Raw genomic sequence first — 144,179 nt, forward strand, 5'->3', positions numbered from 1 at the left:
GTGTAAACATTTGCATCCTCCAAACAAATCAACGCCTTTCTGTCTTCCCTCCTGAAGCTGGGGCAGCTGGTTGAACTCTGTGTAATGCTGAATAAATCTAAGGGAGTTTACTTTAATATAAAAATGCCACAGATTTCACAATCCCACAACAGGCAGCGGCTCTTATCAGACATCTTATCAAGACAGGTGTGAGACTGACCAGCGATGTGACGCACACACATTCACTCTAACTAAGATTAACACTAAGCAGCAACAGTTATTAGAAGTCATGGTATGAAGGCCATATATCTGGCCCAAACTGCTCCTGCCCACACCCTCCTTCAATTGTTTAGAGTTTAGTTCTGTAAACACCTTCACAAGCTAAAATTTAAAATCCCAACAGTTCTTACCAACTAGTAGCTGGAGTTCGTCCAGCTTGTTGCACAGTGAACGCACGTTGGAGAGGAATGCGTTTGTGGTATGTAACTAAAAGGGCCTTTTTAATGGTAAGATAATTTCCCTCATCTTCCTTGATGTATGTGGATGGTAGTAGTGGCCTTAACCCAGCTTCTGTTTCTCTCCAGTTCTCCTTCTTTTTGGCTGCCCTTCTTGTTCCTCATCAAGCAAAGCAAACTGTTTGGTCCCAGTTTTTGACGTTGCTGAAACTCCTGTAGCTTCACTTATTGTCATATTGCATACTATAAATTAAACCAAATGGATCTGATATTGTGGAGTAATGGTAGACAAATACATCCCTTGTTAATAAATCAAAGTTCAATCATTAACCATCCTTAATTTGAGAAAACTAAATCAAACTATCACTTTCCAAAAATAGGGAAGCTCTCAAAACTTATAATTAATGTATAATGAAGGCCTTACAATGGGCCTTTAACCCTGCACCTAACACTGTATCGTGTAGCACTATTTTTTGGGCTGATTCATGGTTTTCGTTAGTTTCCTTATACCATTACATTATCTGTTTATGTTTATATTTATATTGTAGAGTGCCTCATTTATGAGTGTATATATGTTTATAAGTGTCTTGAACTGGTTTCACCAACCATTTCTTTACATCCCAGGTAACACAGGCTACCGTAGGCCGTAGCCTGTGGCAAACCAATGGAATATTAGCAAATGAATATCACTCCATTGACTGTCTCGACTGACTCCACATTCGCATTGTCAGCACTTGGAACTGTAAACCTAGATCTTTACAATATTTAAAAACAAATCAAAATAAACTACTTACCTGACAGAAGGAATATAGCATCGTCGTCTTCCAAGTAGTCAATGTTTATGACATAGCTTTGTGTTAAATGGACCGGAAAGTTAAAAAAAACTTTATTTACGATACGATAGATCCTTCAAATTAGAGGTGTAATCTATAATCATGTATATTTATCAAACAACGTGAATAACATTCATGCTCACTGAACGACACAACGCAACGACGATGATTCAAACAGCACGCTACGACCATAGACTGTATATATAAATGGACGGAGGGGCCGTGACGTCACCCGTTGGTTTCTGCAGAGTGAGAATGAGGCTAGTAGGATTCGTTCCTCTGGCGCCATCTTGCCGGTGCTTACTCCTCCTCGTTCATGGCTAACCAATCAATGGGTAAGGACGAGCAGCACGAGTGTCAACTCACAGCTGAGCGATGGCAGCAGAGCTCTAGTTGCCTGGTTAGCTCAGGCTACAGCTAACCGGCTACCTGCGACATGCTAACCGCCGGTGCTAACGGCTAGCGCTGTGCTGGAGCTGCTACCGGATGGTCGCAAGCTTTACCATGAGCTAGAGGAAGGTAACCTTGAAACTATACAACAACAAAACCTATTTCTTTATATATCATCATAATCATATGCTCACATGCCTCAAGTGGTTTTTAATATGTAATTGTCATAAAAGTTACAGTTTATTTAACACGTCTAATGAACAGATTGAAGCAGGTTAACTTCAGTCGTGTGTTTGGTTGTGATTTAATGTTAAATTTTTTTAATTAAAATTTTATTTTAATATGTTAATATCAACACAATACATGTGTAAGTTGCATGTGATAGTAACTAGGGATGAGCGAGTACAGCATTATCTGTATCTGTATCTGTTAACCATATGAATTATCCGTATCCGTACTCGGAGTGGGCGGGGCCTAACCCGGAAGTGGGTGTGATTTAACCCGGAAGTGGGCTGGTTCAACATAACTTTCTTTTTTAACTTTGAAATTTTTTTATGATTTTTTTATTTTTATTTTTTTTAAATTTATTTCCACACCAGGTGTGTGTGTGTGTGTGTGTGAGTGAGATGCGAGGGACGTTCACTGTCTCCCGGAGAAATGAACACTCTGCGCCCCCAGCACAAAAAGACGTGAACCACATTCGTCCACAAGTCACACAGACTGGTCCTGCCATTTTCACTTTACACTAACACTTAAAGTTTAGTGCAGTGTAATTGTTTGCCGTGATAATTAAATGCCAGTGTGATAATAAATGACAATTTCAAACCATACAAACTGTCATGTTGTACTGTATTTAATAGAGGTTTACTTTACTGTAAAGTAAGTGTAAATGTAAAGTGAAAACAACAAAACCAGTCACCATGACCTTCGAACAAATACAATTCACGTCCTTCCACACTAAAAACACAGAGTGTCCATCTCTCCGGGAGACAGTGAACGTCCCTCGCTACATCTGCAGCGCTCCTCTACTGAGCCAATGCAGGTCTCGTGAAAAATTTTCCAAAGACTCGTACCCGAAGACCCAGTCGGGAAATGAACGAATCATTTCTGCTTCCTTGACTGAGCCTATGGAACAGTCCCGATGCGCAGTGAACCTGAGTGACTGAGAGACAGAGAGCTGTTCTGTGAGTGAGTGAGCACAGCCGTGTGTGACGGGAGGAGCGCTGTGACGCTGTGTGAGGATTTTCATTCAGTCCGAGCACAGATAATGACTCCGATTACTCGTATAATAATCGTACTCGGCAAAAGTGCTTTATCCGTACCGGATACTCGTTTCAGCTGAGTATCCGGCTCATCTCTAATAGTAACTATGTTTCACAAAAATTATGATACAGGCTGGTATATCCACCATTACTATTGCCTCCTCGTTTATTTAGCCTGTTATGGAATTTTAGAGTGAATAAGACTGTTTAGATATGATTATAATCTCCAAACACCAGTGTTGTAAACCGTTCTCATATTAATTATATAATTATGTTTTCACACTGAGGGAAGTGTCAAGAGACTTGATGTGGACTGTTATCAACAGCTCTGTGGGAGATTATCACCTTGAATATTACAGATGAGGTAGAAAGACATTTTATCTGTTTATAAAATGTTTTATTTCTTTCAGTGCTTTTATCCAAAGCGACTTACAATATGTGCATTTAACCATCAGGGTACAAACCCAGAACCCAGTACATCGGTTCTGTCTGAAATCTGTGGTGCTTCCACCTGCTGAACACAGAATAAACTGTATGAACCAGTCTTTGCTAGAACATACACAACACAAAACATTATTTAACAGTGAGTTTCTTCTTTTCATTAGATGAAGCACTGCAGCACCTGATCTGTCCTCAGCAGCAATATGGTGGAGATCGTCAGCTTCAGGCTGGTCAACATGAGGACGACCTGCACGAGCTTCATGTTTTGCTCCCTTAACTAAAGACGGCCTGCAACTGTTTAGAGTTGGCTCATTGCTAAGTGTCATGGATAATGGAGTTAATTTCTATATTCAGAATGGTTGGTTAAAAAAACGAACATTTATTACAACAATGTTTCTGATTTGATACACTTTAGATAAGAACCTATTGTTTTATTTGTCTAATTTGCCATAAGAGGCAGAACACTGTCAGCACAGCTGTGTCCTTCAGGCTCGTCCGTCCGTAATAAAATGATAGGAAACATAAAAGTATGTCATTATTGTCGAGGAAGTGTTACTTATGAACAAAGTTTGTGTTCTTATTTTCTGTGGATATTCAAGTATGTATTTAAAAAAAAGCTTTTGGATTAAACTGTGCACTACCAAGACAATGGATGTACCGTATGGAGTTCTTTCACATTAAAAGTATTGTATATATTATTTAATACATTATGTATTATGTGCAATACTTTGCTTTGATTGTTTGTAAGTAGTGAAAACAGGTCTGTACCTGGAGTCAGTGTTGAGTCTGGTTGGATTCCAGTTGTGTCTCATGTTGGACCTCCTAGAGGAACATACATCACAAATACACAGATATATAAAGTCATACATGTGCCAGGTTAACTACTTAACAGACTTTTACATGGTAAAAATTAAATTATTACTTCAAAGTTCATCAGATCATAGTAATTTCAGCTTAGGAAATAGTTGGTGGACATCAGCCTCGGGTTGTCTATGTGACTGTCTATTCTAGTAAAGTTACACTTCCTATAATTTATTTATAATTAACACAATAATTCAGTGAAGTCTGCCTAAGATAAGCGATGTAAAAACTGAAGGTAGCAGACAAGGTTAGTTTTCACTGTAACACGTTACAACACATCAACAGCAATACTCTGAATAAAGAGCTTTAGGAGACGTAATGCTACTTTAAACAGCTGCTCCTACAATGCAGATGTGACTTTAAATACTCAGGTTTCAATTGATCACATTAAATCCGTTTCTGCAGAATTAGAATCAGAATCATTGTCAAGTCAAATGGGTGGGCGAATGAAAAACTTCACATAACATTAGATATCTAACGTGGTGGAGCTAATTCTCCGGACACACACAGTCGCCTGTCTCAGTTTAAAAGATTCATCATCAAACTGTAACGCTTCTCTCTGCTGGGGGGACCGGCTAATGTCGTCTCATGTCGGTGTGTGTAGGTTCAATAACTCCCGTACGCACCTGTGTGCATCGCCATTGCTGCTGGTATCATGCCTGCGGGCTAGCGGAGCTAAGCTAACGAGCCAGGTACAGAGACACTGATACCTGCGAATCACTACTAACACATAAATAAAACACTAACCTCTACTTACCACAGAAACAGGAGCGCAGACGTCTCTAGCTTGTCCGTAAGGAGAACAAGCAGAACATCAAACCGTGTTATTCATCCAATGCGTGAGTGAAACCTCTCCACAGACCTGTTCAACGACGAGCATTAGCCTGTTAGCAGTCGTCACGCAATCGTCTCTTCAATCGTCATTTCAAACCTCTATATCGCTTAAATGAGGGAGTTAGAAAAAAATTCACCCCCCTCAGAGTTGTCATGAAGGAAGAATCTCGCTATTGAGACTAAAAACAATTTTTGTACCAGGCTGTAAACAGGTTTAATTCTGTCAGGCTTTTTAACATGGGAGTCAATGGGGACTATCTGCTTCTTGGAGCCAGGCGTAGCGGCTTCCCATGGAACTGCAGCTTTTTTACACTTCCGTATAGGCTTCATCACTCAGCCCAGGACGTTGCCCCTTGGCTACAATGTGGCTTATGGCATGGGAGCGTTCACAGCCTCCACCATAGCAACGATAAAAATGTTACATTTCTCTGATTATCGGGCGAGAGTTGAAAAATATTTGTTATAACTATTAAAATATAGATCATAAGCATGAACTGGCTGAAGATTGTGGAAGCAAAGAGCACATTTCTCGCTAGAAATGATGTCAATGTATTTTAATGCCCAAACTATATTATAAAATGACATTTCACTAGACGAAAAGCAGTATTATTGTCACAGGAAATCTCTTGGGACAGACCTAATCCCCTGCATTTACCTACGGTTTCCATGACGTGATCTTGGCGTTCGCCAGTGGCAATAAGCTGAGGGAAACGACTTGAATGTCCCATAATGGGGATATGGAGAACAAAGGAGAGAGCCGCGCGGAGCGATCGCGACGTGTGATCTAATTAGCATATGAATCGGAGTCAAGCCGCTGGCAAGAGCCTCTCTCTACTCACCATTGGAGGAAACCACAGACCCTTGAAACCAAATGTCACTCGTGATTGGCTGGTAGAAGTTGCTATTGCAGTGCACACGTGGGGTCATTGCATTCCACACGTGGGGTAAGCCCCTCCCACACAATATTAATAATAAAAATGTATATATAGTGGTTACTAATAATGTATATATTAATATTTATTATTATTTATTAGTAAGCCTTTACCGAAAGCACTGCAGTTATAAAACTATACATTCATATGATGCTTGATGTTATAGGTGAACATATTGTACAGGGAACAAATGTGAACAAGGTATATGTGGAGTCAAAGCTTTATTTACATACAGCACAAATATTGTACAAACACAATTGGCCTAGCCAGTGAAAAACTCAGGTGAAGTTTGAAATGTCTGTCTGCAGCCTCTGGGTCATGACTTCTTTGTGGGACTCTGTCTGAATCTTCTCCAGTGTGTAGACGTCTGTGGTGTGTAGCTGTGAGATCCAGTGTAGCTTCCAGTCTTATATGAAGTGTGGCACACAGGTCGGTGAGCTCCTGGCTGTGGAAGGATGGATCCATGTCATCTGTCTCGCTTCAATCAGCTGTAAGCACAATCAGTAAAATTAGCACAGTTCAATGACAAAATACACCTTTACATGTAACTGGAAAATTATTTAATGAATATAACCTTACCCTCTTTCTTCTCCGACAACTCCTCAATGCTGATGCAAGGTCTGGTCGGATCATACTGGCTCATAGTGTGTCTTACTACGTCATGGACAGGCAGCTGGAAACAACATGAGTAACATGATTTTATTATTAATAAACAGAAATAGCTGTGCTGCATCACCGTTGGAAGATCCACAGCAAAAAAACACCAAAACAATTCATAAACAGTTACTTACATTCAATGGCTTAATTTTCCGCACTTTAAATCCGGACTTTCAGCGTCTCGGCCTAGTGACCGCGTCGTTGTGTGTGTGTGTGTGGGGGGGGGCTGAGGCTGAGAAAACAGAGAAAAAAGTCACGTTGATGAAAAAACTTAACGAGAACAAACCGTTACATCTAAGTAATTCATACATATTTACACATGCACTAGATCTGCTCAAGCACTCGATGCTGTATTCGTATTTTAGCAACTTTCTCGCTATCCCAAAGTGGCGGACATGCTTTCAGATGTACGAGTTAGCTTGGTAGTAGCTAGCAATGGCGGCTCCGTCTAGCTTAGCTCTTACCTTAACTCAGGGACTGTGCGTCCGTCTTCTCCGCCTCGACTCGTCCACACCGGCCCGCAGCTCTGCTTACACACGCACTCATCTTCTCCTCCAGGAAAACAGAGTCACTCGTTCCGACCATGCTAACAAGAGCCGCTTCATGTCTGCGGGATACACGCTCTGCCTTCACGATGCTGTGATTGGACGAGCCCATCAGCTGATGACGCGAGTGACGTGAGGTTTTCAGAGTAAATCTCCACAACTGTCCTTGTCATCTTAAAGCAGCGGTTAAAACAGCTTTTAAATTGCAACTTCATATGGGATGAGTGACTGAGGACTCGTTTATTCTTTCTGGTGTTAAGTAAATTTACATACATGATTCTCGCTGTTCTGTGTTGGTAACCTTATAGTTGAATGCACTTATTGTAAGTCGCTTTGGATAAAAGTGTTGACTGTTTTAATGGAATACTGAGAAAGTTTAATAACAACAATTAGACAATTGAAGTTGAAATTATGAAGGAATTTCAGCTCTATATTGTGTCTTCTTTATATTTAAAATAATAATCAAACTGAGTGGAGATGTATGTTGTAGCCAAACAGCCGGCTGCTGTGTTTTATCACTGTGCAGTCCATGGGAGATTAAATATTACACTGAAAAAATAAATCATTAAATCAATGAATGTTTCGTAGCAATTTTGAAAGTAGTGGTGAAAAGGTAGCATTAATAATTCATGGAAAACAGCTTAGTGTGCCATTGACATGTGAATATGATGCCAGTATTTTGGGAGGACAGATATTTTTATGGAAAGCCGGTAGAAGTTTGGAGCTTACAGGACACAGACACATCATACCCAGCATAATTTCTTCCTGTTGAGCGGATTGCTGGTAGAGGTGTGGTTAACAAATCCTCTGTGCATTTAACCAGCACAATTGAAAAAGTGACTGTGATCATGCCACTCTGTACAGTGGTTGAGATTCAGGATTGTTTTGGATGACAATAAAATTTTGAAATAAAGTGCATTGTTTCATTTGACAGCATTGACCTTTGTTCGTGGTATACAATGTAATTCATTATAGCACACTTACTTATTTAAGAACAATTTAAAATTTCAGGTTTTATATATATTTTCAGCCTGGTGTGCTCAGCCAGATAATTTAGTTGATGCCTCTTATAAAAAGGTGTTATCTGCTCTGAGGGAAACTATCCTGATTTGCATTTGCATGTGAAAGCCTCCTCTAGGCATAGGAGCAGGGGGGTCACCTCACAACAGATATCAGGCTTGAAAACTGCAGGAAACAGGAGAGTTTCCTTTGCTGCCTGCAGATTGGTGTGAAAAGCTGTTAACCGAAAAATGCGCCCAACAATTTCCATGACACTTAATGACACAAATTCTTCTTTTCATGCAGTGTTTTTATCTGAAAATACAAGGAATGTCCACTATGTTTCATTTTCGCAGACAGGAACTTGAGAGTCACGTGACGTAAGTACAGGCCCATTCAAAACCATGGGAAGACAAAAATGTAGGTATTTGGCCTCTCAAATTGTGAGATGTATACGTTTTTCCAAGTGGACCAACGTAGGTACTATACGTTTTCTGATAAGACTGGGTAGCATGATGACATCCCAGCTGCCTGTGATAAGCGACACACCTGCCCAACATCAGAATATCTTTTTAATGCCCAAAAATATTTTTTTTCAAAAGTAGTATAGTAGTAGTAATAGTAATACAATATTGTGACTTGTTTTGGGGGATTCCACATCTGGAAGCACATAGAAAACTTGCAGCCAAACACTTCACGTGCTGAACAATTGAGTCGTTAGAAAAAGCCTGAGTTGCTGCTCACAGCCACTGCACAATTATTGTTTCACTGGCTCAAGAAAGTGAATGTTAATAAGAACATTATCTTTCTATAGTTTCAGTACCACTAATCATTAATAAAGCAACAATTAATTAATACACCTGCGGACACAGCTGAGACGCTTTGCAGCACTTTTCAGTTTGGCACTCTCAACTGAGCATTGAGTCTTTCGAGGCACAGTGGTGTTCCCCTTTCTGATACACGTCTCCTCCTTTGGTATCCTCTAAAAAATTTTTTTACATGGTTGTGTATACATTTAGACATTACTGGTCTTGGATGTTTCAGTTGAATTGATTTGATGAACTCGGAATTATCTTGTACAATCAGAGTTTCAGTCAGCGGCTGAATGTTAAAGACTACAACTGTGTGTGTTTTGTGTTTTTTTCAGGGTGTAAGGAGTGCTGTGAGCGATGTGTGGGCAGTCTGCCCTGGGCCTCTCTCATTGCCACCATTCTCCTCTACATGGGCGTGGCCTTGTTCTGTGGGTGTGGCCACGAGGCTTTGAGCGGCACTGTCAGCATTCTGCAGAACTATTTTGAAGTCATCAGAGCCCCGGGAGAAACACTGGATGTGTTTATGATGTAAGTGACTTGTAAGTGTTTTTAACCATCACTTCTTACACAGATCAAAGGGCCTCACCTGTGGGTTGTCTTGTTTTATCACTATCGCTTCAAACCTACCACGATCAGTATTACCAACACGATCGACAATCCACCATCATAATCCACCACCATAATGATCCATCACGACTATCCATCATCAGGATCCACAATCATAATCCACAATCCACCTTGATGATCCATAATCAGCTGCAACCATGATCACAATCCACCATCACGATATCTGATTCACAATCCACCATCATAATCTTTGGTCCATGATCACAATCTGTGATCCAGCATCACGATCCACGATGTGGCTACACACAATAAAGCACAAACACTCTGGGGGAAAAGTCAAGTCAGTTATGTATTGATGAGACATTAATGTGATAAAGAGGAATAAAAGGAAAGATAATATCCATGTGTTATGTGACCCTCAACATTCTAGACCTATAGCAGGATAACTAAGAGCAGGTCCAAGACAGACCTGGGGTCTCATTTATAACCGTTGCGTACTCACAAAACGGGGCCTGAAACGTGCGTACGCCACTTCTCACGCAAACATTGGGATTTATAAAAACAAACTTCACGGGAAAATGTGCGTATTTCCACGCAAACTCTGACTCATGCGCACAAACCTTTTGGAGACGGGAAAAGTGGCACCCAGGGCACAGAGTGCACAGGAGATCACTTACAAGAAATGAAGAAACTTTCCAAAATAATATCCTAGAGGAGGTGAGGATCCACTGATGTGAGGGAATCGGTCCGATGCTCTAAATAAATAAATATTGCCGTGACAGTGGTGCAGGGTTCTAAGTGATGTGTGCATGCGAATGGAAGGATGAGGAAGAAACAAGGGTTCAGAGATGTTTAATCAGCTGATATAGATTCTATTGATCTGTGATCTTTTTTTTTACTTCAGGCTTCGTTCCTTCTATCGTCTTCAGTCTCACACAGTGTGTTATCCACAGCAGCGGCAGAGTGTCAGTGTATAGTCTTTGTTAGTGACATCACTGCTGTCCCATAACATTGTTCTTCACCTCCACCTCACTAACAAACACCTTGATGTCATTGTCAGAAAGTTTTGCTTCCTCTTCTCATCGCTTGATGAGTAATGGTCATTGACCATTTATGGTTGAAAGTGGGCGTGTGGAGGGCGGATTTGGAGTCAGTTTTCAGGTGGACTGTGATTTATAAAGCGAACATTGCGTTTAGGTGTGCGTGCGCATGGTTTTATAAATCAGAATTTTCTTTTGCGTACGTACACTTTTAGTATGAATCCTACGCACTGTTTTATAAATGAGATCCCTGAACAGCTCTAACTATAAGCTTTATCAAAAAGGAAGGTTTTAAGCTAAATCTTAAACAAGGGTGTCAGCCTCCCAACACCCAAGATGATTCAACAGGAGAGGAGCTTGATAGCTGAAAGCTCTGGCTCCTACTTAACTCTGGAAAAGTAAGCCTGAATAAATACATAAAGACTCAGAGAGAGCTCAGAGTGTGTGTGTCTGTGTGTTCTCTCCACAGTATTGACATCCTGAAGTATACCATCTATGGCCTTGCAGCTGGATTCTTTGTATTTGGAGTCCTGTTACTCGTGGAGGGTTTTTTCACGACTGGAGCAATTAGGGATCTCTATGGAGAGTTCAAGATCACTGCCTGCGGACGCTGCCTGACTGCATTCGTAAGAACAATTAACAACTAATAGATTTCATGTTATACACTGATATTTATTTCAATTAATACTTTTAAGCAGGGTATAGACAGCAAGATGTTGCATGGTAAATGACAGTGATAGATGGTGTGGTTAGAGGGCAAGTTTGGTGATATCATCTTTTTCTTACTCTCACGAAATTACCCAAACAGTAACTATATTTGAAGTCATACAAAGCGTCTCCACTGTACAAAAATTACGTCAATTAACCTAGATATGGGTGAAGTTTTTGCTGGTGACATAATCTGGAACTAGTGTCTGCGCAGTAAGGATCGTGGAGCTGTGGTATGCAGATGTCTGACCAATCAGTAGTACGATTCAGCTGTCAATCACCACATTTTATCTTGTTTTTAATAGCATATTAAAAAAAATTAAAGCCATATTAAAATTAATATTAAACAGTTTTTAAGAAAACATTATTTACCTAATTGGAGTGGGGTTTCAGTCCTATCCTGCAGCCGGCCACCAGGGGGCGAACCAGACATTTTGGGTTCACTTTTAGGCAACCATTTTTATATACAGTCACTGACAAAGACCAAATCCAACGATAAATTGATCCTACTGATCAGTGTTTTGTGTAGGTCCACAGACGGATAATTTTATTTGTCCTTGTTAAAAAAAACATAAATGAGCCACATAATTGCATTGACTGAGCTGTTTCTTTATTATCATAAAAATTACCGCTTATTTTTGAACTGCACACATACTGCTTGCTGTTGCCTACTAAATGCAGTATTCTACATGTCACATTATCCTATTTATAAAATGATCTGGTAATCCTAATAAAAATGATATGTTTGATTAAATAAATTGCTGTCTATGTAAAACCTAACTTTAACTGATTTACGTGTAATTTATCAATCAAATCAATACATTTTAGAGCTCCACACTTGGAAATCCTTGTTCATGCCTCCACATAAGCCTTCCTTAACAGCAAAATATTTCCACTACTAAATCTCACAGTGAGGAAAATTCAATATTTCTTTCAAAATTAAAAGAACTTGTAGCTGTGGTCTCAATGACATGATAATGTACAGCTCTTCTCATGCGGAAGCAAGGTCAATGAAATTCAAATTTCACCAAGTTTAAAGAGGAATATGATAGTGTTCTAGTTTTTATGGCCTTGTGGATGTGACTAAGAGAGAGCTCCAGGTGAACCAGGGAGTTGGCACAGCTGAGACTGATTGTCCAATCAACCATTTTGTATAGGCCATATTCACAAATCACAATTAGTTTAATAGAGCTTAACAAAGTGCGACATCCTCTGCCCTTAACCCTCAACAAGAGTAAGGGAAAACTACCCCAAAAAACCCTGGGGGGGGGGGGGGGAGGGGGGGGGTTGTAGAAAGCATAAATATCCTGTTGGGGACCTTAATTTGAGGACCCCCTAATCCCCCCAACTACATTATCTGTGATGGTGTGTTTGCAGCTCATGTTCCTGGCCTACCTGTTCTTCCTGGTGTGTCTTGGAGTGACAGCATTCACCAGCCTGCCAGTCTTCATGTATTTCAACGTTTGGTCCATGTGTCAGAACACCAGCTTGCTGGAGGGAGCCAACCTCTGCCTGGACCTGCGTCAGTTCGGTAAGTGCCATTATGTCAGGAATGATCACTGATTTGGCATATCTGCCCTATAAAGCTGTTGTTCTAGTCACTGAAATTGTTGCCATCTTGACTTTGTGTTGATTTATATTTGTTTATTTAAAACAGGGACAGTGTACATAACATATTGATGACCAGATAAAGCACTGTGCACATGTTTATGTGTGATCCCTTAGTATATATAATGGACATAAAACAATAAAACATGATAATTTCACATCACAGAAACACCTGATCAACAGTATTTATACATTCAAAGAGGCCTTATCGGACCTTTGGGAGAACATCCATTATAACTTCCATTTAAACTGATCAAAACTAGTACAACAATATAAATACTGATCATAAACAGAACATTTTCCAATTAAAATAAGTTATATTAAACAAAAAAATGGATCGTTGCATTCCAGTTAAGCAGATCTGTTAAAGGCAAAGGCAGAATAAGTCAGACGTGGTTATATCAATGGCGGTCTTTACTTACAGTCTGTATGTTATAATCTAAGATTTAATTCAAATATAAAATCCCTCCAACATTGCCATGGCTGTCTCTATACAGGCTGTTGCAATTTCTGATGCCAATGGGGTTTTCCACACACAGCCAAAGACAGACTTGTTGCTTTACACCAGGGGTCACTTACAGGCGGACCGAGGTCTGGGTCCGAACCCAGAAGCCATCCCATACGGACCCGGACCTACAGCCAAAACAGAAGGTTATGATTTAAAACCTGACGGGGCGCTTCTATTTGTAACCTGCGCAGCTTTTGTAGTCGTTAAGGTAGGGGTTTAGCGGATGAGGAAACGCACAGATCAATTGCATGCGAGTTAAGCCATCCCACGTGATACTACTCAGCCAATGAAGTCTGTGCATTCCAGGCGAAAAACATTGCGCCTCTACAATGCAGACAGATGAGAGAGTTAGAGGCAATTTACAAACGAAAATACGGTAGAAAGAAAAAGAAAGATAGTTATACAGGAAGAGGAAACACGGGGAGAGATACAGAGGATTTTTGGCGCTCTCCAAAAAAAGAGAAGTGGAAAGCGCAAATAGAGCATTTAATCCGGAATGGACAGACTAATTTCTGTTCATACTTCCCACTGGGAGCACTAAACCTGTGTTTCTCATATGTTCAGAAACTGTGGCACTTATTAAAAGTGCCAATGTGAAACGCCATTATGAGACAAAACATAAAGGTTTTGAACAAACATACCCACTTGAATCTGAACGGAGATCACAGAAAATAAGTGGTCAGTATGACCAGTTCCCCAGGATCCTGAGCCACTCATTCACTGCCCAACAATGTGCTCATGAGTGTTCCCTTTAGAGTTGCTTGGATTTTGGGTCAACACAAAAAGCCATTTACTGATGGAGGGGTTGTCAAATGCATGAGTGCAGTTGCTGAAACTCTTCTTGAGGGAAAATAAAAACAAGAGCTTTGTGATCAAATAAAGCAAATCCCCATGTCAGCATCATCTGCCACAAAGAAAAGTGAAATATTTACTGAGAATGTGCTAACCCAGCTGGATGAAGCCATGCATAAGGCACCATGTGTAGGCTTAGCTGTGGATGACTGTCCACTGACTGGTTTCAATAACCACAGATGGAGCCCCTGCTATGATAGGGAGAGAGAAAGGAGCTGTAGCAAGACTGAAAGAGGACAATCCTGAGCTCATAGCTTACCGTTGCATCATTCATCAATCTGTCCTCTGCGCCAGATGTGCATGCTGAGGTGATGAATACAATGATGAAAGTGGGGAGTGGGATATAAGAGGGGAATTCATTATAAAACTGTTCAATTGTTATCATCTGTGAAATTGGTTGAGACTGTTAAGTCAAGTTGCAAATTTTTTTATTTTATCTTATTTTGAAATGCAGTCCTACTTTTATTTACTTAATGAGAGAACATTATACATATCTGCAATCATACATACACTCCTGATCAAAATCTTAAGACCAGTTAAAAAATTGCATGAATTTGCATTTTGGATCTTAGGAAGGTTCTAAGTAGAGCTTCAAAATGCAAAAAGAAGAAATGGGAACAAGAGACCAAAAGTTGTGAGCAGGCAATTTATTGAAAACAACAAACTCTGAGTCACATCCACAAGGCCATAAAAACTGGAACACTATCATATTCCTCTTTAAACTTGGTGAAATTTGAAGTTCATTGACCTTGCTTCCGCATGAGAAGAGCTGTACATTATCATGTCATTGAGACCACAGCTACAAGTTATTTTAATTATGAAAGAAATATTGAATTTTCCTCACTGTGAGATTTAGTAGTGGAAATATTTTGCTGTTAAGGAAGGCTTCTGTGGAGGCATGAACAAGGATTTCCAACTGTGGAGCTACTTAACAGGTTAAGCCATATGAGACAAATTGTGATTTGTGAATATGGGCTACACAAATTAGAATTGATTGATTGATTGATTAATTGATAGATTGATGGAGACTGGGAGCAACCTTTTGTTGTGGTTATCTAGATATCCGGTGGTATCGGTGTGGATCAATCAATCGATCAATCAATCAATCAAATTATATTTGTATAGGCCATATTCACAAATCACAATTTGTCTAATAGGGCTTTAACAAGGTGTGACATCCTCTGCCTTTAACCCTCGACAAGAGTAAGGAAAAACAAAAAAAAATTATGAGATGCATATATTTTGTTCTCAGTTGTGGATTTTCAGGGATTAGGCAGATGGAACTGTGATGTGGGTCCTGTACCAGAAAGCGAGTTAAACATACAGAGGATATCTGGCTGAACATAACCTGAAAAACAGTCAGGCAAAGTAGTCACACGACACTGGATATCAACTTGATAAGTAAAACCAGGTTTTCCTGGGTAAATGAGTAAGTAACAGGTGCACTTAAAACCCTGTTGGAGAATATGTAATTTTCTATTTGTCTGTAAAAGAACAATAACTCACTTCTTAAATGTGTCTGGATTTCTGCTTTTCAACAGGGTCTCCAGGTTCCCCACATAAAACCAACAATCACAGTGGGAGGCGTTTTATTGTGTGTCTGTAAGCACTGCCCTCTGCAGTACAAACATAAAAACTACAAATGGGCCTCTGTAAGCAAACTGATTTTTCATGGGCAGCAATCACAAACATTTCCCTCAAAAGAAAATAGCTGGCTCATTAAGGCTTGGATTCTACACTCCCAACTGAAGCACAAGGGGGCCATTCTCCCAGTTGAATGCTCTTTCATCACCATTAAAGGGATAGTTCACCCAGTAATGAAAATTCACTCATTTGCCAATGGGTTTGTGAAGTGTTTGAGTCCACAAAACACGTTTGGAGTTTCATGGGTAAACTGAATTGACAGCCAAATCAAATACAATTGAAGAAATTAGTGAACTATCTTCGGACGTAAAAAAACAACAGAACCATACTCCATGAGTGGTGTCACATGAGTGTCCGGAATCCCCGCGATTAGAATTCGACTTGAAACTGCCTCATTTATACAAAGTTTTAATCCTACGATGTGCATTCAGTCATACCGTCGGAAATAATGTTAGTTTAGCCCCTTCTGGTGGACTTTTAAGCTTGAAACACGATGGAAATTACCTAGTTTCGAGTCACCTATGAATGTAGGCTTATGGACAGTTTAATGACACAAAACGAGCAGTATGGAGGCATGCTATCTTTTTTCTGTTTTATTATGTCTGAAGATAGGTTACTGATGTCTTCAATTGTATTGGATTTGGCTGCAACACTGTTTACCCCTGAACCTCCAAAAGTGTTTTGTGGACTCACCCACCACTCCATCAGCATATGCTTGAGTAGATAATGATTGAATTTTAATTTCTTTGTGAACTCTCCCTTTAATGTCATAGATGGATGCAAGCCAATAGACAGTTTGTGCCAATTATATATTTTTTTTTTGTTAAGTAGCTGTGGCCATCCTTGAGGAAAGATGGTCACAGTTTGTGCTGATAATATCATTTTTATTTTTTTATTTTCTTATTTTCTTAAGGAGCAGTGACCATCTCTGAGGAGAAGAAGGTGTGTACAGGATCTGAAAAGTTCTCCAAGATGTGTGAATCTAATGAGGTAAGAGAGCACTGGGAGATATCAGGCAGGGTCCTGCTGTTTTCTCTTTCCTCTAGCTTTGTATTTGATGTAATTTAGATGAAAATATCATGGTTTGTGACTTCTCAAACTCAAATTAATTTACATTTGGAATGACAGCTGTATTGTGTGTTTTGCAGCTGGACTTGACCTTCCATCTGTTTGTTTGCGCCCTGGCAGGAGCAGGAGCTGCTGTCATTGCCATGGTGAGAATCAGAACTTATTGGCAATAATTGGTATACCCTCCAACTTGTGGGTAACGCTTACAGTAGGAAACATATGACCACAAATTATAAAAAATGAATGGAAAGGCCTCGCCACCTAAAGAGAGACAGAGAGAGAAGGGCAGAGCAATTCTAAGCGTGTGTGTGTGTACACTAATACAGAAGATGAGTCACAATGCTGTTCAGATATATGAGGTGTGGAAAGGATAAGTCCTGTCAGATATAGCCTACAAAACCACATGCATACTTCCTTATCCATTAAATTTCTCAACCTGCTTATCCTACTTAGACTCAAGGGGTTGGACTCTGTCTCCCCCACAGTTCCCTTTGAGTCAGAAAAGTCTGCAGCCTTGAAAAGTGAATGGTATGTGGGATGCAGGCACGTGCACAGACATTTTGGGGGGCAGGTGCTCAAACCAAAAAAAAGGGCACCCATCGCCAAAATTATTCATGAAATTAAAAATAATAATAAATAAATAAAAAACACAGTAAGATTATTTCAACTTATGTATTTATTTTTGTTAACAAACTAACTAAAATTATCAATTTGAATAAATAAATGAATAACAGGCAAAAACAGACAAAACAAGGCCATATTGAATAACCAAATAATATGTTAGGGTTAGTGATGTGATGGGCTCCTCTGGACCAGGTAGGGTTATTGATACTCCCTCATTTGTTTTACTAGTTGATGGCCTGATCCAATATAAAAGAGAGCTGCTACCCTGAGCTGCTTGTTGCAGTTCCCTGTCCTTCTGCTTTTGGAGTCTGTCTTTTCTTGGCATTATGCTGCAAATTTTGTTAATGAGATAAATCAATGTTGTGCATAATTATCAAGAGTGACTTACATAATCTCTATAAAGCTGACAACACATTACACGCACGTTTTTTTTATTACTGTCTTCTGACAGAGTTGAAGCATAAGCAGCATTACACTAATAATTATACCACGATATACCTCACCAGACTGTCATGTAGCTCAACTTAAGACCTACCTTTCATTTCAATAATTACGATTTTAAATGAAACAAAACTAGTGAACTTGTCTAATTTGTAGACCAGTAAAACTGCCCTTAAATTCATTCTGTCTGCCTGTCTGTCTGTCTGTCTGTCTGCCTGCCTGTCTCTCTGTCTGCCTGCCTGCCTGTCTGTCTGTCTGTCTCTCTGCCTGTCTGTCTGTCTGTCTGTCTGTCTGTCTGTCTGTCTGTCTGTCTGTCTGTCTGTCTGTCTGTCTGTCTGTCTGTCTGTCTGTCTGTCTGTCTGTCTGTCTGTCTGTCTGTCTGTCTGTCTGTCTGTCTGTCTGTCTGTCTGTCTGTCTGTCTGTCTGTCTGTCTGTCTGTCTGTCTGTCTGTCTGTCTGTCTGTCTGTCTGTCTGTCTGTCTGTCTGTCTGCCTGCCTGCCTGCCTGCCTGCCTGCCTGCCTGTCTGTCTGTCTGTCTGTCTGTCTGTCTGTCTGTCTGTCTGTCTCTCTGTCTGCCTACCTGTCTGTCTATCTGCGGAGTTTCACGGAGTTTTTTGTTTGTTTATTTTTTAATGAAACGTCGGACCAGTTGCGACGTAATGTTTTCAGCGCTAATGTTGTGGTTAATTTATCACCAAACAACGTCAGGGGATTGCACACACAGCGTCATTACCTGTTTGTCTGATGCTGCGGGTCAGAGCAGAAGCGGCTGCAGCCGTTTGGCCCTCAGCGCTGTATGAGGAGGAAGAGGAGGAGGAGGAGGGAGGGGGAGGGAGGGGCCAGCAGGGGCTCGTGAGCGCCGTGGAGCATGTCGGGGCGAAATTCTCACAAGAACTCAAATAAATGCCCCGTCAGACATCAAAACACATTTGAGGGGAATTGATGACAAAGAGAGTAATTTTTATTCTTAAATATTGATGAATGAGGAAAAAATTGGGCTCCAGCAGAAGGGCACTTTTCTCATCCAGGGCAAAAGGGCTGGTGCTTGAGCACCACTAGGGGTCTATCTGTGCACGTGCCTGGTGGGATGTCTTATTTGATATAGATTGAACGTGACTATGTATATCTATACTGTTTACAGTACATGAAAATCAGTTTTTGCAACAAGCAGGAGTGGAGAGACCACGTAAGATGGTGTCCTCATCATGGGTCTGTCAGAGACAATTGTATTCAGCACATTATTTGATCTGCTGCTGTTGTCTCAAACTGTTCTCAGAAATCATTACTGATTTTTTTCCTAAACTTTTTCCAAATACGACATTCATCCACCACTAGTTTTGAGAAAATAATAATAATATTAGATAAAGAACATATATTCTATTTCTATTTACAGTTTTTCTTGATTGCTTAGGCACGATTTTTAAAACAGGGCCCAGTTTTTCAAAACACTACACACAATTAGCACAACCACACAGCCAATTAGCAGAACATTTCAGATCCTTTGCAAAATTAAACACTCTTGCAAAAACTGTACACTAACTTATAAAAAACACATTTCGTCACCATATGAAACACACACGTTTCATATGACTTAATTCTGTTTGAACCAGTAACACACTGCTGTTGCAAACCTAAAAATCTTTTAGCAATTCTACTTCTCAGTGATTAGAATACGGTAAGTGAAGTACACAGAGAAAGTACAAATAAACAATAAATTCACCAAACACTACACAAGATGCTGCAGACTGATGAAAATCTAATTTATTCTCTCCATATACAAGTTGTATATGGAGAGAATATACAAGTTGTAAACACAGCGTCAATCAAGGATACATTAATCTACATTGGGTTTCAAGATATTTTTAATTTACAGTGTTGAGAGTGATGTCCAGTGCCACAGACAAAACCAGAACTGCAGTCTCATGTCTCCAAAATGTAAATGTGCCATATTTAGTTATGCAGGCTATTATTCATCTGCAGCTATTAAAACAAATCCAGGTTGAAGTTCAATGGTAGTTGCCTCAACCAATAGGCTACAATGGTTGCCCCATACAAACTGCGGATGTCTGTTTGCACTGTTGTAAAGTGTATGTAGTAAAGTGCACCTGGTTTGCTCCATGTGTACTATTTTTAACGTTTACCCTGACTTTTCCTCTCAGGTCCATTTCCTGATGGCTCTAGCTGCTAACTGGGGCTACCTGAAGGACACCAGCCGGATGCAGAAGTACGAGGACATCAAGTCGAAGGAGGAACAGGAGCTGCATGACATCCATTCCACACGCTCAAAAGAACGCCTTAATGCCTACACATAAACATCCCTGTCAGACACACACTGAGGATGATGCATGCAAACATAGGCACTCTCACACACACAAACACAAAGGGCATGATACAAGCCTAAGTCAATCAGAGATATATAATATATACATAGGTGAAAAAGACCACAAAAACATGTGTTCAGACACAGATACAGAAACAAGTTGGAAGACTTTAACAAACAAATTATAACTTGCCACTAACACCAATCTCATCCTCATGTCAGAAGTAGATCATTGGCTCTGGGGGTCTATGTGAGTTTGTATATTTTTCAACACAAAATAAAAACAAAATGAGGAGGAGGAGAATAAAAACACTTTTTATACTTTTAATTTGGTCCCTGTTTTCCTGAATCATCTGATCAAATTACCCTGAGTTTGAATTTGCCATGGTTTTTTTAAAATTATTTAAAGATTTTAAATATTTTAGTAAAAGGTTGTTCATTAGTTTGTGGCAGCACACTGCACCATTGCTCAGCATGCAAAACAGCTGTCACAGAAACATATCATAGAAATGGAACGAGCTGTTAGCAAAACACACAAAGGCCAACTATCTACAGCAGTTATGCGCATGAGTCTGGTGTCAATGACCTCATTATATAATATGGGAGCCACTCCTGCTCAACAGCCTTGAACTTGCCGTACACCGGACATGGTATCACTCTCTCTCTTTCGCTCTCTCACACACACACACACACTAACACAGATGTGGCTAAATGGTCGGTGCTTTGCAGGTAGTGTTGTATGGTGGTGTCATGCTGTGTTGCACAACTAAATGATGACTGGTATTGCAGATAGGTGTGGGCCTTGAGGAATCATGTACCCCCTTGTTACAAATAGGATGCTAACTTTTCCTACCCTTTGCCCTTTTCCCTACTTTTTCATCCAACCTAACCATTTTTATCCTATGCATCACCTCCTCATCTTGAGTCCACATACAATAATTGTTCTACATACGTGTTCCACATACTGAAGACAGCATGTCACACAAGTAGTTGATTTTTGAAATTAAATTATTTTCTGAATTCTGAAATTTTTAAGCAGGTGGGTTATTGTGATAATGATAATTAGACCAATTATGGACAGATAAAGTACCCGGATGATCATTCTTCATTTCAGTGGTTCTGCAAGAGCCCCTGTTATTTTCCTCTTTATTTAGTTGAGCCCTAATCTAAACAAAATGTACTTGTCATTTAATTTTTCAAGAATATCTGATGCTAATGTGACAAACACTGGTGAACTGAACAGATGGTTACTGTGACTTCTGGGTGGTGTCTTGGTTGTGTCTTTACTAAAGGTTCAGCATTTGAGTTTATGGTTTTTGGTCTCAGCAGGTTTCGGTTTAAAGATAGAGGATCTTTCCAAAAAGCATTTTCAGGAGCACCTTTTTGTACCAACATGTGAGGAGTTTGGTTGAGTTTCAGGAGTTGGTTTGATACCAAAATGGATGTGATGGGAGGCAGTGGTGGGAACAGGTAGAAGGAGATGAACTCAGCAGTAGCTACTGTGACTCCATTGGAGTAGTATTGTTCGTAATGAAGTCCAAAATGAATGATTCTTAAAAAACTCTTTATATAATAAATTTATGGTTTCCAGTTTAGGCTTTACAATGTATTACTTTTGGATGAGCATACGTTTGTGGATTTTTCTATGAATCTGCAAAGATTGGATTTTTAAAACTGTCATAGTTCTAACTGGAATATTGTTTTGAAATTACACTTAGACTTGTTTCAACCTTTAGTTATGATACCAAAACGTTATTATATTGGTCCTTCTGGAGGGATACATTTTTTTGTAAGCGCAAAAGTGAGATTAGAAAATATATCCCACATTTTTTGCAGGGGCTTCATTTGTATTAAATATAAAATTGAATTGACCCAGCCATTAGAATACGATGATGTTTGTGTTGTCCTGGTTGTAACTGTGAAGGAAAGAGGTGATTCTATATCTGCCAGTAGAGATGAAAATGAGAGATTATTCATTGTGTCTGCAGAAGGATTCCTGAACGAATGATGAAGATGGTGAAGACTGGTTTAATTTGATGAATATACCAACACACATATACCACACAGACAGATGCATTACTCTAATCTTTGAAATTGTTTAAATGTGAAACCATTTATTTAGAAATTTAAATGTGTTTTTAATTTGTGTTACGTCATTTTTTAAAAGTGCAGTATCAAGCACTGTACCCAAATTGACTCTGTATAAAGATATATAGATATGTGCAACAGTTGAGTGGAAATGTCAAGATAATGATTTCCTACTGGTCCGGAGTCTCGAGGGGGGTGATCCGTTGCCTGATGTCCTGAGCTTCTTCTTTCTACGAAATCTGAATTAACACACAGAGGAATTGTATTTGCCTACTGTGCAACACAGCAGTAGCTGTAGTACATAAAAAACTATTTACACAGAAAACAGATGGGTGTGCTGCAGATTATCAAGTTCTGGGCCTCTGCGAGATGATTTTCTTATGGTATATTATTTCAGCTTAGTTTATTAGCTGAAATGGCTCTGATACAATTTCAATATATTTTCACAGTAATTACTAACAGTTCAGTATCATGAATAGACTAGATAGAATATAACATTTGTCTGTTAACCTGTTAGTTTTCATAGAGACAGAAAGTCAAATAATCCATCCAAAAAGGCACTGAAGACATTTTTTACAAACCCCATGGAATCAAATTTCTTCCAGTATGAAAATGGTACAACAGACTTCAAATACAGTTCTTTGTGTACCAATAACATTTGAAAAATGTGTACTACCGGGATAGAATACTACTCCTTCAGACTCGTGGCCTGTTCAGGGGTTTCTTGGCTGCGTACAGTCAGTATTTTTAAGGGTTGTACAGTAACGGTATTCTATTCTTTATTCTTTTTATTGCCTGACAATGGATGTCATGTCAGTGTTTTTAACATTAGATAAAAGAAAATAATGTTTTTTGTGCACTTATTGACCATTGTGAGCTCTCTCTCTCTCTCTCTCTCTCTCTCTCTCTCTCTCTCTCGTTCTTGGTGTGTAAGTGCATTGTGGTCCCCACTGTGGGACCTTTGTGTAGTCTTGCAGCATTGGTAATAACCTGAATTACCTAAATAAAGATGAAAATGAATGCATAGATAATAAAGAAGATAATATTGTACTAGATTGAAAAAAAAGAAAAGAAAATCTAGTTGTTGTTTGTGGCATGGTTATGCATTCAATGGTCATCATTTTATGATTAAAACAAAAATACTGGCACTGTTCTGCTGTTTGTTTCAACATTTTCAGTGTGAAGTTTTGCTGTTTCCTCTTGATAATGGCGTTGCTAAGATTGTTTGCTTATTCCTTTGTTTTCCACCAGAGCAATATATTGTAGCAATTTGCCAGAAATCTATTCCCATAAATCGCTGGCATACAAATGCATGAATCACCTAGTATTGCAAGTCCTAAGGATATGATCACGTTATTAGTGTTTATGCTAATAAAACTGATTTGCAAACATGGTATAATATGTTTCTCTGGCAACCCATTGTCCTTTACTCATCTGTGATTTGACATTGCATGTTTATTAAAGTTTCACTGATGCATAAGTAATAGCTTCAAATAATAAGCAACTAGCGTAGTCAGCACAGTTCAAATATCTAGAGCCCTTTATGTAACAGACGTTAATGAGGCACAAATTATCATTCAAGCTAGTTGTAAAGTAAATTTAACAAAAAAATATTGACCTAAGCAGTTGGAGCAGAACACAGTGTGATATTTACCAGAAGTCACTGTGGCCTAAATGTAGCCAAATCACCAAACATAAATGATTTACTTCTTGAAGAAGATTCAACTACTGTTTAAACCAGTAAGAGAATGTGAGCTACTCTTATTTTCTTACTTTCTTTATCCTTAACCCTGTAGTCCACGTCTCTTTGTAAAGATGAAAATATGTATTGAAATGTAGTAATCCTGAGACTTTCTTGTCTACCTGCTGATCACAGCTGAGAATGGACCAACCTTAACATTCCATGATCCTGACCACAAATCCATTTAATTCAGAAAAACTGGCCACTGTCAGTGAGATAAAGCACGCAAAATCAGACCTTCTGTGCAACAACAGCTCAGCTGGTTATCACAGGATGAAAAGTCAGATTCTCTTTACCTGAACTAAGTCCTTTCTTGTTCATTGTGAACTGAATCACAAACCTAAAAGTAGATGATGCCGTGGTTTGTGACCTTATACTGATCATCATGTTTTTCTATCGTTGCATTATGCCAGTTTGGACATTTTGGACATAGGGAGTAGAGTTTTTATGTCTCTAAATGATATTCAAGACTTTTTGTACTTCACTCTGGTTGTTTAGTAGCAGACTTTATCTTTTTCACTCCTTCAATTTTGTACATATCTGTGCCAACAGCTTGGGCAAACAGTGTCTTTTTTATTTGTATAGACATTAACTTGCTTGCATATATAAATAAAACAAAATAATACACTTGTGTACTTGTTAATAATGTAATAGTGAGTTTTTGTCTTCATTTCACTTAAAAGCACTGTCACACTGCTGATAACATGAATATTGAAAAAAACATTATCTATGACAACATGCCAGCACAAATACTACCAGTTTAGAAGAATACGCACACACACACACATTGGTGAAAATCTAAAAACCTGTAAATGGCTTCTTCTTTGGCACATACCCTTCCACCAGGTTTCAAGAAAAATTATTCGGTAGTTTATGTGCTAACAGGCAACCAGAAAGACCAACATTAACGAAAACAAAAACTCCTTGACATAAATATAAATATCCTTACTAGAGGTTTCTGACTTTCCTAAAAATAATCAAGTTGCAGTTGTAAGGGTATAATTTGTATAACTCTAAATATCTATAAAGACAAGCATGTTACTCATGCATTCACACTCAAAATAGCCTGTCAGACACGTACTATACCCATACTACTTCCCTGAGAGCTAGCCTGACGTTGTCATACTCATAATTCTAGTCAGAATATGAGTCTGATACTGCTCCATTGGGCTGTGATTATGGGGCGTGTTTCAACCGAACCAGGAAAAAAAATGCCTCTTCGCTCAATTGGATAGACCTACAACCAATCAGAGCAACGTAGTATGTGACGTATGTTAAACGAGCTGCCAACGACCGGTGGTAATGTCCTCCTCGTCGTGCACGCCAAGTTGCATCGCCGTGATGCCCATTTTGGTCGCCTCTTTCACTTGGTCCTCCATGAGTGCGACCAAAGGAGAAACCACAATGACCACTGGGTTTTCATTGTGTCCCATCTTCTTCGCGACCATCGGGCCAGCTGATGAATTAAACTTTTTCCGAATCCCGTGGGGACATCTTTTCGATCTACAAATGCCTTGATCGCGTTTATCTGTTCCTCTTTCAAAATGAATGTGCTGTCGATGTCTTCTAAAACAGACTCAATGGCAGCATCTACACATCTCAACTCTCCAACGGCAGGCATGTTTGTTGAAAATGAATTCAACCCAAGCGCTCTTTGGTGACGTGGTTGATTATGTTACTGTTGATCATCTGTCCATCATCGTAAAAAGCCCGCCCTAACAATTTGATTGGTCCAAACAGCTTCTGTTCTTCATGATAAGGGTTAAGAGATTTGGCAACTTTTAACATTTTGTCTTAATAACATACAGTATTAATCGTAGACCTGGAACCATTTATGTTAAATCATTTTGATGATCAAATGAAGTTGAATGGTTGAATTAATTCCTTTTTTAAAACGTGTCAGTGGTATATGCTACTATGTTCAGAAAAACATGAGAACTTACGATGCAAAACACTAAAACATACTAAAATAACAATACCTCTTTGGTTTCAGCTATACATGTATTAACTTTAAAAGCAACAGTTTTGTTGCATGTGTAATATGTAATTAATGTAACATGTAAATTGTCTTTGTTTACTCAGGATATGTTATCTTCTTTGTGCATTTCTTACAATATGTTAATGTAGCATTACCATAACAAGAGCTCGTTAATATAATTTTTATCAGAAAAATAGAAAAGATTATGGTCACTTAATGAGAATGATAAGACCAGTAAGGACATGTCATGTCACTCACTTCTCATAGTTTCTAGACATTTTTTGATATGTTAACATTAAGTGAGAAAATGACAGTGGTGTATAAAGTATTGAAAGCCATACTTGAGTAAAAGTACAGATATCTTCACTAAAAGTGACTCCGGTAAAAGTAAAAATCATCCGTAAGAAAATGACTTGAGTCATAAAGTTGATATGGTTCCTTGGGGTCTTAATGAAATGTCTGTAACATATTTTGGTCAAAATACCACAAGGATCATTTAAAACAGCACCCTTATTACCCTGTCTAAAACAGCCCTCCTCAAATTGACCTGTTTTGAGTGCCTGTTCCTTTAAAAGCTAATGAGCTAGCTCCCCCTCACCTCCTCCCTCCTACACGAGATACGAGCGCCCGGATTTTTGGCTATCCATTAACTTTGTAGAAATATGGCTACTGGAGATGAAGATACCATCTTGCAACCATATCGTTTTGAACCAGAGTCAGGCAGGCCTAAGCCTGCCTGCGACAGCCCCAGGCTGTGTCTCCGCTGGGGCTGCCAGCCGCGGAGACACAGCCGCGATCTCAGAGTGATGGAAAAACTCATATTAAATGTACTTGTTGAAATGTACTTAAGTATCAAAAGTAAAAGTACAAGTACAAACATTTTAAATGCAAAGTGTTTTTTATAGTAGGCCTATACAAACACAAAACAACCCAACATTTTTCTCTCCAGGATTTATTTCAACTTTTCAATTATAACAGATGCTGAGGTTAAAATAGTAATGGACTAGTGCATCTGAACTTCTAGGGACAACAAAGAACCAACACAACAGAATAAACAAGTGCCTCAGAACACTAAAAGACCACAGTATAACCACTAAAAAAAATCTGTAAATAACACTAAACATGGACCTTTCACTTTCTAATCAGTATCAGGAATGATACACAATGCCCCTTATGATAACTCAGCAAAAGGAAACAAGTTCTAGGCACACAAAATATGATAGTTTCCCTCTTTTGTTAACAACCTGTACAGTGCTAGTACACAGAAGAAAAAAATCCCTGGACACAGTCTAGTTTTGCTGCAGGCCAAATTTCAGACAGAATAAAAGACTGAACTGATTTCCTGCATGAGCACCTGGATAATTCTAAAGGTAATACATGGATGGGGAATGTGCTTTCGTTGATTAAGTCCCTTCCCTTTGTACACACATCACTACTACCCATTGGATGGTTAAGTGAGGTCCTCGGATTGGCCCTGCCAGAGTTGTTCACGGCCCTGGCGGAGCGCCGAGAAGACGATCAAACTTGACCATCTATAGGAAGTAAAACTCGAAACAAAGTTTCTGAAGGTGAACCTGCAGAGGGATCATTACCGGTACAGCCTTCTCGACCCTGGTCGACCAAGGCAACACGACCAACATCCGGACGCTTAGGGTCTAGTGCGGCCCCCCCGATGGCATGCTGCCGGGCCTGCGCAGCTCCCGAGGCAGGGGGCACGCAAGTGAGCGAGAGAGAGGTGCATAAAGGCGCGTTGCGCCAACTTACGCTGCTCAAGTAACGAGCCAGTTTTGAGAATATAAGAAGTAGAAAGTACAGAAATTTGTGTTCAAATGTATCGAGTAAAAGTAAAAAGTCGTCAGGAAAATAAATACTCAAGTAAAGTACAGATATGTGAAAAATCGACTTAAGTACAGTAACAAAGTATTTGTACTTTGTTACTTCCCGACACTGGAAAATGATTACCTAAATGATGACATCATCAAGTGACAGGTCCATGTCATTTGTTTCTGATGTGATGCCAGTAACAGAAAAAGGGGGAGCAGAGCAGGGAGGGGTGGTTTTAGAGGATGTTGAGGGACAAGATGACTTGCAGACTTGAGCATACAGGTGGGCAAATGGGTCAAGTGTGTTTTCAGTATTATGGAAGACCTTCTCCTTCTCATTCAAAGGCTCAGTATAAATTGGGTCATCATCTGTAAAACACTTAGTTTTTTCTTTGCTGTGGGTGATAAGATGTTTAATTTGGACTGGACCAACTCTGTCATAAACCTCTGAGTAGACTGAATCTGGATAATCCATGTCAAAGCAAGTATATGACATTGAGGAGCCAGGAAGGGGAGCAAGAACAGTTGCTCTTAAAGTGGGGGGTTTGAGTGGAAGAACAACTGCAGGGTCCACATAGAGAGCCAAGGACAGTTGCAGTTTTGATACAGACTGAATGCATTCTGCTGGGTCAGCATATACAGGGTCTGATTGGCAATGTTGATGACCTCCACAGAGGCTGTCATTTGTGGGAACCAATGGCAGAGGCATGAGGGTAATAGGAGCTGGCTGTGGTGATACACATTCTGATTGTGAAACCAGTTCTCCTTGAATACGAGCATTCTCTTCTGGAGCTCCACATTTCCGCACCTCTGTCCTCAGGTCCCTCTCCACAATAGCCATACCGGTCATATCAGGTATTTTGGGGATAGGGCAATTGGTCTGTTTATATGTTGTGATAACTTTCTTACCCTCTTGATTTTGGTTACCTGTTGTAATAGCTAAAGTCTTTCGGTTGATGGTGCTCTGGATCAGGAAAAATATTTTCTCAGCCTGCGATGTCTCGAAGGTGAATGTTCCAGGACCAGAGTCACAGCGTCTCCCTGCTTCAATGGTTAAAGTCAGCTGGTGGGAGAAGACAAAGAAGAACATAAAGCATGTTCTGACCAGCAGCACTTAAAAAAGAAGTACAATGAAACACTCCTGTAATAATTAATTGTGAACAGTAAATGGAGATATTATGATTTTTTATGATACCTTATCTTTTCCATATCGTCTCAGCAGTTCATAAGGCCACTCCATGACAAGTTTCTTTCTCTGTGTTTCTCTCAGCTGCAGTGCCTCCTGTCCCACCTGCAGCCAGGCAAACCCCTGTAGACCACAACGTATTGCTGCATCCGTCCTCTGAACTATAACCCAGAATTCTGCAAAGCATGAGAATATTCTCTGTAATCACTATGCACATAAAATGAGTAATCATTTTTAAAAATGATCCTTCAGGAATAAAGAAGAAGTGTTAAGACAGTAAGATTGCACAATTTTGTTGCAAAGTTCTTGCCTCTAAGTAAATCACAAGTGGCATTATGGAGCCATGTTTTTATAATGGGGCTTGGTTTCTGTCCGCTGTATGTGCACTGCGATGCATTTGCATAATTCCATTAATTGATAATTGGTAGCAGGAGTGAGGCAAGAGACAAACCAGTATCTAACTCATTCAGACGTAACACACCTGTGTTAAGTGCTGTGAAACACCACTTAAATAAAAGTACACACATTTTCTGAGAAATGCAAAAATAACACAGAAAGTTATTGAGTGCCAAAACTTAATAAACAAACAAAACATGTTTTACGTATTCCATACGATTCACTTGCAAACACAATATAGTTTGCTAATACAAAACACCATTAACAAACTAATGCATTTTGTTTTGCAAATACACCTGACAAGAAAAATAAAGTACCAAAATATATATAAATAAGTATCTCACCCTCCATGCCACATCAGTGTAAGCTAAAAACACTAAATATGTGACCTGGTCTGATGCTATCTGTCCTTTTGTTTTTGTGCCACCTTAATATGTCCTTTTAGGGTTAGGGTTCCTTTGGTCCCTTGAAAGGCACGATAAAAATGTTTGTGATTATTATCAATCAATCAATCAAATTGTATTTGTATAGCCCATATTCTCAATTTGTCTCATAGGGCTATTTTAAAAAATGAGTGATGTGCATGAGTCAACACTGCGGCAAAACCAGCTGTTGTTTATCTCTCCATAGTCAAACCAGCCACCTCTTAATTTGGAGTTTGCTCATGTTCAGATGTTTACAGTACATTTTGAAACAGCCCAGAGAGGCATATTCTGTACTTGTTAGAAAAAAAGTGTCATTTTTCTATGCTTTAATGTTCTGTTTCTGAAGCATTATTTGTTGGAAATATGCAGTGTATTTGTTTGTCGGATGCGTTTTGTATTTCCGGGAAAAAATCTGATTAGGGTTTTGTTTTTGCAAACCACATTGTGTTTGAAAGTGAATTGTAGGCAGTTTGTAAAACTTGTTTAGTTTGTTTTGCCATGCATTTAGCTTCATACAGTTAATCAAATGGTGGGGGAAAAAGAGATGAAAATCAATGAAGTAGAAAATGTACCTTCATCTGATGAGGCGTATATCTGGTTCTCCCCCAAATGAAGCTGATTTGAGCCTGAGGGACCTCCTCCCTGAGAGAACATAATGCATTGTATATAAACTGATATTACAAATATACTAAAATATGGAGGGCCAAGTTATTCAGAATTAATAATCAAGCATTTCAGTGGTTAACAACAAATTAGGTAATCAAATATGCATTATTGTATAAAGTTAATTCAAATTCCATTATTTATTTATGAATTAATAGTTTCAATAATTAACCCACTGACTGCATTTTTTAAATCTAACATATTATATATGTATTATTGAATGACCATATTAACTGGTGCTGCTATCAATAACATGTATAACTAGGGCTACGTTGTAGCACTAACGGGCCCGAGCACACGCGCGTTTCAAGTCTGTTGCGGTCGGGGAAGAGACAGCGTTCAATGACCAAGCGCTCGTCTCCGCGTTGCATGCGTTCGGCACTGCGGCAATGATAAAGGCTTCACTTCCTGTAGCCAGCAGGTGGCGCTGTGATTTTAAGTCATGGTGTCTCTGTAGATGTCATCAGGACTCGACTCTCATCTTAAATGCCTAGTTTGGACTTGATTGAACCAAATATGCCTGAGATACAGAAGCTCGTGTTTTGATGGCGTGTAATCACACTTTGACGCCAAGCCACGGTCACATGGTATGACGAAACGTTAAAATTCCAATAACTTTAGATCTCCATCTTGTTGTGAAGACATTCATCTAAATTTAAAGTAGATCCGAAGAAAGCTGTACGACAAGTACATCAAAGTAAAAATATGGATTATGGCCAAAATGGCCACTAAATAAAAAATGGCGGACTTCCTGTTTGGTTTACCATATGAATCTTAGAGACTTATTTCTTTGTCATGACAAGGCACATGTCCCTGTCGATTTTTGTAGAAGTAGGCCAATCGTAGTGCCGGGGCTGCCCTTCAGGGGGCGCTAGTCAGTTATTTTGCCACGCCCATTTCTTAAACCCATCTGACAGTCTTCAGGGGGGGGCTGTTGACACACACATTTAGTTTGAGGGAGATTGAACCTTGAACACAGAAGTTACAGCGATTTCGTGTGTCATGGCGAGTTGATGAACTTAGATGCCACGCCATTAATATGGCGTTTGACAAAAAGTCACAGTAATCTTATATCTTCATTATCAAGGTCTTGAGACCCATTTGACATAGTTTCACATGGTTTCGCAAAGTGGATGAGGAGGAATACTTCCAAGTGTAAGACGTACCCAAAACAAGACATTTCCTGCTGCCAACAGGGGGCGCTGTGATTTTAAGTCACTATTTCTGTGTTGTTGTCTTCGGGTCGTGACTCTTGTCTTATGTGTGTAGTTTGGACTTGATTGGACCAAATATGTCCGAGATACAGACGCTCGTGTTTTGATGGCGTTTCATCAAACTTTGACGCAACGCCACGGTCACACGCTCTGACGAAAAGTTGATTTTTTTGATAACTTTAATACTCCATATTGTTGTGATGACACTTGTCAAAATTTTAAGGTGATCCGATGAAAGCTCTATGACAAGTATATCAAAGTAAAAACGTGAAATATGGCCAAAATGGCCACTAAATCCAAAATGGCCACTAAATCCAAAATGGCGGACTTCCTGTTGCGATTTTCATAATGCACTGAGAGGCTTTTTTGTGCGTCTGGTCATGATACACAACCTCCTATTTTTTCGTGAGGATCGGTGAAAGTTAACTGAGGGGGCTTTCCGTAGGTGGCGCTGTTGAGCCATTTTGCCACGCCTATTTCAAATTACTCCAGAATGCAATTACTTTTTTGGGCTTTGTACTTCCTACAAAGTTTCAAAACTATTCAACTATGTCTAGGCCCTTCTGCAGCAGGCAGAGAAGGGAAATAATAATAAGAAGAAAAATGCCTTCAATTTCAATAGGGCCTCGCACCGTTTCGGTGCTCGGGCCCTAACTAGGGCTACGTTGTAGCACTTGCGGGCCCGAGCACCTGCACGTTGAAGCCTGTTGCAGTCGGGGGAGAGAGCGGTCGATGACCAAGCGCACGTCTCCGCGTTGGATGCGTTTTCCTCTCTGTGGCAAGGATAAAAGCTTCACTTCCTGTAGCCACCAGGGGGCGCTGTGATTTAAAGTCATGATTTCTGTGTAGATGTCATCAGGCTGGGACTCTAGTCTTACATGTCTAGTTTGGACTCAATTGGACAATAAACGCTTAACTTCCTGTAGCCACCAGGGGGCGCTGTGATTTAAAGTCATGATTTCTGTGTAGATGTCATAAGGCTGGGACTCTAGTCTTACATGTCTAGTTTGGACTCGATTGGACAATATATGTCCGATATACAGAAAAACGTGTTTTGATGGCGTTTAATCAAACTTCGACGCCACGGTCACACGGCCTTAAAACCATATGAATATCTTCAGGGGGGGGGCTGTAGATACACACATGTAGTTTGAGTGAGATAGAACCATGAACACTGAAGTTACAGCATTTCGTGTTTCACGGCGAGTTGATGAACTTTGCCGCCACGGTCACACGGCCTTAAAACCATATGAATATCTTCAGGGGGGGGCTGTAGATACACACATGTAGTTTGAGTGAGATAGAACCATGAACACTGAAGTTACAGCATTTCGTGTTTCACGGCGAGTTGATGAACTTTGACGCAACGCCACGGTCACACGGTGTGACGAAAACACAATCCCTAAATCATTTTTTATCTCCATCTTGTTGTGATGACACTCATCTGAATTTAAAGTTGAACTGATGAAAGCCCTGGGACAAGTATGTCAAAGTAAAAATGTGGAATATGGTCAAAATGGCCACTGAATCCAAAATGGCGGGCTTCCTGTTTGGTCTAATCAATCTATCAAACAGGACATCTATCAATCCAAGAGACTTATTTGTTTGTTATGAAAAAACGCCCATTTCTTAAAAGCATATGAATATCTTCAGGGTGGGGATGTTAACACACACATGTAGTTTGAGTGAGATGGAACCATGAACACGGAAGTTACAGCAATTTCGTGTTTCACGGCGAGCTGATGAACTTTGATGCCAGCCATTAATACTGTGTTTGACGAAAAGCCACAGTAATCTTAAATCTTCATTATCAATGTCTTGAGACCCATTTGATAGAGTTTGACATGGTTGAGTTCAGTGGATGAGGAGAAATACATCCAAGAGTAAGACATGCAAAAAAAAAGACATTTCCTGTTGCCACCAGGGGGCGCTGTGATATTAAGTCATGATTTCAGTGCAGATGTCATCAGGCCGGGACTCTTGTCTTATGTGTGTAGTTTGGACCCGATTGGATCGTGTTTGTCCGAGATACAGAACCTCGTGTTTTGATGGCGTTTAATCAAACTTTGACGCCACGCCACGGTCACACGGTGTGGCGAAAAGTTGATTTTTTAAGTCAGTTTTTTTCTCCATCTTGTTGTGATGACACTCATCTGAATTTGAAGTTGATTTGATGAAAGCCCTGGGACAAGTACGTCAAAGCAAAAATCGCCAAAATGGCCACTAAATCCTAAATGGCGGGCTTCCTGTTGGGTTTTTCATAATGCTCCTTGAGACTTTTTTGTGTGTCTGAACATTATACACCTGTGTATCAATTTTTCGTGAAGATCGGTCAAAGTGAACTCAGGGGCTGTGTATAGGTGGCGCTGTTGAGCCATTTTGCCACGCCCATTCAGCATGTTAAAGGCCTCAAAAAGCCAATTCATTTGGCAGATAATAATAAGAATTAAAGGCCTCAAAAAGCCAATTCATTTGTATGAAGAAAAATAATAATAATAATAATAATCATTTCAATTTCAATAGGGCCTCCCACCGGAGGTGCTCGGGCCCTAATAATCCTTACAATTTGAATAGGGCCTCTCACCATTCGGTGCTCGGGCCCTAATTATCATTCTTATTATAATAACCAGACAGAGCAAAAACATGACACACACAACTGTTCCTGGTGTCTCCCGCTCCCCCCTCTGTTTCTCTTGTCTCCCCTCTTTGCCACCCACCTTTCCTCCCCATTTTTCTGCTGTTTAGCCACCCACATTGAGTTTGCTTCTGCTAGAGGTTCCTTCCAGTTAATGAGGGAAGGTTTTCTCTCCACAGTCGCCAAAGCGCTTGCTTATTGTGGTAACTGTTGTAGTTTGTTTACAATTTTTAAGGTCTCGACCTTACAATGTTAAGTGCCTTGAGATAATGTATATAGTGATTTGGTGCTATCATTGTATAATTATATAATTAAATTCATTTTGTAATCCACAGAAACAAAATAGGTATGCTGCATTCTTTTTTTCCAGGTTTTTTCTAGAATAAGTAAGGTTTAAGACAATTGTCACAATGTGACAAAAACATTTCTGTTCCATCTCACCTGAAACATGATGTGACACAGTTTTTTTACCCAGTCCACACAGTCGTCTTTGAGTGCAGCAAACACCAATGTTCTGTCCTGTGTTTCCACACAAAATGCAGACATGTTCTCCTGCAAGCAGCCAAAATAGGATATTGTAGTATTTATTTTAACCATGGAAAGATTGTAAACCGTCTATAAATATGTAAAGATTATAACCTCACCATGGGGCAGGCCTCAGCATTTGAAGGCAGTCTAACAACACTGATCAGCTTGGACAGTTGAACCACCTTCAGCTTTTTCTTCCCAAGAGGCTGGTGGTGTTTCCTGACTGCGGTGCTATGATCCACTTCTGCACCACCATCTGGGGGATAAATGACAGACACACAGACAAGTCAGCCAGGTTAAACTACAAACCCATTCAGTCTCAACTAAAGCAAGCAGATTGATTCCTTTGTAACTGAGAGGGTTTATTTTTGTTTATCTGGACCCGAAAGCAGACACAGAGATGGACTGGTTTGTGATTGAGCAAAAAAGTGTTTTAATAAAGCGCAGAGGCAGGCAGGTAAAAAGCTTTGTGCTGGCTGAGTTGAGCCTGTGATCCAGTGAGCTGGAGATAAGGCAGGCTGGTTGACTCTGGCAATCTTGAGGCAAAAATAGAAAAAAACATTAGGAGGATTCACGAGTTACATAAGTAATAGTTTCCACTAGAAGACAACTTGAGATCGGCCGAGATTTTGTACCACTGAGGTGAAGGAACATCTGGCGATGAGTGGAGAAAGACCGGGGTTCTTGTAGGGCTGTTGATGAGTTTATTGCGACCAAGTGTTGGACTCGCGCCAGGGGTCAGGACTGACGCAATCACACACAAACTCACATGCAACACAAGGGAGGAGGCGAACAGGAGGGGATCAGGGAGAAAAGGGGGAACCACTAGAGGAACAGCCTGAGCCATGACAGTAGGAACCTAAGTTCCAAGAGAGAAAATATCATCCAACAATACACAAACCCACCCTTGAATCTTTTTGCGGATGGATTTATGGAAGTGAAGGACAAGGACTTGTCTGTGAGTATATGCTGAAGACTGGGAAGATAGATACTCAGTGTAGGGGCTCCATCTCAGGCACATTTCCGCCAGCTGATGTTGGACCACCAAAAGTCAGATATAAATTGAGTTGAGTTGACATTTGGCTTGATGGATATCGTTGAGGTTGTAACGGATGTAGAAACGATATTCTCGTGATAACCAGTGGCCCAGTACCTTCAGGGTTTAAGGTTCAGTGTGTAAAGGGCAGGCAACATTGTCTCAAACTGAGCGCTTATCGCTCCCCAATCCAGTCCTGAGCGTGAGGAGCGCTACGATGGTCCTCATGCCAGTGAGGAGGAGTATATAGATCAATATATTTAATAATGTCCCGTGTATTTCGTATTTAAACATTACAGTTTTTTTCGATTGCATAAACACAAAAATCAAAAGTATTACACAATTATCAAAACCTTACACTCAAGGAGCAAAACATGGGTCCAGATCTGCACCACTATAAGCACAATGTCAGCTTCACACTTTTTGCAAAACAATACACACAGTGATCTGCAAAACCAGTTGGTTAAACACAGCCATCAGGTGCGCAAACACATGATTTCTTAATTGTAGACACACCAATTAGGTTTAAGCACTATACATATGCAGCAGCTGAGTTCACCTGTCTTCAACCAAAATGGAGCTTGTGCTCAAAAAAGAAGGGTGAGAGGGGGAATCCACGGAGGAGGAGAAGGCTGTAGCATTAGTATGTGGAGGGATGTTCTGTTCACTTTAGCACTGTGATGTTGCATACTGCACATGTAACCTTTATAATGTAAATGTACTGTATATCAGACCTATGCTGAACTACACAATCTTGTCTTTCACTGTATTTCGGAGAGTTTTACAGATGAATGCTGAGGAAATCCCGCATGAATTCATATCCATAGATGAGGCAGGGTTCAACCTGACAAAAGCAAGGAGACGCATAAATAACATTGGCCACGGGGCAATAATCAGTGTTCCAGGGCAACGTGGGGACTACATCACCCTTTCCACTGCCATTACACAGAATGGGGTACTCCTCCAATATGGGCCCTTACAACACACCTCACATTCTCACATTTTTGGAGCGATTGCACAACATCGTCACAGCAGTAAACCACATGCACCAGATGCAATACACTGTCATCTGGGACAATGTGTCATTCCACCGCTCTGTTCTGGTCCAGAACTGGTTTCGACACCATCCACAGTTTACAGTACTATACCTTCTACCATACTCTCCCTTTCTAAACCTAATCAAAGCGCTTTTCTCGGCATGGTGGTGGAGGGTTTACGATCTCTGGCCCCAGGCTCAGGTACCCCTCATTGAAACCTGTACTGGATACAGAATTTTCTGCTAGTCTGATATTTGCTGAGCTTACAGTGTTATGCACACTCCTATAGTAGCATGAAAACTGGGACATGTTTTCTTTTGATTCTCAATGTTGACTGATTTGGGAATATGGAGAGAAATAAATTATATTTTCATGAGACAGCAGCATTGGTCTTGTGTAGTGTGTGGTGAATTTATTGTATATTTGCACTTTCTCTGTGTACTTCACTTACAGGACTCTTATCACTGAGAACTGGAATTGCTAAAAGTGTGTTAGGTTAGTAACAGCAGTGTGTAACTGGCTCAAACTGAATTAAGTCATATGAAGCATGTGTTTCATATGGTAAAAAAAATATGGTTTTGATAAATTAGTGTATAGTTTTTACAATAGTGTTTCATTTTGCAAAGGATCTGAGGTGTTCTGCTGATTGGGTGTGTGGTTGTGCTAATTGTGTGTAGTGTTTTGAAACACCGGGCCCTGTTCTGAAAACCGTGCTTAAGCAATCGAGAAAAACTGTAGTTGATAGTTTACATGTAGAGAATATGTTACCACGCTGTGGTAGTGCATTATTAAGGCCAATTTATGCCTCTCCGTTTTTTCTATTACGGACAGATAAGACCGCCCTATCCGTCGTGAAACGCCCTCTCCGAATGCTTCGGACAGCTTTTCGTTAGAGCACTGAGGGCATGTGTGCACGGTCACATACGGTTATAACGAGCTTTCAAAACGGCGCTAGCAGGCTAGGCTAGCGGGCTAGGCTAGCCACCATGCTAACTGCGGTGGTAACAGTGCAAGAACCCGCCGTCACGACTTTAATTCCACTTCTATCATGACACTGTTTCTATAATACCGTCAGGTTAGAAGCAAACACTGGATAGTAGTTGTTAGTGCCGGGAGTCCCTGCTGACTGTGTGTGGAAGCTGGGGGGGAGCTAGCTCCGGGTAGCTTCTAGCTACATGTAGCCTCAAGCAGATTCAAGCTGTGGAATCAGCAACACAGTTCGGAAACAAGACCGGGGAACCGCTGCGCTAAGAAACGATTACATCAGCATCTTGACACGCTGGGTGTCACTTTATTTAGTTCTGTTAGTTGCCATGGTTCAGTGTGTGGGACGCAGGCTAACATGTAAACAGAGACACGTGGACTTCTTCTTCCCAAATGGGGTAGGCTGTTCTGAGCTCGTCTTCCGTTGCGCCACCTATGGGTTTGGCGATGAATTTTTTCCGACGGACTGTGTCGGAGAAGTAAAAATCAAAAAGACTCTTTGCCCCCCGCTGAGACCTCTCCGAGAAACGGACACGTAGTAGTATATAAGAGCCTTTACTGACGTTTGGTAGCTGAATGCTAATGCGGGCTAAAAATGCTAAGGTTAGTAAACAGAGTCGTTTAGCAAGATAATAGGTATATGGCGTTAGCAGGAGATGCGTGCCTTCTCCGTTTACACACTTAAAAAGCTGACAGTTGTACCGAGTTGAGCAAGAGAAGAGGGGGAGGTCTTGGAGCTGCAGCAATGAGGAGGAGGAGAGAATGAACCACTGGGACCAGACTGAGGCTACAGGTTTGTGTTTTTATAATATTACTACGTGGTCTGCTTGACAACAAGCGCAATACAACACTGTGTTTTTATACCACAACACTTTACATCTCACTGAGTAATGTTGCTGTAACATTCGGAGTGCAGTGCATGTCAGGAGTGCAGTGCATGTCAGTTACTGTCTGTAAAACCTCAGAGACACCACTGCATAATAAATATATGAATACTGTATATTACAGGAATATTTTGTTATTGTTTTACATATGTGGAATACAAAACATTACAGCCTACAACCCCTAATAACTGTTCCAGAAAACTGTGTCAGTCTACCACTGTACTTCTCCAATTACTACCTAGACGTTTTTTACATATTCACAGGGAGTACCATGAGTATGTTACGGTGTTAGACCATATTACAAGGGAGCCTGGGGATGACAACAATGTTACTGCAGCATATTAGCATTTTATTTATTGGCAACATGGCTCTTTAGGCCAGGGAACCCGTCTTGTCACCCCCAGCTATTCATGCTTTTCAAGGACGAATAGTGACCTGCAAGTAGATGCACTGTATGAATGTGTGTGTGAATGGGTGAATGTGAAACTGTACTGTAAAGCGCTTTGAGTGGTCATCATCAGACTAGAAAAGCGCTATATAAATACAAATCCATTTACCATTTATGTTTTGTTACATTCTCTGTTGTAATTCCTGCGTCAATAAATTCACAAAAGACAGTTCGATCTGAGAATTCTTATTTAATTTTTGTCACCACAATATTTGATTATTGTTCCAGAAATAATGTAAGTGCAGTTGTAACAGTTTAACTCGGTGGAGCTGTACTTTGTTTTTGCATCTGTACGGTAAGGTAATTCTGAATTTAGATAGTTTGATAATATTATCAAAACAAACAGATACTGCAGAAACCGATTTACAGTGATGACGCCTGAAACGTCACACTGCATTTTAAGAGGAGCTGTTAAAAGTGACATAACGTCTACTAAAACTTTTTGATGTGTCGTAATGTGTTATAGGGAAAACTTAACTTAACTTATTAAAAATAATAGTGTGACTTTACTAGAATAGACAGTAACAGAGAGAACCAGAGACTGCTGTTCACCACCTATTTCCTCAACTGAAGTGAAATGATTATGATCTACTGAACTTTGAATTAATGAACTTTTATTTTTAGCATGTAAAAGTCTGTGAAGGAGTTAACCTGCTACATGTATTACTTATCATACTGTATTGATATGTCTGTGTTGAGTTTTCCTCTAGGTGACTCAGACAGCCAGCACTCGAAAACATGAAGTGTTGTGCTGATGAAGATGGTGCAGGTCATCCTCATGTTGACCAGCCGGAACCTGCTGTTTTCCACCATGTTGTTTCTACCACTCTACACAAATAAACTTTGGAGCGAATCAAACAAACACTTAATTCTTCATGTACTGATCCGTACCTGATAACTAGTGATGAGTGTTTATCAGTTAAAGTGAGAGCAGTCAGAGTGGAGGAGGAAACAGAAACTCCAGCTCGGTACAAACGAACTGCAGCTTCTGGTCTCATCATTGAGCAGATGTGACCAGAAAAACTCTGTGTTTTCAGTGTTTCCACTGTTCAACAAAGTCCCTGACCGGCCGATTCATGTGAACTAGCTCTGGGCTCACTGCATGTCTCTATGAGCAAGTGAGTGTGGGCGGGGCCCCAGAGCCTCTGTGTGTGAGCATGCACACTCACGCGCATGCACACACACACAAACACATTTTCACTTGTTCCTTGTATTTCACATCATGGCCTATACATGATGACGATTTTTAAAAACTTGAGGCCGTTTTTAGGTAACACATGAAAATAAAAACATTCAAGGCAGAGAAAGAGAAAAAAGGGACAAAGGAGGAGAGGAAGCGAAAGACGGTGACAAAGAAATGGTAATCATTTAAAAGTATATATTGTTATTATTTATGTAACTCCATAATTTACCTATTTGCTACCGTCTCACTTCATTAAAACAAGATATAAGACAGAGGCCCATCATCAACATCAATAAGAGATCCTTCTGAAAACCAAGGTGAAAGATAAAAGATCTTACATGTGAATGGACCTTATTGTGTATATATATGTCATATTGTTTATGACATCACATTGTTTATGATAATAAGATTTTACTGTGAGTGCATTTGTTAAAATATGAATATGTTTTTGTCGGTAAAGAAGTTACAAGTCGGTCTTTCTTAGATAAATACGAATTGAAAAAGGTGGAGAACAACGGAAGCGGAGCGCCCCATGCCTGTGTTCGCCTTTAGCCCCAAAATTGCCATATCTGCCACTGCACACACACAAACGTATACTCATATACACTTGTATATACTAAGTACACTTAGTTAGTTTGTGTTTATACTTTTATCATTTTCAGTAAAAAAAAAGATTCTTTAAAACATATCTTCATTAATGTTGCATAAGTGGGAATTTTGGCAACCTCTACACTGTCAAGAACTCTATATCCTTCAACTTAGCTAACTATCTATATGGTAATTTTGGTTATAGTTATTCATTTAATTGTTAATCAGAGTTTCAAATTGGTAGTTAGTACTTATGAGACTTAATCAAAAAATTGGCTATCTTTTCCCTTCCTTTGAAGGGTTGTGCCCCGAGGTAAATTTAATCAATTAAAGTTATTATTTAATATTAATTTTTTTTACATAAATATTCAATATTTTATTTTGATAACCAAATTTATTGAATGCCAAAAGGCACACCTTTTAATGGTATGACGTTGAATTCATTATTGCAGAACAGTTATCCCCCAATATGTATAAGGCTTTGTGTTAAAACATGTCACCTGACATCACCTGACCTGTGTGTCTATTACAACACTGCACTATAACCATGTATGGCCAAATCCTTTAATATAAGACCAACCTAGCAAATAAGTGAAACATCACACCAGGACAAATAGTTGTAGGAGTAGACACTGTAAGGTTGGTGTACCTCCCATATTCTGGATCTCCAGTCGGCCCACTTCTCTACAGCTGGAGGCAAACAGAGACAACAACACAGGCTTCCAGTTCTGTGAAGAAATAAATTAATGGTTAATGACTGGTAATGACAGAGTATTCAGAAAATGGTTAGGACAGTTCAGGGCGGTCTGACTTTGCAGAAATTCAAAAATGTTGGACACACATTACATATGGTAGTCCTGTATACTTTTCTCCACTTTTCCTTCATAACACCCCTTCCATTCCCACACACTTGCAATATGCTCATGCTAAACATTGTCTTTATGAAAGCAGTTTCAAACTTTCCAAATTTGAGCAAAAGAGGTAAACATTAGAGACATACTTTCTCTGTTGTCCATATATACAGGTACAGAGGAGCATCAGCATGAGGGAATGGAAAAGTAAGTTTTACATTGCAGTTAACAATGATAAGGAATGGACTCTTTGTATTTCAAACTTGTCTATATTAATAACTTAGACTTAACTAAAGGTTAAAGTTAAATGTGTACTTCAGTGCAGAACAGTAGCACACAGCATACTACCTGTAAGTACTGCACAGGAATGTGTTTTGTACAAACTGTGTTGTGTTTCAACATGTTCCTTTGGATTCTTGTGCCAGTTTCTCATTTGTGCAGAACAAAGAACAATTGATCCCAAGCTATGGCTCATGTCTCATTCCGTTAGCAAACAGTTGAATAAAACTAGTGGTTGAATGTCACTTGTTATGTTCTGTGCAGAAGGCACAGAGCCATAGTGTATTATTAGCTTGAAGGATAGTACATTATCTTGTAAAGACATATGCCTTCATTTTACTGTGATCCATACACAGAATAATGACGAAGCAATACAAGAAATCAACTGAATGCTCAACTGCAAATATTTGACTCTCAAGTGCTCACTAAAACAAGACAACAAAACAGCCGAATGTATGTCCATACTCACTTTGCCGGTTTTGTATTGTTGGAGGTAAACCTTCCCTGTTTTGGTGTAGGTGTCCATCTGGGAAGGAAATGTACTGCCCTTTAGATTAGGAAATAGGTATACGGTTTTCTGTATTTTTTTTCTCCTTTGGGTTGGGTCACGCCCACACAGAGACATTTTTGAAATATGATCCTTACCTGATATGCGTGTACACACAAGTAGAAGCCTTCATGATTGCAGAAGAGAAGAGATTCAATACACTTTTCTGTAAATATCTACTTACAAATAAATATATATATTATTTTATGTCTGAACAGTTACAGTTACACAAATTACTAAATATAAATTATGCAGCCTACTTTTGACATTAAAGATGAGCTTAAGGCCCATCTTTGTCATATTAACACATATACTCAAACACATATACGGATGGCTGGATATATTCTAATATAATTGATATTTGAATTCACCTTTTGTGCTTATCCAAAATGACACCAGACAATTAAATTAGAGCTAGGAAAAGTCACTGCTTAAAGGAGACATATTATATCCTTGGGGTCTTAATGAAATGTCTGTAACATATTTTGGTCAAAATACCACAAGGATAATTTAAAACAGCACCCTTTTTACCCTGTCTGAAACAGCCCTCCTCAGATTGAGCTGTTTTGAGGGCCCCGCCCCCTCTCGTCCCGCCCCCACGTACCCCGCCCCTTTCACTCCTCCCCCTTCTCACCCCTCCCTCCTCTCATGGAGGTGTAGGACATAACATTTTTTACCTGCATTAATTAGTCTGTGTTTGAATGTGTTCTCACTACAGAATGCATTCAACATCTATAGGGCAGATTATGGGCATTTACGTCTAAGAGGAATAGAGCAGTAAGTTGTTGTTTTTTTAGTCATTTCTGCAATACAAATATGACTGAGGAATAAAATACAATAAATTACTCTTCCCTCTGTATTACTTTGCTAACTGCTCATCTTACACGTGTCAATTGTTGACATGTAACATATAAAACACTAAAAGCACACAACTGTTTCTATACACTTTTATTGTCAGAAAGATTGCTAGACAGAATGCCACAGAGCTTTTCAAACATAGTTATTAAATGTACTGGCTGGGACAGAGGTAATAAATACAAAAAATACCAAGTATAATAAAAACATTGATTATAAAAATACTCTTTGTGCCATCAGTAGCCATACTGTAAACAAAGGAACACTTTATATTTGTGTGTCACCTTTTATTCATTATTATGTTGCTTGGCGACACCCAGCATTTTCATTGTAATGCAGGGCTGCCAGGTAGAGACTTTGGGGAGAAAATAATATTAATAAGAGCATGTGTGTATGCGTGTATAATAGTTTGTATAATAAATAATAGGTATACATTTCTTTGAAAAAATAATCGTACTGTTACCTGCATAACATTCCAAGAAAAGGAAAGACAACGTTTTTGGGTGCAAAACGCAAAATGACGCTATTGAAAGACTCCAACGACGAGGTCTGGTAGTGAGGGATCAGCTTCCCCACATCTTTCAGAACCGTCTTGTTAGTCAACACTAGGGATGAGCGAGTACAGCATTATCTGTATCTGTTAACCATATGAATTATCCGTATCCGTACTCGGAGTGGGCGGGGCCTAACCCGGAAGTGGGTGTGATTTAACCCGGAAGTGGGCTGGTTCAACATAACTTTCTTTTTTAACTTTGAAATATTTTTATGATTTTTTTATTTTTATTTTTTTTTAATTTATTTCCACACCAGGTGTGTGTGTGTGTGTGTAAGTGTGTGTGTGAGTGAGATGTAGCGAGGGACGTTCACTGTCTCCCGGAGAAATGAACACTCTGTGTTTTTAGTATAGAAAGACGTGAATTATATTCGTTCACAAGTCATACAGACTGGTTTTGTTATTTTCACTTTACATTAACACTTAAAGTTTTGTGCAGTGTAATTGTTTGCCGTGATAATTAAATGCCAGTGTGATAATAAATGACAATTTCAAACCATACAAACTGTCATGTTGTACTGTATTTAATAGAGGTTTACTTTACTGTAAAGTAAGTGTAAATGTAAAGTGAAAATAACAAAACCAGTCATTATGACTTGTGAACAAATATAATTCACGTCTTTCTATACTAAAAACACAGAGTGTTCATTTCTCCGGGAGACAGTGAACGTCCCTCGCTACATCTCCAGCCTGTCTTGGACATGGTTGAGGATGGAGGTCCACTTTGCCACTCTCTCTGGCCCTGATGTTGACATAGCGGCTGTCCAGTAGATGTGTTTTTATATGCTGCAAAGCCACTTCTTCAGTTTCACACATTCTTTGTCCTGGGAAATCTTGACCAGTTTCTTGTACAGTCCTAAAAATAAAAATAAAATTTTAGTCATGCACAGACACATTATCATCATCATCATTATTTATTCAGGGAGAATTGACTGAGCACCAACTATTTTGCAGCAATGCCTTGATTGAGGGTACATAATACAGATGAACAATAAATAAACAAACCATAACAAAACAGACGAAATAAATAAACAGAACACATTATACAACTCAGAAATTAAGTATTAAAATATATATTATATTATATATATAAAAAACAAAATTAATCCCCATATAAGGTCTAAATCATGTTCCAAACAGGGCATGCCTTCAATGTATTGTGTGAGTGAGTGAATTAATTACAAAATTGCCAATTAGTTGAACTTTCTGCTCTGGTTTTAGAATAAGGAAATCACCAGTTTATGCTAATTATTGATGTGCTCCACGACTTTGATAATGAACAAACTCCAACACCAGTTCTCAGTCAATGACTCTGCCTCTGTCTGGAGAAGGCTTAGGCTGATTAATTACACATCTAACGACTCACTTCTGACCCTACAGACAGACTCCTGTGGATAATCTTTTATGTCATTGTTTAGATGCGCTAATTCTCCAGCCCTGTAAGTAGTCATAGGATCTGTTAGCTACAGCAGCTGTAGCTACACTGCTGCTACGGGGATTGTTCAATAACGTTATTAATAGTCCAACATGAAAACTCCTGTAAAGTCTCATCCCTATCCCCAACCACTACATACTAGCCCCCAGCCCCTCACACACACACGCCACAACATGCTAACGTCACTAGCCTCCACACAAAATGTCTAAAAGAAGCAAATACCAGAATTATTTTTAAAAAAAAACTTATATTTCCCTCGTCTTGAGTGTTGCGATGGAAAGATGGCACGACCCCTCTTTCAATAACAACCTTTTCGCGAATCCGGCGTTATATTGGCCCAGGTTGATAAAACAGTCCGATTCAAAGTGGTTAGAGCACACTAACAGATGTTTGCCAACTCTTGCAGGAACGTTGCCATTATATATGAACTCAATCCATCTCAAGCTTGTGTCTTCTGAAGCTGGAGTCACATGAAGAGCTTTGTGCTGATTTGTGCAGCCGAGCACTGAGCATCTTGGGTGTGGAATTCGACTCATGCTCTAGTTAGCTTATCCAAGTGTTTCCAAGGCTTGCAAGAATTTAATGGCGGCCGGCCGGACTCCGATGGACTGAAAAAGTGGGTGGGTCGAGTGGTGGTTTGAGTGGTGGTGGGGGGCGTACTACATGGGCATTTTTATCTGTTACGTATTAGTTTGGTGTATTCCCATTCGACGCCATCTAGAGTATAGTTTCTGACATAGAGTATTGATAATACACCACTGTTCACACACATACACACACTTTAACGTGTAGTCAGATACACATAATGTCCTTTGAGCGTAAACGCACACACATTCACACATAACAGTACGTCATACTGCTCCTCAACTTCAGATACACACACACATCTCCAGCTAGTTGATTGAACATTCTCATACTCCGTATCAAACAGGGAGTCTAATACACAGCAGATTAGAGGTAGGGGAGGCTTTCTCTCACAGTGCTTTCATGAATAACTTAATTATATTAAATACTGAGATGTCTTCTCTCCTGTGAAATTATCAGTCTTAGAATGCTTTGAGGCCGGGACACTACGACCTCACTTCACTTCACTTCACACATATACTGAGCACACAAACTCAGGCAACATGCTTATGACCTCTGGTAACCATAGCAATGGCGTGCACGTACAACGTCGTCATCACGCAACGCCAGGAGGAGGACCCAACGCCAGGAAGGCAGGACCGTCTAGTCTCGACCAATCCCAATCCAAGAAGAACCTCTGTCATGCCCAGTATCAATATATAAGCTTTGTGCGCACTCTGACTAAGCGCCATTTTTCCTGTACAGGATCAGTGGACCATGCATGTCCATTTGCTAGACACCGCAGTTTCCTGACCTGTGACCTCTGAATAAACCTGCTTAATTTTAACTTGAGAACGATGCCTCCTGCCTTTGATTTCCAATACCCGCAACAAGAGGAACTACAACAAATCGCGGGAAATGTTTTTTTCCAGAGTTTTTGGGACGGTAGACATGCCAGATACCCAAATTAACGTGTAGAAGCACTACAAAAGTGGAATTTGCATATTATGTCCCCTTTAATATCATGAGTTCCCAATTTTCTAGCAAAAAGACTAAATCTGCTGCCACATTCAACCTACAACAAGGAGGCTTTTCTGACTCAACAGCGGCTGAGGAACCAGAGACAGGAAGAAATATATTGTACAGCATTTAGATTAAGCACAACAGACCCATAATAAATATAACCTTGCACTGCAGGAAAAGAAGAGTTTGTGTCAGTAAGTGTCGCTGCAAATTTCATCACACAATGAAATCACAGTTACAACATAATCATAAAGCATTAGAGAGGCTGTGATAATGTAGTAGCAGATGCTCTTTCGAGGTTGTGATATTGTTCGTATAGTGTATTGTTTTTGTAGGTATAGCAGCTACAGCTAGATAACAGGTCGGGGTGTTTTTTGGGTGTGGAGGTGTTAACTTCCCCTGAGGACTAAATGTTTTTCTGATGCGGTTGTGTGTGTGTGTTTGTATGTGTGCTACTCCTGGGCCTCAGTCAGTTCCAGATCCTCAGCTCTGCATCTGCCGTGGGTGGTGCCTCTGTAAACCTGGAGCCCTAATCAAGCTGGAAAGTATAAAGCTGAGGAACTTCTCTTCAGTCATTCTCTGCCTCCTGCTCTGCTCACTCTGCTGTCATCGACTGCTTGCTCTATCCACTGCCTGTGTATGTACTTGTTGAGCTGTGTGTCCACTCGTTCTAGTGAACTGTTTGTTGTTCCTCAACTGCCTTTTGTTAGCTGTGGGATTCTTTATTTGACTTTTGGCCATGAAACTGTAGAAGTGAGTAGCCATTTTGTTTCTCCTTCTTATGTACTGCTAGGGAGGTTCATATTTTGTACTAATCTTCTTGGTAGGCAGAAGTATGTTTGTTTTTAGTAAGGGATGAGTTTTTTTAGTTATTTTGGTTAGGCTCTCCCTGAGGTCATTTTTCTTCTATTGTGGGCAATAAATAACATTAACTGACCTGCTTGGCATCTTTAAATCTGGTCATATGTTACTCTCCCTACCCCTAGACCAAGGGTAGGCAACCTTTACTAACAAGAGAGCCCTTTTGGCCCCTCTTCCCCCAGATAAAATTTGTCTGGAGCCGCACAACATACTTGATAACACGGATGATAAAGTTGTATATATAGTTTTACTATACGTACATATATATATATAAACAATAAAGAAAACTGTTGACATTTTATTGCTAATTTTACCTGTTACAACAAAGGAAAAAACCATACTCTTATGAAGAGGAGAACAAAATACATATGTAGGCCTACTTTGAGATAAATTCAATACAGAACTATGCTTCTTTGCCCTTCTCCAGCTTGTTACTTTTCAGCAAAGGCTGTGTGCTTGCTCTGGAATTGTCTTTCAACATAACATCTTTTGTTGTTTGCTAATTCTTCGCCACGTATCAAGCATACAGGTAAAGCTGCATCGTTGGCAGTGAATACCAATGAATCTGTCCATTCAGAATTAAACTCTCTATTTCCCTCCCAGACTTTTCTTTTTGGGGATTTATCCATGGTTAGTTTACCTAGGCTGGGTTGGAAACTATAGATTAGCAACCTGCAGGGAAGAGCGCTGGGCCGTAGATGTAATAGGATGTGACGCATATTTGCCCTAGACCAAGTTGGGGAAGTAACAGGAGGATATAGAATTTGTAGCCCGTGATAGAATGTACTGCCAAACTGTTTCTCAGGGGATACACACTGTGACCTGTACCACTGACTGACTGACCATCAACGATCTCTGGAAATAATTGACTGAATAACATTGAGGCAATCAATTTGTATCCGTCTCCACAAGGACACGTGTCCTGACAGATATGACAGTAGCTTTCTTTTATACAGTTTTACAAATCCCAAAGGTGACAAAAGCAACTCACTTCTCTTAAATTCAAGACAGGTCAAGTAGATATTGTGACCTGTCCAGCTTGGACACTTGAACCATTATTCACTGCTACTGCAATGTTTTAAAGTAGCCGTGAAAAATGTTCCTTTTTTCCCTTTTTGCAATAGAAAAGTAATGTAACAATTGCCATTCTTGCCTCACAAAGTGTCACAGGTCCTTGTCACAAAACCACTGATGGAAATGGAGTTAAATATTTTAATTACTGTGACATAAAGAGTTTGTCCACTGTTCCTGAGAGACTGCATGGTCTCTTAATGTTGGATCCTTCCGTTAGTACACCAACATATACATGTTATTAAACTACAGAAAACTACATTGTTAATTATAATGATAGTATTGCCTCAGATCAAATACAGCCATTGTGCACTTACAATGATGATGTAAACATTATTGTGGGCCAAAACATTTGCTTACTGCTTTTACTCACTACAACCTAAATATTGTGTCACCAAAGGGTACAAAGACTCTCCTCCTTCCTCGGACACCATTTCACGTATACTTTTCTAACTATGCATTGAGCAATTGCAAAGTGCAAAGTCCCTGCAGGGATCAGCAGTGGTGTATAAAGTACTTGAAAGCCATACTTGAGTAAAAGTAGAGATATCTAACTCACGAAGATGGCGGCGTGTGCACAACGCGAGGCTCAGCGTCTCCCCAGATTTAGCAAAATAGTAATTATCTGCTTACTCGTTTCAAGTCTGTTCCCTCAGAACAGTCTTGCGAAAACTGTTTACAGCCGACAGGATCTTTTGGACATCGGATCTTGCACTACTACTCACTTTTTCGATGGTCCAAGGCTCATTCCTGAGATCGTCAGGACTACCGAGGCTTCCGATCGAGATCGTAAACAAAGACTGGGGAAGAGAGGTGGGCTAAGGGCTAAGCTTAAGCTAACTCCTCACCGGCTATCTCTACCGAGCCTTTTCCTCGCCAATGGTCGGTCTTTGGCGAACAAAATGGATGAGCTGCGGCTGCGGATCACCACTCACAAATGGATTATGGACTACAACATCATGATCTTCACAGAAACATGGCTCAACAACAGCGTTCCCAATAGCGCCGTCGAGCTAACGGGGCGCTACCTCCTCCGGGCGGATAGAACAGCTGATGACTCCGGTAAGACCAGAGGTGGGGGTCTTTGCATCTATGTGAACAAAGCTTTCACCAAATTCCACCAACATGTCTCATGCGCCACAAGAGGAGTCAAGACTTTGGACCATGTTTACACCAGCATGGCTGGTGCATACAAAGCCGTCCCCCTCCCCCACCTAGGACAGTCTGACCACCTCTCTTTGTTCCTACTCCCCAAATACACACCATTCATCAAACGTGTGAAACCCACAGTGAGGACAGTTAAAGTGTGGCCAGAGGGAGCAGACACTGCACTACAGCTCCGGTTTGAACACACAGACTGGAGGGCGTTTGCCATTCAAGCCACACTGGACTCCCACACGGACATCGACTCCTATGCCTCTTCCGTTCTGGACTTCATCAACACCAACATCAACAGTGTCACCACCCTCAAACGAATCACCACATTCCCTAACCAGAAGCCATGAATGAACAAAGAGGTTTGCCTACTGCTGACCCTAACCCCACACGTATGTGGCAAGGCATCCAGGCTTACACAGACTACAAACCCACCAACACCACCCCCCAAAACAGTGATGCCTCCTTCCCTGAAGAGCTTAACAGCCTTTATGTTGCTTTGACAGGGACAACCAGGAGGCAGCCATCAAGGCTGTGCTCACTACAGACCACCAGCCCCTCACACTCTCCTCCATCGACGTGTGTGCTGCACTGAGCAAGATCAATGCACGTAAGGCTGCTGGCCCTGATGGCATCCCCGGACGCGTGCTCAGGGCCTGTGCTGGGCAGCTAGCTGAGGTCTTGACTGACATATTCAACCTGTCAATGGTCCAATCAGCTGTCTCCACGTGCTTTAAAACCACCTCCATCGTGCCGGTGCCCAAACACTCCTCTGCAGCGAGCCTCAACGACTTCCGCCCTGTTGCACTCACCCCCACCATTATGAAGTGCTTCGAGAGGATGGTCCTGGCTCACCTCAAAACCTGTTTACCACACACACTGGACCCCTTCCAATTCGCCTACCGACAGAACAGGAGTACGGAGGACGCCATCTCCACGGCACTTCACTCCGCACTTTCTCACCTGGACAATAACAACTCCTATGTTAGAATGCTGTTCATAGACTTCAGTTCAGCTTTCAACACCATCATCCCCTCCAAACTGATCAAGAAACTCGGTGACCTAGGCATCAACACTTCCCTCTGCAACTGGATACTGGACTTCCTATCCAACAGACCCGAGTCTGTTAGAGAACCACACCTCCTCAACCCTCATCCTGAACACCGGCGTGCCACTGGGCTGTGTGCTGAGTCCTCTCCTCTACTCCCTCTTCACCCAAGACTGCACACCTGTTTATGGTTCTAACTAGAGATGAGCCGGATACTCGGCTAAAACGAGTATCCGGTACGGATAAAGCACTTTTGCCAAGCACGAGTATTATACGAGTAATACGAGTCAATATCTGTGCTCGGACTGAATGAAAATCCTCACACAGCGTCACAGCGCTCCTCCCCTTCACACACCGCTCTGCTCACTCACTCACAGAACAGCTCTCTGTCTCTCAGTCACTCAGGTTCGCGGGTCTTTTCCGTTAACGTTTAGGGTTTCTTCAGCTTGAAGTTTGTTTTTATTTCCAGTAGAGGTCTGTGGAGGCATAACAGGTGGGGCACGTGACCGGTAGGAGGAAATGTGAGGCGGAAATAATATTATAGCCCAACTAATGTTTTGACGTCTGCATCTCTTTAACGGCGGAGCAGTAAACAAATCGCTCTTTCGCCGCAGCCAGTTGTCGGCAGCCCTCGGCTTCAGCTCCTCTGCAGCGGCTCCCTGGCAGTGCAGACACTCGGGCCCCGGGGCTCCGCCCCCACCCACTTGCTCAGAGACACACAGGAGATCAGAGCTCGTTCACGTGAGGCAGCCGGTCAGGGACAAACAAGAGACAGTGTTCAAAAACCAGGTTGAAAAGACAGTACGATGAAACCTGTCTTGTTCTTGGGTTCACAGTCAATGTGGTAGGACATGAGGAGAGACAAGTGTGTATTTTATGTCTGAAAACTCTATGAGACCAAACAAATTAGGAAGACACTGAGAAACATTACACCCCTGTCACATGCATGTGTTCTTTTTGGTTGAGCTTTATCATCTTTGTAACAAAGTGATTTTAATTGAATTAATTTTTTCTCTATTATTGAAAAAGTACAGACTGATGGAGGAATGTAGTGATAAATGTCACCAAAAGTACTTCAATTATGTTGAATTTAAGCAAAGTTATCGCACAATTTTTTAAAATAAGTGACAAATGTCACAAAAAGTTGTTTGAAAAATGATTTTTCAAACAACTTTTTGTCAGAAATTCCTGAAAGTAATGTGGATTTAATGTTCATGTGTATGTTATGTAAATACACATGTTAAACTTGGCCCATTTTGTTGGGGCGGGGGAGCGGGTGGGGCATGAAAAATATTTTAGACCCAAAGTGGGGCATGACAGAAAAAGTTTGAGAACCACTGCTCTAGCGGCTGACTACTCTCTCTCTCTCTCTCTCTCTCTCTCTCTCTCTCTCTCTCTCTCTCTCTCTCTCTCTCTCTCTCTCTCTCTCTCTCTCTCTCTCTCTCTCTCTCTCTCTCTCTCTCTCTCTCTCTCTCTCTCTCTCTCTCTCTCTTACTCACTCATACACACACACACACACACACCTGGTGTGGAAATAAATTTAAAAAAAATAAAAATAAAAAAATCATAAAAAAATTTCAAAGTTAAAAAAGAAAGTTATGTTGAGTATGAAAACACTTGTTATTACATTTCACTTCATATTGCAACAGCATGTGTTGTATTCATTGTTGCAAAACTTGTTCTGTAAATAGTTCGTTTGCTATTGTGATCAAAATCATTGATCTGAAGCTCAATGCTGATGCTGTCCTGTAATAGTTTTCTAATCAGCAATAAATATAACAATTTCTGATCAACCCATATCAATTGCATGCTTAAAATAACATACTGGTTAAAGCCCCGCCCGTTTCAAGACAACCCGGCCTACTTCCGGGTTAAATCCAGCCCACTTCCGGGTTAAATCACACCCACTTCCTGGTTAGGCTCCGCCCACTCCGAGTACGGATACAGATAATTCATGTGGTTAACAGATACAGAAAATGCTGTACTCGCTCATCCCTACTAACTACATCCTTTCCGGAGTCACATTTTCTGGTTTCATGCCCCATAATACCGGCAGAAACCAAGGAAAATTTAGAAGAACGAATATGGACCAAATAGAAGAGCGTTTGGCAGAAGAGATCCGAAAGTATCTCTTGTATAACCCGTCATTGAAGGACGTGCACCTGATTCCTGATGGCATCCCTGGCTGAGCTCAAGGTGTGTTCAGATAGACTGGCAGATGTTCACAGACATTTTCAACCTGTCACTGCTCCATTGTCCCTGTTCCTAAGAAAACGAAAACCCTCTGCCTGAACGACTACCACCCAGTATTACTCACCTCCACCATCATGAAGTGTTTTGAGTGGTTAGTCAAATCCTTCATCACCGCCTCCCTCCCTGACTCACTGGACCCACTTTAGTTTGCCTACAGGCCAAATAGGTCATCCACATACCATCTCCATCACAGTGCACACTGCCCTCTCACACCTGGACCAGAGGGACACATGTGAGAATTCTGTTCATAGACTACAGTTCAGCGTTCAATACCATCGTGCCCCTGTAGCTCGTCACCTTGGGCTCCACCCTGACTCTAAATACTGGTACCCCCAGGGCTGCGTGCTCAGTCCTCTCCTGTTCATGACTGCATGGCCACCCACAGCTCCAACACCATCATCAATTTCGCTGATGACACGACCGTCATAGGCCTGATCGCTGGCGACGGTGAGAAGGCCTACAGAGAGGTCAGAGGCCTGACATCTTGGTGCCAGGACAACAACCTCCATATCAACATCGGCCAAACAAATGAGCTGATCAAGGACTACAGGAAGAGACAAGGAGTAGAACACGCCCCCCTCTGTATCAACGGGACTACGGTGGAGAGAGTCAGCCGCTTCAGGTTCTGACCTGGACCTGACCTGACCTGGACTCACCACACAGACTCCATCACGAAGACAGCGGCTCTTCTTCCTCTGCAGGCTTCGGAGGCTGTAATAGATTTCTACAGGTGCACGAGACAGTTATCATCCCAGAGGCGTTAAGACTTTTAAACTCCTCCAATCTCCCATAATTCCTCTAAAATCTGCAACTTACTATATTTGCACTACTTTTTTTAGGTGTGTGTGTTTTTCACTAAATCCACATCTGGCTCATGTTGTGCTCACAAACAATCTGGGACATGTTTAAGCATATCTCGCTTGAATGGGTTTTCTCCTTCCTTAACGTGTGTCAGTAGTGACGTATAATGAAAAACAGTTTTCCCTTCCAGAGGTTTTGCAAGGATAGGCATACTAAACACGAATTTAATCATGATCACATCAGGAGAACAGAAAATCAAAAGAGTGGTCGCTTTATTTTCTCTCAAGGCTCATCAGCAACAGTAAAGGAAAATTTCACAAAACCTCTCCCATGCACGGTTAAATTTGACAAACATCGCATAAGGTTTGAACGTGATTTTCTGTTGTCTCGGAGTATTTGGTATCCTCCCCTGATCGAGTGACGGTTACGCACAATTCCTCAACTCCTTTCCTTATGTCACAAATCACACATAAGCAGCTGCTTTTATACCAGTGGCATCTTCCTATAAATACCTCAGCTGATCTAAAACTCCATGGCCACTCTCTTGTCACACCTTTTTCAGATTTTATGCACACTGATTCATTGCACTGCACCTCACATGTGACAGACACACCAGATCACGTTTATGAATCTCTGTTTTTGCCTTTTCCTGAAGATTCTCTGAATGTGTGCAATTTTTTGGGGTCTGGTTCCAGAACTAGTGCAGCTGCCGTCTCACTCACCTTCCAGCAGATGGCACTGCCTAGCTTCTCGAACTCCAGCCCTAACATCTTGCTTTCCAAGTCCCATGATGACCAGTCGCACGATTTATGCCCATTGGTCAGATCATGCTAGTCTGCATTTGATTGGCTACCCACAACTACACCTGACGTAATTTATTCACCCAGTCTGAGTGCATTTGATCGAAGAGTTTTCCAACCTTCTGTCCTCCAGCCAAATGCCCTGATTGTGGTTGAAAATCACCTTCATTCTTATGCCATGTGGTCCAGCCCCTCTGATGTTCCTCCTTTACTTTCAGATCAAACTGAAGCACTGTGGGTAAAAGACAAATACGATGTGGGCTTCATCAGAAACTGTGACCCAGTCAAAATCACTCAAAAATTTGGTTATCTACCATGTAAACAACAATATCTACTCAGACAAGTAGCTGTGGAGGGGATACAACCTGTTTTTGAATACTTTTTGCAGGCTGATGTAATTGTCCCCTGCCCTGACTCCACTGATTCCAGTCAAGAAAATCTGAGACAAAAGTCAGCCTACTGTGTGCCGGATTTGAAGGCTGTGAATGAAGCTGTAATTGTTCGATCGCCTATTGTTCCCAGCCCATACACGCTGCTTTCACAAATTCCGCCTGATGTAGCATGCCTTTGGTTGTAGACTTATCCAATGTTTTTTGGGGGGACGAAAGGGAAGAACACAACTGTATTGCTTAAGTTTAAGTCCAGTGTTCACCATGAACTGACCTTTCTGACGAACCTCCTTCTAACTCTGACTTGACTCTGTATGTAGATGGGTCTTCCTCACGTGACCCTGTCTCTGGTACTAACTGTGTTGGTTTTTCTGTTTGTTCAGATAACGACATTCTCATCTCGAGTTCTCTTCCTCATCACCTCACAGCCCAAACAGCAGAGAAGTATGCAAATTGGCTACTGACTGTTGCTGTATGCAAATGTATGGCACATACACGTAATACGGATGAGGTGTTTCAGGAGAATGCTGCTGCTAAAGCTGCGGCTCGCCTACCACTTCCTCTTTCAAACAACAGGCTGTCACACTAACATCTGACATGTCACTTCCGTCTTTTTGATACACAGACAGTATTTAACACTTCTCATATGTCCTCCTGATCTTCCTATTCAAGACCTCTGGTGCTATGTTCCGAACTGGTGTGTGGTATGGTCCTGACAACAAACCCTGTTTGCCAAAATATTTCCTCCCTCATTATTCTAAGTTGGCTCACGGTAAAGATCACACATCTAAAATGGGGATTTGCTATCTATGATCAAAGAACATTGGTTTACGAAAGGTTTCTTCACCTATGCTCAGAAATACTGTCAGGCATGTGTTATCTGCGGCACACAGAATGTTGGCAGGCCAGTGGCTGTAACCAGCCAGGCAGCACACCAACCGCTTGTACAACCTTTTGGACATCTGATGATGTACTTCATAGAGCTATCACCATCAGGACGTAAATCTCACTGCTTAGTGATAGTCGACATGTGGTCAAAATGGTTTGAAGCCTTTCCTGCCTCAAAACAAACTGCAAGTGTGGTCACCAGGCCACTGGTGGAGCTGTGGAACGATAACACAGCACACTCAAAACTAAGCTTGCAAAGTGCCGAGAAGGCACAGGTCTCACATGGACAATGGTCCTTCCTCTGGTGCTGATGTAAATGAGGATGAGAAAAGGAACCAGGTCTAATATTTCACCTTATGAGATTCTCTTTGCATTGTTGTCTTCTCCACAGACTTGTGTGATTATGATGATGTTGTGCAACCTGATTTTCTTCTACACCTTGCATGTTCTTTTTGATACAAAGGAAGAACAATTCTATGTCTTATTTTCCTAGATCATTGATATAAAAACCCTTTCAGCACTATATTCTGGGTTTATAATGTGTATAATATGATTGCATCACATTTTATTACAACTGCAGCTCCACACTCACACTGGGGAATAAGCCAGAACCCTTGACCTTCTTTTTTGCCTCAGTACTGCTTTGACCAGCAACGAGTAAACAACTCTCTCTTTCAATGCACCATACTCACCGACACTGACAATGTAGTGTATCGACACACAATTTCTTTGAACTCACCTAATATGTCAATATACTGACTTAACCCTCGTGTTATTCTTGGGTCGAATCTCTGTTCTTCAGCCAAGCCTGAAGAACAGAGATTTCTCAGAGCAGCACTGCTTGGTGCTGGGTGCCTGCGTAGCACAGCCTGTCCACCAAGGATTACAACTGAAAAACTTGATGGAAAAATCTTTGCTGGGTCCATGTTTGTGGTCGGTTCGTACTGTCAGGTTTGGTTAGGCAAGTGGACCCAGGATGCAGAGTTTTAAACAAAAATAGTATTTTAATGGACAATGTCCAACAGAAATAAGAACAAATGCAGGAATCTCAAAAAGTCAAAACTGAAAGAACACAGAGCACATGGGGGCAAACACCAGAAGCTTACAAGAGACCAGAAGAAGCAGGGGACGTGAGCACATAAGATGAAGCATAACGACAGGACAGGAGATTACGACATTAAGACAACGAACCGACAAGGACAAAGGGAAGCACAGAGGCTTATATACACACACAGGGAAGTCAGGGGTAATTGAACAGGAAGTGAAGAAAGAAAATACACTAGGAGCCGGGGCTACAAAATAAAACAGGAAACAGAACACAGGGAGTGGGAAAACCAAAGACACAGAAACAACAACATATACAGACGTAAACACAAGGATATACATGAAACACAAGGAGGTACTAATAAACTGAAAACACTCTCCAAAAAGAAACTAAACACTCAAAGACAAAACCATGACAGACATGGGCAACACAACTAGCACTTTATCACAAAGCTTGAATTGTCGCTCAACAGCTGTCTTATCAAACCTTCTGTTCTTGCTGTTCTGGGAGGAGGAAAGAATTCCCCTGTCCACATGGACACACGCTGTTAGCGCTCCAGACACAGTGAAACAAACTTCACCACGTCAGTCTTGGGCGAAAACCCAGAGAGCAACTTCTCCTTTAACACTTTAACGGGCCATGCACTTTGTCACCAAACGTGTAGAAGGACTTAACCCAAGGGATTATTGCTTTGCATCAAGAGTGGCAAGAAAATCAAAAGGCAAACCCTCATCCCAGTCTTTCCCGGTGTCGTAAATGGTAAAACGGTAAATGGTATTGTATTTATATAGAGCTTTTCTAGTCTTGATGACCACTCAAAGCTCTTTACAGTACAGTTTTACTGTTCTACTTTCACCCATTCATACACACATTCATGCAGTGCATATGTTAGCAGCACTTTTTTTTGTTTGTTCTATGAGGGGCAATTAGGGGTACAGCATCTTGCCCAAGGACACCTCAGCATGCAGATGGGGAAGACTGGGGATCGAACTGCCGACCTTCAGGTTGGAGGATGACCGCTCTACCCCTCAGCCACACTGCTTTGGTAGCACACTTCAGAGTCTGATGCCATAGTTTGAGTGCATCTTGTGACTCTGGATTGTAAGCGCTAGACACTAAGTGGGAAACACCTAGGGACGGTGGCGTCGGCCTCACCACCAACGAAGGGCCACCGACTTTCTGCTGGTGTCCAGGTTTTCAGCTCAATCTGTCATGAGTCTCTCCCATGTCCGTGTCCCCCCTGCGCTGATTGATCCTCTGGTACAGGTGAAGGTACCCTCCCAGCCACCTCCACTTACCCAATCAGCTCTTTCTATCCCGGAAGAGCCCCAATTTGTTACGTTCAGGGGATGCAGGGAGTAACAATATATATAACCCAAGGAGAAGAGTAATTGGCAATGGATGAATAATCAAAAATAGTAATTTATTAACAATTGACTGAAAACTACTTTCTAATAAGGAAAGTGACACTGACAAACAGCAGTAAAAAATGTACTAAAAATACCACAATATAAAACAAACTAACTGCTTATGCCCCCAACTACAGCACACACGACTCGAGCAGAGGAGATCACAACATCCACAACACACACCGCTTGTACACTGCAACCTGGCCAACTGGGGTGTCTGTCTGCTACTCCCATCCTCTTAACCACCATGGCCTCAACTGGTGATTGAGCCCAGCAGTCACACACTGCAGCTGCTAGGCAGGGAAAAGGGTGACACCTGAATGGACACTTAGGAGAGAGCAGAGAGAGAGCAGAAAGAAGACACAACACCATGTGACACATTTTCCATCTAAAACCATCATTCTGCTCCTCTGTAAGCTGACATCCATTCCCATGCATATCAGACTATATTCATGAAAAATCAAACAGAGTAACAGAGCGGCCTGCCTTATGTTATAAATTGCAATTTCATTATAAACCCAGCCACAGCCTTTATATAATCTTGATCTCTCTACAGATCACTGTAGCTCACAGCACTCTGAGCTAACAAGCAGGCTTATCAAGGAGATAATGATTATTTTTCCAGTCATTACTTTTGCATTTTTTTAGGCACAAAAAAAACCCTTTTCATGTTGATCTCCTCACACGCTCTCTGTTAGTTTGGGTCATTCTCTGCCCCATGTCTGATCTCATGGATGACGTCACTCTGAAACTGTCATCTTGATAACGCTTCGAACATTTCCAACATAAACAGAGCATTAGAGAGAGATAGGAAAGTCATAAAGACAGCAAATAGACAATATCTAACCAACGTTTGATACAAGCTAATCTTTTCAACGATAGGTGAGTTTGATTCGAATTTCACTTACTGCTGGACAAGCTGCTACACAATGTACTTGAATATATACAGTAAAATCTCTTGTATACATACATGATGCATGTCAATTTGAGAGAGACTGTACAGAGGCACAGACATGGAATGTCACTGAGTGTAATGCCATGTGGAAAGATAATCTTGTGTCTGGCTATTCTGGTATCTATTCTGTAGTATATTTTGAAGGGGAGAGGCTAAAACCATTTACATCCACGATGTGAGGAGTCTAGAATAATTTTACCTGTCTCTTCCCTGAGTTACAGCATGTACAAGCAAAGGGGAGTGAGATCTGAATATCTCCTCTACAGTTCTTGTTGTTGCATTCGCCTCCTGAACTTTGGTTTTGTTCAAAAGCTCAGGCTTACCTGGAACAGGACGTCCGTCTTCTGCGATGAAGAGGCCCCCACTCCACTTCAAGTAATGATGGGTGATAGTGCTGAGCATAGCCAGGTCATCCTTGAAGGAAGGAAGTAAGATAAGGAGGAGGGGGGAAGGAAGGGAGGAGGGAAGTGAAGGGTACAAAAAGTAGTTTTTTCTTTTTGTGTTATCTTTTCCCATGTTTATTCTGTATTCTTTTTTAGGAATCTCAAGGAGGAAAGATATGACCAAGTCACCAGTTAGCTGCAATTGTTTCCATTTATTTCAGCATAGTGTGAAAATAAACATGCAGAGACCTGACGCCTAGTCAAATGCATCACCGAACATGTTGTGTAACAGCAGTCACACAGAAAACAAATTAAAAGCTTACATTGATGTGTTGAAGAGGAGAATGAGAGATAAACAACTTCTTATGAAGCTAGCATCCAAGTTCCTTTCCTCTCAGGTCAACACACAGATAGATTTCAGAGATGAGGTGAAGGCAGGAGGGCAGGTACAACAATCTGTAATTATTATCCCACTGTTTACTTAACCTTTGATTCTCTCTCTCTCTCTCTCTCTCTCTCTCTCTCTCTCTCTCTCTCTCTCTAGAGAGAGAGAGAGAGAGAGAGAGAGAGAGAGAGAGAGAGAGAGAGAGAGAGAGAGAGAGAGAGGGAGGGAAATCAGCCCAGTTAAGAGAATGAAAACAGTGAGGGGTGAGAAGTCTGATTGTGTTACATAGAGCAGATAGGTACATAAACACACACAGGAGGACTGAGCAAGAAGACAGAGAGAGGGAAGCTGAGAGAGAGAAAGCAGCAGGAGAGGTGAAGTCTGACGGAGAAGAAGATACTGTTAGGGGGTTTGCTGCTGCTGTGCTGGGATCATGTCTCTTCAAGGCAAGGTGGCTCTAGTGACAGGGGGGGCTCAGGGCATTGGCAGAGCCGTGGTCCAGTCACTGCTACACAGCTTAGCCAAGGTCAGTACCACAGCGTCTAAATTCCCTTACAACTCTCCATTTTAATCCTCTGACTTTATTAACTTCTTCATTAAAATGCTAAGTTTAACGAATGGTGCTTTCACTTTACTGCCTGTTTGTTTAAACCATGTTCCACATTAAGAGCTCTGCTCAGCTCTTGAACAACATTACTGTTGCCTGTTTAAACTTTACTAAAAATATTTCCAGTGTCCTGGAGCTGTCTGCGGCTATTTTTATGTGATTGTCTTTATTACATTTAATCATATTTCCTGTGTTTTATTTTTACTGAATCACCACATTTGTTCTAATAGTAATCCAGCAATGTCAGCTCGGTTGTTTTTTAAGGCCCGCACATATGCTGCTTTCAAGAGCTGATTCCATTGAGTTTAACTAATGTTTTAAAATGAGACCAAGGAGTTATTTTGAAATTATACAAACTATTTTATAAGAAAAACAATATATATCAAACCAAACAGGTTTTTAAGGGAGACAACTTAGCTTCTTAGAGCTTCATTCACACTCTGTGAAAGCAGGCTAATTGTGGCAACTTTATCGTCCAGGTGACTATGGTCGATCTGAACAAGACCTGTGGTGAAGAGTGCAAGACACATCTGGATGCAGAGTTTGGAGAGGGCAACTGCACCTTTATTCAGTGTGATGTGTCTGATGGAGATTCACTGAAAGGTAAGAGTGCCTATGGGACTTATAGATAATAGATAAATGACATTGGTGCCTTTACATCACCTACCCCTTGTTGAGTGACACAACACATTCAGTTTGTTGATTTGTTGGCAGCTGCCTAGGCAGTTGTTATGACTCCTTAGGCAGCCTGAAAATATGACTGCACAAGAAGGCTGTACTAATCCCAATCCTTTTAAGCTTCCTCTTGATGAATGAAGTGAATTAAAAAAGCAAAAACAGAGGTCTATTTTTAGCAAGCATTAGAAGCTTTAGCCTGGAGAGCCTCTTTGAGTTGACAGCCGCAGTTAGAGGGTGTGAAAAAGCAGCATACTCAGTCAAGCAGACTGCAAAGGATGATCTGTGACTTTTGTTAAAGCAGGAGGTTCTTACCTTAAGATTACCTTAACAGTTGAACTAAAATTATACTTATACTACTTGCTCTTCACTTTTGCCCCTGCTGTTGTGTGTGTTTGTGTCTGTGTGGGTGAGAGAAGAAGAGAAGAAGCAGGGAACAGAGCGAGGGAGAGGAACAAGGTTTCATTGTCTGACATTGAAAAAGTCAATCCCTGCAGGCGAATGGCTGCGGAATGCTGTTTGGTGTTGCTCCTAACTTTGTGATAGCACTGCTATTGATATGGACACAGTGTGTATATACATGCTAGCCTGCATGTCTGTGTGTTGTGTGTGTGTGTGTGTGTGTGTGTGTGTGTGTGTGTGTGTGTGTGTGTGTGTGTGTGTGTGTGTTGTGTGTCTCTCAGGCAGGTGAGTGTGTTTGTTTCTAATTGGGGGTTGTCCAGGTGTGGAATGCGGTAGGTGATGACACGTGCAGGTTTTACCACCTCAGGTTTCCTCCTGCAGCTGTTTATCCAGCCATGTCTGTCAATGCAATCTTTTAAGTAGCACCTGGAGACCCACGTAAATATAAAAAAACAACAGCTGTTTTATTCACGTGTCAAAATGCAGACTTAAGGTAAATCCTCCGATGAGTGTCTGAGCCCCTGATTTCTTCTGTCAAGGAGTCTGAACAACAAACATGTTAAACATACAATTCACAATAACATAATCAAAACTAAATGCACACATAAATACCATAATCACAACAAATTACAAATATAAAAGTTGTTTTGATTACCAATTGCAGAATGCATTCCAAACAAAATCCTGTCCAATTATAAAAGGTTTTCTCCAGGAATATTCCTCATGTCATTATATTATTAACATTGCAGCTCCTCATTTATATTTTCATTTTCAATAAAATATATATTTAAAACATAACTGTAGGTGCACAGCCTACAGCACAGAGTACCATAGAGTCTGTGTGTCTCTTCAGTAAAGAAATACAGACAGACAGCTAACAAAATAAACCAGAGCCTGTCTGGACAGACTAAAGGGATAAGTGAAAACATCATCTTTTATGCAAGCGTGAGTTGTGGGGAATCTCCACCCATCTCTTACTTAAGTGTAATTGGATTGGTTATTTTTCTTGGTTGAACCTCCCACTTGAAATCTGATTGGTTCTTTTGGGTGTCAATATAACATTATGTTACTGAAACAAAGAATTGGCATAAGGTTACACTGCTGGGGTGAGTTTAGCAGGGTGGATTTTTGGTCCACATAGACTGCACTGAGGAGGCGCTCGGAAGGGTAAAAATCTGTAGGACATTTCATAGAAGGAAAGGGCAGACTGCAAGCAGCACAGTTCAAAGAGGCTTGGCAGTGAGTGCCCACCTCTGGGATTTCATGTACATACATCAGACACGTCGACTTGTACACTATGTTGCCAAATAAGTCTCACCAGAAGTAGCTATTGGCTCTCTGAAATGTAGCTTAAAGTTGCTAGATTATAATATTAAGGATGTGAAAGCATGATTATGTAAAAATAATAACAATATGTACCTCTCCCTCTACCCTTCTTTCCACATTCAATCTTGATCATTGCATAACAGTGGAGAAGTTAATCAGTTCTGTTCCGGAGTTTTCAGGAAATTGGCTAAAGCTGAAAATCCTGGTTTTCTGCTCTTATGATGTCAGTGTCTAAAGTTACTCACAAATTACTTTTGTTTGTGCTAGATGCCTTCCAGAGAACCGTGGACCAGTTTGGTCGCCTGGACATCGTGATAAATAATGCTGGCATTAACAATGAAAATAACTGGGAGAAGACCATTCAAGTCAACTTGGTAAGATTGCAGTAAGACTTTATAAACCTGTAAAATCAAAAATGTGTACAGAGACAAAAAATTGACAGTGTAAACAAATTATACAGTGGTAAAGTGGTAAAGTTAACACACAGACATGTAAGAGCGGAGGTTTTGAGAACATCTGTGTACATATGTAAATATAAACCCTTACATTTGACTGAATCCACTTCTGCGATTATTGTACGCTGGTTTGATATTTTGTGAAACGTTCGTAGACACTGCAGAATGCCACTTTATCACATGATATTAGAACCTTGCTGAAGCAGGACAGCTGTATCTTTCTGAATCAGGTGCTGCAGTTTCCCTTCACCATTAAACCACTTATTTTTGTTCAAATTGGCTGGAGGCTTCACAACACATACAGCATTTTCATTGTTTTCATTAAAAGAATTTAAGATCTATTATCTCCTGTAGTAACATTCTTCATGTGGATTAAGATGTAAAAGGTTGTGTCAGCTGAAAATGTAATTTGCCTGATGGTATATGTGTGGTTTATCCGGTGACAAAATAATGGACATTTCAGTGGCGAAAAAGGTTGAAATGTCAAAGTAAGTTAAATATTCTTCATTGTTGAGGTCTTGGTTGCTCAGCAACACAGTTATTTATCTTAACCAACTAATTAACCTTCATAATGGGCCAGAATTCCATCGCCAGACTCAGTTTCAAATGTACTGATAGCCTGGCACACAAACTTTACCGCCAACTTGCTGATGTCTTCTCGTTGCGGTGGTTTGAGAGTTGAGTTTTTACAAATGTATCTGTGAATGGGCATGGCACCTGTGCTCCTGCAGCTGTCAAGGTGTTTCCTCAGCGACAAAGTACCTAGCTTTCGGCGATCAAAATCTAATACTTTTTGGCATTGTTTACAAGCAGCAAAGCCACCGACAATGTTGTTCTCAGAGTCTTTGATAATACCAAATTTGTCCCAAACGTCCGACGTGGCTCTCGACGATGTGTTGTCCATATTTTGGTATTCACCACTGACGATCTTTGTTTGTTTTCATCCATTCTGATCTACTAGCTAGCAGCAAGCCCACACCGCTGTCGCATCAGTGATGTCAAAATAAAGTTTAGGTCAACCTGTGTTCCAGGATTTCGCAGTAAAAACATTTTCCAGTGGCTTAGACTTTTCATCACTGATATCAATTAAAACAATTACAGCAACCACATAGTTTTGTTCTCACCTGCTGTCTGCCAGAATTTAATTTGCTTTTACCATTGCCAGTATCCGTGAATTTACACACTAATAAAAAACGTTGTTGCGGGTTTTCCGGCAGGACTATGACCTGTTTTTATGAGCCCATGAACAAAAAATTTGGTGGGATACAAAAATTGCCTGTGCTTTAGCAAAAGTATTTCCATTAACTAAGCAACTGTCTGCTACCTGTTTGTAGCTCAGTAGCAGCTCTGCAAGACTTCATGTGATCTTACATTTGTGATCTGGGTTATAAAAGCACCTTGCTTTGCAGACTGTATTAGTATCACAGTTAGCAACAGATGTCCTGAGTTACAAACACAAGTATAAATACCTAAGCCTTTCAGTTCACACATTGATCACTTTTAGTTTCACTTCCTGCACTTGCCTGCTGTGACTATGTGTTCTCTTTATCTTTGTAGACATCTGTAATAAAGGGAACCTACTTGGCACTGGAACACATGAGTAAAGAGTATGGCAACGAAGGAGGCACCATTATTAATGTATCCTCTATGGCAGGTAACAGACACACACACACATGCACATATACTAACACGTGTGTATTCCCATGTTTACTGAACCATTAAAGACGATCAGTCAAGCAGAAGAGGTAAACATTGTTTGAACTAAAAGACAACATAGAAAACAAACGGTTTTCTTCTGATTGACTTATTTAAGTCATGTAAATACAGATAGATCTGAGTTGTATACAAATTTACAGAGATGCCAACTGTAAAGGCATTTCCTGTCTCAGTTTGGTTCGTAATGAAGGTGGGATCAGGTGAACCAGCAAAGTTGTTTTTTTAATATATATTTTTTCTATGCATGCACATTTTAAAAAAGATAAGGAAAAGTGTTTGCATAGCACATTGACAAATACTGACTTGCTGCCAGAACTTGATGGAATCATTATGTCAGTTAAACAGGCTGTGGAAGGAAAGTTTGGCAGAATTTGATTTCCTGGACTGAAAAGGTATACTCTTGTTGGCTCTCACTGCTTTCTCTCTATGTCAGTTTATTTATGTTGTGTTTGGTAATAAAAGCAACTATACCTCACATTTAACTGCCCAAGCTGTGGTCACAAAGCACTACAATGTTCTGTGTTGCTTTTTAATTGGCCTCAGTGTATATAAGTTGGAGAGGAGTGACGTGAGCGATGTGCAGTAATGTGTGCAGCTATGGATATATAATGTCACACACATATTCTCTCTCCCACACCCATGCATACACACACACCCATTTGCACATTCCAGTATTAGGATGGTCTCCATTGTTACTACAAGATATCATTATGAATGGTCCTGTTGATTTGTGAATAGTGTACTACAGCAGATTTCAGAGGAAGATAATATGTAGGAGAAAAAAAAATGACTGTACATTAACCTTGAGGACTAACCTTGTTGGAAGGTAGGACGGAAAATGTATTTTCACTTTCCTCTGACTCAGGATCCTGCTGCAGTGTAGTCATTTCACTGGTATCAAATTACAGAGTAAAGAATATGTCAGCCATTAGATGACAAAGAAGCAAGGAGGAAACTTTACATAAAATGTAGCTGTTCACTGAAGCTGTTGGAATAATGTCAAATGTCCGACTACAATTTGTATTTAATTCTATGTTCATATATAATGATTATGACCCTTTTGAATTTGCAAAATTGAAATGACAGGGTTGAGTATGACCTTTAGTATGAACTTGAGTGACACTTCAGTTCTAGTTGGGAGCACAAGGGGCAAATGTTACACTTTCTATTTTCCAAATGCTCGTTTGAAATCTGTTCATCTCTTTTTTGCGTTAATGTTATGTGTGAAGTGCATGACACAAAAAACAGCCACTCCAGGTTTTTGGATGTCCACTGTAAGTGAAACTACTGAATCATGGTGCACATATATGAATGTGCATTGAAAAGCTCATGCTTCTTCAAAATCTTATTTTGCTCTTTTCAACGTACAGCCAAACACACACACACGCACACACACACACACACACACACACAAACACACACACAAATTCTCTCCCCCAAACAATAGGCTTGTAATATGTTTGCCCATGTTTGGACAAGTCTGTTTGTTATAGGAATGAAAAGCACACACACACACACACACACACACAGATTTTATCACGAGTGATATAAGTGAAAAACGAGTACCATATGTCTGCTAACCAGAGGCTGAACTGTTCTAGATCTACAAGGTGATATGTCTGCCTGCAGAAATCAAGAACATCCACACACAGCACGGACTGTAACCAAACAACGCTTATCTTGGAATTCCTTTAAAACATACAGCAGCAAAATTCTTCTCTTAAGTATGAAAACAGTGCATCTAAGAGAAAGCGGGTCCTTTTCTTTTTAACTCTTGATGAACCACACAAAGGTCACCTGTAGTGCACGTTTATTTGTGTCGTGACTTATTGATAGTCTTACCACATTGCAATTTTTCAATATATGTTCCATATTTCATACAAATGAAAAATGTTCTGCATCTCTACCCTAGACCTTGTTGCCTTTCGTATGTAAGGTCAATCATGGGCAAATTATTGACTGCCTAAATTGCTCAGCTGCACATTTGACATTAACATTTTCAAAAGCAAATCATTTAACTTAAATTGGAGGATGAAAATAATGGTTATGTATTGGAGAAACAGAGTTTGTTGCAGGTGGCAGCACCTCCATTGTTATGGGAGCTAGGGGAGTGGAGCGGGTTGTCCTCTAACAGAAGGGTTGGTGATTAAGACTGAACCCAAACATGATCATGACTGATAGACAAAATGCTTTATAAATAAGTACTGTATGAATTTGTGTGAATGTCAACTACACTGTAAAGCAGAAACAGGTGAGGACCCAAATGCAGACCTTCCAAAAGAACAATTCCAGTAAAGGGTCTATTCTGACTTTTCAGGTTCTACCCACAGGTGATCAATTAGAATATGCTAGGTAAGATAACAAAATAACAGAAAATAAAGCATGGTCAAAATATAAGTCTAAACTAAAAAGTAGAAAACCAGAGAAGAGAGTAATTAGAGTTTGGTCATCTGACAGTATAGAGTATGTAATAACAGACTGTAGTCGAGTTATGTGTGCTAAGGAAGTCAAGCATACAAGCATACTCATAATATACCGTTACTGACAATGACTCCTCAATTAATTTGTCATTGCTGCTCCCTTCATCTCTATCAGAAATGTTCTTATGTATAGATACTTAAAAGGGGACATATTATGCCCATTTTACCACAGTTGATATGGCTCCTTGGGTTCTTAATGTAACATATTTTGGTCAAAATACCACAAGGACCATTTAAAACAGCACACTTTTTATCCTGACTAAAACAGCCCTCCTCAGATTGTACCGGCAGACACAGGGGGAGACACCGCGGTAGCCCCCGCCTTGCAAGCAGGCTCCGAGTGATGAACCTGGGGCTTACCGGGGCGCACACCAACAGACTTTTGCCAATTCTTTCCGGGACTTTGCCTTCAAATATGAATTCAATCCATTTCGCTCTTGTGTCTTCTGAGGCTGGGGCGTTACGTACAGATCTGTGCGGATCCGTATCAGTAATGGGTGTAAGGGGGGCGGGGGTGAGATGGGGTCGGGGGTGACAAGGGAGGCTTCCGTATGCCTCCCTCGTCACAGGCCATGTAAGAGACTCCCATTGGGCCTGTGACGAGGGAGGCACACCGAAGCTCATTCGTAGTTACTCAAGCATGACGTTTCTGACATAGAGAAACCATAACAAATAGCGGGAGTTTATTTCCAGAGTTTTCCGGACGGTAGTCATGCCAGATACTCAAATAAACGTGTAGAAGCACTACAAAAGTGGAATTTTCATAATATGTTCCCTTTAAACATTGACTATCTTTTCCATCATATTTCTTCTAATCAATGTCGTAAATAATTTTAATTTGCTGACGTTCTTAGTAGCACATGGCATCTATTGCACTTCTGTCTATTCTGGATAGGGGATCCCTCACATGTGGCTCCCTTTGAGGTTTCTATGTTTTTCCCAGGTTAAGAGAGTTTTTGGGTTGTTTTTCCTTACTCTTGTTGGACCGGATTATACATTATCTCCCCTGAAGCTAATTTCGAGGACCGCCTTCTTCCATTTGTGTAATATCTCAAAAAGGATGCAGAAAAACTAGTCCACGCCTTTTTTACATCCAGACTCATGACACACGGAGCTTCTCTTGCCAGCTCCTCCTTCCTCTTCTCCCTCCTTATCACATCAAAAAAAGTAGTATCTCATCAATGCATGTTACTGAGCTGACTTTTCCCCGGAGTCCCTTTGCCTTATCGTCCGCAGATCCAGGGCCGCAGCTGCAGCCACATCATGGATTATGATGGTGGCTTTTGTATCAGATATCGTGAACGTAATGGTGGATCCTGTAGGGCGGATCCTGTATCTAGCTGGCTGATTATGATAATAATGACGGATCCTGTATTGTGTTGGCATCTGATAATGGGAGTTGATCACTGGAGAAAATCTGTGCAGACACAGAGACATGCAAACAGTGCTACCTACTGCACCCCTGTCTCTATATATTTAAGAGGTTCCCCGAGAGAATTCAGTGGCATCCAGCAGTGATCATGCAGACACAAACATGACAAAATCTACACTTAAGTGAAATGGGAGGTAAAGACACTGGCTGTTTTTATTGGGTATGGAGTAGTAGCACAATCACCTGCAGAATCTAATAAAGTGGTTGGAGAGTATATACAGTATAATGCATCTTGGTTCATCCTAAGAGTTTTTACAGGGTCTTTGTTTGAGTTTAAAAGAAGATGAATAATTTTACAAGCCTTGCCCTGAAAGCACAAGCCCAATAGGAGAACAATATAAAAAGGTGTGTGTGAGTGTGTGTGTGTGTGTGTGTGAAGGTGTTTTTGTTAGTGTGTGTAAGTATGACAGAGAGAGTGAGTTAGTAAGTTCTGTCATAAGCTACCTTTGGCAACACATTTAGGACTTGAGTAAATAAGGTACAAAAGCTGTGTCCACTATTTGGGTGGGGTGGGGGGTATTTATTCTAAATACATCAGTTGCTAGATAGTTAATGAAATGATCTCTGAGCTGCAACCACACATACACAGTTTTAACAGCTTGAAGATTAAGATACATTTATTTGTCCCAAACACATGCACAGACATGCACAAGCACACTCATGCAAGGAGGGAAATTTAACCTCTGCTTTTAAACCATCTGGTGCAGGACACACAGAGCAGTGGGCAGCCATGTACGGCGCCCAGGGAGCAGATGTTGGGGGAGTCAATCAATCAATCAATCAAATTTTATTTGTATAGCCCACATTCACAAATAACAATTCGTCTCATAGGGCTTTAACATGGTGTGACATCCTCTGTCCTTAACCCTCAACAAGAGTAAGGAAAAACTACTAAAAACCCTTTTAAATATGTAGAAACCTCAGAGAGAGCCACATGTGAGGGATCCCTCTCCCAGGACGGACAGAAGTGCAATAGATGTCAAGTGTAGGAAAACAGCATCGGGATTAAAATTTTTTAGCAGCATCGATGAGGGTAAACATTTTTGAAGGATAACTTCAATACTATATGTCAAGTAGTCCTGCTGCAATCATAGTCTCTGGAGTAAGGTGCCGTGCTCAGGGGCACAAGACAGGGTAGGGAGAATCCTCTTGGATTTTTTGGACAGATCAATCCATGTTCGTCTTTTTGTTGTTTCTTCTCGGAGTCGAACCAGAGACCTTTTCTGCCCATAGTCCAAGTTTCTGCCACTAGTCCACCGCCTCTCCCCAACGTTTTATTTAACACAATGTCATCATTGCTGCATATTTTGCCTCATGGGCTTGACTGTTTTTGTCACTTTTTGTGTTTATGCTTGGCCCAGGGCTTCAGCTGTATGTGCATTAAGCTTTACTAAAATTAAAGGCAAACTCTAACATTGGCAAACTCTTATATTGTCATTCATTTGTCATGAAGGAACAGGGCCAACAAACTCAACACTTCAGAAAACAGGAACATTTCAGAATAAAAATATTTATTCTAAAGCACCATACATCAAATACCATTAAATACCCCATCCGTGGCTTGACTTGAAACACTAATTTCAGATATATTTTAATTAAACATGTGACTGTAAAACCTGTAGATTTAGATGTTCTGGTGCAGCTGTGAGAATTATGAGCGGATCAGTGGTTGAAATGTAAGGCAGCTGTTCAGAAGCATATGCAGTTGGGTTATTTGACCAACTCTGATGGGTGCCTTGTTAAAGAATTACATCAGGAATTGCGGTGGGCAAAAAACACTATATATCTGAAAAGAAGTCGAATAATTTTTACTGAGTCTAAGTTCTTTTGCTGACGAGTTTGTTTTCTTCTGTCCTCAGCCTTCCTCCATTCTCCTCATCAGCCTGTCTACACTGCTACCAAACATGGAGTCATCGGGTTTACAAGAGCTATGGCAGTAAGAGAGACACACACACACACACACACACACACACACACACACACACACACACACACACACACACACACACACACACACACACACACACACACACACACACACACACACACACACACACACACACACACACACACACACACACACACACACACACACACACACACACAGTAGCATTATCCTTAGCTCATTCCACATGTCCTTGCAGGACGCATCCACTCAGGGTAACTACGGTGTTCGTATCAACGTCCTGTGTCCAGCTTTCGTCGACACACCTCTGCTGCACTCGGTGGAACATGAGGACAACATGGGCAAGTTTGTCAAGTTCAAGGATGATTTCAAACGCAGCATGCACAAGTTTGGAGTTTTACAGTGAGTCATTGACTAACACAACTCTGTCTACTGTCCTCCTTAAATCTATTTGCTAACTTTAATGCAGAATCAATATATTTTACAAGGAAAACAGTGCTTTGAATTAATAGTGGGATTTTGTGTTGATGGTGGTGAGGTATAACTAGAAGCCTAATTTATTTCACTGTTTGGATAGTTCAGTCTGGATCAATGTGATGAATTGCTTTAACTTATTCAGCTTGATTAATGCCCCACAGTAACTGGTCAAAAAAGCCTAAGGTGCATGTGCGTCAGCGAGAAGACATGTCAAGATCAATCTGATGTGTGCTATTAAACTACTTTTCATTTTGTTTTTTGTTTTTTTCGTTTTGTTTTTCCTTTACTTCCTGCTTTTCAACTACTTTTTTTTTTTTGCAAACACAGTTACGTCAGACCTCCTCTGCTACTTTCTGGCCTTTCTCTGTCTCTGTTATCATTACATTATTTTTACATACAAGTGCTTCAGAGTTCATTTGGCTGTTGAATGATTATTTATAATTAAGTAATTTGGAGCAGTTCCGAATGAGAATGAAAGAAGACACATGTATATTCTTGCACTACACATAACAGGAAAGCTTAGAAAATCAAATGAAACAAAGTATAATTGTATAATGTGTCAAATGTCACTATTACTTTACTATGCCGGTTCATTACAGTTGATACTGAGCATTGATCAGACAATTTGACCAAACTGTGCTCTGTGCTTATTGCTCTTGGGAAACATTTAAAAGTTAAAACCGTGCAGCAGGAAGTATTTAACTGTCAGAGGAAATTGTGGCCAGATGACTTCCTGAAACACACATCCATAGACCCTGTTCCGACCTGGCCTTAATGTCAGTCATCAGTGACAAAGAACAAAGTGACAAAGTAACAAAGATGCATTTCCCTTGGAAATACATTACTGTTCACTTTGTGTTGTGTGGGTGTGTGTGTGTGCGTCCGTTTGTGTGTATAATCTCAGCCTCATGTTCCTCTTCCTCTCTGTCCTCTCAGGCCCTCACTGATAGCAGAGGGAATGATGAAGTTGATCATGGACTCCAGTCTGAATGGAGCAGTCATGAAGATCACCTGCTCCAAGGGAATCCACTTCCACACCTATGAACCCATGTCTGCTTGAGCCTGGAGAAAAACTGGACTCCATGCTGCTGCTAACGTAACAGTGCAGCGCTTTAATCTATCTCACTATAACACACTGATTCAGGACAACACTTGGCTGCTGTTAGGGTTAACATCTGAACCGCATCTGACCAGCATTTGAATTTTGATCATCTAAGAACTATTTTGAATAATTCCATAATTATCGGAATTAAATTATTTGGCGAACATATAGATGAGCCTCTTTCAGTTAGGTTTAGTCATTCATAGTCATCCACCTCAGACATTACTTTACTGTAAAGAGTTGTAGCTGATTTGATAGATTTGTTTAAAAACTCATTATGTGTGTGTGTGTGTGTGTGTATGGTTACAAGTTGTTCTCATTTACACAATTAGGCAACCACCCAAAAAATATTTTCTTGTGGCCCACAAACATCACATGAACCAACTGAAGCTGCTAATAAAATAATTTACAATCCCTGTCTCTGTTAACTACATACAAATTGTCTGACATCAAAATCTGTTGTGTCATCGGCTATACTGGCATTTGAAACAAGAGCAGCTTTTTACTGCCTCACAGGTCCTGACCCCTAGTGGGATGTCTGAATTAATACACCTCATGCACACTGAGACACCAAACCAGCGTTTTAAGATTTACACACTGAAGGCTGTTTTGCTAAAGTTTATAGTTACAGTTTTGATTGTTGGCTGAAAAGGAGAGATAATAATGTAACCATTTTAATACAGATGTTCTCTAAATGCCAGGCATGCAATTCATTGCACACTTCACTTATAAAAGCTAAAAAAGTAATAAAACCTCATATTCTACAAACATTGCCAGTACTTTAATGCGCTCAGTACCATATACATAAGCTTTTACAACTGTGATTTACCAAAGAGGTTGGTGCAAGTTGAACCTTTAGCAATGACACCAGAGGAAAGCTTATTATCGTTCATCCCCTGAGGACCATGTCCATCCATTTCATATTTCATGTTGATCTGGTCACAGTTTGGACAGATTTTTATGATGGATCTGAACTGTGCTGGTAGGACGTACCTATCATATACATACTTCCAATAGATATTTCCTTAAGATTCTACAAATTTTACATTAACCTTCTTAAACTTTGAATTACATTCTGGTTTGGACAATACCTTGATGATTCAGGAGTGAATTTGAACATAGAGTATACCATGTCTTTATTACTAAAAATAGTAATTGCATTATTTTTAAATCCTGTAATAAAAGATAAACTGAAGATCATTTTGCTGCTGCTGTCCTTAGTAAAAACACATTAATCTCCCAGTTTAGAACAAGTCTGTGATATGCTCAGATCTGTGTGTAAAACTGTTTTATGATGCAAAACAGTATAGTGGTGGGTTGTAAAAAGTACATTTACTAAACGTAAGTCAATTTTCATATATCTGTACTTTACTTAAATGGATATATTTTTTAAGGCACTATTAATTTTTACTCCACACATATACTGTATCAGCAAACATATGTTGTTACTCATTGTGTTAAATGGTCCAATTTCTTCCTTCTGAAGTCAATAGCAACTGTGTAACAACCCTAAACGTATTTTGTTACATTAGAGCCCTATATACACTGGTCAAAAGAATTAAGGAAACACTTAAATCATACATAAGAACTTGATGAACCAATTATTCAAGTTTAAAATCTCTACAGATGTACATTGCATAATTTGTTGAGAACAAAGTGGGTCGTGCTCTCAAGGCAATGTTGACATAGTCGCCCAGAACGCACAAACCGGTTAGAGATGGCATTTCGCATTTGTATATTGATACAGCAGTTTGAAATTAACAAAGAACAACGACCCTAAAAAAACGTAGAAAATCTGGACCGTGAGTTTGTTATTCAAAGTTTGTTGTAAGATGCTAACAGAAATTACACTGAATGGAGGATCATACTTATACATTAACAACAGAAAAAGCAAGGGAGTGTATGCTGACTTGCTGATATGTTCATGTTTTTTGGTATCTGTTAAAATCCTGGAAGCTGCATTTTGGATGAGCTGAAGTGACGAGATATTTTGTGCTGCAGACGGAGAAAAGGGAGTTGCGAATAATCTTACCATGTTAATATAAGTGAATGATTAGCCTAGGCTTTTGGCAGAGAGAAAAGGCTTAATTTTAGAAATCTTCCGTAGTTGAAGGAGGCATGACTGTGAGATAGATTTGATCTTGCTGTTCAAAGTGAGGTTGTTGTCAAATATAACACCAAGGTTTCTTCCCTGAGGAGTAATGAGATGGAGGTAAGGACCCAGCATGTTTGTGAGTTAGGTGTGTGAGGAGATGGTAGCAATCATATTTCTGCCTTTTTTGGGTTCAGTTGAAGGAAAAAATAAGTTACTCTCACTGTTTTCTGTAAGAAACTGGAAGAAGCAGACCACCACCAGTGGGCGGTACTAATTTTACATTTATCTTACGTTACTTTCAGAAAATTAAGTATACACACTATTTAATATTGATATTACAAATTTGACCTTATCTCTCTTTACACTCAATTAAAAAAGTTGTTTTCACCTTTGAAGTTTTGTTTACTGTTTTATCAATCAACCTAATACAAAGTGCCAGCTTTAGTGGTATTGATGTTTGCAATGAGACCTGTCTTGCAGTGTAACAGCACAGGAGCATTACATTCTACAGATAAATACAATACAGTAAGCTAATGCATGTTTGGATACAAAACACTTGTTGAAATATGAAAAAATTTTGATTTTCCACAATGCTGTACCTTGACAAATAAGTAAGTGAAACACATCCACATGTTGTTGAGGTTGTTACATATATTTAATAGATGGTGGCAACATGCCAGCCAAAGAGAGAAGCTGTATGCAGCTACCCCATTCACACCCAACCAATAAAAAGTCTTTTAGCCAAGATCTATTCGTAGTTCATCATAATGTTGGATTCTTCATTGCTGCCAGATTCAAATTATGATACAGATGTCGATTTGTGCACAGATTTCTCTTAATTCCAACACACCAAGGGAAGCTCTGGTGGTGTATGCAGCGTTGGTAAAACATGACCTGATGATCATCACCTGCCTGGTTGCTGGCAGCACACTCCTGCCGTATGCTGAAGACCTGTTGATATTCTCCCTGTCAAAAGACGCTCTTACTCTATTTTGCTGTTTCAGAGACTAACTGAATGTGGTCACAGAGCTTCCCTTGCTAAGCAAAAATTCTGCTTGCCAGAGGTTACATATTTGTGAAACGTGCTAAGAGATGGACACTACAAGGGGCACTCCTGAAGACTCATTATAATTCTGTGGTGGCATCTGCCCTTTTCTCTGGAATAGTTTGCTGGTGCAGCAAACTGCTGACAGGAAGAGACTGGGTCGACTGATTAGGAAGGCCAGCTCGGTCTGGGATATCTGCTTTGCCCAGGTGAGGTGGTGGGACAGAGAAGGGTGATGGCGAAGCTGTCTTCTCTCATGGACTACCAGTCCCACCCCCTGCAGGACACTGTCACAGTACTGGGCAGCTCCTTCCGCACAAGACTTATTAACAGAGTGCAGTGTTGTGCATGAACGCGTTCATTGAACACCTTCATTTTTATGAGAACGATGAATAGAACGCAACTTAGGTCTAGCTAAAACGTTGCAGGGTTTTTTCCTTCTCCTGAGGAGAGACGCTGTCTAAATTTAATGCTTGCACCATGTCGTTTCTCAGTGCCCGTAAAATTTCCTTGATGTAGCCTAGCCTAAACCAACTAACTCGATCTCGCACTATGTTAGCCATGATTCATCGCATACACATGTAGACCAAACAAGCAACGTATTCCAAGACAGCTCTCAGTCTCATATAAAAATGGCAAGTGAAAGCAGAGAGGCAGACTCAGCGACTACGTCCGATGCACGTTTATTATTATTTGCGGGATTTTTACACACTATCTGATAAAGATTCAGACAGTAAAAATCTCACCTTTCTGTGCAAATTGTGTCCTCCTGCACTGAAAAACCATTATGGTTATAAAACATTATGATGTGTTGTGTCTTTTGTTTGCAGGTTATGAATAAATAAACAGGCAAAATTAGCAATAATAAAAAAATTTAAATTAAAAAAAATCTTTTAGGAATTGATACATATGAAGTACAGTTTAAAGCAAGGGGTAATGATGGATAAAGTTCTTTAAAAAAAAAGTTAAGTCTTTCATTCTCACTTTCCACCTTAAAACTATGAAGTTAAATGAACAGTGAACTAGTTCAGAATTTGAATGGTGAACTATGGACGTGAACTATTCATGTTTACTTGGATTGGTAAATGCTAAATGGATTTGTATATATATAGCGCTTTTCTAGTCTGATGATGACCACTCAAAGCGCTTTACAGTACAGTTTCACATTCACCCATTCACACAAACATTCATACCCCTCAGCCACAGCCGCCTGGTGAGTTGAGATTTGTTTTTTTCTCTTTTTTGTTGTTTCCTTTTGCTCTTATCTTTTGGTTTATAGTCTTTTATACTGAGCTCCATATCTTAGGAGTAATGTTTTTTGTCGAAATCTGCTCTTCTTCGTGCCACACACGAAGAGACGTTTATTTACATCGCCACGGCGGCTCCTCAGAGCCTTTTTCTGGCAGACAAATCCACCAGTCAGTGACGGGTTATACTAGTGGTCATAGTTTCGGATCTTTTCTGCCAAGTGCTCTTCTATTTGGTCCATATTCGTTCTTCTAAATCTTCCGTGGTTTTCGCCGGTTCCCGGCATGAAACCGGAAATGCGACTCCGGAAAGGATGTAGTTAGCAGACCAATCACAGCCTTGCCAGCTACGTGAGGCTTGGGAAGCTTTGCCGTCTAGTTAGAAAAATTGGGCGACGCACGTAAGCACATAAGAAGGGATACGTAAGCACGTAAGGGGCCCGGAAGGGCTCTTACGCTTGCGGCCCCTGAAAACGCAGAAGCATGCCCTGGCCTTTACTCCTCTGCCTCCCTTAACAGTAGTGGTACGTGTAATAAATGCAGTGTGTTGGTAGCAATGGAGGCGAGACTTAACGACTTAGAAGCTCGGCTCGTTAGCTGTAGTTAGCCAGCCCGTGCTAGCCGCAGCGGAGCCACGTAGCTTAGCCACAAATAGCAGTCCCTCGACCTGCCCCGTGCAGCCGGGTGCCCACAACAGGTGATGACATGTTTAGTCGCATGTTGTCTTTTAACCGCTGGCTGTCAAGGTGGTGTCCTGTAAATGGTGTGGTCTTGTTAGTAGAGACGGCGTTCATCACACTTGGGATGGAGCAGCTCTCTTATCTAGGAATATTACCCAGTCTATCACATGACAACCCAGAGTTGGGACCAGGAAGCAGAGCTGCAGTGCTAAAAACTTCTCTGCGCTCCCTCTGGATCAGTCACACAACCTCATAGAGATTGTGTCTGTCTACCGTCCGATTAAATTATTTAAATTAAACAATAACAGAGTGAGAACTCCACACAATAATCTTATGCAAATTAACTCAACCTATGAAACAACGCAGGAAACTAAGACTTTCAAATGTGGTCTTTTAAACATTAGATCACTGTCCTCAAAGGCTATTTTAGTGAATGAACTAGCCTCAGATTACAACGATTTATTGTCCCTTACTGAGACGTGGCTGCATCCTGATGAATATGTCAGTCTAAATCAGGGGTGTCCAAACTTTTTGTCCCGAGGGCCACATACAGAAAAAAATACCAAGGACTGGGCCACTCACGCCGCCACGCCCCCTCTGCCCTGGAGTGGACTGTTGACAGTCGCGTCACTCAGGGCGGGGTGGCGTGGTGTGGTGGCGTTCTGAGGGACAGCTAGCAAGTCAGCAAAGCAATTCACCGCCAGACCACTAGGTGGAGTAACGTTTTTTGTCGAAGACAACCTTAGAGACACCTTCTTTGTGTGTGGCAGTCTTTGTCGACTGTTTATTACTTTTTCTGGAGGACAAATTTGTCCCTGATCATTCTGCACAGCTACGTACATTCGTCGCCTGCAAACCGACGTCAGCCGAGATCTCCTTCCAGGAATTGCAGGTCATCTGCGTGTCCTTGTATTTAGTCAGTGACGGGTTATACAAGTGGTCATACTTTCAGATCTCTTCTGCCAAGTGCTCTTCTATTTGGTCCATATCCGTTCTTCTAAATCTTCCTCGGTTTCTGCCGGTATTATGGGGCATGAAACCGGAAATATGACTCTGGAAAGGATGTAGTTAGCGGACCAATCACAGCCTTGCGGGCTGGGTGAGGCTTGCGTAGCTTTGTCGTATAGTTACAAAAATTGGTGAACGCACGCAAGCACGAAAGAAGGGGCAAGAAGGTGTCTCAGAAAACGCAGAAGCATGCACCGGCCTCTCCCCTTTCGACGAAGCCTGGCCCCATAAAGCAAAACAAAGTGCTTTAAAGGGACTCTTACCTTTGTTGCATTTGAGAATTACAGCACATTCAAATCATCCCGCCTTCCTCCAATGCCCCACCCCCTCGTTCCCATCCGTGGTGTTTTTTTGAAGAAACTTTATTTACAAGCAGACTTACAACCTACTGCCTCCGCGCACGCACGTGAGTTTTTGTTTACCAAAGCAATGGATTCGGATTCAGAAGCACCGGTAAGTTATATACATTGATGACGCGGGCCCGAATGCGCCACAAGAAACAGACGGAAAACCTGCATGTCCATGCAGCAAACAGACAGGTCTGTCGGCCAATAAGGTCCTTCGGTCCAAAGAATTTTATTGGTTGAAGTTTTCACTAAATATTATGAGAGTGAAATAATTGTTTGTTTTTACTCCTGGTGGGTCTGTCTTGCATTTTAGAGTGTCATTACCTTATTAATACCAATTTAACCTTATCCAAAAAAAGTGTAAAAATGCAACAAAGGTAAGAGTCCCTTTAAGTAAGTGCCATTTGAGCGCTACTTTTTTTTTATACATTATATTTTTAGACATTGATGCGGGCCAATTAAAAATTGATGGCGGGCCGCAATTGGCCCGCGGGCCGTAGTTTGGACACCCCTGGTCTAAATGAATCTACTCCCCCCAGTCATATAAATTCACACGTTCCCAGGGAACTCGGACAAGGAGGTGGAGTTGCTGCCATTTTTAACTCCAGTCTATCAATTAATCCTAAACCTAAACTCAGCTACAACTCATTTGAATGTCTTGTTCTTAGTCTTCAACGCCAATCCAGGAAACACCAACAGCCAATAATATTTGCTGTAGTTTACAGTGCTCCTGGGGCTTATACTGAATTTGCTGAGTTTTTATCAAACCTAGTCCTAAAGACCGAGCAAATTATTATTGTTGGTGACTTTAATATTCACGTTGACAATAATGAAGATAGCCTTAGCGTAGCATTTATTTCGATACTAGACTCAATTGGTTTCAGTCAGTGTGTACACCAACCTACTCATTGTTTTAACCACACACTTGACCTTGTATTATCATACGGTGTCGGAATTGAACATTTAACAGTACTTCCGCGCAATCCAATACTATCAGACCATAATTTAATAACCTTCGTTTTTTCATTATCTGAATATATGCCCCTAATAAAAAACTAATTTTCTAGATGTCTACCTGATAGTGCTGTAGCTAAATTAAAGGAAATAATTCCGATTACATTTAAACTTGTATTATCCGTGGACATAAACAACAAATTCTTTAAAAACCCGAGCTCCATTGAGATTGACCACCTCGTCGATAGCTCTGCAGAGTCATTATGATTAACATTAGACTCAATAGTGCCTCTAAAAAAGAAATGTGTAAAACATACTAAATTAGCTCCGTGGTATAATTCCAAGACAAATGAGTTGACAAATATCAAGAAAACTAGAAAGGAAGTGGCGCTCCAGCAACAGTGTTGAAAATCTCCTAGACTGAAAGAGTAGTGTTAAAGAATATAAAAAGGCCCTCCACAAAGCAAGAGCTGCCTATTATTCAAAACTAATAGAAGAGAATACAAACAACCCCAGGTTTCTCTTCAGCACTGTAGCCAGGCTGACAGAGAGTCACACCTCCACCGAACCCAGTATTCCTCGAATTTTTATTTAAAAACAACTGCTTTTCAACAGTGCTGGGTTTCAGGCGGTTTCTTTTTTTTTAAATAATTTCGCCTGCTTTAGAAAAGATCCTTTCACAGGACACAGATGAAGCTGGGGTACAAAGAAAAGATACCGCAAGTCTGTACAAGTTTATAAATGTATTCCCCCCCCCCCCCCAATACTCTAGAATAAGTACATGTGGGGGGGGGTCCGTTGCGTTTCGCGGCCCCTTTTATTTTGAATCGCACACCAAACCCGCGGACCACTTTCTAAATCAGTCACGTTGTTTGGCCAGCTTGCGAGGCTTCGAACGTCATCAACACAAGCCTCGATACGCGCTTCACAAAAATCATCCTGGATTACTCGATACACGCTTCGAAGCCTCGACACGGGAGGACACATCACTACAAAAAACCCACCCTAGACCTAAATGTTTTAGCCAATTACAGGCCAATATCTAATCTCCCCTTCCTGTCTAAAATCTTAGAAAAAGTTTTAGCCAATCAGCTGTGTGAGTTTCTGCAGGAAAATAATATATATGACGACTTTCATCGCATTTTATTACAGAGACTAAAAGAGTTTATTAACATTAAAGGAACCGCCCTAAACTGGTTTAAAGCTTATTTTTCTGATCGCTCCCAATTCGTACAAATTAATGATGAGTCATCTGTGCGCACCAAAGTTAACCATGGTGTTCCACAGGGCTCTGTGCTCGGCCCAATTTTATTCTCATTATATATGCTCCCACTAGGAAACATTATCAGTACACACTCGGTAAATTTTCACTGCTATGCGGATAAAACCTGAACAAAGTAATCAATTAACTAAACTTCGAGCATGTCCTGCAATTTCTCTTATTAAACTCAGATAAAACGGAGGTTATAATACTTGGCCCTAAACACCTTAGATAGACATTATCTAATGATATAGCTGCGCTAGACGACATTGCCCTTGCTTCCAATGAAACAGTCAAGAACTTGGGAGTGATCTTCAATCCTGATTTGTCCTTTAATTGTCACTTATAACAAATTTCTAGGACCGCCTTTTTCCACTTGCGTAATATCTCAAAAATCAGTCATGTCCTATTGCAAAAAGATGCAGAAAAACTAGTCCACGCCATTGTTACATCGAGACTGGACTAATGTAATTCATTATAATCAGGCTCCAGCAGTAAGCCTCTGCAGCTTGTCTAAAATGCCGCAGCACGTGTCCTGACAAGAACCAAGAAAATAACACATTTCTCCAGTATTAGCATCGCTACACTGGCTTCCTGTTAAATCTAGATTAGAATTTAAAATTATCCTCACCTTCAAGCCCCTTAATAATATGGCGCCTTTTTACCTTAAAGAGCTGTTAGTACCTTATCAATCCACTAGAGCACTCCGATCCCAGAATTCAGGTTTACTTGTTGTCCCTAAAGTCTCTAAAACTAGAGTAGGAGCCAGAGCTTTCAGCCATCAAGCCCCACTCCTGTGGAATAATCTCTCACTTTCAGTTCGGGAAGCAGAAACGATCTGTTCGTTTAAGAGTAGGCTTAAAACCTTCCTTTTTGATAAAGCTTATAGCTAGAGGTAATTAGTGCGGCAGAAAGTAACTCGTCCTATGTTCTAAAATAGGAAGCGTTTAGTTTAAAAAGGCATAGAGGTATTGATGTCTGATCTACTGAGTGGGCCACATGGTTTTCATCGTACTACCATAAAAACCTAGCCTGACGTTGTCATACTCATAATTCTAGTCAGAATATGAGTCTGAGACCGCTCCATTGGGCTGTGATTATGGGGCGTGTTTCAACCGAGCCAGGAAATAAAATGCGACGCATCGGGACCAGCTGATAAAATTAAACTTTTTCTGAATCCCCTAGGAAGGACGGCAAAAACATATTTTAGATCTACAAATGCCTTGATCGCGTTTCTCTGTTCCTCTTTCAAAATGAATGCGCTGACGATGTCTCCTAAAACAGACTCAATGGCAGCATCTACACATCTCAGCTCTCCAGCGGCAGGCATGTTTGTGGAAAACAAAGTCAACCCAAGCGCTCTTTGATGACGTAGTTGATTATGTAACTGTTGATCATCTGTCCATCATCTTATAAAGCCCGCATTGACAATTTGATTGGTCCGAACAACTTCTGTTCGGAGATAATTTCTCCCCAACGGAGCGACTCCAGACCGAACTTCCTGACCGATAATGTCGTGGGCGGGGCTAAGTTCGTCTGGCACCCAGGCTAATACAAACCAGTAGCCAGTCAGATTTACCTTGAGCCTCAGTGTACCCTTAAGTTTGGCCTGTATCATTGTATCATTGATTACATGGCAAAAAACCCTGATGACGCTAAGGCGCAAAGGGAATTTATGACACATGACACATGGAGCTTCTCTTTCCAACTTCTCCTTCCTCTTCTCCATCCTTATCACATCAAAGTAATTCTTATCTCATCAGTACATGTTACTAACTTGACCCCTTCCCCGGAGTTTCTGTGCTTTATCGCCCGCAGATGCAGGGCCACAGCTGTGGCCGCACCATGGATTACGATTTGTGGATCGCGCATCAGAGGTTGCAATGGTGGATCCAGTATGGCGGATTCTATATCGTGCGGGCTGATCGTAGTGGTAATGGAGGATCCTTTGTCGCGTTGGCATCGGATGGTGGTGGACCAAGACCGAGGCGGTGGCTGATGATGGATCATAACTGGCGGCAGTGGACAATGTTCACTCACATGTGGCTCTCTCTGAGGTTTCTACGTATTTTTACCTGTTAAAAGGGTTTTTAGTAGTTTTTCCTTACTCTTGCTGAGGGTTAAGGACAGAGGATGTCACACAATGTTAAAGCCCAATGAGACGAATTGTGATTTGTGAATATGGGCTTTACAAATAAAATTTGATTGATTGATTGATTGATCTCCTCCACTGCTGCTCTCACCATCTTCTGAACTAGACTGCACCCTTCCTTTCCTCTGATGATGTTTTCTTAGGGAGTTGGAAAGGATCCTAACCCAGCTCGGCCTCATGTGACAACTCCCACTAGCCTCCTGTGGCATAGCCTTGCCTCAGCTTCCAGCTTCCGGATCACCTGAATGACTGTACTGCAGCTCTTGTTGCATTGAAAACTTCCTCCAAGGATTTGAAGGGCAGTTGCAGTTTGTTGTTGTGTCCATAGAGTGCAATATTGCTCAGGCTCTTTGGCAGCCCCAGCTTTCTCCTGAGGTGCTTGCTGACCTTTCTCAGCAAGCACCTCCTCAGCAAGTGTTTTTGACAGCTCTCTGAGGGACACAACATCCATCCAGACGAACTGCACTGGGGTGGATGGTTGGCTGAAAGCTGTAGACAGGTCTGGCCTACCCGGGAAGCAGTGTTGTGCAAGTTCACAACTCTCATGAACAAGTTCAAAGTTCAGTTCATACAAGAAAACATGAATAGTTCACGTTCATAGTTTAGCATTTAATTCTGAACGAGTTCATAGTTCAGTTCATTTCATAGTTTTAGGGGTGACAAGTGATAATGAAAGACAACTTGTTTTTTAAAGAAAACTTTATCCATCACTACCCCTAACCCTAACCAACTATAGGTCATATCGAATAGTTGATGAAATGCTGGAAATTCTGGCCGCTGTCATCGAGAAGCCAATATTGAGAGCTATTTCTCAGTCACAAGCCATAGGCTTGGAGATTGATGAGACCACAGATGTCTCTGTGTGCAAACAGTTAGACATTCATGTGAGGTAGGTCTACCCAAAGTGTAGGTCTACCCAAAACATTTCATTGACCAATAACATTTCAATATACAGATAATTGAAATGTATAAATTGTGTCATATGGACATTATTAGATACTTGGACAACGAGGTGAAGGTCTTCTGCAATTCCTGGATCTGATTTGCCTGACTGATGGGAAGCAGATTCAATTGTGGCAGCACTAAAGAATATTATTCACACAGAGGGCATCCCCACACCCTTAATATTTCGCCTTGGAACTGATGCTGCTGTTGAAATGACAGGTGCCATACCTTTTTTGTACATAATTAAACTGCTTTAAATATTTATTTCTATTTATTTCTCGCTAAATTAATAAACAAATGTATTCAATAGGAAGACATAAGTGTCCACGGTGCTGCACATAGGCTAGCTCTAGCCTGTAAGGATGCATCTAAAGAATTGCCTTACATGGCTACATTCAGAGACCACTTGGAACAACTGCACCTGTACTTCAGAAACAATGCAAACTGCTCTGCTTCTCTGAAAGCCGCTGCAGAGGTTCTCGGTGTGTGTGAGCTGAAAGTGAAGGTAAATAAGTTATGCCTCAAATAAATTCACATATTTGAATACTTTACTTGCATTTATATATATTTTTTGAAACCAGTTGTTTCTTCTGTCATTGACTAGCAAGTAAAGGACACACGATGGCTCTCCCAACATGAAGCAGTGAAAAACCTCCTCAGAAATATAACTGCTGTACTGGGTGCCTTGGTAGAGGAAGTAGAGACCCGCAAATGTCCTACTGCTAATGTACTGTATTCATTCCTGCCACCTATCGCTTCATTGCAAGCTGATGTGCTTCCTCACCTGGTAAACCTCTCTAAGCTCTTCCAAAAGGTGGATGTTATGTTCCTGGCAATTAAAGAGCAGGTAACTTAAATAACTCAGCTCAACTGCTATGTTTTATCTTCATGTTTATTTTGCAGAAACATAGGGTACCACAATTAATCTTTTCACATGAGTCAATATGCTTATTTTCCCAGGTCCCTGTCACCCTGGCCTTAATAAAGGGCATCAAAGATTCTGGTGGTCATTAACCTGGCTCAAACTTGATTTGACCCCAAATTTGGATGACCCTTCAGGACTGGGGGCATTCTGCATCTCTGCTGAACAGGAGAGAGGGAGAAGAGGGGATAATGCAGGAGACAGACAGTAGTACTGGCAAAGAATCATGGGTATGATTATGTGGCTTTTGGCTGACTTTACAGATGTAATTTCAATTTAGTTGTTGCAAAGTTTTACTTACACCTTATAGTTTACTGACATTTTTCATGCGTTTGATCTGGTGATGGATCCATATATGGATGGCCTCATTGCCCATCTCGAGAGCATTTCTGCGAGGTTGGAGTTGTGGCTGCATTATGGATACTAGGTCCTCAAGCAGCTACACTCCCTGACGACAGTGCACACACAAAACTGAGGATACTGGTAGAGAAGTTTTGTTCCCGTGTCGATTTTGGCACAATCCTTGAAGAATGGGCCTCTTTCAAGGAGCAAGTGGTCGCTGGTCCACTGAAGGTTACTTAAAAATGTAAAATTTTCACATGACATTATCATGAACACTATACTGTGTTACTGATATCATTTTGAACCTTTTCAGAACAAGACACAGCTGGCCATACTGTCTGATCGGTCCTCAAATTATGAGGAGTTTGGTGTCCTGTACCCAACTATGAGCCTGCTGAATTCCATTGCCCTGATGGTCCCGGTCAGCAGTGTAAACTGGGAGAGGGGAGTAATAAATACTTTTCACAATTTGGATTTCTGCTTTAAGCTATTACTATTTTAAGCTATCAGTTATCACTTTTAAAGCCTAACAGTTAATATATTTGCAGGTCAAGACAAACATCCGCAATAGGCTGTAAGGAGACACTCTTGCAGCTTGCATGCGGATCTCATTAAATGGGCAAAACCTTTCTGACTTCCCATACCAAGAGGCTCTGGAAATGTTCTTCCAGAAGCCCAGAAAAATACACGGCAGTGACAAAAGCTGCACAGTTTGTGGATAATCCAGTTCATGTTTAGTTCAATGTACAATTCAAAAATTGTTCAGATGTTATATTGACTGCTGTCATTAAAAGAAACCCCCCCCCCTTTTGCCTCCTCTGTTTTATCAGCCCACCATTCTACTGACTCTTTCTCTCTCATGCATAACTCTGCCACAGACACTCTCCTTTATCCTCTGTCCTTCACTCTTGACTCTTTCTGTCCTTTTACGTCACGACAGGTCCGCAAGTCCTCGCCAACTCCGTGGTTATCTGACTCGACCCGTGCCAACAGAGCCACTATGAGAGCATCAGAAAGGAAATGGCGGAAATCGAAATACCGAGACGACCTGCTCGCTTATCAGTCTCTTCTCTCCTCCGTTTCTGCCTCTATTTCTGCAGCCAAAACCACGTTAACCAAACTGCAATTCAATCCTAATTTTCTAACCCCAAAAAACTCTTCTCCATCTTTTCCAATCTCCTTGACCCCCCTAGTCCCCCTCCTCCTTCCTCCCTTCTACCATGCCACTTTGTCAACTACTTTACACAAAAGATAGATGACATACGCTCTTCATTTTCTGATCCTCCTTCTATAACTTAATTTCCATCATCTTCATCTTCGTCCCCTTAGCTCTCCTCTTTCACCCCTCTGTCTCCCAATCAAGTTCTTACCTTGGTAACCTCTGCACGCCCGACGACCTGCCCCCTTGACCCCATCCCCTCTCACATTCTCCAGTCTATCGCTCCTGACCTTCTTCCTTTTCTCACCCATCTTAACAACACTTCCCTATCTACTGGCTGTTTCCCTAATACTCTAAAGGAGGCAAGAGTAAATCCTCTCCTGAAGAAACCCACCCTTGACCCGTCTGCAGTAAATAACTACAGACCTGTCTCTCTTCTTCCCTTTGTTTCAAAAACTCTATCTTTAATCAACTCTCCTCCTATCTTAACCACAATAACCTTCTTGACCCTCACCAGTCTGGTTTCACGGCAGGTCACTCAACTTAGACTGCCCTCCTTGCTGTCTCTGAGCAACTTCACACTGCTAGAGCAGCCTCTCTCTCCTCTGTCCTTATCCTTCAAGACCTCTCTGCTGCATTTGACACAGTGAACCACCAGATCCTTATTTCCTGCCTTCAGGACCTGGATGTCTCAGGCTCTGCTCTCTCCCTGCTCTCATCCTACCTCAATTACCGCACTTATCGGGTAACTTGGAGAGGATCTGTGTCTGAACCTTGTCCTCTCACTTCTGGGGTCCCTCAAGGTTCTGTCCCGGGTCCTCTCCTCTTCTCTCTGTACACCAACTCTCTCGGCTCTGTCATTCACTCGCATGGCTTTTTCTACCATAGCTATGCAGATGACACCCAACTTATCCTCTCTTTTCCCCGATCTGAAACACAGGTAGCAGCACGAATCTCTGCCTGTCTGACTAACAACTCTCAGTGGATGACCACACACCTACTGAAAATTAACCTAGACAAGACTGAACTACTCTTCCTTCCAGGGAAAGACTCTCCCACCCACGACCTGACTATTAACTTTGACAACTCAGTGTTAACCCCTACTCAGACCACTAGGAACCTGGGTGTGACACTCGACAGCCAACTCTCCCTGACTGCCAACATTACTGCAACAACACGTTCCTGTAGATTCATGCTGTACAACATCCGGAGAATACGTCCCCTTCTCACTCAGAAGGCGGTGCAGGTTCTGGTCGAGGCCCTGGTCTTCTCACGCCTAGACTACTGTAACTCCTTCCTGGCAGGTCTACCTGCTAGTGCCATCCGACCTTTGCAGCTCATTCAGAATGCAGCAGCTTGACTGGTTTTTAACCAACCTAAATTCTCTCACTACTCCACTCCTCCGCTCCCTTCACTGGTTACCAGTGGCTGCCCATCGACATCCGGACATCAGAAAGTTTACACATCTTCCGCCGCAAACTAAAAACACACCTCTTCAGACTATACCTTGAATAAAATAATTTAAAAAAAAAAATACTAACAATTTTTGAAACTAACAATTTAGTAGCACTTAAATGGCACTTATTTATAGCATTTTGTAGTTTGCTTTATTTTTGAAGAAATTGTACTTTCTTGATTCTTGTTGTTCTTGGTTTGTACCCTTGGGGTTGAATGCACTTATTGTAAGCCGCTTTGGATAAAAGCGTCAGCTAAATGAAATGTAATGTAATGGATAAACATGAGACACAAGGAGGTAATAATTAAACTGAAAACACTCTTCAAAAACAGGCAGAAAATAAACGCTCAAAAGACAAAACCATTACAGAGTCAGAGGTTGTGGATGTGTGGGGAGGGAGACAGAGTGGAGTTGTCAATGGTGAGGCAGAAATTGTGACTGGTTTTAGTGAGGGAATTGGGACCCAGTGTTTCCCCTACCATTCTATTAGGGGGGCGCTGCGCCCCCCCAACGGGACCTCCCGCCCCCCCTGGAAGGTCAAGTTAATTATTTATTTTATTTTTTATTTTTGAATATAGCGCCAGATCTCTACATAAATCATTTTAAGGTTACATTTCCTATAAGACAGGTCTATAGCTTGCATTTCTGTCTTGACATGGTCGCGCGGTTAGATTTCTCCTCAGCTCTCTGTATCGCGCACGGCGGAGTTCCATCCAGATGCGCGCACACACAGACACGTTCGCGCACACACTGACACATGCGCGCACACACAGGTGAGCAACCTCCCACCAGCGGACAGAGCATCCATCTGAAAACATGTCGCATGAACCACCTGAGAAGCAGTTCAAAATATCCGCGCTCCCAGGTGGAGGATGGTAACACCCGCTCTCCTGTGAGAAGCAGCCGGAGGAGCACTCCTGCTCCGGGTCCGAGTTCAGAGAAGAATCCACGTGTTGCACGCCCTGCCCCAGACTAGAATCTGCTCAGTCACCACCGGATGACAGGTTCTGACCCAGCTTGGCTTTCAGAGGGGAAATACTCCCCCTGGTTGTACAAGACTGATCTCAAGTATTACACCGGACGCAATTCTCCAGCGCGCAGGCGCCTGGCTGTTAACACGGGACGCGCATTTCTCGGTCAATTCTGCTTTCTCCGCTTGTTGTATTTAAGCGTGAACGCACCTCGCCTGGCAACTTCAGCCTGAACCATTATTAATCCAGCTGCGTCACTTCCTTCTATCACTGTTTAACCGGCAAATCTGACGTGAAAATATTTTTATTATAGAAGGAAGTTTCAAAACGGTAACTTAACACAAACGAGGGTTATGGCAAGGTGCTCTATTCTAACGTAAGTTATGACCATAACTATGGATCTATGAGACCGACCGATGACCGTCACCACGGTCTTAACACGTATGATGTCCTCATCTCCCTATCCTCGAGACCAAATATCAACAATGTCACGTGAGTGACCTTAAGGGGGCTGGGCTCACCGCCCATAAAGCTCCCCGGTGAGCGCGGCCGCCTCCTCCTTGTCTGAACGCCTCAGCCCGTTCTGAGTGACAAAAGAGGGTGACGGTCATCGGTCGGTCTCATAGATCCATAGTTATGGTCATAACTTACGATCTATTTCGACCTCCCTCAGACCGTCACCACGGTCTTAACACGGATGACTAGTATCATCAGGGTCGCGAAGAACGGAGGACTCTACCGCCTCACATCCTCGCCCAGCAGCTGAGAGCAGCACTGCGGAAGCCATTGGTGTGGGGGAAGCCACATTGACCCTGTAGAATCTAGAGAATGTGCAGGGAGCACTCCATGTTGCTGCTGCACATATTTCTGAAAGAGGGACCCCCTTTAAAGCAGCCCAGGAAGTGGCCATACCCCTGGTGGATTGAGCTACCAAGGAATCTGGGACTGGTATGTTCTGTCCAGAATAGGCCTCAGCGATAGTATTAACGATCCAATGGGACAAACACTGTTTAGACACAGGGTGGCCGACTTTCTTACCCCCAAAACAGACAAATAACTGAGAGTATGAGCCCCTCAGAGACTTTGTGCGTGCAATATAAGCCTTCAGTGCCCTTACTGGGCACAACATAGGCAGGCCGGCTTCCTCCTGTAGTAGAGCCGGATCAGGTTGAAAAGTGCTGATCTCGATCACCTGATTTACCGTCTGATGGTTTATGACCTTAGGCAAAAACGAGGGGTTTGGCCACAGAGACACACCTGAGTCACCTGCCCTCCATCTTAGACAATCGTCACTTATTGACAGAGCATGCAATTCACTCACCCTTTTGGCAGAGCATATAGCCAGGAGGAAAGCTGTTTTGTAAGATAGAGACTTAAGGCTGGATTGCCCTATGGGTTCAAAGGGAGACTGCATCAGGGACCGTAATACCAAGGGGAGTTGCCACGATGGAGCCCTGGGAGCCCTGCTTGGTCGCAGGCGGTGTGCTCCCTTAATGAACTGAGACACTAGAGGGTGTCTACCAACTGTAACATCTCCCACTGTCTCATGGAAGAAAGAGATTGCGGCAGTGTATACCTTAATGGTGCTAGGTGCCCTGTTAGAGTCCAAAAGTGACTGAAGGAAACGGAGAATCAGCTCAATAGGACAAGCGGCTGGATTTTCCTGTCTGTTGCGACACCATGTAGAAAACACACTCCATTTATGGCCATAGTTAGCCCGAGTGGAGGGAGCCCGGGCATTGTCTATGGTCCTCAGGACAGCCTCATCTAACCTTTGAGAGAGGTACTGAGAAGGGGCCAAGCCCAAAGCTGCAGGATGTCTGATCTGGGGTGCCATATCTGAGCTTCTGCCTGTGAGAGGAGGTCTGCCCTGACTGGCAGGGCCCATGGTTGACCGTGAACCAGGCGAAGGAGCGTTGGGAACCAATGCCTCCCTGGCCACCTGGGGGCTATTAACAGCACCTCGTAGTGGCCCGAGGCAACCCGGTTGAGTACCTGGGGAATCAGAGGGAATGGAGGAAAAGCGTACAACAACCCTTCCGGCCATTCTTGAGATAGTGCATCTAGGCCTAGGGGACCTCCCTGGTTTTCCAGAGAGAACCACATCCTGCAGTGGGTTGTCTCTGCTGATGCGAATAGATCGGCCTGAGCCGTGCCAAACCGACTCCATAGGAGGGATACAACCTCTGGATGAAGTCTCCATTCTCCTGGGAGAGGACCAGTCCTGGACAAGAGGTCTGCTGCTCGATTTACAATCCCTGGGATAAAGATTGCTTTGAGTGAAGCCAGATGCTGAAAAGCCCAAAACAGAAGTTTCTGTGCCACCTGGAGGCAACGCAGGGACCTTGTGCCTCCCTGGTAATTTATATGATACACAGTTGAAGTGCTGTCTGTCCTTATCAAGACATGCCTGCCCTGGATGGAGGAAAGGAGAGCCTTCAGAGCAAGGTGAACCGCTCTCAACTCCAGAACATTGATGTGTTCGCCACCCCAAGGGGGTATCCACGGGCCACGCACCATTCTGCCTTCCCAGACTGCTCCCCAACCTGTGAGGGAAGCATCTGTCGTCACCACTGTCCTCCTCGAGGGAATGTTCCCAAGGGGGACTCCTTGGAGCAAGAGCACCCGGTCTGCCCATGGGCGTAAGGCTTGGAGACATGTGCGTGTCACACGAAGTTTCACGTGTCTGTCCAGCTTCGGGTTGAGCTTGAAGGCATTCAGCCACCTCTGAATTGGCCTGGCCCTTAGGAGGCCCAGAGGAACAACAGCTGCTGCGGCTGAAATCATCCCCAGCATCCTCTGAAAGCTGATAAATTGTAGCTGCCTGCCGAGACGGAATCGTTTCCGGAAGACTAGAATCTTCCCCACCCTCTGAGATGTGAGGGATGCAGACATTGTAAGGGAATTCAAGCAAAGTCCCAGAAAAATCACCTGCTGCCTTGGCTCGAGGTTGCTTTTCGTCACATTTACCTTGAAACCCAAGGACCGTACATGCGACAACACCCTCTGGGTATCCTCTACAACTTGGCCAAGAGATGGAGCACAAATCAGCCAGTCGTCCAGGTAGGGAAGGATTTTTACTCCTGACAACTGGAGAGGAGACAAGGCCGCCCCAACCACTCTGGTGAACACCCTTGGTGAGAGGGAAAGGCCAAATGGCAGGACCTTGAACTGATAGGCTTGCCCCTGGAATGCAAACCGAAGAAAAGGTCTGTGGTTTGGACAGATGGGCACATGGAAGTACGCGTCTTCCAGGTCTATCGAGGTGAACCACTCTCCTCTTTCGATAGATTCTAAGATCTGACCCGTGGTCAGCATCTTGAAAGGAAGTACCTTTATGAAGGCGTTTAATCGCCTTAGGTCCAAGATGGGACGTATTCCGCCATCTTTTTTCGGCACGAGGAAATACGTGGAGTAGAAGCCAGTGAGCTGTTCGTCTGGATCTACTTTCATAATTGCATCCTTCTGCAGAAGGGTTAAAATTTCCTGTGCCAGGATTTGAGCCTGGACTGGGTCCGTGACAATCGTCATGCGGATCCTGGAGTAAGGGGGGGGCCGCCGCCGAAACTGAATTCTGTACCCCTTTGATACTGTAGCAAGCACCCATGGGTCTGACACAGTTTCTTCCCAGCTGTCCAGGCATAGCCGAGAATGAAGTTCGGCGGGTGTCCCCCCACCCCTAGGCTGTACCGCCCCGAGGTCCTTGACCTCTGGGGGGGCGCCTCCTCTGGGGAGCACCTCTAGTCGAAAAACGGGGATAGAACCCACGTCGACTTTGTGAAGGCTGTTTGGAGTCACCAGAGGCTGTGAATCCTGTAGCCTGTCGCCTGTCATTCACCCATGGCTCCTTACGGGCCCAGGATGATGATCGGTGGGGAGGCTGGGAGCCCCTAAGTTTATACCTGGTAGACGCAGCCCCTCTGAAAGTGCGCTGTACTGACTCTCTGGTACGCCGAGACTGTTCAGCCTTATCTAACACACCCTGGGAGTCAGGATGAAAAACATGTGCCGGCACGACTGGCATATTGGTCAGTTCTTTCCTGATATTCTCGGGAAGAGTTGTCTGTGCCAACCAGATCTGCCTCCGAGCTACCATGGCAGATGACATAGCTGCACCAATGTCCCTTGTTAACTGGGAATGAGTGACCAGGGCAGAGTCTATCAGGCTCATGGTGTCCTGGTCCTCTGGGTTGGCTGTTCTCCTAAGAGCTGCCAATAAAATGGCGAGTGCATTGCCCGAGCGGGCTGCTCGTGTGGCTGCATTATAAGTCCGAGACACCAGTCGGTCTGACTTATCACACTCTTTCAGGGGACAGCGTGGATTGGTGGTTACCCGCTCTGGACCCAGAGATGTTAAGGCTGCCATCTCCCGCTCAACTGGAGGCATATCCCCCATACCTGTTTCAGGAGCATACTGATTCTTAGTCAGTCTCCGGCAACCTGCATTGAACTGAGGTGCCCCACTTGGGATGTTCCATGCTTTCCTGAGCATGTGCAAATAGTCACCAGCCACAGGTACAGTAACTGATTGCTGGGTCTGAGTGATGCCGGCCCAAATCCCATCCATTGGAGCAGGAGCCTCAGTTGGAACATTGAGCCCCACAATTTTTGCCGCACTTGAAACCCTTGAGATGACGTCCATGGGTGAAGGCTCACTTTCACCCATGTTGCTGAGGTTGGACGCCCCCTCACATTGTGTGGATTTAGGCTGTTTTAGCCCAGCAGCACCCTCAGACTGCCCATCACTTTCAAAAAGGGAATTTTGAGCATAGAGAGAGAGAATGTCAGGGTGAACCACATTCTCCTCCTGATAGGAGGGTAACCTGTCCGGGGAGGAGTGCCCATGCCTCGATGCCCTAGCTGTTGTGGCCGGGTACTGGGCCTCAACTCTACCCAACCTGTCTGACAGACTACGTATGGCCGCTAGGATTTGCAGCTGAGTGTCATCATGCTGACCAGCTGGGTTCTGTGAAGGTTTTGGAGCCTGTGTCTCGCTTGAGTCCCGCCTGCGAACAGGGGTGTGCTCATGCCCACGTTTTCGGGGGGCTTTCCTTGAGGTGTGTCCCCTTTCATTTAGTTTGGCTGGTAGAGGCTGCACGGCCCCAGCACGAACAGACTGCTCCACCCATCTGGCTCTTTTAACACGCTCCTCCACAGGCAGTTCCACTGCTGCCACACAGGGGTTCTCAATATCATCCATTAAATGTGCCATGCCCAAACAAGTCGGGCATTCACGGTGGCCATCTCGGGGATCCATGATACCCCGGCAATAATGGCACAAATGTGAGGACATTTCTGTGTTACTTTTGTGATTTAAGAATAAATATATGGCGCCCAGCAGCTACGGATAGCTGGTAAAGGGGATCTTATAAACAGGCTAATCACAGCTGGCCAATATCACATAAAACGAAGGAAGGGGTGAAATAACTAATTCACCTGAAAATGCCCACTGTATGCCTGCAATGGCAGAAAACAAGGGGGGTGGGGGGGTGGAGAGAGAACAACATCCCAGCCACTGCGAACAGGGCTTTAAGGGAAACAAAATAGCACCTACAAAGGGTGATAACCAATAACCAACTGTATTTTATACAGGGAACACAGGCAAACAATCCCACCTGCTGCGCACAGAGGCGAAAAGGGGACACTACCTGGCCTCAAACACGGTTTATTTATTCATTTTTGAAAGGCAAATAAACGTGAAAAGGTTGGCTTTAACTCACCTCCACTCATTGTGCGCGAACGCACGAGGGGGAGTTGGAGAAACCCCACTCCCTGCGGACAGCGAGTTACGGGGTGCCTTTTTCAAGGGGGGTGGGGGGGTGGAGAGAGAACAACATCCCAGCCACTGCGAACAGGGCTTTAAGGGAAACAAAATAGCACCTACAAAGGGTGATAACCAATAACCAACTGTATTTTATACAGGGAACACAGGCAAACAATCCCACCTGCTGCGCACAGAGGTGAAAAGGGGACACTACCTGGCCTCAAACACGGTTTATTTATTCATTTTTGAAAGGCAAATAAACGTGAAAAGGTTGGCTTTAACTCACCTCCACTCACTGTGCGCGAACGCACGAGGGGGAGTTGGAGAAACCCCACTCCCTGCGGACAGCGAGTTACCGGGTGAGGAGGGGGGGGGGCACCCCCGATCCAAATCAGTTTTAAGGGATAGATTATTTATTGATTAAGCTTCCCAACTTTTCTACTCACTCCTGTAAGAGAACAAACTCTGTATGGACACAAACAGCACGAGATAAACAATACTTACCCAAAGCTGTGAACATGAGTAGTTAGTGCCAGGTGCAGCTAATTAAGCTGCCTGAAACAAAGAGCAGAGCTTAACACATGCAGTGTAGCCCTCTGCCTCACTTTTAGAGAAGGGGAAAACCACAAACAATCCTCAGGGACACAAGGCGCCTGCACAAAAGTGTCGGATTGATAAAAGTGGAGTCCCAAAATATCTTACTTACCTGTCGGTCTCGGATGAGGCGAGTGAAGAAAAGAGGAGGCGGCCGCGCTCACCGGGGAGCTTTATGGGCGGTGAGCCCAGCCCCCTTAAGGTCACTCACGTGACATTGTTGATATTTGGTCTCGAGGATAGGGAGATGAGGACATCATTCGTGTTAAGACCGTGGTGACGGTCTGAGGGAGGTCGAAATAGATCTAGTCCTGTTTGATTGCTGTGGTAACAGTGATTTCAGGTGGTAGAGAAGTCGTTATTATATATACATTTACAAATATATGGGAAGATTGCTAGTAGGATCTCGACTTTTGTCTTCTTTCACTTTATGCGCATGCTCCATGACGTCTTTACAGTGATTTCAACCACTCCGCTCCAGCGTTTTCGTGTTTTCGTGACAGGGCTTCGTGTAGACGCGATAAACATAAGTACTGGATCCAAAAAGGTTTCCGGATTCCGGCAGTCCAGGTTACGTATGGAAGTCAGTGAATACATACATTACATACATACATGTATGCATGCATAAATAAATAGATAGTTGGATAAATTACAGTTCATAGATAATGAATAGGGGATTATTTCAGTTTTCTTTTTGGTTTTAGGAATGTTCTGTCGAATACGTAGACAGCATAAACAGGCAGTTGTGAGAGGAAACCAGACCCGGACATTTATAGAGACTCCCTGCCAGTCCTACAGAAGGGACAAACTGGACAAACACATGATGTCTGAGCATCACAGAATAGCCTGTCATGCCAGTCAGAAATCCAATGTAAAGTTCAAAATCATTAAAAGAAACACATTAACATCATGATTCCTTTAAGTTTTTGTGTCCCTGTCTCGCCCCCCCCCCCCCGCGACGCTCTGCCGCCACCGTCGCCCCCCCCCCCCAAAGCTGTAAACCTAGGGGAAACACTGGGACCGATGATGATTGAGAATGTTAGATATATCACAGTTTAGTTTGAGGAAGTTGGTTTGCATCCATGATTTAATGTCAGTGAGGCAGTTGGTCAGAGTGGAGTGAGTAGCAGTGGTGATGGATTCAGTGGAGCTGGACGTCATCAGCGTAGCAGTGGAAGTGGAGACCATGTTGACGTGGGATACATTACCAAGAGGGAGCAAGTAGAGGATGAATAGCAGAGAAACAAGCACCTAACCCTGGGGGACGCCTTGGGACAGAGGATTAGTGGATGAGGTGCAGTTGTTGATACTGATGTCTGATTATAAGATATGATTTATTGTGTTCAGGTTGCTGTAAATGGTATTAATTATTTTGGGGGGAAATGAAATGTAAGAGTTGTACTTGTTCCCTGTGAAGGATTTGGAGGTGTTGTCCCTGGGTTTGAGGAGTTTGTTTATTGTGGATAAGAGAGCCTTGGGGTTGGAGGAGCCATTGATGAGGTTTGAGTAGTAAATGGGCAAAAGAGGCGGAAAGAGTTGTGTGGGAGATAGATTTGAGATTTCTAAAGGATATATTGCGCTTGGGGGGAGAGGGATGTAAATGTCCAGGGTGATTGCTATGAAGGACCATACATGACTTAAGTATAAATAAATAAATACAGAAATAAATAAATAAATACGTTAATAACAACAGAAATGTCTAAATAAATGTCTTAAATATATTTCCACATTTATTTATTTATTTAATTCCCTCATTTCTGTGTGCTTATGCTAATGAGAAAGGCGGGCCTAACCGCAGTCTCATTCAGGAGGTAAGGAAGTAAATTAATCAATGTGTTAAACTTATTCCCACATTTATTCCAACTTTTCTTTATTTCAACATTTATATATTTCAACATTTAATTGTCCATATGTAAATGAGGTAGGCGGTCCCTAACTCAGTCTCGAGCAGGATTGTTCAACTGAGCTATACACACACACTCACACACAGGCCCCGGGGCTCCGCTCCTCACAGCGCATCACACTTGCTCAGAGACAGAAGCAGTGACTGAGAATTTAGCTCGTCACCGCGAAGCAGCTGCTCAGTTACTTTGTAGAACAGTGGAAACAGTGACACAGCGTTTCTCTGGTCACATCTGCTCAGAGATCAGCTGCTTCATGCGCAGAGCAGAAGCTGCAGGTGGTTTGTACCGAGCTGGAGCTTCTCATTCCTCCTCCTCTCTGCTCTGTCCTTGTGCTCAGTAGAACACGAGACGTGACGCTCACAGTCAGGATTACTGACACCTTAATCATCCCAATAAAAATAACCTGAACTAACCCTCTGAACTTGAACTAGTTCATTTTAAGTGTGAACCGGCTCAACACTGCAAACAGCTACTGGACACCAGTCAGCATTGAAAGGCAGACATAAAAGGGCTGGATCATTACACTCCTGTGACCAATCCTGCATGAGACTGCGGTTAGGCCCGCCTTTCTCATTAGCATAAGTACACAGAAATGAGGGAATGAAATAGATAAATAAATGTGTAAATATATTTAAGACATTTATTTAGACATTTCTGTTGTTATTAACGTATTTATTTATTTATTTCTGTATTCATTTCTGTATTTCCTTTTTTATTTATTTATACATTTATTTATTTATACTTTAGTCATGTATGGTCCTCCATAGATTGCTAGGTGCTCAGAGATATTGATGTTGAGGCTGGAGAGATGAATTGTGGGGAAGTGAATTTTCCTTTTTTGGTAACTATCGCATTGACAAGTTGCAACATCTTCTGTCTTTAAAACCTCAACAGTATGGAAAAACTAAAAACACTATTAACATTGAAAAGAAATATGTTGGCGCAGCTGCGGTCCTGGATCTGCAAATGATAAAGAACAAGGACTCTGGGGGAGAAGTCTAGTAAAATGTATTGATAATATATTAATGTGAGAAAGAGTGAGAAGAGCAAAGAGAAGCTCCACGTCTCATGTGTCCCCAAGCATTCTAGACTTACAGCAGCATAACTAAGAGCAGGCCCAAGACAGACCTGAACCAGCTCTAGCTAAAAGCTTTATCAAAAAGGAAGGTTTCATGCCTACTATTCAACATAGAGAAGGTGTCTGCCTCCCTACCCGGCACTGGGAGATGATTCCATCGGAGAGGAGCTTGATAGCTTCAAATCTCTGATGCTACTTTACTTTTAGAGACTTTAAGGAATACAAGTAAGCCAGAATTCCTGAAGCGCAGTGCTCTGGTGTGGTGATATGGTACTATGAGCTCTTTAAGGTTTGATGGTGTCATATTATAAAGGGCCTTTTAAGTGAGGAGGAACATTTTTCAAATTATATTCTAAATGTAACTGGAAGCCCATGTAGTGAAGCTAATAAAGGAGAAATGCGATCTCTTTTCCTGATTCTTTTCAGGACAAATGCTGAAGCATTTTGGACAAGCTGCAGGGTCTTTAATGACCTACTGTTTTATCCTGAAAATATTATCCCTGCTGGGTTCACACATCCACTTCTCCTGGATTAATATGGACTTTGTAATTACTCTGAGTCATACTGTGTGCAAGTTTGTGTGATATATGCTGTTGTTCTCCCTCCCCGTCTAAAGGTGGTGCTGTTCACTCTATTTTGTATGTTTCCTGTGTGTGGAGTTTCAGGTCGTGGTTGGTGACTGGAGTGGAGACTGATGGAGCTCATTTTGAAAGCTCACCTGCCGATGCTGGATGGTTTTCGCCTTTATCCTGGCTCCCAACACGACCATACTGACTGTAACAATCCAATTTGTGCTTTCCTCTGTTTTGAAAGCCTGTAAATAATATTCTAAAGAGCAGTCTCGTTAGCTGCAGGGGTGAGAAGCCCTGTTGGTTTTTGCTATATTTTCTACTGTTTATGTTAGTTAGGTAGGTAAGTGTGGTAGGGGGGGATGGTCAGCGTCGGCTACAGGAGGGAGGGAGTGGAGATGGGGTTCTGGGATCGGTGCCAGGGAGAGAGTCTCATTGTACACAGGTGTTCCAGTTCCACTAATGACTCTCTCCCCTTATCAGCAGAAGCGCGCTGGGGCACGGGACAAGCATCACAGGAGCCAGTCCAAGACCGGACGAGGAACGCTGGCCCACATATGAAAGAACGATTACTCAAGTAACGTCCCTGAGCTGTTGCAGTTTCACTACGAATCGAACATAGTTTTTTCCCTTCTCCTTAATTTGTTTGAATACCGATATCAACACTGATCACCATAAAGTGATAGAAGAAGAAGAGAGAATGAGAGGAAACAGGAGAAATACATTTTCATGCACATATTTGTCATAAAGACTTTGGCCTATACATCATTGGCCTGCAAAGTTATTTAAGTTTTTAAAGTGCCTCTTTGATAGAACTGCTAACGACTCAAATAGACATGTTAGATGTCACACAGAACTCCGGCCAGACACTTCATGGTGCCAAAAGTGGTGGAACACTGGTATTTTATAATTGTGCCATATGATTCCTTACTAAAAATATCCATCTGAAATAGAGAGCTGTCAAATATACTGTAGTGAGGTAAAAAATACTATATTTCCCTTTAAAAAATAAAGTGGAGTGGAAAGTAGCATTAAAAGAAAATACTCCAGTACTTTTCAGCAGGCTATTGGACTCTGCTTCAGGGTTGTTGTGGCATGGAGGTGGAGGGGGGCTCTTGATTTGAGGTGGGACATAAAAAGCAATGAATGCAGATGGGTTAGAGCAGTCGTCCTCTAACAAGAGGGGTCTGCAGTTCGAACTAACAACTTCTTGTTTGCTCTACCCCCTCAGCCACCCTATTTATTACGTGCATCTCAGTATGAGTGATATACAATTAAACAGAGTCCCTCCTCTTTATATACAGAGGTTGCTTTATTCCCTTATTTCGTTTTTACAACAAGAGAGGACAGTGCTTCAGATTAATACCCAATATACAGATACTCATACATTGAAGAGTTGTTACCTACCAAAACCACAAGCTTGTTGGAAACACAATCATCCTCACAAAATAATTGTTTGTTGAGACACCATGTTTGTTGACCCAGTCAATTCTAAAATGAAGTTAGCTGCTTAACTGATGCACACAAATCTTTATTTTCCACCATTTTCATTTTCTTTGCAACTTCCACACTTCATCTTCTTGCTTATTTTCCTTTCTTATGGTCTGTAAATGATTCCCTTGTAATGTCCTCCTTATGAGCTAGAAGGGGTTAATGCGGAGTCCTGTTCCCAGTGGGGAGAATGGATTGACTTTTGCCCACATAAGTGCATCATTAAGGGAGATTGCCGATTTACCATCTTCCAACAAAAACACTGGACCCTGCACAATAAAAAAAGAGAAGTATGTGAGAAGTCACAAGTTATGAAGATCTATGTCCCACATATTTAAAAAAGAGAACACACACCTGTATTCTCTGCCCGGTGAAACAGGACAGTTGAACATCAGAGTGGCTTGGCAGATTGGAGCCTGTCACATAATCAGCTCCACACAGGACTAATGCAGCTGAGACAAGGGTGCATGGTTTACTGGTAAATGATTACATATAGTATGTATTTACTACCAACAACTTTGACTGGAGCTTAGTGAGGTAATGGTTAATTCTGTCTCCTCTGCTCTTTCATTCATTCTTCATTCCAAGAAGATGCACAGTGGCCAATCACTTATCAACATACTCATTCACCCACTTTAGCTGCACCTAAAGCTTGCTGCATCAAGCTGATAATGCTGAAGCCAACATCAGAGCAGCATTAACATCCTGGCTTAGTCCTGGATGAAGTTTACATCAAATCCCAAAACATATTTCACGGCATTATTTCATTATTAACTGGGTTTTCCTAATGAAGCATTGTATGTTGTTCCTACCAGAGTCTGTTGGCTGGATTCTTCTATCCAGGCAATTAAACTCCTCTCTTTGACACTCTGATGGAGGACTGTTGCAGACAGACAGACAGATAGACATGTGTAAGCACTCATGCTGTGTCCAAGATCACACAATACCCCTTACTCACTATATAGAGATTTTAGTTTTTTTGCTATATTACAGTGCAGCAGAACCCTCAAATACTCTGCACTCAGGATCAGCCAGACCAAACTTCATCACAACCAGTGCAAAGACATAGAAGACACTCATTCTCAGACACCTGGCTCTGACCCAACATAGATGCGAAGAACTTGTTCCATAGGGACAGAACAAAAGACTCCGGTGACATGAGGAGGCAAACTCTGTCTTTGCACTGATAATCTCTGGTGCTCACTTTGAGTCGAGGTGGAATAACAATTTTTAAATGTTAAGATGTCACCATATAATCTGTCCAGATAATTAACTGGTGTGTTTGTTACATCCATCCAGATAAAAAAAAAAAAATGAAACATCAGAAATCGTCTGATGTTATCAGCAGTCACATGGGTGTTATTTTTGTTGTAAGTTGTATTTATCTGCGCCAGCGACAGTCAGTGGCTGGAGGCATTATGTTTTCAGGTTGTCTGTTTCCTTCTGCTATATCTCAAGAATGCCTTCACATTTGGTAAAAAAGTTCACTTAGACTTGAGATTGAAATGATTAGATGTTGGTGGCTGGAGGTCAAAGATCAACGTCACGGTGGCCAGCCCATAGGGGATTTCATTACTTCTGGCATCATTCACTTGGACTAATGGATGACCTGATTCAATTTGGTGATAAATAATCAGGGTCACTTTGACCTCTCAAACAGAGGTTATGCCTTATGAATGTAATATCTCAGGGTACACCTCTAGGATTTTTTTTTCCAATTTGGCACACATGCTCACAAGGACTCAGTGATTTCCAGAGTATGTTTCTGTGGTCAAAGGTCAAGGTCACTACTGTATGGCCTCAAAAAACATGTTTTTGGTCTCTTGAATGTGATACCTCAAGATTGCCTAGAGGGATCTTTTCTAAATTTGTTTCTTTTACATTTTTCACTTGGATTCAAAGATTCATTAGATTTCAGTGGTCAAATGTAAATGTCACAGTGACCTTATATGAAACTGGCAACAAATATGTGGAAATATGTACATGGAAAACTGCAATGATTGTTGGAATCAAACAACCACACTACGCTAATTCTAGTTTTCTATATTTTGTGAGTGGCAAGAAGAAAATATATAGTTTTTGTTGTGCAATTTTGTGTTGCAAAATAACGATTATAACGATCACAATTTTCCTGTACACATCTTGGCCCTACTTTTGTTAAATTCAGTCTTTGTTTTATTATTTTGTTGTTTTTTTTTAATAGGTTTTTAATAGAGCTGTCAAACGATTAAAATATTTAATCGCGATTAATCGCATTTATGTCATAGTTAACTCGCGATTAATCGCAAATTTTTATCTATTCTAAATGTCCCTTCATTTATTTTTTTTCCATAATTTTACCTTTGTTTTAATGCTCTTATCAACATGGAAAAGCGGATTGGCTTGCTTTATGCAAATGTTTTATTTTATTGAAAAACAACATTGCCAAACAGGGCGGTACAAAATAAAATTATAAAGTGCACATTTCAGGTAAACAAGGACTCAGCCTATAGTGCAGTTAAACCATGGCTTAATATTTTCTTTTTTTCAAGTTTGCTGTGAACATAGCAGCCAGGCCTCTTATTTCAGAAACAATGAACCATAACAGTTAGGTTACCAATAAAAGGTAAGCCTACTACTTCTTTGCTTTCAGCCAGCTACTCCAACAGACAAGCAACAAAATAACAAACAAACAAAATACACAGGCAAGTGTCGGCCTACTTTGAAATAAATGAAACACAGAACTTTGTAGGGCTATTTGAGTCCTGCCCTTATTTGTGGAAAAATGTATGAAATAAGAAGTACCCTATTTTGAAATAAATAAAAACATATAGCTGCAGCCTAATAGTGTAACGGACTGGGTTTATGTTTATGGTGGGTTGTGTGACTGTTTGGACCAATAGGATGGGGTTGTTTCGGGATCGGGGATCAATGAGGAAGTGAAGTGTTGTTGATGTGTGCGAGTGACGGAGTAAGAGCGAGAAGTGCACATGTTCGTGTAGAGGAAAATACAAGTTACTAAACCACGAAGAAGTTCCGTGGCCTGTGTAAGCGGGGACGCTACGATAGCTTCAAAATATATATTTTAGTTGGCGAAATATTAAAATAAAAAGCGAGAGCAGGTCAGACTGGAGGCGAACACAGATACTGAAGCTGCAGCTGCAGCTCTGCTTTAACTCGCGTTAAAAAAATTGACGGCGTTAAAATGGGTTTGCGTTAACGCCGTTAATAACGCGTTAAACTGACAGCCCTAGTTTTTAATAACATTTATCTGTAATATGTAAGGCTATTTGTGTTGGTGTGTGTGTCTGTGTGTGTAAGTAACGTACTTGCTGATACTTTGTGTGCAGGCTCGCCAGGCATCAAGTTCCAAGGACAACTTTTCAATCTTCAGAGGAACACACACCTCCCTCCGTTTCAACAGCTGACTGAGATAAAGAAAGAAAAACATGCTAGTTAGTCTTACTATCTTTTCTAAGATTAAAATTAATTAGTACTAATTATCATTGAAAAACTTTTTCTTGAAGACTCATGCTATATCTAACATGGGGAAGTTAAGATCACAAAGTACAAATAAAGATCCTAGATGTATATATGCCAACTGTGTAAAAAGACGCAGGACTCATTCAATAGCGCTTTGTGGACAGTATTATAATGACCAAATTCTGTAGCTGGATCAGATGAGTGTAATTAACTGTGCAGTGGATAAATGTATCACAGTAAAGGCCGAAATATGCTACTCCGACTCTGTTGCGCGCGGGGGACGCACGGATCCCACGGACTCTTTTTCATTTATGGTTCTCCGAAGGCTGGGGTGCTGAAAACAATTCACTGCCAGAACAGTAGGTGGCGCAACGGAAGATGAGCTCAGAGAGGCCTACCTCTTTGTATGTAGAAGAAGTCCACGTTTGTTTATTTACCTCCTCCCGGCTTTCCTCACACACAGTGAACGATGGCAACTAACAAACAAAGGCTGTTGATGGAGCTAGAGCTGCTTGACATGGAAGAGGACTTGCTAGTAACGTATTTTATGAAACAAGTTTGAGGTCCGGAAATGTGAGATTCCGGAAATTACGTCGTGGAGAAATGATGTCGTTAGCGGACCAATCACAGCCAAGGGCTGTCCCTAGGCTCTCCGAAATGCCCACAGATAGTTAGAAAAATCAGAGGTACATGAAGAGTTCTCCGAGGTGCTTGGAGAGGGCGTTCCTCTGTCCGTGTCAGTCCGTGTCAGTCAAAACGGAGTAGCATATATCGGCCTTAAGACAACACAATTCTGTTTACTGGTCAACCTTCAGAAGAGTCTTTATACCATCACATCAAAGATAAATCCAAATCAATAGGTTGTGGATTGAGCTAAACAAAGGGTGTATGTGCAAACAAAGGTCAAATTCAATTTGGGGCGGTCATAGACAGTCTAATTTACAATGCAAAGTATTCCTATCTGCCTGTAACTCATTTGGTCATTCGTTCATCCCCTTCTGCTAATGTCACATCTCTGTCTGCATCAGTGGGAGTTCTGGGTAAATTTAATCTAAGTAAAGCTGTTTTCAGACATGTCCTGAATAGAATCTCCGGAGAGTTTGGTCTGGAGAGTTTGGTTTGCTCTGGATCCTCTGGAGTGTCTGCAGAAACACCAGAGGATCAGAGCAGTTTAATTAAGTAAGCTTTCTCACAGGTCAACTTCCTTGTAAAGTTGATTCTACACAAGTACCTGATCAATTAATTTTATAAACTGTTTGTCTCAATGCAGACCTGAGTGTTGTGTAGAGCAATCAAGGAACTAGATCTGGGTGTGTTAAGAAAATAACAAGAAAAGAAAGTAAAATATTTTCTTCTACAGGGGTAAAATAAAGATTTAGACTAAGAGTGTTTTCATTGTTTTTCATGGACTGAGATAAGAAATATGTTTGAGGCAACTAACTATTCTTTTATAAGGAGGATTTCAGAAAGATTTTAGAAGAATTGGATTAATCTACAAACAACAGGCAGTCAGTCTCAAGACTAATCAGATGCAATCTAATGTAGAGGTTTGGAACACAGTAAAGTGTGTCTACCTGGTGTATTCGTAGAGTGCAGGTACAATGCTGGAGTATTGTCTTCTAATGGCGAGCAAACCTCCAATATAACCACACAGGATCAACAGCTCACTGCGAACTCTACACACACACACACACACACACACACACACACACACACACACACACACACACACACACACACACACACACACACACACACACACACACACACACTGGATGATTGTCACATATAACCAAATATAGGAAGTAAAAGCAGAGTGGGAGTTGAGGGAAATTACTATTTCACATTAAAGCAGCAGTAATAATCGATTTTACTCTGTCAGCTTGGCCATGATGAGGCGATCTGTTCTTATGTAACTCATCAGGTCAAGTATTGGCTGAATGCTATCCACTGTCCAATCAGATCCATTCAGCTGTTCTGGTGAGAAAGATTTCAGATTAATTAGTTATTCATTTGCATCCGTCTTTGTAGTAAAAAGTTCTGATGAATTATTCGATTGTTATTGTTACACTGTATTTTTGGTCAAATCAGTTAGATAGTTTTATGGTCTTCACAAGGACTAATCTGTTTATTCATAAATTACACCATCAAATTGTTGAATTTATCTTTAGATATAGTATACAGTATTATAAACTAAAAATTATACATGCCATTGTTTAAGGCTCAAATGTGATAACAATAGTAACATACAAACACACAGTGTGTTGTCAGTACCTTTAATATGATCAATCCCAATCCGAAGTGCATTCTCAGGTTCAGAGCTGAGCAGGTGAAATTTAACTGCTGAAAACAAATCTCCTTCACTCATAGCTTCCTTTGCCAAGGCCTTACACTCGTCTACTGAAGGGAGGCCGCACTTGAATGACAAACAACACATTATCACTCTAATCATCACAGCTGTCAGTATCATCAGCACTAGACATGAAGCCTTCATGCCATCTCATCCAAAACTAATTCTAATTTAGAGTTTATCTACTCACCCTCCTATGTAATTGGTTGATTTCAGCAGCACTCCCTTGGTAAAATGCACAGAGCTTAGCCAGTAAGATGTAATTGTCAGGAATCATTTGCAGTAAGTTGGCTGAGAGCTCCCTTCAAGAAAACACAGAAAATTAAAACAGTTTTTCAAATGTTGTAGCTTTCAAACAGCCACCGCCAATTACAGGGAAAAATGTGACTAACTCCAGCTGATTAAAAAAAAACTGATGATGCAGGGGTGAATTCTGACAGATTTATACAGTCTAAACTGAAGAGAAGGACACTGGAATTGGTTCTGATTAGACAACTATGTATCTAAAGATACGTTCCTGGCTCCACAGAGGGATGAGATCTGCCTATAGCAGCTGCCACTGAGCTTCACCTGTGGTCAAACAATAAGGGTCAGATTCATGGGTAAGAAAAAGTAAATTTAAAAAAGAATTTTACACAAAAAAATCCAAACTGGACTAGTGATAGTTTGGAGTTTGGATCAGTGAAGCGCAAACTCTGGACGTGCATTGATATAGACGTACCATTGAGGTGTGGTCATGTACTTCCTGGCCAAGAGTTCAAGGCAGTACACAGTGCTCTGATTGGCTCTGTCTCCTATGACAATGCCCACACATGCAGCCAACTCCAGCTCATTACCCCGGATCAGGCTACACATGGATAGCTAAAAATATAGCAACACACACACACACACACACACACACACACACACACACACACACACACACACACACACACACACATTTCAGCCACATTTTTACAAAAAGTTTGCATACAAATTGCTAATGTAGACATGCACAAGCTGTGGTGTGCATACCTTGATGTTTTCTACAGCAAGGTGACAACATGCTGCCCGGACAGAGCCTCCATTCTGGAAGTACCATTCGGCTAATTCCTTACAGATCTTATGGAGGAGGCTGGAGAGAAGCAAAGGTCAGCAGTTGAGATGGAAGTGAATCAGCTACCAAAATACCCTGGGATGAATTTTAGTGATAAATTCAATTTACTAAGCAAGGCTCTCTTTATTTAGTCAAGTTTAGTTTTAGAGTTATTTTGAAAATAATCAGGAAGCCCCACTCCACATTAAAATTTGATCATTGTTAAGGCTTTTTCTGACATGACCAGTAAAATCCATGCAATTGGCTACTGGCTTTACCGACATAAGAGTGTGTGGGTGTGTTTGCTTTACCTCTGGTATTGTTGTATGTTATCCATATCATTAGTTGTGTGGTTGACTTGGGAGCTTTGTGGTGCAAGAATGTTCCCTTCACATGCTCCCTGGAAACAAATATTATTTGGATCTTTTATCATTTTTATCTATATTGTCACATTTCATGTCAATTGGTAGACGCCTTTATCCAAAGCGACTTACAATTAGTGCATTCAACATCTATGAGGGGTCATATAGGGGTTCAGTATCGTGCCCAAGGACACTTCGGCATGCAGATGTTGAAGAGTGAGGATTGAACCACAAACCTTCTTGTTGGAGGAAGACCACTCTACCCCTAGGCCACACCGCCCCCTGAATCACACTTTCCCCAATTTTTACACACATTTTGATTCAGATCTACTTACTCTGCTGTCTTGTAGGCGGATCAACAATGCAACCCCACATTTATAATTGTAAATCTGATAAAGATTAATGAGCTGGAAAAGGGTGCAATATATAAGCCTTGAACAGGCTGTTTAGAAGGTGCTTCTGACCCTGATCAGACCTGTTATTAACTATGCATTTGAGATCTGATCAATCACATTGAGAGGTGACACATGTAAATGGACTGTATTTATATACTTAGCTGATGTCCTCTGAACCACTAAAGTCCAACCTAAAGTTTATTTTAAAAATCTCAATGTTTCTAATACATGGATTTCTTTGTGGCCCCTGACACAACATGAACATTGACTGACAGAATAATATGATATATATGTTTGGTCTTTGTGATCACATATGATGTTCATGTTTATTTGTATATAGAGAGGATACGTGAGATCTGATCACACGTCACTTGAGACATATTCTCAGGTGTGTTGTGATTAACTAATAAGAGCAGAACACTTGTGATCTGGTCTCTAAAGTCTGAACAGGGTGTCTGTCTCCACTTTACTTATTCATCCAGCCCTCCTTTTCAACTTTGTAGCCATTAGCTTAGGATGCATATCATTAATCAAGTCCTTAAGAACACTATGGCTTTGGCTTTGTATTTATATAGCGCTTTTCTAATCTTGATGACCGCTCAAAGCGCTTTACAGTACAGTTCTACATTCACCCATTCACACACACATTCCTACAGTGCATCTATTCGCAACACTTAGTTATTCTATGGGGGGGCAATTCAGGGTTCAGCATCTTGCCCAAGGACACTTCGGCATGCAGATGGGTCAGACTGGGGATCGAACTGCCGACCTTCAGGTTGGAGGACGACCACTCTACCCCTCAGCCACAGCCGCCCTATCCCTTCCCTCTCCGCTACTATCCCTTCGCTCTCTGTACCTGTGCTATTAGTAAGGCCTCTTGCAATTGTCCTCTGCCAGTGAAGAAAGTTACAAGTTTTTTTATGTCTCCTGTGGCGATGCAGTATGGGATAACATCATCATTATCCTCGGCCATCAGCTGGTCAGCTCTCCTGCAACACAAACACATTACAATTCTATACTTATTAGACAACATGTGACCTGTAAAAGTTGCAATCATGTGTTTTCTATGTATGATTATTAAGGATGGGAATCTGCTACTCACGATTCAATTACGATTCAGAGCGCTACAAACCGATGATAAAACGATTACAGATGCAGCTCTATGCATAAAAAAAGTAATTTCTATAAATTACGTCCTTTTTCAGCACTGTGTGCATCTTTGCTAGCCTAATTATTTGTGCTTTAAAAGTATTTTAGACTGTCAGGGTCTAATAACTTCTGATGATGGTGTTTATTGTTTAAGTGTAAAGCAGGAGAGTGGAGGGGGACACTCAGACAGGAGACTCAGACACACAGTAAAATACATCCGGACCTTTAATGTGAAATAAAAAAACAAAAATCTAAATAAATTGATATTGTTCTTTGTCGTCCATGTCCCCATAGCAATGCATCAAACAAACGATTCATTTACCCACATCTAGTGTTTATGTTTATTAAAATGGGCCAAAATTTACAAGAAAATCCAATTTAAAAAATGTAACAATGCAAACTTGCTAAGCAGACACTAATGTAAAGAGCTATTCAGGTGGTGTGCAAGTATCTCACTTTCCTGTGAAAAATTTGCAGTTTGCACATTTGTTCTCTACATTTAAAAAAAAAATGTTTTATCGATTTATTATTATTAATTACGTTACATTTATTAGGGGCCTCACAGTGATAAGCTGCATAATCAGCAGAAGCTTTGTTTGTTGTCTTTCTTTTGTCTCTCTTGCAATAAATCATATCAGCATATCTGAACTGCCATCAGTTTATTTTCTTTGTTTTTTATCTGAGCTTTATTAGGTGACCATGTGTGCTGTGAAAGGTTCATTAAAATAAAATGTATTTTTAATATTATAATTATTAAAATAACAATCATCAAATATAAAATAACAACTCCCACATTGACTCTGGTTGTCTAAAGGTTTATTGCTGTTACGTTTTTTCTCTCTGCTTGCTCTTTGTTTGTTTCTTTATCATTTTTAAGGTCTCAACCTTACTATAGAATGTGCCTTCAGATAATGTATGTATTGATTTGGCACTATGCAAACAAAAATTGAATTGAATTGAGCAAGCCTTATACGTGAAGTGTGCAGGGTGGACACAATAAAAGTAACAGCATACTACAAATCAAAACACAGATGGTGATGATGATGATGATGAGTTGTTCATTCAAGTAGTATTTAACTTTTCTCAATACTTTGTAAGGTAAGTTGTGTAGTTGTTATTTCATTTTCTGCTCATCCTGATATTTTGTCCATCATTGCTGCCCCAGAGATCCCCATAATTGTGAATCAACACTTCTTATTCTGTCCACTCCCTTGCTCATCTGCTTTCAAAGTGCAGCAAATAAATTGAAACAGACACTGTGACAGCCCGTTGACGAGCAAACACCTTTCACAATCATGATAGCGGTGCACACCTTTGACTGAAAGGGAGCATGGTTATTTGTTGTAGTTCACTTATACTGTTTTTTAGTTGAAGAGCAAAAAAAGTTGGCTTACCTCTGCATGAGTTTCTTCCAGTACTTCATGGAAACTCCTGGAGCCACAGACAATGCTTTCTCCCACTGACAGAGAGATAATAAAGCTCAGAGTAGTTGGTAAGATTTACAAACAATTACAAAGTATTTAATTGTAAAAGAACCTTTGTACACAAATAAAGTAAATGTGGGAAATTACAATTCGTAAAAAGTTTGTGTATTTGTAAAATGAGACTGTGAATAATAAGGGATTTCATCAACTAATGTGTACAAATGCAAAGCAGAAAACTGCATAGAACACTCTGAAGGCTCCAGTATGCTTCTCCGACTTCGTGGCGCACGGAGGGACGCACGCATCCCACGGACCCTTTTTCATTTATGCTTTTCCGACAACTGTAAGTCGAGAAAACTGCAGCGGGTTTTTGCGCTGTTACCACCGCAGTTAGCATGGTGGCTAACGCTAGCGCCGCTATGAAAGTTCGTTATAACCGTATGTGACCGTACACACTTGCCGTCAGTGCTCTAACAAGCCACCGTCAGCCCGACAACTCCACTGGCTTAACACACTTGTCACATTAATCATAGAATCGTAGTTGTGTTTGGGTTTATTGTGAAATAGGGAATGAAACAGGAACTTTGAGGTCCGGAAATGATGTCGTTCCGAAATGCTGTCGTTAGCGGACCAATCACAGCCAAGGGCTGTCCCTAGGCTCTCCAAAATGCCCACGGATAGTTTGAAAAATCAGAGCTGCACGAAAAGCTCTCTGAGGCGCTCGGAGAGGGCGTTTCTCTGTCCGTTTCAGTCCATGTCAGTCAAAACGGAGTAGCATATATCGGCCTTTAGTGACACTGACGTTACAGGTACGTCTGACTCCATTTTACAAATGAATCGGATTGGAAGATGACAAACCACTCAAAAAGCAGAGTCCAATTAACGGACAGATGGCTTCATTACCTTTAAGTCCTTGAAGGTGGAGCAGATTTTCAAGATGGATGATCATGCATGACAAAAGTGGGCTTGCACCCAGACACAACATATTAAATGTTCACCATTATTTTCTAGAGTATCTTACTTAAGTGTAATTAAGATCACCTGCTCAGCTACCCTCTGATTACACCGTATAACCATTCTGCTTTGTGATTGGGCTGTAATTATCCAATTAGATTCAGGGTCAAAATTTAAACTTCAGTATCACACTGAGCGTGAGAACTTAGAACATTGAGTTTTACACACATGTTTCTGCTTAAAGTCTGTACAAGTAGTTGTGTGACCTTCCCACTGATATCATCTGTCATCTTATTCGTAGTATATTTTTTCAAATACATATCTTTTCTACACATGAACAAACTTCTTTTCCCCTGCACATTTAGTGAACAGGTTTACAAAGATTGATTTACAAACATATTTGTGAATATCACTCTACACTCTTGTAAATGAGTCCATACTTTCCGTCAATTCATTTGAGTTACATTGTCATATATATATTTTGTCTTTCTTTTCATTTCTATATCTTTTTTATACCAGAAAGAGATTCATTGGTATGACTGTAACCAAACATTCTCCAATACAAAACTAACTGGTTCGTCAAAAGCTCTTTGATAATGCTCAGATCTCACAATTTATGACCTCCTCTACACCTGGCCTTTCTATCTGCAGCTGTGGCATGCTGGTGCCTGTCAGGTCCTACTTTGTTTCTCCACTCAGTCACAAGTCCTACATGACTGACTTTTCTCCTGTCAACTCCTTTCACCTCCAGGCTCCACTTGATTTTATCTATGACCTGGTCATGAAGATGGAGCCAAAATGGAGACACAGATATTTTCATAGTAGAAAAGTTTAATTTCAATTTGATGTGGTATACAAAGATAGAAACAGACTTTCGTTGAGCCAGCCAATGATTAGAGAAAATATTGAAATGGAAAAAGTCACACAAAGGATCAGTCCCAACCCAACTTTTAAGTCTCATTAATGTTTGAGTTCCATGCTTTCAGGGAAAGAAGATAAAAAAATAACACAAAAACACACACACGCACATTCCATACCTGTCCCAGCTCCACCATTAATTCACAGTATCGTTGAATCTGTCCCAGTCTCAGATGGATGTCGGCTGCTTCTTTCAGCCTCTCTTCTTTACTGGGAGCTCCAATGCCTCCTCCAAACTTACACATCCTCACAATAGTCAGCTCCTGAGCTTCAGACTGAGTGACAGGATGGAAAACAATAAAACAGGAAAACACTGTTTTAATTGGTACAAATTGTAAACAAAGTTTCACTCACTATATGTATTCTTCGATTGACATTGTGAATTGGAGAAGTTTGATTCAAATTATATGAACCAGAAGGTTTATCGATTTTGGTGACTACACTGTCAGCATTTATGTTATTTAATATTTTGCCGTGTTTTCGGCATTGCACTTTGTAGACGGACCCTGCCCACTCGTCTAAAATGCATAAAGAACAAAGGTTTTCCTCCTGAATGGAGTCAGGCTTGTTTTGATGAAAAGAGATTGTAGCTGTTTGTGTAAATAGATCTGATTGGAAGGAGGCTTGATTAGTTATTGATCAAATTCAGAATCTGGGAATATCTTTCCAACTTTACAGCAGTCAAGTAACTACTGTCATTTCCAAACAGACACATAGCAATTCGAAATGCACCGTGGTATGAAAGATATCACATGCGCACACAATATTTTTCTATCATCTTTTTCCCCCCATGTTATTAAATAAATTCAAATCTAGTGGCATACATGTGGAAAAAATATAATTATGATTGAAATAAAAGGAAGCAGACTGCAGGAATCAACTGTATTAATTTACTTCACCTTGAATGAAGTAAACAGATCTGAGTGTGTTATTTATTTGATTGGTCATGCCCTTACTTTGGTAAGTGATTTGGCACAATACAAATTAAATTAAATTGAATTGACTGTCTGTTATAAACTACAGCTGATTATAAACAGTGATCACTGTGTGGTCGCTCTTGATTTAGTTGGACTTTTCTGTTTTAAACCGAGACTCTGAAAAAAGGAGCAACTCACTGTTTTAAACTTGAGCAGGTGCTTCATGTGCATCACTCCTTTGCTGTAGCTGGCTGGTAGCAATGAGTCATCCTGGCCATTAATGACTGACACTATGTCCCACAGGTTACTGGTGCCTCCTGGAGGCTGGCATGGGATAGAGTACACAGATGTGTTCAACAACACATAAACATGCACACAAGCAGCGTGGACACGCATGCACGCACGCACGCACGCACGCACGCACGAGCGCACACACACACACAACAGGGATTCATTGACGAAAAACTATGTTAAATGCAGCTAATTACTTTTTGCTATATATTCAATCAGTGAAAATAGGGGCTGGAGCTTCTTAAAGGCTACTTAAATTAATCTATCATTTATATATAAAAAATACAGTGAGCATTTTACATGATTATTCTTAATGTCTGCATGTGTATACCAGTTATACAACCAAGCTCGCATCAGATGGTTTAAAATCCATGGTGTGTCAGCAACAGATAGTTTCATACTTCTATTTGTTGAAGGTGTGATACACAATAGAGAACATCAGCTTGATGGAGAAAGTAGCAGTTTTTAATTAAGTATGAAAACAAACTCCCTAGTGAAGTTCAAATTTTGCAGCAGGAAAACGCTGCATATTTGCAGGCCTAAAAATCATTCCCTAGTTGTATGTTGGCTGTTGCATATCAAGACAAACTGCTGATAATACAAACAGACTACATCAGAACTTTCAGAATCAGTCATCAACCTTGAAGGGCAGTATGAGGGCATCACACTAACCTAGCATTGATAAATAAGCATTTAGAATGTGGTTACCGAAAAGCATTCAGAGAACCAGCGTAGCTTCTTGGCCCTGATGTCTAAGTTCAGTTTGTCCAGCTCTTGTTTGATGTCTCTAGATACTTTACCACAAAGCAGGGGAGGTGAACCAGGAACCATAGCTGTGTCTGCAGAAACACACAGCCACCATGGTTTATTGAGAGCTGAGAACATAACACCATAACACAGAACAAACCAAGTCTGTTTCTCACCTGTGTTTCCTATTATCTTTTCCCAAGGCTGGTCAGTAAGAATGTTCAGCAGCAATGGAGAGATCAGGGGTGTGAGAGACCACAGCCTTACTGTACTGTCTCTGCTACAGCTGGCCATGGTGAAAGGACGATTCTGGTGACATGTCAAACCTACACACACACAGACACACACAAACAAACAAACAAACAAACAAACAAACAAACAAACAAACAAACAAACACAAACACACACACAGTTAGATTTAATTAAAATAGGGTACGTTTCTATGTGAGCATTAATACCTCATTCAAAATTTCACTTGGGATTTCACTCCCATTATTCCCATTATTTCCATTCAGCTAGTAGAAATATATACACTTACATATATGGAAAATAGGAAATTTTATAGTTAAAAAATGTATAGTGTGCATTGAGATACAATTCATTCCCACGTTTTTATTCAATTGTTACCATGTTAAACGAATAACATCTGGTTAGCACGCCATTGAATTTTGAGCATTAACTTTAAAGTAAATGGTAAATGGTTTGTTTTTATGCTTTTCTAGTCTCGATGAACACTCAAAGCTCTTTACAGAACGTTTTTTAACTTTCAACTGTTGACACACACATTCCTACAGTGCTCCTATATATAGTACCTTCTCTATTACACAAAACTTACACACCGTCGTCACAGCCATGAGGGGCAATTTGGGGTTCAATATCTTGCCCAAGGAGTGACTTTGATATAAATTTCTTCTGAAAAGTATATTACCCAATGTGTAATATCTGTCTTCATCCAAACTTCTTAATATGACGCAATGCCTTTCCTTTCTGGTCTATAAGAACTTTTAAATAATTTTGAATAAATTTAATTTCATGAAACTGTTATTTTTATTGCGTTTTCAGTGAAGAAGGTCATTCATCAAATACATTATTGAAACCAGCCAGGTATGTTTGGCATTATTAGGTTCTTAATTCTAGAATACTGTCTTACCATAGACATCAGCACCGTGGTCATAGGCTGTATCTAGACATGTGCCATCTCTTGTGTCCCAAACTCTGATTGTATAATCCCAAGAACCTAGAAAATAATACAGCATTTTACTACTCAAATACAACAAATTCTGAAATAGTAACACCACTTTTAATTACACTCCAGAATACAAGTATAAAGAGGAGACATGTTGCCTGCCATCATAGATTTCAACTGCAGACAGAAGAAGTTACTTAATAGCTATATTTAACAGTTAGCTCCAGCAGATAATGAGTCATCTACCTATTGACTTTTAACATTACATTTTATAGTAGTTAGAGTAAAGGTGAATTATACAAAACCAGCTCTATCCAGGTATGTGGGCTCTTCTGTACAATTCCTTATATCAAAAGTCAACCTCAAACCCACAATATGCATTTCTTTTTTAAAACAGGTCACGTTTCCTCTCCTGTGGAGTCTATTAAGGCATTGAAAAAATGCAAGCACGAAAATGTGTGGAGTAGTGCAGTCATTGATAACAGACTGATAACAAAACGGTTGGAGTTAATGAAGAAAATTGTAATTAATCACTACTTTTACTGGCATCTACCCACTAATACAAACTACTGTCTGCCTGCCTGCCTGCCTGTTTCTCACGCCAGCAGAGTTTTCCGCACCAGTTCCACGATGATAAGGCCAAAATGGTCAAATCAACTGCAAAAGTTGATGCGGACGGTTGACTGCAAACATCAGTTTTGCGGCAGAGAGGTCCACCAGCACAAACTTCACCTTGAACCAAAGGGCAGACAAGATCCATCCACTACGAAAAGGAAGTTGAAAGCATCTGAGGAGGATAAACAACCACTTGGGGAGGTTCACAACATCATTGGGAAGTAGCTCTTTACCCCTCGCAGTGCAGAATGGCAGAGGGGACGAAGGAGAAAGAGGGACTTTATTTATAGCCAATCCTTTAAGATTCACAAGGCAGAAGCACAGTGTACCTCTTGCCTACTTCAAGGAAGCTCCCCATCAGCAGCCTAGATGAGGAGTTCTAGGTCTCTTGCACAAGCAAGGCAATACTCTATCGCTACTTCAGGGACTCTAGGGTGGCATCAGCAGGCATTACTGCATGGACAGGCAGGAGGTAAAGAGGCAAGGAAGGCCTCGAGATAACAAAGTCATGGCTAAGACACGAGGCACAGTGGCAACCAGACCAGTTTGGAAGCAAAACCTCAATGTTGCTAGATTAAGGCCCATGCTCCCATGGACAGACAAAATCTAGTGCTGGACAAGGTGGGGGCTGATGTTAGGGACCAGCGGGATGGTGGACATGTGGCGGCTGAGAGCATGGACAAGGTAGGAGGGTGCTCTGGAGAAGAGGATCTCCTGGAATGATATTAAGCACATGTTAAAGCAGCTGCCCAACAGCCTCCGGGGAAGGCCACTGGGAGTACGACCTGGTGCCCATGACCGTTGCTGAGGCCATCTACTAAGCTGTGGCCAACAAGGCTTTCAAGGCAAGTGCTTCTTATAGACCTGACTGAAGGCACGCTGTGAGCACATTGAAGTCGGGTGTAGAGGCTTAGCTGGCCATTCATTATGCAAGTTCTACCCTCTATCATCACAGGGGCAGCAAAAAGGAAAACAATCAAGTCCACCATCAAGGCTGAAGAAAGGGCCTTCAGATGGCTTGGGTAAGGAGGGAGGATCCATGGGCCAATGCTGCTCACCCAGCCAGGGTTACCTGAGTAAGGTAGGATGGTGTTGAAAGATCCAGCACAGCTCTGGGATGTATCTTTGTATAGCAAATGACATCTTCATCTTTGTTGCTGCAATGCTTTATACCGAGCTGAATTATTATTAGTATTGATTTTGAAAAGGTTGTGAACTTCGGTCAAATGATTGTGTCGCTTGCTTAACAGACCTCTGAAATAGCTGACTTGCAATATATGACAAAATAACAGCTATTAAGTCAATCATTCAAACATATATAATTCTATATATACCTATATATTTAAACGGATATTAAACATGTATTATACACACACACAGTGATAAAGCAAATTCAGTTTAATTTTGTAAAAAACATTGAATATAAAATCATTGAACCAGGTAGAATGAATGCAAAGTTAACTAACTTATCTCTGCAGCATAGACTGTATTTAGAACGCTCTTTTATTGTAGAACTGTTTGAAGAAGACTGACTAACAATGTTTAATTCTAAAGTAGGTTAAGGCTAAAGAAACAGCCCATTCCAAACAGGCATGTTAAGAACTGCATTAGTTACCTGAAATTAGGAGGTAAGGAACCTCTGTGTTCCACATCAAGCCTCTGACCGGAGCTGTGTGACCACCCAGCACATTGATGCATGCATCCTGTGTGTAGTCCCATATACGAACAGTTCTATAAAGAAAAACAGAGATTACTGTTTAAGTTTAAAGAAAACTAAATACTTAATCCTTATTTTCTTCACCTTACAAAATGCATGTATATTCAGATCAGTTTGTGAGTTCAAAGTTAAGTTACAAATGGTAAATCAACAGATCCTATTGACAAATTCAAGCATCTAAAATAAATATATGACATAAACCTGGTTGTTGTTTAGAACAGCTGTTTTAAAAGACCTGACAGTCAATTTAGTCAAATGCTGCTGTGTTAACTTCAGTGGTGGGATGACACTTTGAAAACATGGAATGGTCAATAAATTATTGTAACACAGAATACAAATCCTTGAAAAAGTCTGGGAAATTTACTATTGAAAAAATTCTAATTAAAAACAGAAAATATGTACATGTTAGTCTTTTTGTGCTAAATGTTGTAATTTGACTCCTCGTTCTTAATTTTGTGCCTGATCATATCTCGCTGCATTAATACAAATTCCTCCTGTTAATCTCAGCCTGAGCTACACCTCGGTCTCTTTAAACATACTCACCCATCATCTGATCCCGAGCACAGTATCCCCTCTCTGAGTGGAGACCAGCGAACGTGGAATACTTTAGCTAAGTGACCAGTGAAGACCTTCAGAGGCTGATCAGAGCTTGTGGCCAAGTAGTACACTCTGACATTTTTATCCTCACAGCCTGTTGCGATCATGTCCCTGCAGAAAGAAAGATAAAGAGGAGGAAGAGGCCAGAGGATAAGTGACAAACCGGGGCCACTTAAGCAGAGGACACAGCATTGTTACATCTGCCCTCGAAACGTCTGCATCAAGGCCTCCGTAAACTAAGTTTCCTTGAAGGCAGTCTCTCTCACTCTCTCTTTTTCACTTTCTGCTGATGAGCAAGAGTCGGGGAAGAACACCGGCATGTTTCATTACCTAATCAGCCCTCTTAATATACTCTGCCTTGCCATGTTCACACCGCAAGATCGTTGATTCAACTACCACTTAAGCCGCTTTCAGTGTGAACGCCAATGTCAGGGTGAGAGCCACCGTATTATCGGCAAACTTTCCCCACCTGGCCCCCTAGTATAAAGAATGCAGAAAGGCTGCATAAAGCCTGTGACAACACAGCAGGAGATCCCCCGCTTGATTCACTGGGGGTGAGTTGGGGTTGATGATGCTTCTAACCTGCAAAAGATGCAAAAATTAAAAAAGTGTTTAGTGTTACATGCATTAGTAGCTTCGTTCAAGAGTGTTTTTGCCGTGACTTACCATTATCTCAAAGTTTCTGCCTGCTCTGAATACAACACTCATTTTAGGATTCCACAGGCCAGCCTGCTCTCTGCCTCCACTGCCTGCTCTTTGTTGCTTTAATTTTTTTAGCAATACACTTCTTTATTTATCATCACCTGTTTTTCATAGTGTGCTTTGGGGTCCAAGGGAATAAGAGACTTAACATTACTGTCACCTTCAGGTGTTATTCTCACTCCCATTCAGTCTTGAATCAGTGCTGTTCTGATAGTTGCTTTGGTCTGAAGATTACCACGCCCCTCATTTCCATATTATGAATGCTGTGAAATAAATGTGGCCTTATGAAATAAAAGTCCCATGAAATAAATAAATGTGGAATTATTAACTTAAAGTACAATAAAATAAATATATGTGGCATTATGTAATAAAAGTACCACAAAAAAATGCGTGTTGGGACATAGTATTTGTGAACTATAGTTCGGCCTACATGTGCAGCCAAAGCCTACAACCTCATGTTTCTTTGCTGGGAACCTAAAGGAACCTTTCGGATCTCTTCTGCCAAACGCTCTTCTATTTGGTCCATATTCGTTCTTCTAAATCTTCACTGTCAAGAACTCCATATCCTTCCACTTTGCAAACTACCTATATGGTTATTTTGCTTATGGTTATTAATTTAATTACTAATCAGAGTTCCAAGTTTGTAGTTGGTAATTTCATGAGACGTAATTTCCCTTCCTTTGAAGGCTGGTGCCCCGAGGTAACTTTAACCAATGAAAGTTGGCTAATATTCAATATTTTTTCAGAAATATATTGAATGCCCAAAGGCACACCATTTAATGGTGTCACGCTTAAGGTATTATAATATGCACAACATGTGGCGTTATGAAATAAAAGTCCCATGAAATAATTAAATGTGGCATCATGAAATAAAATCAAATGAAAAATTAAATGTGGCATTATGAAATATAAGAACCGTGAAGTAAGGAAATGTCTTCTTTTGAAAAACATCATCTTGAAATAAGTAATTGTATTTATTTATTTATTTAATTAAATGGATTCCGTTATATATTTATGTTAGGCTATTTATTGCCATATATTTTTATTTCAGGGTTTATTTCATAGCAATATTTATTTAATTATTTATAAAGTTATTTATTTACCTATTCATCCATTTATTTACTATTTATTTATTTTTCCAGTAAATAAAGGCTGGATCAGATTGAGATTGATAAAATTATGATTAGAACAAATGGGAAAATAAAAAGAAATTTGAGGACCTTTTAACCTTTTAAAAATGTTTAATTACCATCAACGAGATACAATGGAAAAACATTAACGGAAAACAGGAGAGCTGAAAGAAAGCTGTGTCTTGTATGATTCCAATTGCAACCACTTGGGCGTATCAGGGAGATGTCTCAGCTTAAGTATTTGCTTATTAACTAGATCGGGGGTTCCCAAACTTCCTTGTCATTTCTGTACAGTAATATTAACCGTAACCATATATATATATATATACAAATATATATTCTAGTTTTCCATTTTGTTATTTATTCATTACATTCAGTGTCTCTGTTCCGTTATAAAGAGTGCTTGTCATTTAAGTATGTTTGTCTCTGTGTGTATACCTGGTCCCTCAGGGAGGGGTGGGCTTGGTGGCTCCTACACAGTTGATCTATCCTAGGTTTTATGGCTGTCAGTGCCAGATGAATGTCATTCTCTACTTGCAGACATGCTTTGTGCTTTGTTTTCATTACCTTCAATGTAGAGCAGCCAGACTCGCAGAGGTAGGTGGTGGCAAATGGAAGAAGAGATTTCATACCTCTGAGTTTTAGATTCCGTGGTTGTGGCAGTTCTGCAGCTAAGTGATCTTAAGTCTGGTTGTCTGATGGTCTTTTTCTTTTTAAAAATTCCATTTTAGCCTTTAGCAGGAGGTAGCTTGCTATTTCTCAGGCATACAGGAACTTTGTGATGCAGCGGCTGCTCGATTATGATTGGCTTGAGTGGTGGGTGTTATATTTTTTATTAAAAGATTGGCATTAGAGAAATGGTAAATGGATTTGTATTTATATAGCGCTTTTCTAGTCTGATGATGACCACTCAAAGCGCTTTACAGTACAGTTTCTCATTCACCCATTCACACACACATTCATACAGTGCATCTACTTGCAGCACTTTGTTATTCTATGGGGGGCAATTCAGGGTTCAGCATCTTGCCCATGGACACTTCGGCATGCAGACGGTTCAGACTGGGAATCGAACCGCCGACCTTCAGGTTGGAGGACGACCACTCTACCCCTCAGCCACAGCCGCCCGAAAAAAAGGATTGACATCCAAGGACACATAGATTTCGATATGCAGTGATTAATAACATCTAAAAAACATTTAATTTAATAATTAATAATTTTATTTTTATTGACACATTGTCCCTCCTTTGCTTTTAGTTCATTGTTTTAACAGACCTAACCCATGTCCCTCCCTTGGCTGCAAGTCTAATCCCACCTTTTATCTTTCATTAATCAAACCTGTCTGCTCTAGACCTTTGTCCCTTCCTCCACCATATTCCCAAATAACAATTTGTCTCATTGGGCTTAACAAGGTTCGGTGTCCTTAACCCTCAACAAGAGAAAGGAAAAACTACATAAAAAAACTTTAACAGGGGAAACAAATGTAGGAACCTCAGAGAGAGCCACATGTGAGGGATCAATATCCCAGGACAGACAGAAGCATATCTCCAAAATGACAATATTTACAACATTGATTAGAAGAAATGTTTTTTTAGCATAATGGAAAGTTGTTTCAATGTTTAAAGTGTTTATACATAAGAAAATGTCTGATAGCGATGAAGGCAGCATTAATCATATATTTTTGGCCTCTTTGTCTTTATTATTCCCACTATGCTATATTGTAGGTTATCTATAGGTAATCATTGAAGGATCAATATACAAAATTAGAAGTAAATTTGACAACGGTATAATGAACTGTTAATTATAACAGCAATAAACTGTCATGATTTTTCCCTTGTTCCCATGAACCGTTGAATAAGTTTATGGATCTCTAAATTGGTTTCCTTGTGTTTAGATTTGTGTTCTGTTTGGTTGTTGTCCCTGAGTTTTCAGTTTCCTATGTTATTTTGAAATTATGCTCCTTGTGTGTCTCTTACTTGATTTCCTGCCTTTATCAAGTTTTCTCTCCCTTGTGATCGTCTGCACCTGTTCTCCTAATTTGTTTCCACGTGTTCAATCATTCCTGCTTCCCTTGTGTATATAAGTCTCTGTGATTCCTTTTGTCTTGGTCAGTTCTGCTTGTTTCCCTTGTTCCACACCAGTTGTGTGTTTCAGCTTTTTCTAGTTTACTCATGTTTCTGTGGGTTTTGATTCATTGAACTTTGTTTTTAGCTATTATAGGAACTTTTTTCACTTGAACCTATGGCTCCAGAATTCACATGGCTCCAGAAATCCCATAACAGAAAGTTTGAACATTATTCTCTCTTGTTTCAGAAATTCATTAAAACAGACTGGTTTTCAGTTCACAGTGGATTTGTGTTTTATGGCTTTCATCATCATCAAGAGATAAGCACCTCTCTATCTGAGAAGGGGAGTGAGGCAGGGGAAGTCCTGTCAGTTAGTTGCATGGAATTTGGTTGTAATTGCCCCCCTTCTGCCAGTTTGGTCAAACTAATCTGCAGTGCCAGTCATATATTTATTTTGTCAGGTTAAAAACCGTTTGTATGGAAAAACAGCAACCCTTGTTTTTGATTTCTTGTCGGAAATGGAGGTTTTATGTTGTGGAGATGGGGTGGAAGTCAGCCTACAGGTCATAGGCTGGGTTTACACATCCTGGCTAAGTGATGCCTGAAGCCAGGCCAGGAAGGTCGCCTATAACACTAGAAATATCTTGCAATTGTGCTTTATGCTATTGTTAAGTGCTGTATTTCAAGTCTTACTATATGCCACATATATTGTTCAAATAAGTGAAATGAGTAAAGTAGTTATTACTAGGTGGGCCTTATGTAGCTAACAGCAACTTGAGGTGATGTGACAGAGGGATTTAGGTCTTACTTGTTGTTCTGGCTCCAGTCACAGCCAAACACAGCAGCAGGATGTTTGTACTTATGGAGGATTTTGCCATCTATGGTCCGAATAATACTGTTGTTAAAACAATACAAAAAAACATGTATGACTCTCCGAGGGATAAATAGATAGAATACATGAAATACTCTCTCTGATAAAAGAACAAAATCCTAACAGAGCAGAATAAGAGCACTTACCAGAATCCGTCTCCACTACAGGTAGCAATCCTCTTAGAATCCTTATGGCTCCATGATATACAGAATATACCATTCTTACCATGCTGCAGGATGATAGAGAGGTCGTTAATTCACACCACATCTAACTAATAGTTTCTTAAAGAATCGAATAATGTTTGCGATGAAATTGTCTACAGCTGCACCTAAATTTGATTTGAATTACAGTTGCAATAAATGTTGAGACAGCAGCCATTTTTACTGGTTAATCGTTGAAGTTAATTTTTGCATACATTTTGCACTGAAAGTTTTAGTAACCTCATTAAAGCGAGTGATGATCTTTCCTTTCCTGACATCCCAGATAAACGCTCCGTTACGAGACGTCGCCCCTGCAATGCAATTCAGGTCGCCTTCAAGACACACACACACACACACACACAAACACACACACACACACACACACACACACACACAATCACAGAGAAAGATCAATAACTTTCACATGAGCAAAAGATGATACACTTTATATGGATGATCGGATGGGACTACAATTCTTTTGTATCCGTAATAAAATTTGTGAATATATCATGTGTGTAGGGATGTTGTCTAATGAACATGATCATCTAAAGTTAATTGGCTGTTATTTTCCAAGTGTTGAAAAAAAAAAAAATCTTGTGTGTTCGATTGTTAAAGTGGAGTTTATATACCTGGAGCCCAGGACAGAGAGTAGACCACTCCCTCATTGCCGGGAGAGGTGTTAACAGCTGTTAGTGTGTTTGTGTCCCAGATTTTAATAGTTCCATCAAAACTAGCCGTGGCCAGCAGGTTGGAATCATCTGGCTTGAACTTACAATCAAAGATGGTTTCTGCATGACCCTGAAAACGATACGACAACAGAGAACAAATAAATCATATACTAAAAACAGGGTCAAATATTTGTTCATCTGTCTTGCATACGCATGTGTAAGCTGTAGAATTTACAGCACAAAGGATGTTACAAAAATACCAGGTCTCTAAGGAAGTCCCACTTTTTGGCACCCATATCATACAGTCCCACTCCTCCATCCATGAAGCAGCACACAGCATGGCCAGGCGGCAGGGAGAATGAACAGTTCTGTGACAGGGTCGGGGGAGGCACTGCCTCACTAGTAGAACTGGTGTGCTGACTTTTACTGGGGGAACAGGAACTTGGAGCTGTAGTGTGAGTAGAGAGTGAATTAAGTTAAAGAAAAATATCTACTGTGTTATAAAACAATGTAATCCTCATATTTCTTAAAATTCACTCTCATCCTTATATAACAGACAGAGGGCTGCTGAATTAATCACATGAAGCCTGAGTTATTTGAATGACTGCCCAGACAGTGCACATATGATAAAAAGTGATGCTTATACAAAGCTGTTTTCACAAAGCACTGAAACACACATTTACTCTAGACCAAAATGCTAACACAAACAGTCAGAAACTCAAACAGAATAAACATCCACATCAGATTGTAACATTTCATTTCTGAACAGTCGGACTGCATATCCAACAAGTTTTACTCTAAATATTACCTTTCTTGGCGAGAGGGGAGTTGAGGACATGCAAAGCATGAAAGCCAGTCTTTTTCAGTTTAAAGCTGTCCAGAGGAGTGGAGCGAGACACGTTCCACACCCTCAGTACTCCAACCTGAGAGTCTGACATACAAAGATGGCTGGAATGAGGTGTGTGGTGTCATCTGGTGATAAACACATTGAGGCAGATGGGAAATGAGAGCATACACATATTCCACATAAACATGTAGCACCTTTACCTCCGGTGATGAACATGCCTGGCGCAGAGGGAACCCAGGCCAGACACTGAACTGATGCAGCCGCTGAGGGGAAGCAGAAGGACGTGATACAATTCAAGGCCTCACTGTCGACCAGCCTTATACCGTTGTGGAGGTTAGACACTGTAAGAGAAAAAAAACACTTTCAAGATTCAAGAGTTTATTGTCATATGCACAATGATTACATTAAGCATTTGCTTGCAATGAAATGCTTGGGTCATAGGCTCTCTTATAGCAATGCTCAGAATAATACTAGCAGACAAAAATGCTGAGTAAAATAAGATAAAATAGAATATACAAATTTAAAATAGAAATAAAATATACATATCTAAAATATATATATACACTTAAAGAAAAAAAGGAAAACAATAGTGCAAGTGTGTGCAATAGTGCAAATATGTTAAGGTGCAGAAATGGTGGAATTATGACAGATTGGAGAAGTTTAAAAGTCTTATGGCCTGAGGGATGAAACTGTATCTGAGCCTGGTGGTGCGGGCTGGGATGCTGCGGTACCGTTGGCAAGACGGCAGCAGGCAAAATTTTTTATGGCTGGGGTGATAGGGTCTTTGATGATCTGGTTAATCTTCCTCATACACTGCTGGGTGTAGAGGTCCTCCATGGATGGTAGCGCCGTCCAAGTGATGTGTTGAACAGACTTCACCACCCTCTGTAAAGCCTTACGGTTCAGGGCGGTGCAGCTGCCATACCAGGCGGGGATGCAGACAGTCAGGATACTCTCTATGGTGCACCTGTAAAAATTGCAGAGAATCATGGTATCCATGTTGAGCCTCCGCAGCCTGCGGAGGAAGAAGAGCCGCTGTCTGGCTGTCTTCCTGATGGAGTCTGTGTGATGGGTCCAGGTCAGGTCATCACTGATGTGGACCCCGAGGAACCTGAAGCTGCGTTGAGATGGAGGTTGTTGTCCTGACACCAAGATGTCAGGGCTCAGACCTCCTCTCTGTAGGCCTTCTCATTGTCGCCGGTGATCAGGCCTATGACAGTCGTGTCATCAGCAAACTTAATGATGGTGTTGGAGCTGTGGGTGGCCATGCAGTCATGCAAGAACAGGTAGTACAGGAGAGGACTGAGAACGCAGCCCTGGGGCGCACCGGTGTTGAGAGTCAGGGTGGAGGCTGTAGTGCTGCCTATCCACACCGCCTGTGGTCTGCCCGTCAGGAAGTTCAGAATCCAATCACGGAGGTCGATGTTGAGCCCATGATCTCTGAGCTTGGTAACGAGCTTCAGGGGCACGATGGTATTGAATGCTGAACTGTAGTCAATGAACAGCATTCTCACATATGTGTCACTCTGGTCCAGGTTGGAGAGGGGAGTGTGAAGGGTGAGGGAGATGGCATCTGCAGTCGACCTACTTGGCCTGTCGGCAAACTGAAGCGGGTCTAAACAATAAAGTAAAACTATATTGATGTTGTTCTATTCAATGTGTCTGTAATACTGTTAATAGTATTACACTTTATCAAAAGAGTGATTATTTTGTCAAACCTAGCAAATAGTCAGTTGACAAAGGGTCCCATTCCAGAGCACTAACTGGATCCTCTTCATCTGTGCCCTCTAATGACTCTGGACGTAACACATGCTTTTGGCTTTTACTCCCTAAACAAGAGAAGACAGAGGTGAACAGGTTAAAGAAGATGTATGTTTACAGGTACAGAAGTGCAGGTGTACAGTTTACATTATGGTTAAGCTTAGTTTTTAAGCCAGGTGTATGTGTGAGTTTGTGTGTTAATGAATGAGATGAGAAAGAAACAACTTTAGTCTTTACCTGGCTGAAAAATTGACAAACTTCCGTCTGTGTGTCCAAACACCAGTTTGCCTTTCTTTTTCGGGTGCCATCTGAAGAGACAGATATCAGACAGGAAGGAGTGAGCTTCTTTATGCACTGTAAGCCCAGGGTCAGGACCTCCATACACCCAGATATACAACGGACCACGCTGGGAGACAAAGGCCACTCCATCAGCTGAGTTCCAGCACCAACTGACTGATGTGGGGACACCTAGGAATGCAGGAGGAGACACTGTAAACTTTACAGATGGAAAATAGTACGATAATCTGCTCTTAAACATTTCACAGGTAAAATAAAACCTATGTCAACCATCCATCTACCTTTAGTGTTGTCCAGTCTTGCAACAGCCTTTTGTTCTGCGACATTCCACACGATGAGCAGGTTATCAGCAGAGGCCGATGCAAAGAGATCAGAGTTGTCATAACACCAGCTTATAGCTGTTATAGTCTTCTTGTGTTCTGACATGATGGATCTCAATTTATATTCATTGTACTGCTGGTCCAACTAAAACAGACAGATTGAGAATGACGAGGAATTAAGGGGGAAATAAACAGAAATAAATCAGCAACAAATTTTATCCTGGAATGTGTTTCACAGTAGTTCTCTGGTGAAACCTTTCTGCAGTAGTAAATACTGTAGACAGATTCAATTCTGTCCAGAACTGTGTAGACACTTCAAAAGGATGAAATGAAGAAAAATTATAATTATTATAATTTATTTCATTGTGATTTTATGTAATTGACCAACACAAAATAGTCCATCATTTGGAAGTGGGGGAAAATATTACATGGATTTCAAAATTATTTACAAATAAAAATCTGAAAAGTGTTCAGTGCATATGTATTCACCCCCTTTACTGTGAAAACCCTTACAAAGATCTGGTGCAACCAATTGCCTTCACAAGTCACATTTGCAAGTCACAAAATTAGTAAATAGGGTCCACATGTCTGCAATTTAATCTCAGTATAAATACATTACTGAACAAACAGCATCATGAAGACCAAGGAGCTCACCAAACAGGTCAGGGATAAAGTTGAGGAGAAGTATGAAGCAGGGTTAGGTTTTAAAAAAATATCCCAAGCTTTGAACATCTCACGGAGCACCATAAAATCCATCATCAGAAAATGGAAAGAATGTGGCACAACCGCAAACCTACCAAGACAAGGCCGTCCACCCAAACTGACAAGCCGGACAAGGAGAAAATGAATCAGAGGAGCCACCAAGAGGCCCATGGCAACTCTGGAGGAGCTGTAAAGATCCACAGCTGATGTGGGAGAATCTGTCCACAGGACAACTATTACTCTACAAATCTGGCCTTTATGGAAGAGTGGCAAGAAGACAGCCGTTGTCTAAAGAGAACCATGAGAAATCCCATTTGGAGTTTGTCACAAGCCATGTGGGAGACACAGCAAACAAGTGGAAGAAGGTTCTCTGGTCAGATGAGACCAAAATTAAACTTTTTGGCCTCAACGCAAAACGCTGTGTGTGGCGGAAACCCACCACTGCCCATCACCCTGAGCACACCATCCCAACAGTGAAACATGGTGGCGGTAGCATCATGCTGTGGGGATGCTTCTCTTCAGCAGGTACAGCGTAACTGGTCAGAATTGAGGAAAAGATGCATGGAGCTAAATACAGGGCAATCCTTGAAGAAAATATGATGCAGTCTGCAAAAGACTTGAGACTGGGGCGGAGGATCATCTTCCAGCAGGACAATGAACATAAACATACAGCCAGAGCAACAATGGAATGGTTTAGATCAAAGCATGTTCATGTCTTAAAATGGCCCAGTCAAAGCACAGACCTAAATCAAATTGAGAATCTTTGTCAAGACTTGAAAATTGCTGTTCACAGACGGTGTCCATCCAATCTGACTGAGCTTCAGCTTTTTTGCCAAGAAAAGTGGACAAACATTTCCATCTCTAGATGTGCAAAGCTGGTAGAGACATACCCCAAAAGACTTGCAGCTGTAATTGCAGCAAAAGGAGGTTCTACCAAGTATTGACTTAGGGGGGTGAATACTTATGCACCCACCAGATGTCAACTTTTTTGTTCTCATTACTGTTTGTGTCACAATTAAAGGTATTTTGCACCTTCAAAGTACTATGCATATTGTGTTGATCAAATGGTAAAAAGTCTGTTTAAGTCTATTTGAATTCCAGTTTGTAACAGTACAAAATTGGAAAAAGTCCAAGGGGGGTGAATACCTATACAAGGCACTGTATGTGATTCATCACCCGGGCTGTTTAGCCCAAGGTTCTCTGCAGTAAATGTTAAGTAATTCAGGTACAGAAAACAAACGATAATGATGGTTTGATTGAAAATAACATGCATTCAACGTGCCTTTAATTACGTAAAATGTAGTAAATGTACCACACTTGTGAAAGAACAATGGTAGGATAGTAAATTGATGAGATCCTTATCTTGATAGATCTATTTTAGTAAAGGGTATTTATTGCCACAATAACTCATCAAACCGCAATATCAAGATCAGTTTCTTACCAACTAGGGGCCTTAAATAAATCTTAAAGAGGCAGGGGATAGAGTGTTGGATCGATCTAAGTCTTCCTCATCTGCATGCCGAAGTGTCCCTGGGCAAGATAATCAACCCCTAATTGCCCCTCATAGAAAAAATGCTGCCAATAGACGCACTGTGGGAATGGCACCAACCTGTACTGTAAAGAGCTTTGAGTGGTCATCAAGACTAGAAAAGCGCTATATAAATACAGATACATTTACCATAACATACTGAATCCTTTTCTACAAAACCAAGTTAACTACTCCAATATGACATCAAATATTACTAAAGAACTGCAAAATATTGCATCAACATTTTTTAAATATTAAAAAAAAAAAACTTAAATCATCAAGTATTGTACTTAACAAACAATGTGAGCTTCAGGTAGTACCTCGGCTGCTACGTGGCGCCATAATTGTTGGCACATAGGCGATTTCCTGTTAAAGAATTGTTCAAAGGCTTTACAGCCTGTATTATTTGGCTTGATTGAAGTTAACACCTCCTAGCCACTAGGTGCCAATAATGCACCATAGGGTGGATTCCAATCGCCATTAAATAAAAACAAGAAGAAACCTCCAAGCCGGAACTGCTCGCATTGTCCCACATGAATCTCTCTGAAGTGCAGCCGTTCAGGATTATTGATGATGGCAACCCCGCTGTCTAAAAAAAAACGAAGGCATGGGCAGAAGACTACGGCTTTGTTTTTCATAAGGACCGTGCCGTGTCTAGTTATGTTTTGAAAATGTTGTTTGCCGAACCTCCAGTGTTAAGTGTCACTTTGAGACAAAGCATGAAAGAAGTTTCAAAGATCAGGCAGACAAGTCAATCAATCAATCAAATGTGCAGTGTACGCAGGGTATGGGAAGCAAGCCAACTCTCTCACAGAATCTCCAGTCTGTACTGAATCTTCAGTCTATACTCCCCACATGCACATGTGACAGGTTGAAAATGTCTGTGAACACATCTGCCAGCTGATATGAACACACCTTGAGAGCTCAGCCAGGGATGCTACCAGGTTCATAGTGCAGAGTGGCGGGAGTGACTGACTTGGTGGAGAGGTCGAGCATGCTTCAAGGAGACGATCATTGTCCATGTTCCGAAGAAAACGAAAACCCTCTGCCTGAACGACTACCGCCCAGTAGCACTCATCTACACCATCATGAAGTATTTTGAGCAGTAAGTCAAATCCTTCATCACCTCCTCCCTCCCTGACTCTCTGGACCATCTTCAGTTTGCCTACAGGCCAAATAGGTACACTGAAGATGCCATCTCCCTCACCCTACACACCACCCTCTCACACCTGGAGCAGAGGGACACATATTTGGGAATGCTGTTCATTGACTACAGTTCAACGTTCAATACCATCGTGCCCAGAAGCTCATCACCAAGCTTGAGACCTTGGCTCAACATCGCCCTCTGTGTTTGGATCCTGAACTCCCTGACGGGCAAACCCAGGCTGTGCAGATAGGCAGCCCCATATCCTCCACTCCCTGACTCTCAACACCGTTCCCCCAGGGCTGCATGCTCAGTCCTCTCCTGTACTCCCTGTTCATGCATGACTGCGTGGCCACCCACAGCTCCAACACCATCACATTTGCTGATGACACGACCGCCATAGGCCTGTTCACCGGCGACAATGAGATGGCCTACAGAGAGGAGGTCAGAGCCCTGACATCTTGGTGCCAGGACAACAACCTCCATCTCAACGTCCGCAAAACCAAGGAGCTGATCGTGGACTACAGGAATAGACAAGGTGTAGAACACGCCCCCCTCTCCATCAACAGGACTATGGTGGGGAGCATTGCTAGAAGAGAGCCTGTGACCCAAGCATTTCATTGCCAGCGACTGCTATAATCACTAAGACAATAAAGTCTTGAATCTTAAAACTCACAAACAACCTTACAGATATAAAGACCTGGATGCAAAATAACTTTCTCAATCTCAACAGCGACAAATCTGATATCCTCATCATCGGCCCCAAATCAATTACCATCAATCAATTCTCATTATATATGCTTCGACGAGGAAACATTATCAGGACACACTGTAAATTTCTACTGCTATGCGGATGACACCCAGTTATAATTGTCATCAAAACCTGAACAGTGTAATCAATTAACTAAACTCTAAGCATGTCTCAATTACATAAAAACCTGGATGACCCGCAATTTTCTCTTTTTAAACTCAGATAAAACAGAGGTTCTAATACTTGGCCCTAAACACCTTACAGATACATTATCTAATGATATAGCTGCGCTTGACGACATTGCCTTTGCTTCCAATGAAACAGTCACTTAAGATACATTTCTAGGACTGCCTTCTTTCACTTGCGTAACATCTACAAAATCAGACATGTCCTTTCTCGAAAAAAGATGCAAAAAAACTAGTCCAGGCCTGTGTTACATCCAGACTTGATTATTGTAATTCCCTAATATCAGGCTCCAGCAGTAAGTTGTTAAGACTCTGCTACTTGTCCAAAATGCTTCAGCACGTGTCCTGACAAGAACCAAGAAAAGAGACCACATTTCTCCTGTATTAGCTTCGCTACACCGGCTTCCGGTTAAATCTAGAGTAGAATTTAAAACTCATCCTCACCTTCAAGCCCCTTAATAATATGGCACCATTATACCTCAAAGAGCTGATAGTACCATATCACCCCACTAGAGCACTGCACTCCCAGAATTCAGGCTTAAGGCCGGCGCATGCTTCTGCAACTGCGTCTGCGGCTTTTCACGCAGCTGTGTCAACGGACTCTTTTTAATTTATGGATCCCCCAGGGGTTGCGCTTGATGCAAAGCAATTCACCGCCAGACTACTAGGCGGAGTAATGTTTTTTGTCGAAGTTGGCCCTTCTTTGTGTGTGGCAGTCGACGACTATTTATTTACATCGCCACTGCGGCTCCTCATAGCCTTTTTCTGGCGGACAAATCCGCCAGTCAGTGAAGGGTTATACTAGTGGTCATACTTTCGGATCTCTTCTGCCAAACGCTCTTCTGTTTGGTCCATATTTGTTCTTCTAAATCTTTCGGGTTTCTGCCGGTATTATGGGGCATGAAACCGGAAATGCGACTCCGGAAAGGATGTAGTTAGCAGACCAATCACAGCCTTGCGGGCTGCGTGAGGCTTGCGGAGCTTTGCCGTATAGTTAGAAAAATTGGGCGAGGCACGTAAGCACGTAAAAAGGGATACGTAAGCATGTAAGGGGCCCGCAAGGGCTCTTGCGCTTGCGGGCCCCTGAAAACGCAGAAGCACGCACCGGCCTTTACTTGTCGTCCCTAAAGTCTCTAAAAGTAGAGTAGGAGCCAGAGCTTTCAGCTGTCAAGCCCCTCTCCTTTCGAATCATCTCCCACTTTCAGTTCGGGAGGCAGACACCATCTGTATGTTTAAGAGTAGGCTTAAAACCTTCCTCTACAATTAAGCTTATAGTTAGAGCCGGTCCAGGCTGTCTTAGACTTACTCTTAGTTATGCTGCTATAGGACTAGACTGTCGCACATGACACACATAGCTTCTCTTCCCAGCTTCACCTTACTGTTCTCCCTCCTGCGGCCACATCATGGATTATGATGGTGGATTGCGTATCAGAGATACGTCAGACATATTTTGCGATATTGGAAATTAATTATTTGCTGATAATGGGGCTTTATAAAAAAGTGGTAAAGATGTAACGATAAAAAAAAAATGCAATCAGGGTGGTAGAGAAATGGTCATATTCATGGGGATCAGGTTTTCAGTGGAAAAAACAAAGGTAGTGATATCTTCTAGAAAGAAGCTGGTATAAATACATATGGTGAACAGTGAGAGCAGGTAAACACTATTCAATATATGGGGGTTTATTTGATACAAAGCTGATCTGGAATTTACATATTAACAATATAGAGAAAAAATGCAAGATGGTTCTTAAAGTAATGAGATATCTCAAAGGGTCTGTATTGGGAGCCAGTAGAAAAGCTTTGAGGAATATTTATATTTCTTTAATTAGCTTAGTGATCAATTATGGGAGTGTGGTTTACAGGTCAGCAGAAAAATCTTTGCTATAGAAACTAGAATATTACCAAATCAGGCACTGAGATTATGTTGTAGTGCTATTAAGACTTCTCCAACTATAGCAGTCAAAGTAATGAGAGAAATGCTGCGGAATCTTAGGTACAAACAACTAATGCTAAATTACTGGATAAACCTACAAGGACACAAGGAAGAAGATCATCCAACTGTGAGGGCCCTTAGACCATACTGGGAAAGAGGGAAAGCAAAGACAAAGAGTGTTATGTTTGGGCTGCTAATATAATGCAAATACATCATGGTTGACTGGCAAAAAAAACGAGTTGATGGAAGTAAAGGTCAGCATCTATATCAAATAAAGCAAACGTGGATAAAAACGTATGGAAAACGTATGGTAAAAACACCAGAGAGCACTCATATCAATAAATAGATAAGGACACAGGATTTAACTAAACAACAAATTTAATTGGGAAAGATCCATAAGGACAGTGTGAATGTGGTTTTGCCAGAAATATAAAAAGGATTGAGAAAAAATTTAGAAGGAGCTATGGAAGTGTTAAACCTAAATAATATATTCAGAATTTACGAAGGAAAATATAAAACCTTGTTTGAGTTTTTAAAAGAAACATAAATGAGTGTGCTGTCCTTTGCCTCCTTCATCTTGATTTTCAGGGTCCCTCTGAATAGTCCACAGCTCCTCCCTGTTGTCACCTATGAAAGCCCTCTTCTTCTCGTTAACGATGACGTTGATGTTTTTTGTCACCCACGGCTTGTTTTTTGGGTAACAGCCAACACTCCTTGTGCGGACAGTGCAGTTCACACAGAAGTTTATATACTCCTAATGCACTCTGCACTGTAAACCCATCAATGATCTGTCCATGCAGCTTACAGAGTGCATCCCAGTCAGTCACCTCAAAACATGTCTTCAGTGCCTCATAGGCCTCCTCAGACCATCTCCTCACTGTCTTTGTGATCACAGGCTGCCTTTTCACCAGAGGCACATAGCAGGGGGTGAGATGCACAGAGTTGTGATTTGATCTCATAAGAGGGGGGAAGAGACATTTGCATCCTTAACTTTAGCAGACAGCAGGTCCAGGCGGAGTAATGTACACAGCCACCACAGTAGCATGCAAGATTTCCCTTTGCAAATAGTATGGACGGAGTCCCACAGCCAACAGTTCAATTTCAGGGCGACAAATAAGGTCCTTGATTGAAATATGACCAGGATTGCACCATCTGTTGTTTACAAAAACAGCAAGCCCCCCTCCTTTGCGCTTGATGTTAAAGTGTTGGTAGGGAACATCCCTGTGTAGCCATGACTCCGAAAAAATCATCAGACTACACTCCCGAAGTCTTAATTTATGTAAAATTCAAGGAGACCTTTAGTATTTGACCGCACTTCAGACACAGGCGCTTTGGGAAATAACGAATCTGAGACAGAGTCTGCCACCGACTGATAACATTTGGAAAAAAGACAACAAATATTACCAGTTGACACGATCCCCAATTAAACTGGAACACAGTGATGCCAGGGTGGCTGGAAGACTTTCCGAAATATGAAGCATAGTCCGAAACCAAAGCTCTTGGTTCACCACCAACCAGTTCATGTTTCTGTAAATGTTTCCCCACTTTTTGGGGGGAAAGTCTGATCTGATTAGGTGAGACACCATTCATCCCACTTTGGATGGAGTGGCTCTCATATCTAGAAATTCAGTTTCTATTAGAGCAGTCCCCCCCCCCCTCACCAATATCCTATAGAAACTGTGTCTGACCCGACCTCCAAATTAATTCTATCAAAGTAAACAGGAGAGGAGCCATCCAGTCAAACCTAATAAAAGTTAAAACAAACAATATATCGGTACAAAAAAATAAAATGTGGTTTATTAAATATCAGGTCACAAATCCCTACTCATTAATGATCGGATGACCATCAGTTTGACTTAATTTGTTTAACTGAAACCTGGCTGCAAAAAGATAAATATGGGGATTTAAAGTATGTAACGCCCATATTAATACTCCTATTCCAACTTATCGATCAACCCTCGACCTAAAGGTAGTTATAGTAGTTCAGTAACTGGGTCAAAATCGCTGCCAGATAATTAATTGTTTTTTTCCTATTTCACCATGTCGGACTGAAACACAAAGAGTCACCAGTGCAGTGAGCGCTGCCCTCCATCATGGTAACAACGTTCACACAAATAACGTCCACTTAATCAATTTGTCTTCAAATTAAAAGCACTATATTGTGGTTTCTATAATGTGTTAAATTGATCGGAAAAACAGAACTTCTATTTGAAAACTAAAAGTGAACTTGGGTCTGAAGATTGTGTCACTTGCTTAACACACCTATGAAATAGCTGACATACAATGTATGAAATAGTAACACCAACTTACTTTTCTAACTAATCTACTTAACCCTTACCTAAATCATTCAACTTATGTATGGGCCACAAACTTGAAAAATTATAAGTGAAATTCTGTTTCATTCTATGACAAACATTAACATAACATTTTTATTTCAGATAAACCAGGTAGGATGATAGCACAGTTTTCTAACTTCACTGTGCACCATTGACTATATAAAAAGCTCTGCACATAAGGTCCAGCACACAAACAATAAAAAAGTGATATAATATTGTCTGTTTGAGGAGAGCTCACTAATGACAAGAAATAATTCCACAGGCCAAGCAAACGGTCCATTTCAGACAGGTAGGTTTAGAACGGGCAATGCACTAGTTAGAATGATTGGGGGATTTGCATGGAAATTTATGGTTAAAAAAGGGAGAGTTTTAAGTTGAGCATTAAGCTTGCCTAAGTGCATTCATTGTCAACTTTATTATGATTTATACAAGTAGTGTGGAGGCCTATGCGTGGCTCTTTTAAAAAAAAAGGTCATCTTATGTGCGCATAAACTTTTAATTTAGGTCTAACACATTGTTTTACATATGAGACCCTTGATTCATAATCCCAATACTTGTCAACAGCCAATTATTGATTAGTTCATTGTTTCTCAAAGTGAATTGGTTTTGTTTGGTTGAGGAGGATTAATTTATATAAATAATGTTTTTAGTTGGTAAAAATGTTTGCAAGAGAGGACCAATGAAAAAAACTTATTCTGGAACCACTGCTTTCAATCATTCCATTTGAAGATGTGGATACACTGTTTAATTATACTGCATAAGCTTTGCTGAACACAAAACATGTGTACTTAATTCATGTGTCTTATTACCACCGGATATGGATATGTACCATATTCAACATTCCAATAGCAAAATCAGGTAGTGAGTATAAAATAACAAATGTAATGGATATTTACTTAATAATTTCTTAGTTTATGCTTACAGGAGACATTTCAATCTAGGTTACAGCTCAACATAAACTTTATGGTGCGCCCATTGTCTAGCATGTGAGTCCATTGTCTATTCATGTCTTGCAGAAGTTGATTCTGAGATCATCTGAATTCAAGTGACCTTTTGCTCTACTCTGGTTGAACTGTGATTGTCCTATGTTGGAAGAACTCAGCTGACTGACACAACACCCGAGCCATACATGATACTATGTCCTCTCCAACCCATTTAGGATGCAGCCTATAATTCACACCTTTACAGACGATATGTTACAGACACAGAACAATACATTCACACCCTCCCCCCCTCGTGATTGGGGGTCAGGATATTACCCACGCAGAGGCACTTAAATATGAGCACAGACACTTCACTTTTCATCACACTTCCAACCTCCACCTTGCCTGTGTGATCCTTTCTGCAGAAAAGCGTTTACAAATACATTTACGAATACAACTTGTCTCAGAACCTCGCTTGTTGATCAAATGTCCGCCACACATAATAGCCTACATTACTGTATGTGAGAGCTGCTTCGGTAATTTCTCAGATTTTAAAATTAAACATCCTTTGAACATTTAACATCTCAATAATTATCTCATGCAAACAAGTACACACACATCTGGTTCACCTGGTAGATGTAAATAGCCAATGTAGCACAGTAGGCGAAGCGGTCTCCACTAGCAGCGCACACATCTTTGTTCCAGGGCTGACAGCCTGCTGCCAACAAGCCCACCTGCTTCACATTGGCCATCCTCACCTACAGACAAAGAAACACATACATGGCATTATTCATGTTATATTTAAGTCATTTTTCCCCATGTATTTGTATTAAAGGCCAGCAGTGTACAGACAAAAACACAGTGTTCTGTGATCCAGCTTTTATTTTTCTTTGTCTTCCCCCTTCCCGTCCATCATGTGGTGTGACAACAGAGAAACAGAGAACCACATAACTCCAGCGCCCCACCGACGCAAACCCTCAAAAGAAAGTACAAATATAAGGGACAAAAAATAAGTCAAAAAGTAAATAAAATGAAATATATATAATTAAATAAAGACTGCAATAAATATAACAGGGAGAAAAATAACAAGGAAGTTCAAGACGCTTAGCTCAGAACAAAAATAAATGCATTAAAAAACAAATGGGATCCAGAGAGGCTAGAGTTCTTACATAGGAGATGATAGGCTGCCAACTCTTTTTTAGTTTTATTAAAGAGCCTCTCGGAGAATATTTCACCTTTTCAAACATCAAAAAGGACATCCGATCAGACAGCCAGGGCGGGGAAGAGGGAGGAGTAGGTTTCCAATGATACATTTAGGTTGAAAACATGGTGTAAATGACACAGTTCCCGAGTTGAATTTGGCTTACGGACACTTGGATGACACCACAGGAGCAGTATGGAGCAGTATTTTATGTGTTTTTGAAGTTGTTTTTATACATTTGAAGAAGTGGACACCATTTTCATCCATTGTATTGGATTTGGCTGTAACACTGTTTACCCCTGAAACTCTAAATGTTTTTGATGACTTCACCCACCCCTGCATCGGCATAGTGATGAGTAGATGAGTGAATTTCCATTTTATGCAGAACTAAACCTTTAAGGGGCTGAGTTTTTGTGTGATATTTGGGCTTTACTTAATGAACTGAAGAAACAAGACCAGAACTATGCATATTTTGGGCAAGAGAAAAACATGATTGTGATTGGCCTGAGTGTTACAACTCTGAGGTTGTGTGTCTCCCTCTCTCTCCCTCTCTCTGTCTCCCTAGTGTGTGTGTGTGTGTGGCTTGATTGATGGCAGGTGGGACCTGATGATTGCTGCTCCAGGATTGGCCAGACTGAAGAGAGGAGCCTACAAGAAGCACGGACTGACTGCAGTCTCCCTCTCTCCACCGAATCTCCCACTTCCAACCAGGACCAGTGTCTGTGTGCCGTATTGTTCTGTTGTGTATATATGTAAGTTTTGAGTGTGGGTGGTAGCCCTGTAGGAGGGAGAAGCCTTTTCTTTTACCCCTGTGTTTTCCTGAGTTAGGAGTTAGAGCAGCATTTGTCTTTTTGTTAACAGTTTTGTTTCATAGATAGGAACGTAGGGAATAAGATTGTTTTGTTTGTTGTGTTGGCCTTTCTCCCTCTGAAGCGAAATAAAAGCTACCACTAAACCAGAAATACTTTGTGACACTGGCCTGCTTGGGAGTGGGAAGAATGGGGAGAGCACCACATGGCACGTCTCTGGGGTCCCCTAGACCCGGGGCGTAACATAATTGGGGGCTCGTCCGTTTCTTCTTTTGGGGACATTTGTTTTTCTTTTGTTGTTTGTTTGCAGAATAATATGTTCCACAAACGTGTTGCCGGCTTGTTGTTTATGTTAAAAGGATGGATTTTCAGTTAGATGATTTTGCCACGGATCCCTCGATTAAAAAGCTAGATAAGTGATATTTGGGTTTTACTTAATGAACTGAAGAAACAAGACCAGAACTATGCATATTTTGGGCAAGAGAAAAACATGATTGTGATTGGCCTGAGACAAACCATACCTAACACATGTATCATTAGTGCCAGGAAATTATCTGCTTAGTTTGGCATTTTATAAAATGAATCTGATGCAGGACTTTGAACTGAAATAAACTTGGATGTGCAAAGGAGGATGTGGAGTTGACCCTGATTAGTGCTTTTTCCCACCATTAGTCTGTCAGATTGAACGCAAGCTCCTTCTCCCAACTACCCATAACCTCTGCAAGAGAGACCACACTCGAAGAGGATATAAGCTCATATAAAGTTAACATAATACCATGTTTCTCCAACAACTGGAGGATCCATTGGAAGTTGAGGAAAACTTGTTAAGTCTGTGCGAACATATTCTCACACTTGAAAACACCGGAATAGATGGGATCAGGGCAAATTATACTTAGCACAAATATAATTAAAAGTGGCATAAGTGCCCTCAAAGTATACATCTGAAAACTAGTCAGACCTTTCTCTCTACACAGAGTGAAAGACAAGTATATCTTAGAAAGAGAGAACATGTGATTGTTAGAAATGGGGCTATGTTGGGAAGGGGCAGAAAGGGGGACAAGAGGGGCAAAGACCATAGGGCAAGTGAAGAAGGACGTGAAAAATTTCCTTCATTATATACTAATCCAGGTTAGAGAAGTTGAAAAACCTTGGCTAATGTAAGAGAGTCCCATTTCATTGTGACGATTGACTGATAAGAAAGCTCATTCGCAGTCACTCAAGCATGACATTTCTGACATAGAGGAACCATAACAAATCGTGAAAGTTTTTGGGTCGGTAGACATGCCAGATCCAAATTAACGTGTAGAAGCACTACATAATATGTCCCTTTAAGGAAAAGGAGGCAAACACTTCACATCTTACCACTACATGGCTCAACAGGAAGTCCCACATTTAACACATATTTAACAATCCAGTGTGTATATATTTGACCTCAGATATATACATTAATGACAGTAATAAGCAAATTAATCAGGTCAACGGGATCTTATGTATTAAAAAGTATCTATTTTGTTTTATTTAATTTTGTGTGTCACTTGGGGGGATTTCTTACTTTTTCCAGACATTGTGATTTAACTAACTCTTCCTAGAGAATGAATTTGATCAACTTCTAATTGTGTCTGTCATATCTAAAGACCTTTGTTAATAAAAGTTATGGGAAGCATGAGTTTTGTTGAACAGCATGGGTACAATCATCCCTGGCTGCAGTTTTAATGTTGCATTGTATTGTCAGTTGTGTTGTTTTGTAATCGAGTATTTACATTTTCAAAACTTCTCAAACCATTTATTTATTACTGTGCTGTTAATGTTATATTTTATTGCAGCATGCAGTTCTTCTTCAACCAGCATAACACTTACAGAAAACAATCAAACAGTAGATCCACAGGTTAGAGAGGATAAGATGATTATATACAAGGAGATGGGTAAGAGGATTGTATTAATCTGTGCTGTGATTGGCTAATACAAGTGAGGAACTGAACATATCGAGTGGTGCTACTGTTCCCTCCTTGAAGCTGCTACACATCCTCTGAGCCAGAGATTTAAACTGGCCCCTTTACAAAATGAAGCTTCCTTTGTATTGGTTAGTTATCTAAATCAATCCTGTGTATCTGCAGGGCAGTTCTAACAAGTATTTTTGCAAAAGATGCTGTAAGAAAAGAGCACAGATGAACAAATGTCATCAAGTATACAGATGAGTAAAATAACAGTAAACTACATGTCATACCATTTTTTAGACCTTTATAATAAGGTATTTGATGTTTTAATCTCAGGCTAAAAGGTATTATTCTTTTTTAACTGCAAGTTCTGATTCTAGCTCTTCTTGGTCTCTCAGTGAATTTGTGAGATTTTATAAGTTGAAGTGTTATTTTATGATAAATAGCCTCTAAATCTAGTACCTTGTTCATACATTCACTTCATGTTTGCTTCATGTTTGCTTCTTGTTTTTTTTAATATACATACAGTTAAATTGGACAATTTCTATAGTCCAAAAATAAATTCCTCTATCACTTCGGGAAAGTAAGAGAAGTGTGTGAAATAGCGCTTCACAATTGAGGTTGTTTGTTACTGGGTTGCTCACTAAGAGTAGGTGCAGGTCCCTGTTTTGATCAAGGGTAATAAATTCTCACTTTTGGCTTCTGGAATCTCAGATAAGATACAATTAACAGAATGCATTGAGATGATTGTGGTTGAGTTATACTTGGCATAATGCAGTATTTACAGATACTATATATTGTAGTCACAAGTTTATGTCTCACATTTATGTGTAACATTGAAATAGTAAAATATGTATTTCAAGCCATACTAGCAGCATTACCCTAGTAGTGACAATGATGGCCAGTCAGTTGATTTATCTAGACTCAAATTTTTCTATATTTCTATACAAATTTCTCAGTTTTTAGATTGTTTGACATAAAATGTTGTACAGAGAAAGAATCCAGCTGATTTGAGTGATCCTTGCCTCTAGAAGCACCAGACTTGCTATGCAAGGAGGAGGAGAAGGTGACAGATGAGGGATCTACTCAAGAGGTGAAAAAGAGGAGAGCCCCATAACAAATTACACAGTTTGTCACAGTTCATAAAGAGCCCTCATCACACAACAGAAGCTAAGTCTTAAATTGAGCAAAGTTTACAAGTGAACATAGAATACATATGGCCCATATCTCTTAGGGTTCACTCCTGCTGCTGGAAATAAATACTGTATAATATATAGATTGCATGCTGTGGATTCCAGTGTACCCTCATACCATCTCTTCATATTTCTTCTATTTTGAAATTATATGTCTAATTAAGCTTACCCATTCACACACATGTTCATACATTTTTGCCTAAGGACGCTTGGAGGATGGGGAGTACTGGGAATGAGCCACAGACACTGGTTGGGGGATGACCGCTCTACCCCCTCAGCCACAACCGCCCCAATTATTAATATCATGCAAACCCCCATTACCTGCTGTTGCTTAATAGATCGAATATAGGACAAAAATATTAACACAAAGAGCTCTTTCCAGACATGACACTTCCAATAATAATAATAAGAGGAAGAATAAGAGGAAGAAGATACCCTTTACGTTCAGTCCAAGCTACCAGTTAATCAATAGGCTAACCGTGTTTGTCAGCTGCCGACGTGAAGGAGCAGCTGCATCCTCCAGCACGCAGACTATTTCCTGCTGCGTGATGACTACAATAGGTCTATGCAGAACTAATCATCCTGACATGGAGTAACACGCTGTCGCCTATGTTCTCCACAGAGCTGCACCGAGGGACTCTGCTCAGAGTGTAAGCGCTGCTGCTTTGTTTCTAGTACACATGCAACGAGCACTGTATGTGTGTGTATGCGCGCGCGCGCATGTGCGTGTCGTCTTTTTCTTACCATCAGGTGTCGGCCGGCTCGGTCGCAGCGGACAGCTCCCCGGTGCTGAAATGTACCCTGCTCCCGTTGTCCCCGTGGGGAGGCTCTCAACCACGTCGGTGATTGGTCTGTTAGCATTATCACCCTGACCAGCCATTGGCTATCCCAGGGTTCCGTGACACCGTGTTTCCTCATTTTTGTATACTATCGATAGAGATTAGTCTGCAAAACACAGAGAATCACCATTCCATTTTTATGATCCACCCCACACGTGGGAAAAAGATCTGCAGGACTGCTGCAAATCTTAGTTCTTTTAAATAAATGCTGAAGACTTTATTGTTTGACTCTCCCTATTGATGGATAAAATAATTACTAAATTTTAGTTATATTCAATCTTTTATACCAGTAAAGCACTCTGAATTGCCTAGTTGTTGAAATATGATGTTTAAATAAACTTGCCTTGCCTCATAG

General features: G+C 41.1%; 4 protein-coding genes and 1 long non-coding RNA gene across 5 annotated transcripts; 2 read left to right on the plus strand and 3 right to left on the minus strand.

The window, feature by feature from the left end:
- The first annotated feature begins 8,636 nt into the window (after window positions 1-8,636).
- On the plus strand, window positions 8,637-20,371 carry LOC133019240 (neuronal membrane glycoprotein M6-a-like). Its single transcript, XM_061085649.1, has 7 exons — window positions 8,637-8,664; window positions 9,336-9,528; window positions 11,077-11,233; window positions 12,693-12,846; window positions 16,841-16,917; window positions 17,076-17,141; window positions 20,219-20,371. Exons 1-7 carry the CDS (start codon window positions 8,637-8,639, stop codon window positions 20,369-20,371), a joined length of 828 nt encoding a protein of 275 aa, XP_060941632.1.
- A 7,777-nt stretch (window positions 20,372-28,148) lies between these two features.
- On the minus strand, window positions 28,149-42,872 carry LOC133019250 (docking protein 3-like). Its single transcript, XM_061085661.1, has 7 exons — window positions 42,816-42,872; window positions 41,866-41,944; window positions 35,173-35,312; window positions 34,970-35,080; window positions 30,589-30,658; window positions 29,205-29,371; window positions 28,149-29,072 (listed from the first exon to the last, which is right to left on the minus strand). Exons 1-7 carry the CDS (start codon window positions 42,870-42,872, stop codon window positions 28,149-28,151), a joined length of 1,548 nt encoding a protein of 515 aa, XP_060941644.1.
- A 2,092-nt stretch (window positions 42,873-44,964) lies between these two features.
- LOC133016461 (uncharacterized) lies at window positions 44,965-60,770 on the minus strand. Its single transcript, XR_009681846.1, has 3 exons — window positions 60,705-60,770; window positions 60,322-60,412; window positions 44,965-45,157 (listed from the first exon to the last, which is right to left on the minus strand). It is a non-coding gene; the product is annotated as an uncharacterized LOC133016461 (long non-coding RNA).
- Window positions 60,771-60,994: 224 nt separating this feature from the next.
- On the plus strand, window positions 60,995-73,760 carry hpgd (15-hydroxyprostaglandin dehydrogenase). Its single transcript, XM_061089310.1, has 7 exons — window positions 60,995-61,292; window positions 61,853-61,976; window positions 64,044-64,150; window positions 65,789-65,885; window positions 71,719-71,795; window positions 72,004-72,167; window positions 73,179-73,760. Exons 1-7 carry the CDS (start codon window positions 61,200-61,202, stop codon window positions 73,300-73,302), a joined length of 786 nt encoding a protein of 261 aa, XP_060945293.1. The 5' UTR covers window positions 60,995-61,199; the 3' UTR covers window positions 73,303-73,760.
- Window positions 73,761-101,477: 27,717 nt separating this feature from the next.
- On the minus strand, window positions 101,478-138,600 carry wdr17 (WD repeat domain 17). Its single transcript, XM_061094149.1, has 31 exons — window positions 138,478-138,600; window positions 128,308-128,491; window positions 127,967-128,197; window positions 127,687-127,797; window positions 126,169-126,309; window positions 125,930-126,052; window positions 125,382-125,569; window positions 125,083-125,251; window positions 124,694-124,785; window positions 124,400-124,482; window positions 124,191-124,277; window positions 119,434-119,598; window positions 118,789-118,904; window positions 116,523-116,609; window positions 115,549-115,698; window positions 115,334-115,464; window positions 114,533-114,658; window positions 113,537-113,692; window positions 111,516-111,580; window positions 109,829-109,961; window positions 108,527-108,615; window positions 108,155-108,254; window positions 107,862-108,001; window positions 107,331-107,442; window positions 107,065-107,206; window positions 106,665-106,767; window positions 106,365-106,466; window positions 104,637-104,735; window positions 102,141-102,208; window positions 101,683-101,780; window positions 101,478-101,597 (listed from the first exon to the last, which is right to left on the minus strand). The coding sequence occupies exons 1-31, from the start codon at window positions 138,598-138,600 to the stop codon at window positions 101,478-101,480; spliced, it is 3,834 nt and encodes a 1,277-aa protein (XP_060950132.1).
- Between the last annotated feature and the right edge of the window lie 5,579 nt (window positions 138,601-144,179).

The sequence above is a fragment of the Limanda limanda genome, chromosome 2 (genome assembly GCF_963576545.1).
Source record: "Limanda limanda chromosome 2, fLimLim1.1, whole genome shotgun sequence".
In the NCBI taxonomy this organism is placed as follows: domain Eukaryota; kingdom Metazoa; phylum Chordata; class Actinopteri; order Pleuronectiformes; family Pleuronectidae; genus Limanda; species Limanda limanda.

What these genes read in the sequence shown, in the direction of transcription:
- LOC133019240 (XM_061085649.1), top strand. Translation starts at nt 8,637, where the DNA reads ATGTATACGTTTTTCCAAGTGGACCAAC. An exon ending in GACGCTGCCTGACTGCATTC is followed by an intron (nt 11,234 to 12,692) that starts GTAAGAACAATT and finishes GTGTGTTTGCAG; the next exon opens with CTCATGTTCCTGGCCTACCT. An exon ending in GAGCTGCTGTCATTGCCATG is followed by an intron (nt 17,142 to 20,218) that starts GTGAGAATCAGA and finishes TTTTCCTCTCAG; the next exon opens with GTCCATTTCCTGATGGCTCT.
- LOC133019250 (XM_061085661.1), bottom strand. Translation starts at nt 42,872, where the DNA reads ATGGACACCTACACCAAAACAGGGAAGGTTTACCTCCAACAATACAAA. An exon ending in ATGCTGAGGCCTGCCCCATG is followed by an intron (nt 35,081 to 35,172) that starts GTGAGGTTATAA and finishes GGCTGCTTGCAG; the next exon opens with GAGAACATGTCTGCATTTTG. An exon ending in TGTGTCACATCATGTTTCAG is followed by an intron (nt 30,659 to 34,969) that starts GTGAGATGGAAC and finishes ATGTTCTCTCAG; the next exon opens with GGAGGAGGTCCCTCAGGCTC.
- hpgd (XM_061089310.1), top strand. Translation starts at nt 61,200, where the DNA reads ATGTCTCTTCAAGGCAAGGTGGCTCTAGTGACAGGGGGGGCTCAGGGC. An exon ending in TGCTACACAGCTTAGCCAAG is followed by an intron (nt 61,293 to 61,852) that starts GTCAGTACCACA and finishes TTTATCGTCCAG; the next exon opens with GTGACTATGGTCGATCTGAA. An exon ending in GGTTTACAAGAGCTATGGCA is followed by an intron (nt 71,796 to 72,003) that starts GTAAGAGAGACA and finishes ATGTCCTTGCAG; the next exon opens with GACGCATCCACTCAGGGTAA.
- wdr17 (XM_061094149.1), bottom strand. Translation starts at nt 138,600, where the DNA reads ATGGCCAATGTGAAGCAGGTGGGCTTGTTGGCAGCAGGCTGTCAGCCC. An exon ending in TCCTTACCTCCTAATTTCAG is followed by an intron (nt 116,610 to 118,788) that starts GTAACTAATGCA and finishes ATTATTTTCTAG; the next exon opens with GTTCTTGGGATTATACAATC. An exon ending in AGGCCTTACTAATAGCACAG is followed by an intron (nt 108,616 to 109,828) that starts GTACAGAGAGCG and finishes ATTTGTTTCCAG; the next exon opens with GGAGCATGTGAAGGGAACAT.